A 139,615-nucleotide genomic window follows, 5' to 3' on the forward strand; every position below is an offset into this window, starting at 1 on the left:
TCTATTTATCTTTTCGTATCATGACATAGTAATCCACATCATACTTTTTAATTTGCTCCATATTATCCCACTTAATCAATTATTCCTCTGTTGATGGATATTCATAATTTTTATGAAATTTTATTTTATTATTGTTTTAAAGGAGCATTTTAATTTTTTTTAACGTTTATTTATTTTTGAGACAGAGAGAGACAGAACATGAATGGGGGAGGGTCAGAGAGAGAGGCAGACACAGAATCAGAAGCAGGCTCCAGGCTCTGAGCTGTCAGCCCAGAGCCCGACGCGGGGCTCGAACTCACGGAGTGTGAGATCATGACCCGAGCTGAAGTCGGACGCTTAACCGACTGAGCTACCCAGGCGCCCCATGAAATTTTAAAGCGGTTATAAACAACGCTCCAATGAATACTCTTTTATTTTACACATCTATGAATATTTCTGTAGAATAGGTTATGAGAGTTATAATTGTTAAAGCTGAGTTTGTGCATTTACATTTTTGAAAGATATATAATTTCCCATTAAAGAGATTCCATCAATTTACACTCCCACCAACAGTGGTGAGAGTTTTTTTTTTTTTCCATTTGCAAAAGGTGAGGTCTTTATCATTAAGTTCAGTATCAAACACTACCCTGTTCCTACTATAGACACTATGCTTTTGCACTAGGTGAAACAGAAGCAATGAGAGAGTTACGTAATTATTACATACTAAGGGCTGCTAGGAGATTCCCAATTTGCCCTGTAAACATGGAAGAGAGAAAGGCTAATTCTTCTTGAAGCAAAGAGAAAGATGATGCCCTGAAAAAGGTAGCACTTGAGCTGAACTTTATAAATTTTTTTTTTTTTTTTCAACGTTTATTTATTTTTGGGACAGAGAGAGACAGAGCATGAACGGGGGAGGGGCAGAGGGAGAGGGAGACACAGAATCGGAAACAGGCTCCAGGCTCTGAGCCATCAGCCCAGAGCCTGACGCGGGGCTCGAACTCACGGACCGCGAGATCGTGACCTGGCTGAAGTCGGACGCCCAACCGACTGCGCCACCCAGGCGCCCCGAGCTGAACTTTAAAGATGGGTAGAAATGTTATAGGTGCCAGTGGCGTATAAAAAAATAATTTGTCTGTCTTACTTCCCTACTAGACCATGACTTTGTTTCTATCTCCAGTACCTGCTACGTGCTTGGTATAACACATGTTTGGGGCACCAACGAATGAAGGAAGGAATAGTTGAAAAGGATGTTGACTTTTAATTTTTTAAATATTTATTTGTTATCTTTGAAAGAGAGCGAGAGTTCGCGTGTACACACGCGAGCCGGGGAAGGGCAGAGAGAGAATCCCAAGCAGGCTCCACACTGTCAGTGCAGAACCTGACGTGGGGCTCAAACCCGCGAACTGTGAGATCACGACCTGAGCAGAAATCAAGAGTCGGATGCTCAACCGACGGAGCCACCTAGGCGCCCCTCGACTCCTGCCTTTCTAAAGATTATAAAGCAATTAAAACCAATTAGAGAACTTCCAGTTGTATTCCTTAGATTTTCAGATCGGGAAGAAAATTACTAAAAACATCTTGTAAATAGTACTCCTGTTTTTGGATGATGTCTGTCCCTTCTTATAACATGTCTGTCCCTTACCACATGGTTCTTGTGGTATAATGTGGAAAATTTGGGGAGATTTATGCGGTGATCTTCTGTTTTGTTTCTTTTACATATCTGATTATAAACATGTAAGCAGAGATTAGATGCATTCTTTAGAAAGAATGAAGTTTTGAATGTATATTTCAAAGTCAGTCGTATTAAAACCTTCTATGAGCTGCTGATAATTCTACGTCTTCGGTGATGGCAACCTCTACTCACCTGGCCAAATTGAACGTTTTGGAGTCATAGAATCTCTAGCCTGTTTTGTCTGAGAGAATTAAAAATCAAAATACAACAAAGTTTCTGTCCTTAAGGACTTTGATGAAAACAGTTTGAATCCCAGCTCTGCCACTTAATTATGTGACTGTACAGAAATGATTTAAACTCTGTGATTTCATTTCCTCACCTGCAAAACAGGGATTGTGTCAGGTTTTATCTATCAAGACTTAAGCCCATTCCCATCCTTCCTTATGATCTCTCTGTTGGAAGCCTGGGAACCACATTCTGTAGACCTTCTCTCGGGTGGAGTTCTGGATAGGCTCTGCCGGAGGGGCATGCTCGTGTGCTAATGGACGGTGAAAAGTGAAGGGAATCAGATTTAATTCTGGAACTTAGTTTGTTCGCAATGACTGCGAGTCTATTTTATTACTTATTTATTTACGTATTTATTTATTAAGTAATCTCTAAGCCCGATGTGGGGCTCGAACTCATGACGCAGAGGTCAAGAGCTGCGTGCCCCACGAGCTAAGGCAACCAGGCGCCCAATATTGCAAACCTATTTTAAAGGTAAAAGGACAAAAATTGCACAATAGAATACATACTAAAACTATATATATATATATATATATATATATAACATACACACACGGAACATATATATATATATATATATATATATATATATATAAAACATACACACACGGAAAGAGATTAAAAGTGGAATCATTTAGATTGTGGCCGCCCTAGCAGGAGACAACTCTGGTGATTCCGGCAATGGAGATGAGAGGTGGGAGGCTGGCTGTGGCAGCTGCTGGCAGCCGTGGGCTCTAGCGGGATTATTGGTTCCTGCAGCAGTCTCAGGCCTGTCAGTTCCTACATTCCTGCTAAGCAGCACCAAGAGCCCTCAGCCTCAAAGACAAGTGCATACTTGCCCATTCTTGTAACACCCTTCTCCGTGTTTCTCTTCCAATTCTAGGGAATTCCTTCTCCTGCAGTTACATCATTTTCTCCCTTTTGATTCCTCTACTCCTTCCGACACTTTTGTAACCAAGTCCTTATATCAAATACCCTGTTTGAAGTACCTACAATGGTCTGTACTTTACTGGCTGCGCAATGACCCATTGGGGGAATGTTCCCTGTACTCTGTAGGATTGTTAGGAATAAATTAATACACGCACATAAGCTCTCAATAAATGTTAGCGATTATTATGCCAAAAAAAATCACATGGCTTCTAATCGTCTATTATATCACAGCCATTCTCCCATCTTGGACGTGTAACAAATAATTTACAGAATGTTCTTTTCTGATTGTGAAGTCATGTCCTTTCTGCCAAATCAAACCCTAACCTTTGGCCCTTAAGGATGTAGATTAGATGTACTCTCTTCTTCCTCTAGTATAACTGACAAATTATGCACATAGTTATAATAAAACCAAGTAGGAATACAATTTGAAGAACAAAGTCACCCAGAAATGAAAACAATTCAGTTGACAAGTAAACAAAACAAAACAAAAAACCAGCTTATCGCATCAATATAACAAATATTTGATGCATATAGTCATGGATCTTGAAAGAAGTCAGCCAGATTTTTTTTAAAATTTTTTTTTTCAACATTTTTTATTTATTTTTGGGACAGAGAGAGACAGAGCATGAACGGGGGAGGGGCAGAGAGAGAGGGAGACACAGAATCGGAAACAGGCTCCAGGCTCCGAGCCATCAGCCCAGAGCCTGACGCGGGGCTCGAACTCACGGACCGCGAGATCGTGACCTGGCTGAAGTCGGACGCTTAACCGACTGCGCCACCCAGGCGCCCCGAAGTCAGCCAGATTTGACATGGTAAGTCACTCAAATCTGAGTGACTTAAAGAAAATTAAATATTTTATTGATTTACCGGTTATTAATTTTCTTTTTTTTTAAGTTTTATTTACTTAAGTAATCTCTACACCCAACATGAGGTTCAAACTCACCACCCCAAGATCAAGAGTCTCATGTTTTTCTTACTGAGCCAGCCAGGCAGCCCTATTGGTTATTAATTTTCTATTATAGTATGTACCGAGGAGAGCCAAGGAAGGGAGATTGAAAGGGAAGTAAACTGAGTGCAGCTGCATTTTTCAAGAACACCCTCTGTGACTTTAATTCCATGAACTGAAAGTGGACATGGGGGCAAGCCTTTCCGTTTGTGCTTATCTAATCTGATGAGAAACCATAGGGACTTTTTCTGGTGGGGACAGGACTCAGGACCCTTGTGGGGTACACAGGTCTCTACACAATTTTGTGAGTAAATTTTGGTGGATTTTGTGGGTTAGTTATCCTGTTTGTGCATTACTTAGAAAATGTCTTCTCCATTTCCTTTCTTCTTTCTCTTTTCTTCCCCATTTCATTTTCACTAGGATGCAGGGGACAGAAGGTGGCGCTACTGAGTTGGGAAACCACCCAGTGTTCCCCTCCGTAGAGGGAAAAAACCCAATTCTCCATCTTTTGCGTGTCTCCTTTATTTTCATACAGCCGACATTTCACTTCTGACACGTCTGGCCACCACATTTGTGGGTTTTATTTTTCTTCCCACAACCAAACCATTCTGTGAGGCCAGCCGGTGTCAGTTTAACTCCAGCTGTCTACCTGGATAGTATCGCATCCCGCAGATCAAGGACTGAGTCCCGCAAGAGTGCGCTTCACTTCGGGTGCCAATCCCAAGTAGTAGGTCCCCAGGTTACCCACAACTTCTGTCCCTCTTGGCTACGAGTCGGACGTTCCCATGACCTTCTCCCCCTTGGATTCCATTACTTACTAGAGCCCTCCCAGTGTTGATGTGTTCACCACCCTGGTAACTCTTTGAACCTCATACTTTGTGGATTTTTATGGAGTCTTCCTCACCTAGGCAAGATCAATTATTAATGCCTTCTCCCACTCTTTTACCTTCTCGAGAAAATGGGGAATGGGGCTGAACATTTCAAGCTTCTAACCATGGCTCGGTCTTTTCCGGAGCCCTCATCCAGGAGCTATCCGGGAGCCCACCCAGAGCTGCCTCATAAGAACCCAAGACACCTCTATCACCCAAGAGATTACAAGAATTTCAGGACCCCTGTGTCAGGAATCAGGTTCAAAGACCAAACATACAGAACAAATGCTTTTTTTTTTTTTTTTTAAATATAGTTTATTTATTTTTGAGAGCTAGAGACAGAGTGTGAGCAGGGGAGGGGCGGAGAGAGAGAGGGAGACACAGAATCCGAAGCAGGCTCCAGGCTCCGTGCTGTCAGCACAGAGCCTGATGCAGGGCTCGAACCCACGAGCTCGGAAATCATGCCCTGAGCTGAAATCGGAGACTTAACTGCCTGAGCCACCCAAGCACTCCTAGAACAAACGCTCCCAATGCTCTTCCCACTTAGGAATTTACAAGGGTTTTAGCAGCTCTGTGTAAGGAACTGGGGGCAGAGATCAGGATATATATTTCTTATTATAAATCACAGTATCACACATAGCCATTTCAGATACAGTGCTCCTTATGTACTCACCCCTTTTGCCTGCCATTAAGGAAAAAATGTCAGAATAGTAACTCCCCTTTAGTTATTATGGTCTCTGCTGTGAAGCAGCAGAACTACTGATCTACTGAAAATAAATGCGTCAATGCTTATCTTTACCTAAACGAACATGAGAATTCTTATCTCAAACGTGGATCGGTATCGATAATAGTAAGACCTTACACGCTGAGAACACATCTACCAACACTGTGCTAAGCACCAGCACTCCCCAGTGATGCGAAAGATCCTAATACTAGTATCTCGCTGTCAAAAAGGACACTGAGTTGCAAAGAGGCTGAGGAGTTACCCACGTTCACACTACTGTGTAAATGGCAGAACTAGAACCAGACAGCTGGCCTCCACACCCCCTCCTCTTGGCCACCATGTTCCCTTGTGCATGCCCTACTCTTTTGGTATTAGTGGTAATTTATGCCGTATAGAGTGGCCAAGAACACTGAATTAGCAGACAGAACGATTGCTGCTTGGGGAAATGCGTGCAGATTTACATTCTGTCATCTGGTCACAGTATTTTGGTCAACAGATCCCTATACAGTTGATCGTTGAACAGCGTGGAGGTTAGGGGTGCCGACCCCTCACACAGTCAAAAATCCATATATAACTTTTGACTCTCTCTAGACTTACCTACTAATAGTCTATCATTGACCAGAAGCCTTGTGAATTAGCAGGAGACTAACACACATTTTGTATAGGTATTATATGCTGTATTCTTACAATGAAGTAAGCAAGAGAAAATAACACGTTATTAAGATAATTGTACGAGGGGCACCTGGGTGGCTCAGTCGGTTGAACGTCCGACTTCAGCTCAGGTCACGATCTCGCGGTCCGTGAGTTCAAGCCCGGCGTCGGGCTCTGGGCTGATGGCTCAGAGCCTGGAGCCTGCTTCCGATTCTGTGTCTCCCTCTCTCTCTGCCCCTCCCCCGTTCATGCTCTGTCTCTGTCTCAAAAATAAATAAACGTTAAAAAAAAATTAAAAAAAAAAGATAATCATACGAAAGAGAAAATAAATTTATAGTACTGTCCTGTATTTTTTTTAAAAAAAAGCCATGTACAAGTAGAACTGCCCAGTTCAAACCTGTGTTGTTCAAGGGCCAACTGCATAAACTTGTTTTATATGTGTTTCTGTTGAAAGACATCTTATTCGGCGTACATCGTGTTTTTAAAAAAATTTTTTTAAATGTGTATTTATTTATTTTGAGAGAGAGAGAGAGAGAGAGAGAGAGCTGGCGAGGAGCAGAGAGAGAGAGTGAGAGAGAGAGAGGGAGAGAGAAAAATCCCACGGAGGCTCTGTGCTGTCAATGCATGTAAAATCATGACATAAGCTGAAATCAAGAGTCCGATGCTTAACTGACTGAGCCACCCATGAGCCTCAGTGTATGTTCTTGGTTTATTAACACTGACTTCTCTACCGGTAGCATTATAACTCATGCTTGAATGAAATTTACCTAACACGTGTATTTTCTTTGTAAGACACATCACGGGCTTCTTGCACTTAGAAACATAGCACAGCTTCTGCACTATGCCTGGGGGGGGGGGGCTATTTTAAACAGGAAAACTTCCAAGAAAAAGCATGAAACATGCAAAAGTCTTAGCACTACATAGACTGCGAGGGGCATTTGTGTGCAATATGAAAAGTGAAACAGGAAGGCATGGCACTATCTTGTTCAATCTCAGCTGTATATGTGCATTTCAGGTGAGTCTTTCTTTTTTTTTTTTTTTTTTTTTAGTGTTTACTTATTTTTGAGAGAGAGAGACAGAGTGCAAGTGGGATAGGGGCAGAGAGAGAGAGGGAGACACAGAATCCTAAGCAGGCTCCAGGCTCTGAGCCATCGGCACAGAGCCTGACACGGGGCTCGAACTCATGGACCTTGGATCCATGACTTGAGCCAAAGTCGGAGGCCCAACTGACTAAGCCACCCAGGCGCCCCTCTGGTGAGTCTTTTGCCACTCTGTGCCTGTCTGAGAGTGACTGTGGGAAGTTTGGCGAATATTAATCTTGGGGTTACAAATAAATTTAAGCAAATAGGCAAATTCACAAACATGGAATTCGTGAATAATGAGGATCTACCATAACTGCTAAAAGTCTTGCATATTCTGCCCACCAACTGAATGGGGAGGTTGGAGGGAGAAGAAAAAATTACGGAGGCAGAGTTGCATGCTGCTTAAGCACCTGCACTTGGGGGCACCTGGGTGACTCAATCAGATGAGTGTCCAACTCTTGATTTTGGCTCAGGTCATGATCCCAACGTCTTGAGATCAAGTCCCATGTCAGGCGTGGAGACGGCTTAAGACTCTGACTCTCTCTCTCTCTCTCTCTCTCTCTCTCTCTCCCTCTGCCCTTCTCCCCTGCTCACTCTCTCCCTGAAATAATTTAAAAAAATTAATTTAAAAAAAGAAGAATTAAACCTTTAAAAAAAAAAAAAAAAAGGACCCGAGCTGGGAGACATTTAGATCTGTTTGCCAGTTGTGACTGTGGACAAGTTACTTAATTACATTGTACCAGTTTCTTCACCTATAAATCAGGCAGGATAATCATAGTACCTGTCTGTTGCGAGGAATAATGATAGAAAGCACATAAGCACGCAGAATAGTACTCAGTACTCAATAAATGTCGCTCATTACTATAATTCAACCAGAGACACAGTATTACTAATAATACATGTAAACATATAAATTATAGGCAACTGTTGCGTTGGTATCAGAAATTTAAGGTTTTCTTTTCCTGACACTTAACTATTAAATGAGCAACTCAATAGGTCTTTCTGTATCTCAGCATATTTAAAATAACAATTTTTTAAATGCTTATTTATTTTTGAGAGAGACAGAGACAGAGTGCGAGAAGGAGAGGGGCAGAGAGAGAAAGAGAGAGAGACAGAATCCAAAGCCAGTTCCAGGCTCTGAGCTGTCAGCATGGAGCCCCATGCCGGGCTTGAACTCAGGAACTGTGAAATCATGACCTGAGCCTAAGTCGGACGCTTAACCGACTGAGCCATGTAGACGCCCCTATCTCAGCATATTTTTGATGAAAATTGGGTTAATACTATCTAGCAGCCAACACTGTTGTGAGAAATAAATGAAATAGTGTATGTGAAAGCATTTTGTAATTTTAAAGGTGCTATATAAATACCAGGTAATATTATTGTTTTTTTTAAAATTTTGTTTATTTATTGATTTATTTGGAGAGAGTGGGGGAGGGGCAGAGAGAGAAAGACTCCCGAGTAGGTTCCTCGCTAATAGCACAGAGCCCGATGCTGGGGCTTGAGCCCACGAACTCAGAAATCACGACCTGAGCTGAAACCAAGAGTCAGATGATCAATATCATTATTCTTTTTATTTTTTTAAATTTTTTTATGTTTTTATTTATTTTTGAGACAGAGACAGAGCATGAGCAGGGGAGGGGCAGAGAGAGGGGGAGACACAGAATCGGAAGCAGGCTCCAGGCTCCGAGCTGCCAGCACAGAGCCCGACGCGGGGCTCGAACTCACGGACCGTGAGATCATGACCTGAGCCGAAGTCGGACGCTCAACTGACTGAGCCACCCAGGCGCCCCTCAATATCATTATTCTTGTTCTACTGATTATTTGTTGTTGAAATCAATAACTGACCACTTGCTTGCTTCCTATATCACTGTTTAAATGTTACCGGGAGGTATATAACCCATTTGAAAGAGTCTGTAATGAACATGTACGTTTTAAACAATAATGAAATGACTACCATGAGCTTATCATCCAGTTTTAAAAGCAGAATGCTGGCCAGTATCACTCAAGCAGCCTCTGTGTACATCCTGATCGTCCTCCTCCCTTCCTCCTCCCCACTACCCACAGTTGGGAGTTTCGTATTCAGCATTTCCCTTCATTTTGAAAATGGCTTTGCCGCCTAAATGTATTTGCCGAAACCATACGATTTTAGGTTTGTTTGTTTTTGAATATTGTCCAAATGGACAATCTTGTTGTTTCTTTTGTTAACTCACTTTTCTCCCCAGTCAACATTATGTTTTTGTGATCTATCCCTTTTGGTGCACGTGGTGAGCAGTTCACTCATGGTCACTGTTTAACGTTACCCTATTGTAGGAATATGCCCCAGTCGATTTGTTCTAGTGATGGACATTTATTTCCAATGCCTTGCTGTCACAAATGGTAAACAACGCCACGATAAGATTTTGTGCAATTTTCCTAACAACCTCCAGCCCCTGGTTGTATGTTTGACTCTCTGGGTTGTGAGAAATGTCACCCCAAACTCTTCATTAAATAAGGAGAGTCCTCTGGAGATCAACTGTTTCCTTAGAAAATTGTGCCTGGGTGGCTCAGTCGGTTGAGCGTCTGACTTCTGCTCAGGTCATGATCTCACAGTTCGTGAGTTCAAGCCCTGCACCGGGCTCTCTGCTGCCAGCGCAGACCCGCTTCAGATCCTCTGCCCGCCCCCCTTTGCCTCTCCCCTGTTCATGCTTTCTCTCTCTCTCTCTCTCTCTCTCTCTCTCTCTCTCTCTCTCTCAAAAATAAACGTTAAAAAAAAAAAAGCATCTATAGACTCTAGTAGCTATAGGAGGGACTAGAAATTGCTTCTGTTGGACTTGTATTTGGTAGTGCAGTATAAGATAACAGAGTTGGGAGGAAAATCAGACATCTTGAGCTGTCGTGTCGGGTCCTTCTCCTAATTCCATCCCACACCTGCCACATGCCTCGTGTCCTTGAGATGGAATGAAGATTCTCAAAGGACGAGTTATTGCTACAAACCTCCGTGGAGCCAAATCATTTTCCACCTTCTGCAGCCTGGGAAGAAACAGTCATTTTTCTTAAGTCAGAAAAAAGAATCCTAACTCAAGAGTTCTCATCTGGTACTTCAAGTGAGACATAGCCTTTGTTTTTCAAGGTTGTAGGACCTGGTAGAGCTTTCTCTACAAATGCTACGGTGGCTTGGATCTTAACCTCTGTTGCTCAGTCTTTTCCCCCCCTTAAGCCTCTAGGTCACTCCCATTCTAACTGTAGATGTTGATGGAACACACCGTGTGCCAGGCATGTCTTCTGTGTGGGGGATACGGAGTAAATCAATTGGACAAAGTTAGAATTCGGTACCTTTCAGATTTAGAGACTGTCAAATTCACAAACTGGGCCAGTTTAACTTGACCCAGTAGCTACAGCACCACATTGGGGAGCAAGGAGTAGGAGGAGGTAGATTTAGGTGAATGACTGGTTTTATTTACTATTTAACTAAAACATCACGAGATCATTGTAAAACCAGTACAGTGTTTCTAACTTTTAACAATGCTCATTTTTGAATTATGCAACTAATATGTGCTCATTGCAAAAAATCGAATGCAGACATGTTGGAAGTGAAAGTGAAAATTCTTTCTCTACATTCTCCACTTCCCAAGTCCATTTCCCAAGAAGTTATTGCTATTAAATATACCCTTTTTCAGGGGCGCCCGGGTGGCTCATCCGGTTAAACATCCGACTCTTGATTTCAGCTCAGGTCATGGTTTCACAGTGTGTGAGTTCAAGCCCCACATCGTGCTTTGTGCTGACAGCACAGAACCTGCTTTGGATTCTTTCCCTCCCTCTCTCTCTCTGCCCATACTCCGCTAGCATTCTCTCTCTCTCTGTCTTTCTCAAAATAAATAAACTTTAAATATACCCTTTTCAAAGTTTTTCTACATACCTGGAAGTATATGTGAAGTATATGTGTATGTGTGTTTGAATATTTCACATACTCACTTTAAATTATACATATAACTCAACAGCTCACTTATAGCACTCAGTAATTTACCACGTCATTTCTTCATTACTTAATTAAAAATTTTTAACTCTTGGACTCCCATTCTCTATTTTATTATAATCACATATTTAAAACAGATGTATAAGGACATAAAAAATAGGATCAGTATCAGCTTTATCAAGTTGTGACTATGCAGCTTTATTAAGGTTTTAATATTTATTTCAGATATGTATATATTTTTATTATTAAAAAATGTTTATTTACTTTTATTTATTTTGAGAGAGAGAGAGAGAAGGAGCATGAGCAAGGGAGGACAGAGAGAGAGAGAGAGAGAGAGAGAGAGAGAATCCCAGGCAGACTTCACATTTAACACAGAGCCTGATGAGGGACTCAATTTCATGAACTGTGAGATTATGACCTGAGCTGAAATCAAGGGTCAGATGCCCAACTGATTGAGTCACCTAGGTGCCCCTACTTCAGATATTTTTAAAAGATACATACTCCTTCCCCAAATCTTTTATCTCTCTCTTTTCCCAGAGATAACCACTTCCCCCCAATTTGCTTTTATACTTTTATTACATATACATGACTTCATCAGCAATATGTAGCTTTATTTTCATGCTTTGAAATTTTATATGAATAGTTCTTGACTTACTATTACAAGTTAGTTATTACAAGAGTAACATAAGGAAGGGAGTAAAATGAGGGGCCCCTGGGTGGCTCAGCTGGTTAAGCATCCGACTTCAGCTCAGGTCACGATCTCATAGTTTGTGGGTTTGAGTCTCACATTGGGCTCTGTGCTGACAGCTCAGAGCCTGGAGCCTGCTTTGGATTCTGTCTCCTTCTCTCTCTGTTCTTCTTCTGCTCTCACTGTTTCTCTCTCTCTCTCAAAAATAAATAAAGATTTAGGGGCACCTGGGTGGCTCAGTCGGTTAAGCACCTGACTTCAGCTCAGGTCAGGATCTCGCGGTCTGTGGGTTCAAGCCCCGCATCGGGCTCTGGGCTGATGGCTCAGAGCCTGGAGCCTGCTTCCGATTCTGTGTTTCCCTCTCTCTCTGCCCCTCCCCCGTTCATGCTCTGTCTCTCTCTGTCTCAAAAAATAAATAAACGTTAAAAAAAAATAAACATTAAAAAAATTTTTTTTAAATAAAATAAATTTAAAAAAGGAAGAATATGAAATGGAAAAGAGTTTCCCTTTCTTTACTTTCCATTTACCAGATATAATAGCCTGTATTAAGTGTCTTGGCTGTAGTTCCATAAATATTTTGTGCCTAGCAAGTCTAAATATTTTATAGTTCTTTACTTATTTATTTTATTATCTTTTTTTAAGGAAGTGCTAGACCCAATGTAGGGCTTGAACTTAGGACCCCAAGGTCGAGAGTCAGGAGTCGTATGCTCTACTAACTGAGCCAGCCAGGCATCCCTTATATTTAGTTTTTTATACAAATTACCTAATATTACACTTTTTTTTATACTTGCAGTTTTCCACTTATTTAATTCACCTTTTCATATCTGAGCATATAGGTCAACCTCAATTTTTAATAGGTGCATATACTTTATCGATAGATGTACCGTAATTTATTTATTTATGGAATTGATCAATTCTAAATGGATGGGTGTTTAGATTATTTCCATTTTCTAATCACAAAAATTTTGCAATACATATCCCATGTATTTTATGTACTTGCGAACTTATCTTTATGGTTTATATCAAATGAAAAGAATAGATGTGCATACAAAACTACATGAGTGTACTATTTTGAACCAATATCTTTTCTTTTTTCCTTGAACCAGTATCTTAAGTGCTTCCTGTATTAAATAGTATGGTGTGGTGAAGAGAATGTTGATTTGTAAATCAGGAGGCATGAGTTTTCAATTCTGACTGCATCACCAAATGTGTCTGGACAAATGACTTAATAAGTCTGGGATTCAAGTCTGTCGTATGTAAAGTGCAAGATTTCAACTACAAGGTCACGAAGGTCCATTCTAAGTTAGGAAGATTTGTAAACTATGATTGAATGCTCATTACAATTGTTATCAGTGCATTTGTAGCAATCCTAGGATTTGGGAAAGTTATACTTTAACAAGTACCATTTCATGATAGATAACAGTACCCTGAGCAAAGGTAAAACGGAATTGAAAACCCTGTGATAAACTGCTTTTTGTATGCGCACAAAGAATAAAGAGCTGAGAAATAGGTTACTGGTGGAAAAGAGTCAAGAAACTCTGACTTTTATTTTCATGTTTAAAATATATCTAAAAGTAATCAAAATTTGAGTTGGGTGAAGCCTCTGTCATTTCTAACAAAAGTGCTTTTGTTGAACTTGGTTAAATCACATACACTTGGAAAAATCACACATACGAGAAAATTAGCTTGATTTCTAGGACAGTCTCCAGTCCAGAACTTTTAAATTGTGTAGCTGCTACCCCCTACTGGTAGGCAAAGGTGAATTGCAGCCGAGCCATTTAAAATTTTCTTGATCAGGGCAAGGACAAATTGTCCCAGTAAAGATGGATAGAAATGATCATTCATTTAACAACAATGAAAAAATATGGCGTTCTTGCTACATTCTGAAAGCTGTGGTAGATATTGGGTAAATACAAATGGGTTTCTTGCCTTTGTAAAATAGATGTACCTATAAACAGCTGAATGCAATGTGTAAGAATTAAAACTAAGTATAAGTAAGTCCAAGTATAGATAAGTATAAATAAGTGGGAGCATAGAGCAGGGAGTTACTAGTTTTATTTAGGGAAGCTAAATAAAAGAGAGAAAAACTGCTCAGATAAATTGATATTTAAATTACATCTGAAGGCATTTTACCAAGGAATGAATGGGAAGGGCATTTCGGTCTATGCAAATATGTGTAACATGAGCAAAGACGTGTTTGGAAAATTACAAAATTAGCAATGCGATTAGGTTAGAGGGGACACTGGGAGTGAGAGGAAGACAGTATGAGAAAAGAGGCTCTCTGTGAGCCTGAAAAGCAAGGTTGGGGCAAGATTATGAAGAATCAACTAGCTACGAAAATTCGACTTTATTGTACAGCTGGTGGAGAGTTTATAAGACAACTCTTTAAAAGGCAGAGTATAATGTACATAATAATCTTAGTATATGATCTAATTATCAGAATTATCCTTGGTCTTTTTCCATTACTTTTTTCTTTAACCTGTAAAATGATGAGCAGAGTTAGATCCCTTTTTATTTATTTATTTTTTACTGTGAGTCAAGATGTGCTACTCAGTATTAAAATCAGTTATGTGGGTTGAGAACAAAAATATAAAATAGAACAGAGAAAAATAAAAATTATAAACTGCCATCATGTTTAATAAGGTTATCATTTTGCGAAACCTTTGTTTCAAGTATACATGTGTGCATTGGGTTCTAATATAAAATGTGTTCGTACTGTGAGTCATAGTAAAAAAAAAGTACAGAAAAGGCTATTTAAAAATATCTAACGGTCTCTCCTAATTCAAATTTCCTATACTTCTACTATCTCCTATTGGCTGATTCTTTGGAAATAAATATTATTAATTTAATTTCAGGTAGTTTGAAAAGATTCTATACTGTATAGATAAATGGAACTTTATATGTAGATAAATGGAACTATATAGATAAATAAGCTTTTAATGGAATGCATAAAATGCTAAAAAGTTTGAGGTCTATCCATATATACTGACACAAAAAGGTGTTTTGATGTATATTGTTAAGTAAAAAGCAAAATGTGGACAAATATGTATAGCATAACTCCATTTGTGTAAATTCATACACTCATACACGCACATACACACATATACACTTATAAATACACACATATATACACATACACTTATAAATGGGTAATGCACATACAATACCAGAAAAAATTAACAGTAGTTAATTCAATGAAGAATGAAAGAAGAATAGATCTTGAAGAGCACGGAGGTAGATTTTAATTTTTTTAAATAAATTTTATTTAGTTCTAATTTACATACGATAAAATGCATGCATTAAAAATACACTTTCTTGAGTCTTGATTAATATATATGTTTTGTGTAACCAACAAATCTTCTGGAATTTCATATAAATGAAGTCAAATGGGGGGCCCTGGGTGGCTCATTCAGTTAAGCATCTGACTTTGGCTCAGGTCATGATTTCACGGTTTGTGAGTTTGAGCCCCGCGTCAGGCTCTGTGCTGACAGCTCAGAGCCTGGAGCCTGCTTCGGATTCTGTGTCTCCCTCTCTCTCTGCCCCTAACCCACTTGCATTCTGTCTGTCTCTCTCAAAAATAAATAAATGTAAAAAAAAAAGAAGTCATATGGTATGTATGGGGCTGGCTTTTTTGTTTGGTATAATATTTTTGAGATCAATCTATGTCATTATGGGTATTAGTACTTCAAATTTTTTTATTGCTATTACTGAGTTTAGTTTGAGGCTATTTATTGCTATCCTTCTTAATACTGTTGAATATCCATATGACAGTATTTCATTATATGGATACACCACAATTTGTTTATCCATTCTCCTATTGATGGACATTTGGTATTTTTTTTCAGTTTTTGGCTATTTTAAACAAAGCTGCTATGAACATTTTCCTTTCTGGGGATCTATGTTTTGTTTTTAGTTTTTAAAAAAATTTTTTTTCTTTTTTTTACATTTATTCATTTTTGAGAGACAGAGAGACAGAGTGTGAATAGGGGAGGGGCACTGAGAGACACACACACAGAATCTGAAGCAGGCTCCAGGCTCTGAGGTGTCAGCACAGAGACTGATGTGGGGCTGGAACACACAGACTGTGAGATCATGACCTGAGCTGAAGTCAGACACCCCACCCACTGAGCCACCCAGGCACCCCGACTGTGGATCTATGTTTTAATTTCTCTGGGGTAAATATTTTGGAGTGGAATGATGGGTTATGTGATAAATGTATGTTTAACTTAAAAAAAATTTTTTAAATGTTTATTTATTTTGAGAGGGACAGAGTGCGTGCACGCGAGGGAGCACATGAGCAGGGAAGGGGCAGAGAGGGAGACACAGAATCCCAAGCAGGCTCTGTACTGTCAGCACAGGGCCCGATGCAGGGCTCTATCCCATCAACTGGGAACTTAACCAACTGAGCCATCCAGGTGCCCCCCTCCCCATCCCCACCCCCATCCCCGAGTCAAAGCAGTTTTCTTTCTTTCTTTCCAATGTGTATACTTGTATTTCTTTTTCTTACCCTATTGTAATGACGAGGACCTTTAGGATGATAATTAACAGAAGTGGTGAGGGCATAAACTTGTCTCATTCTTCACTCGTTCTTGATCTTAGCAGAAAAGCATTCAATATTTCATCAGTAAGCATGATGTTAGTTGTAAGGTTTTTATTATTATTTTTTTTTTTTTAATTTTTTTTTTTCAACGTTTTTTATTTATTTTTGGGACAGAGAGAGACAAAGCATGAACGGGGCAGGGGCAGAGAGAGAGGGAGACACAGAATCTGAAACAGGCTCCAGGCTCCGAGCCATCAGCCCAGAGCCTGACGCGGGGCTCGAACTCACGGACCGCGAGATCGTGACCTGGCTGAAGTCGGACGCTTAACCGACTGCGCCACCCAGGCGCCCCAGTTGTAAGGTTTTTATAGATGTCCTTTATCACACTGAGGAATTCCCTTTCTATTCCTAGTTTGGTAAGAGTTTTTGAGTACTGAAGTTTTTCATATTCTTTTTTCTGCTTCTGTTGGGTTGACTATGTGCTTTTTCTCTATAACAGAACCTTAAATTCTTTGGAGTAAATCCCAGTTGGTCATGATGCATTCTCTTTTTTTACACATGGTTGGATTTGATTTGTTAGTATTTTGGTAAGAATTATTGCTTATGAGGAAATATTGGTCTACAGTTTTCTTATAATATCTTTGGTTTCAGCATCAAGGCAAATGATCGTCTCATAAAAATTAGTTGGGAAATATTTTTTACTACTTATTTTTTTATTTTTGAGAGAGAGACAGAGCATGAGCAGGGGAGGGACAGAGAGAGAGAGGGATACACAGAATCTGAAGCAGGCTCCAGGCTCTGAGCTGTCAGCACAGAGCCTGAGGAGAGGCTCGAACTCAACGAGCCTTGAGATCATGACCTGAGCTGAAGTCAGATGCTTAACTGACTGAGCCACCCAGGTGCCCCTTCCTCTTCTATTTCTCAGAAAGCTTGCATAAGATTTATATTATTCCTTCCTAAAATGTTTGATCAATAATGAAGCCATTTGGGCCTGGAGTTTTCTTTGTGGGAAGGTTTTCAGGTATGAAGTCAATTTCTTTAATAGTTATAGGACTATTCAGATTTTCTATGCCTTCTTGAATAATATTAGGTAAGTTTTTGCACATTAATGACCATTTCATTTAAGTTATCGAATTTTTTGGCATAAAGTTGTTTATAATACAGAGATGTGGACTTTCACTTTTCATTTTATCCCCTTCTACACTCTGAATATTTTTTTTTTTTATTTTTCTTAACGTTGTATTTATTTTTGAGACAGGGAGAGCCAGAGCATGAACAGGGGAGGGTCAGAGAGAGGGAGACACAGAATCCGAAACAGGCTCCAGGCTCTGAGCTGTCAGCACAGAGCCCGACGCGGGGCTCAAACTCACGGACCACGAGATCATGACCTGAGCCGAAGTCGGCTGTTTAACTCACTGAGCCACCCAGGCACCCCAACACTCTGAATATTTTGAAAACTATATGAAGGCGCCTGAAGTTGAAAAATGTTGGGAAGTGGCGAAAGTAATAAGTTAAATGATTATAGTTAAATGCAAATCTTCTGTTATTTAATAATAAGTATTGCCTACTATGTGAACGACATTGTGCTGGGTGCTGAAAAAGCAAAGTTTTTGCCTTTATGGAGCTTGTGGTATAGTGGGAGATATTTGAAGTATTATGTATAACATAATATACACCCATTATGTATAACAAAAAGGTATAACAGAAACAAGTGGAAGCATCAGAGAAAATTCATTTGAAGTAAGTACCTGGTGAAAGTCAGTCAGAGAAAGACAAGGAAAAAAAAGAGACAACCCAAAAAACGGACTTTTTTTTTTAAGATTTTAAGTAATCTCTACACCTAACGTGGGGCTCGAACTTACAACCCCGAAAATGAGAGTCACATGCTCTACTGACTCAGTCAGCTAGGCGCCCCCCAAAACTGGACTCTTTAACTGTAGAGAACACATAGGTGGTTACCGGAGGCAAGGTGGGTGGAGGGGTGGCTGCAGTGGGTGAAAGGGATTAAGGGTACACTTATCTTGATGAGCAGTGAGTAATATATGGAACCGTTGGCTCACTATATTGTACCCTTGAAACTAATACGACACTGCATGTTAACTACACTGGAATTAGAATAAAAAAAATATGATACCTGGTGAAGTCACAAAGGAGGTAATATTTGAGCAGATAGGCGAATGTATCAGTTTGCGAAATTGACAGGCCGGGGGAAAGTGTTCGAGATAGTAGGTTTAAGCACAAGTAAAGGTTTGAAGAATATGAAGAACAGAATTCCGGAATGAGAAATAGTTGAGGATTACTGAAATTTTAAGTGAAAGTTTGCTGTTTTTCTTTTTGTCTGTCTGGTTTTTTATCTTAAATATTTTCCTATGGTTCTAATATCAAGATATATTTTAAAAAAATTTATGTTATATATGTTTTAATATATATATTTTTCTATTGATAGACGTTCATGTTGTTTCGTAGTTTTCACTATTACAAACAATGCTGTAATAAACATTGTCCCTACTTTTCTGCACATGTAAGAATGTCTCTAAAATAAGTATTAGTGGATTTACTAAATTGAATGTTATTTACAATATTTTGATCAATTCTGCTAAATTTCACTTCATTCTGGGTACCAGTATTTGACAGTAGCTGATTTTCCACATCCTTGACAGGGATACATCATAAGGCTTTTTGAATTTTAAGATTATCCCTTAGCTACATAGACAATTAAGGACCCATTTCAACCAGTCAATATAACGAAGTGGTTAAGACCACTCTTGTATTGTAGTCACAGTTGAGTTCGTATCTTGGTTTTGACATTTGCCATCCACGTTAAACAGTTTCTAAGCGATAGTGTTGAGGCAAGTTTACCTGTGGAGTGTACAAGAAACATATTTATGGAAAGAATTCAGTTGGATTTATCATTATAGGACTGGGAGCAAACTGCGGGCATTAAATAACAGTTCATCATTCTTCGCGAATTTGTCAGGAATTGAGGGTCCCATTTAAGAGTTTAAGAAGTTCACATTTTCCAGAAAGATAACCAGAATGCACATCGGAAGTGCGGCAAACTATTTCAACAAGTGCTTTTAATCCGAGATTAAAAGGTGCTATCAGGCAACTCATCAGGCTGGGCATTTTAAACGTTGAGACGCTGGAGGATTAAAATCCACCACGTCTACGACTGGGTCATACATTTACCATAGGTACCCAGTTTGAGATTACCGACGGGCAGATACCCCTTTTTTGCCAGGAAACTACGGCTAAATAGTGACTTCTGTCAGAAAAAAATCCTCCAGATTCCAGGACAGTCCGCCTCCTTCCTAAGCACTGCGGGCACCTGCCAGCCGCAAGATGGCGATTACCCCAACCACCTTTCCGAAACGGAGATTTCCATAACGCGAATCGCCGCGCCCTGGAAACGAAGTTTTGCCATTACCCAAGATGGCGAACTGCGCAGCTTCACGGTTTCCAGCTTTCAATATGGCTTCCCCAACCCGCACCACCGGAGGTTAATCTCAGGAACCAAACTAAACTCGCGCGGAAGTAGCGTAAGCGGAAGTTGCGCCTGGCCCAACTTCCCACCCCCTCCTACGCCCGCCCCCGTTCCTACGCCCCGCCCCCGGTGGCGCGGAGTGCAGAGCCAAGATGGCGGCGGAGTTGGAGTACGAGTCTGTTCTGTGTGTGAAGCCCGACGTTAGCGTCTACCGGATCCCTCCCCGGGCCTCCAACCGCGGTTACAGGTACTAGCCCCGAGGCTCTGCAGTACACGCATACCGGGTCGGGGATGACAGTGTCCTCCTCAGGTGGCACGCTGCGAGTCCCCGCCACTGCCACCTCTGAGTTGTCACTTTGCTAGCCTCCCCACCAGGGTTGTTCTCGCCCCGTCCTCCTGTTCTTTTCCCACTGTGGCATGCCAGCCTGGTTTCCGCCGCTTAAAAAAATTTACCATCTGCGTCTTCCCACCCCTCCTCCCTTGGGCCCCTCTGGGTTACCCATCTGCTCCCCATCATACCCATCCAGTCTTGCCCGCTCCATCGCCTGTCACCTTTGGTTCGTTCTTTCTTGCGTCCTTCGGTTTCTCCTCCTCGTCGTACCCCCTCCTGACCTCCCTGCCTCTCATAAACATTTCCAGTACCCCGTGCATAATGGTGGGTAATCATTGTGTCGGCCGCTCTCTAGGTGATACGATTTAATCTTTTGTGCCAGTCTTGCCACCAAGCATGATCCGCCGTTTGGTTTTCCTTTCACTTCTTTTGCTAGTGGCAAAGGTTATGATGGTAGGTTTTCCAGTGGTTGTCCATTCTGTTTGTTTTTTTCCAGTACATTTTCTTGATGATTACATGGTATTTTCTATTTTCCTTTCCTCCCTTCTTAATCTCTCTCATAGCCTTTCTCTCCAAAGTTAATGCAGCATTTTCTCTGTAGGGCTAACCAACCACCTTGTGATCGCGTGTCGGTGAGGTTCTGAGGATGCTGTAGGCAGTCATGAAGTCATGTAGTGGAAGGAGTTAACACGTTAACCGGGTTACATATTCAAAAATACGGGTATGAACCCTGACAGTTTAACAGCTCTGTGATTTGGGACAAATCTCTTAATCTCTGCAAGCCTCAGTTTTCTCATCTGTAAAATAGAAAAAAAAAAAAAAGTGATCAGAAAACCTGCTCTGGTTCTGTACCTCAGAGAAGTTTTTGGAGGGTTACGTGAAATAATATAAGAAATGTGAAAAAATTTAGGAAACAGTAAAGCAGCATATTAAATACAAGGCACTGTTCTTACCCCTCTCTCGTCCACCTCACCATCATGATTTTCCTCTTGGCATTTATCATTGCTTTGGCTCTTGTCCTCCTCCTGTGGCCATTAGCTTGCCTCCTTACTGGGGTTTCATTCATCATGAATCACTCTCTTCGTGCTTGCTGACCTGTGCCCTAGACACTGTGGGTTGCACATTTTGGCGGAGGTGGTCCTAATTCCAGTTTTTCAGTCAGGCCCCAAATCGACCACGAATAGGAATCTATGTGCTTTTCGATGGTAGTTACTGGTAGTGGTGTGTGAGTCAGCAGGGACATCTGCTGCTTTGGGCTTCCCAAAGAAGTGACCCTGCCATTCTGGCTTAGGTACGCTCTGTGCGGGCCTCCGTAGCACCACTGCTGATCTCTGTCCTAGCGCTCTTCCTTCTGTATTGTAATTGATTGTTCCGTCTGCTGTTTCTCCAGACTAGCTGTGAACAACTTGAGGTCTTTTCTAAGTTTATAGTACCAGGGTCTAGTACAGTGTCCTGCACATAGCGGGCACTCTGTAAACATGGGAAAAATTAGTAGATTACACTTCATCACATAAATTAGCACTGCTTGAACTGTTTAGTAGTTAAGACTTCCGAAAGGGTATGATACATCATACAGTGGGGTTCTCTTCTCTTTCTTCTACTTTAAGCTTTTTCAATGACCTTCCTCCTCTCACCCATCTGCATTCTCGACTTTCACTTCCTAGTTTATCCACAGCCTTTTATCTGTATGTCAGTTAATTGCACTGAGCCATCAAAACAATTTCTTAATTTTCCTCCATTTCTTGTTGTCTGTGTTTTCTATGCGTATTATTGACATTTCTTATCCTCAAGAGGCATTTTATCATTAGCCACTCTTAGTATAGTGAGTGAAGAGAGCTGAACTAAGTGTGCATCGAGATTCCCATTTATTTGCTGGGTTACTCTTGGCAAGACACCTCTTTTTAATTTTTTAATTTTTTTAATGTTTATTTATTTTTGAGAGAGACAGAGATGGAATGAGAGTGGGTTAGGGGCAGAGAGAGAGGGAGACACAGAATCCGAAGCAGGCTCCAGGCTCTGAGCTGTCAGCGCAGAGCCTGACGCGGGGCTCGAACTCACAAACCATGAGATCATGACCTGAGCCGAAGTCGGAGGCTCAACTGACTGAGCCACCCAGGCGCCCCACACCTCTCTTGAACTGTAGTTTCCTCATTTGTAAAAATGGATATACTACTACTTACCTTGCAGTATCCTTTCACTTAATTTTCACAGGAATAGGCATAATGCTTGGCACGTAATAGGTACTTGATAAATGTTACTTTTATGCCTTTTTGTCTGCCTAATCTTGTTTACAGAACCCATTTTACATTATGAGCATGACTGATTCTTTAGGCTGCCTTTAAAGGAAAAATTGGGATTTTTAGGAAGCAGGAGGAATACTTTGATTAGTAAGATTGAGGGAATGAATGACTTTGATTCACATAGCGTAAGCTGTTGCTTCCCAGACTTTCTCTGACAATTTAGATCGATGAGAATGTTACAAATGATTAGAAAATGGTTTCCCAACCTATGAAACTGTTGTTATATTCATCACTGCCCTTCCCCTCAGCTAAATCATTAGTAAACTCAATAGTCTGTTTTAATGTAATGAGAAGAATGCTGGACTTCAAAGTTAGGCATTACTTCCTGTGTTACTATTCTTCATTGAGACGGACAGAGATGGTAGGCTTTCCATGCCTATTCCAGATGGTTGCTGTAAGGGTTTATTACTAACGGCAGTGAAAATTTGTGAAGTCAGTTCAGAAGTCCAGCGAAACCAAGAGTTCCTCAGGCTAGGTCTTGGGAATGGGAAAGCAACTAAGGGTCAGGGCTGAGGGAAATTGCTTCTGGGGATATCCATTCACTTACTGAGGATTTGTTAAATATTGGCCACTAGCCACGCAAGATAAATAAGTCAAGGAACCTGTCCCAGGAAACACATCTAGTAGGCTTGTTCCTGATATATTCAGTACACAGTGTTTAGCTCGTGGTGTGATGGTAGAATAAGTAATGACTCCTTAAAAAAAATGAAAACTCAGGGACCTTTAGAGCATTATAGTGTGGATCAGATTCAAGTACTTGAGGCACCGCATTAAGAGATGAGGGCATGACAAGGATTTATAAATCCTGTTCAAAACCTGTGCTAATTTTCATTTTTTTGTCCTTTCCACCTTTGCTTCTTGTTTAGATATATTTTATTGTTACCTTTCTGCCTTGCAAGTATTAGTCTTCAGGTTTCTAAGGGATGAGGTTTTTTATTTAAAGATTTTATTTTATTTATTTACTTTTTAATTATTATTTTTTTAAGTTTATTTATTTTTGAGACAGAGAGAGACAGAGCATGAACGAGGGAGGGTCAGAGACAGAGGGAGACACAGAATCGGAAGCAGGCTCCAGGCTCTGAGCCGTCAGCCCAGAGCCCGACACGGGGCTCGAACTCACGGACCGTGAGATCGTGACCTGAGCTGAAGTCGGATGCTTAGCCGACTGAGCCACCCAGGCGCCCCAAAGATTTTATTTTTTAAAAATTTTTATTCTTTTTGAGAGACAAAAAGAGAGAGAGCATGGGATAGAGGCAGAGGGAGAGAGAGAATCCCAAGCAGGCTCTGCCCTCAGTGTGGAGCCCCATGCGGGGTTTGATCTCGTGACTGCGAGATCACGAATGCAGCTGAAATTTAGAGCCTGGTGCTCAAGTGACTGAGCCACCAAGGTGCTATGAGATTTTATTTTTATGTAATCTCTATACCCAACACGGGGCTTGAACTCACAACCTCGAGATCAAAAGTCACATGCTCTAGTGATTGAGCCAGCCAGGTGCCCCATGATGAGTTACTTAATAACTTTTACTTTGCCCTCTCTTTTCCACACGCTGACAAAAACAAACTCACAAATTCAGAGCTTTGTAAAATTGATCATATTTAAATAATGTCTTAGATTTCCTTCAAATTCATGTATCACACAGATTATAAGTATTCAGTGTTTTGTAATGTTTCCACGGACATCTGTATCTCTAGCCCACATGTTTTTCCTGAACTCCTGACTCATATTCAAATGCCTTCTCTGTATCTTCACTTGAGAAATCAATTTGACGTCTCCAACTCAACATACTCAAAACTGAACTCCTGAGCTTTCTTCTCAGACATGCTCTACCTATAGCCTTTCTGTCTCAGTTATTGGCAGTTCCTTTGCTCAGGCGAAAAACTTCAGAGTCATCCTTGACTCCTCCTACCTCACATTCAGTCCTTTAGAAAACCCCGTTTCTTTGCTTTAAATGTATCTAGAATCTAGCCGCTTCTGCTCCTGTCCCTTCCTAGTCACCGTCATGACTCCTGGATTGCGGTGGTAGTCTCTTAACTATAAATCCCCCTGCTTCGGTATTTACATTGCTTCTATGTACAACAGACAAGGTAATCCTTTTAAAGTCAAAGGAAGATCATGTTTCACCTCTGCTTAAAACTGGTACTGGCTCCTTTTTCCCTCAGTAAAAGCTAAAGTTCGTACGAGGCCTATAAAATTTGCCCCTCTGTTACCTCACCCCCACCTCATCTCTTATTTTATTCCAGCTGCAGTGGCTTTCTTTTTGAAGGCAAGCTTTCCAGGTACACTCGCACCTTAGCACCTTTGCACTAATTGTTCCAAACCTGGAGCTCCTCTCCCCCTCCCCCCAATATCTGCATGAGTAACTCTCTTGCTTCCTTCACATTTTTGCCCACATTTCACCTTGTTTAAAACAAATTTTTTTTTTTAATGTTTATTTATTTTGGAGAGAGACAGAGACAGAATGCAAGTGGGTTCGGGGCAGAGAGAGAGGGAGACACAGAATCTGAAGCAGCTCCAGGCTCTGAGGTGTCAGCACAGAGCCCGACACGGGGCTCGAACTCAGGAGCTGTGAGATCATGACCTGAACTGAAGTCAGACGCTCAACCGACTGAGCCACCCAGGCGCCCCTCATTTCACCTTGTTAATAAGGCCTCCCCTGACTACCCTCTTGAATGCTGCAACCTGTTTACTCTCCCACTACCCTCCCGATTTCCCTTTTCTGCTTCTTCATTTTCTTTCTGCTTTAGCACTTACCATTTTCTGAGATACTAATTATTTTACTTATTATGTTTATTTTTTATTGTCTATTTTCTGTTAGAATGTAAACCTCACGAGGGTAGGAGTCTTTGTTTTGTTCATTCAACTAGAACAGTGCCTGTGACTTAATATGCATTCTGTAAGTATTGGTTGAATTCAGTGAAAGATGATGATACATTTAGGGATTTGGGAAGCCTTCTGTTACCCAGTATAGTTCATTCAGTAGACTCTGTTATTACTTGATCAGTAAAACACTGTTATATAAAATATCATCTGCAGTGTGGCAGTATAGTACCATTATGAGAGTTCGTTTTAATTGCTTGTATTTGTACTTTTACATGTTTTTATTGATGCTTATTAGACTCCAGAATTCTTAAGAAGTAACACTGTCTTTTGTTTGCTTTGGATTATATGTCATATGAGGCATCTGGGCAGCAGGGATCATGAGTTATTCTTGTTAATTATTTAATAGGTAGAATAAGCAAGAAGGGAAATAGAAATACGGCAAATGATTCTGTGTAGGTTTTTCGTAATAAAAGCCATAGACTTGAAGCTTCCTATTTTCCTGTCCTAGGGCATCTGACTGGAAATTAGACCAGCCTGATTGGACTGGTCGCCTCCGAATCACTTCAAAAGGGAAGATTGCTTATATCAAGCTTGAGGATAAAGTTTCAGGTAATCTGTGCTGGTGACCCTCTAAGATATTAAGGGTATTAGTTTGGTGTGCCTTTTCTTTTCCTTTTTCTTTTCTTCTTCTTCTTTTTGTTTTTAATGTTTATTTATGTATTTTGAGAGTGAGAGAGTGAGCAGGGGGAGGGTCACAGAGAGAGGAGAGAGAGAGAATCTCAAGCAGGCTCTGAGTTTTCAGCGCAGAGCCCAACACGTGGCTTGAACCCACACAGCATGAGATCATGACCTGAGTCAAAATCAAGAGTCAGATGCTTAACCGACTCAGCCACCCAGGCACCCCGTTTTTGGTGAACTTTTATAAACACATTTAAGTTGGAGACTGGAATGGAAATATTTGTTAGAGTTTTAGATTTTTGCTTCTTTAGCTCAAGGAAGTCCTTTTCTTACCTGTTAGGGGAGCTCTTTGCTCAGGCACCAGTAGAACAATATCCTGGTATTGCTGTGGAGACAGTGACAGATTCCAGCCGCTACTTTGTAATCCGGATCCAGGATGGTACTGGTAAGGGATCTGGGATTTTGAATGGGTGAGGTTAGGAAAATAGGTGATGCCTTTCAATAAAGTGCGTCTCAGTTGCATTTATCTTAACTTCAGTTTACTAAATTTTTCCACCCCTTGCTCCACAGTTAACTATGGTTGCTAAAGGACAAGGATTAACATGTTGTTTGTAATAAAAACAAGCTCAAGATATGATAATTAATAGGTGGATATAAATAAATGTCTATCCAACCAAAGAATTCATACATATTGCCCACTCATTCATTGTTTGTGGTGGGTTTTGGTGGGACTGTCTTAAATCATCTATGTCTAGGGCATTTTCTATCTTTTCTCCATAGTCTATATCAGAGGTGGGCAAACTTTCTGGAAAGACAGATGGTGAATATTTTAGATTGCAGGCCAAATGGTCTCTATTGTAGCTACTCAGTTCTGCTGATGTAGTATGAAAGCAGCTATAGATAATATGTAAACAAATGGGAATAGCTGTGTTCCAGTAAAATATTATTTAAAAAAAAAATTTTTTTTTTTTTTTTTTTTAACATTTATTTATTTTTGAGACACAGAGAGAGCGAGCATGAACGGGGGAGGGTCAGAGAGAGAGGGAGACACAGAATCCCAAACAGGCTCCAGGCTCTGAGCGGTCAGCACAGAGCCCGACGCGGGGCTCGAACTCACGGACTGCGAGATCATGACCCGAGCCGAAGTCGGCCGCCCAACTGACTGAGCCACCCAGGCGCCCCATTATTGACAAAAACAAGTATGGCAGCATTTGTCTCTTGGGCAATATGTAGGGTGTGGACCCCTGGGCTGTGAGAAATGTTTCACATTCACAGACTTTATCTAGTTAAGGTAACTGTTAATTTTCATTGGGTGGAATTTTCCCTAAGGGGCACTTCCTGTTCTGAGTATTCCTGTCTTTTTCACAGGGCGTAGTGCTTTCATTGGCATTGGCTTCACAGATCGGGGTGATGCCTTTGACTTTAATGTCTCCTTGCAAGATCATTTCAAGTGAGTGATTCTTGTCCTTAACCGAGTTAAACCTTGGCTAAGTTAACCCTTAACCAAGCTAAAGGGTTTTGGAAATGCTCCTCCTCAGTTGAATGGATACTACCTCTTTTACCTGCTGATTTCTGTATTTGATAAACTAGTTTGTTACGAATTTGAATCTTCCCATTCACTGTTTCCTTACATCATCTTTGTGTCTCTTCTGTCCTTTCCTTATAGCCCAGGATATGTTTTTGGTCCTTTGTATCGTGTTTTTTTTTTTTTTTTTTTTTTAAATATATGAAATTTATTGCCAAATTGGTTTCCATACAACACCCAGTGCTCATCCCAAAAGGTGCCCTCCTCAATACTCATCACCCACCCTCCCCTGTACGGTGTTTTGAGATGATGCTTTTGCTTATGCCTCTGGAGGAATTGACATTTGCTCTCTTAAGTGGCCGAGGGAGGCATATAGTAACAGCAGGACTGTATGTGAGAGAGGAGGAGTTACATGCCAGTTTTGTTGCTTTGTGTAGCTGATGTGTTGTATGTCTCCTGCAACGACATTGCTTCAGTTTTGCCACAGCTGTGGTGGACAGCGCCATGCACGGTCAGCTTCCTACTTCAAGGGCAGGCATGAGTCTGCTTTTCTGCCTCAGAACTCTGAAATTGTGGAAGTGCACTCAGTTGGCACAGGGATGCAGCCCGGAAGGACGGAGGAATTAACGTCCCCTCAGGGGCAGCCCTCACCCATGGCGGGTAGAAATTGGCAGCTAAATGCCTTCCTTTGGAGGGACAAGTTAAATATGCATTCTGAATGGTTCCTCGGTGATATTGAACCCTGTTGCCCTGTTTTGGCTTTTCTTCTTTTCCTTCCTCACTTTTCATGTTCCTTCACTCTGCTTTCTGGAGTCCTGTTTCACATAAGCCAGTTACACTCAAATTTGTGTGTCAGCTCTGCTTTCAGGTAGTCCCAAATTGAGATAATTTACTCTTTTACTGAAGGTGGGTAAAGCAGGAATCTGAGATTTCCAGAGAATCTCAGGAAATGGACACTCGTCCCAAGTTGGATCTGGGCTTCAAGGAAGGACAGACCATCAAGCTGAGTATTGGGGTGAGTATGGTTTCTTTCCTCCCGCTCCCTGAATTTCCATAATAAGCTTGTGACTTTTTCTTTCTCTTTCTTCTCTGTTTTCTTTTTTATAGAACATTACAACTAAGAAAGGTGGTGCTTCCAAGCCCAAGGCTGCAGGAACTGGGGGCCTGAGCTTGCTCCCGCCCCCACCTGGAGGCAAAGTCACTATCCCCCCACCATCCTCCTCAGTTGCCATCAGCAATCATGTCACTCCACCACCCATTCCAAAATCTAACCATGGAGGTAGTGATGCAGGTAAATCTCTCTGTTACTTTGAACTCAAGACCCTGAGAACAAGAGTTGCACATTGCACCCTCTGAGCCAGCCAGGCGCTCCATCTCTGTTACTTTTAACTTTGAGAAATCATCTTATCTTTTCTTTTTTTTTTTTCTTTTTAATTTTTAAATTTTACTTAAATCCAAGTTTAACATGTGGTGTAATGATGATTTCAGGGGTAGAATTTAGTGATTCATCACTTACACATCAATCTTAATCATCATATCTTAAGTTTCAGTTGGGTACCGTACCCCTGTTTGCCAAGGAGAGTATTGATGTTTTTGCTATTAATGACACTTGGTACTGAAAGGTGATTCTGACAGCCTTTAGCAAGGGATTTAAGCTTTTCTATTGAACCGAGAGTCATGGTATTTGGTAGGTTCTTTGTGAGAAAATGAGTGGATATTGGGGCACCTGGGTGGCTCTGTTGATTAAGCATTTGACTCTTGATTTCAGCTCAGCTCTTCTCTTGATCTCACAGTTGTGAGATTGAGCCCTGCATCAGGCTTCAAGCTGGGTGTGGAACCTGCTTGAGATTCTCCTGCCTGCCCCAAAAAAGAAAATGAGTGGTTATTAAGAAAAAGACTATTTCCTTCATTGTACCTTGGTTAGATGCTAGTAGGCCTGAGAGTCAGATTTTGGTGAGAGCTCTGCTTTTTTTTTTTTTTTTTTTTAACCTTTATTCATTTTTTGATAGAGACAGAACCTGCGTGGGGGAGGGGCAGAGAGAGAGGGAGGCATAGAATCCAAAGCAGGCTCCAGGCTCTGGACTGACACAGAGCCCGACATGGGGCTCGAACCCACGGACCGTGAGATCATGACCTGAGCTGAAGTCGGACGCTCAACCGACTGAGCCACCCAGGTGCCCTGAGCTCTGCTATTTTATATCTGAGAGTGTACTTGGTAATATTATTTACATTTTCTGTCTTAATATCCTTATCTACATAATGGAGACTTAACACTACACCCAGATTGTGAAGGTGAGGTGGCCTGACACCACCTAGCACTGTCCGTGGTGCCGAGCAGCCACTCAGTAAACGTGATGTTTTCATTTTTCCTGTTTCTTCGCTAGGGCAGCTGGGAGACCGTTAGACAGCATCTGGGTTCGTGAATACATTTTCACTTTTCTGTACCATCTAATGGCAAAAAAGAATAGATCTAGTTCTTTCCATTTCAAGAATGAGAATATTAGGGGTGCCTGGGTTTGACATCGGCTCAGGTTGTGATCTCGTAGTTCGTGTGTTCGAGCCCTGTGTCAGGCTCTCTGCTGTCAGTGCAGAGCCTGCCTTGATCCTCTGTAGCCCTCTCTGTCTGCCCCTTCCCCTCTCTCACATGCGTATGTATGTGTGTGCTGTCTCAAAAAATAAACATTAAAAAAAAATAAAAGAGTGAGAACATTAGAACGTGAAAAGGAATTTTCCTGAGATTATTCATATAATTGACGACTAAGAGTAAACTTTTTCTTTCTGGAATTTTGAGATAAAAATGGTTGTAACCTACTTCTTTTCATAAGTGTCTCCAGAAGGCACTGGGGGGATAATGTCTCAGATTTATTTTTAATATTTTTGAATGAAGCTTTTTATTTTAAGATGATTGTAGGTTCACACGCAGTTGTAAAAAATAACAGAAAGAAATCCTGGGTCCTCTTTACCCATTTTCCCTAAATGGTAACTGTTTGCAAAACTGAAGTGGAACAGCGTAATCAGGAAATTGACATTGATACGGTCTACTGATCTTATGTAGATTTCACCAGCTACACGTGTTCTCATTCGTGTGTATATGTGTGTTTAGTTCTCTGCGCTGTGATCGTGTTAGGTTCCTGGATCTGTTACCACGGTCAGGATACAGAACAGCTCCCTCAGTGCAAGGATCCTTCACATCATCCTTTTATACCCACACCTCCCCCCGAGTCCTGCCCCACGCCTCCTCTAACCCTTGGCGATCACTAATCTGTTTGCCATCTTTATAATTTTGTCACTTCGTGAATGTTATATAAGTGGAAACATACAGTACATAACCTTTGGGGATTGGCTTTTTCCACTCAGCATAATTCCCTTGAGATTCATCCAAGTTGTGTACATCAGCAGTTTGTTTCTCTTTCTTGCTGGGTAGTATTCCGCGCTATGGATGTACCATAGTGCGTTTAACCGTCGTCACCCACGGGGAAACATCTGGCTCATATCCAGTTTTTGGCTATTGCAGATAAAGCTGCAAGGAACATTTGTGTATAGATTTTGGTGTAAGCGTAAGTTTTTGTTTCTAAGATTTTTATTATGCTTCCCCTTTTCTTTTTCTTCGGTCTGCCCTGTATTCAGATATCCTTTTAGATTTGGATGCTCCTGCTCCTGTCCCGGCACCAGCACCAGCTCCAGTGTCTGCAAGCAATGACTTGTGGGGAGACTTCAGCACTGCTTCCAGGTATGAGCATAGTGAAACCAGCATACTGTCAAGCAGGGTACAGGGAATGTCACCGTCCAATGAAATCTTGATGTGGGAAGGCAGGGCATTTCCAGATCATAGAGTCTTAGGCAGGAAGTTTAGGTAAGGAAGTAGAGTTAGTGCTGGGGATGGTGGGAGAAGAAAGCTGTAGGGTGAAGTTTGGCTGGGATGTTTCAAGCCTTGATAAGTAGAATTTCTGTGAGGTATAGTTTCAGAAAATCTGGGCAGTGATTTCTTGGAAACTATGAAGTGAAGAATGGAGTAGCTGTCCTAATTCCTTTGGCTTTCTCTCTGTTCTCCTGTCTTGCAGCTCTGTTCCAAACCAGGCACCACAGCCATCCAACTGGGTCCAGTTCTGAATAGCATTAAGGACAGACTTGAAGAAAAAAAAAAATGACCTTGAGGGCACCAATCTGTGAGGGAAGTTAGGAACCCCTTCTCTTCCCAGAACCAAAATTACTGGACAATCTTTTTCATAGCTCCTCCATTGCATTCAAGCTGGATCACGTCACCCCCCTATGTTGTTACTTGCGTACAGCCGAGGAAGAATCTCTCATCTCCTGTTCACTGTTAAGGCAGGGGAGTGGTGGGTCTTCTCATACTTGTGGCTGGCTATGCAGGGCCCCAAAGGCCAGATCTCTTTGAGGGAGAAGTGAATTCTAACATCTGTAAAATTGTTCTTTTCAATTCTTCAACTTATTTCAGAATCATCTCATGACCCTGTGTGCCTCTTTGTGAAGCCCTATTGAGCAATTTCAGGGGAGACAAAAACCTTGAAATTTCCTTTCCCACTAGCCTACGACCCTCCAAATGGACTGACCAACCTCAGTGTTTACAGATTCAGAGTTTTGACAGGGATAGGTGTGAAGAAAGACCTGTTTCCTGGGTCTCTGAGATAGACCCTCCTGCAGGCTTATCCTGTCCAGTGAACATCCAGGGCGGGGGGCAGCTCCATCGCCCTCGTGTGTTTACATTGTTTCCTCCTGTGCTCAGAGGGTTTGTTGGTGGCACCTCCACTGTTCTTTTATTTGTTGAATAGTGCAACATCTTTGATCAGTGGGTGTCTCTTGGATGAAGGAGGTTCGAGGGGCTGTGTTTTCCAAGTCCTATTGTAGAGAAGCGTTGACTTTCTTGCAGCTCCATCTGGTGGCTGCATTTGAAGCGCGGCATTACTTTGTATTTGCCCCATTATTTGACCTGGAGTTGAAGGGTTTAGAGTTTTTAACCTGATCTGTAGAGCAGACGGGTTGAAAAGCACGTAACTCTTTTTCAGTACCCACATTGCCTTGCTGCCTGGGTATCTGGCCCCTTGCGTGAACATTTAGTTTTCAGTGCATCTAGCCCTTTCATAGAAAGCTGCTATTACATACATTGTCACTTATGAAGGAAGCTGGAGAGTCCACGGCACTAGCCGTCCTAGGTTCTGCCCGAGTGACCGCTTCGCTAAACCATCACAGAGGGTATCTCGAAAGCAAGTTGCTTTCCCACCACTTTCCCTTCCCTCTACCCCACCATTCCTTTTACAGTGCTGTGAAAACAGTTCCCTTTCTCAAATGAATGGGCACTATCAATTGTGTTTGTTAATGGGCAATTTTGAGGGTGAAATGGGAAGATCTCGTTTCTTCCCTCAGCACTTCTTTGGATGTGTACACTTTGGGAGGCTTGTGTTTAGTTTCAAAATATAGTCTCTCTCCTGGATTTCCTTCTTGACTCTTTTTAACTTTGGGTCCATTTTTTTCTCATTGCCTCCTGTTCCAGGCAGCTCTATTCTTACAGAGCCATGGCAGGGCTTTTTAAAATTCCAATAGAAAACACTAAGTGGAAAGTCTATAGAATCACTAGTGACTGACTACTGGGAAACTATTTTCTCAATCTTCCTCCATGTTGTGTTCTTTGTATTCTCAAGATGATAATATATTATGTATTTGAATTGCTGAAAAACTGAAAATGAAATTTAAGATATATGTATATAAAGCGTATGCTGTATTGGTGCAATAATGGTAATTAAAAATATGGAAAAAGGTAGTGTCTCCTTTATCTTTAATTTGCCTATTTCAGTGCCTTTTTAATTCAACTGACCCAATATAAACGGGCCAGTAGGTAATAAATGGACATTTTATATCTATTACTCTTTTTCAAGAAATAGGGTTTCATTCAGCAGTTCAGGCTAGACTTCGGTACTCACGGTTCTAAACCCACAGAGCACTCCACTCCTTATAGAGATCGTATATATTAATTATTCATTTGCTGGTACAGTTCATTTCTTTTGCTTCAGATTATCTTCACGATCGAGGCCACCACTCACGTCCCAGAACTATAATCAGCATCAATGAGGGGAATCTGTAAGACATGGAACTAAAGACAGAGATATAGACTTTGGAAGCCAGAAGGATCTTGGAGTTCTCATTCAGTGCTTTTCACAGAAGGTGAATCAGAATGATACGTGTGCTTGCTTTTTTAAATAAAGTAACACACTGCTCTCTGTAGAGATTCTCATGTACCTCCTAGAGTAGGGCCTAGATGTCTTTCCCACCCATGGCCTTTCTTATCATTACTGAGGTTGTGAGGCACTGTCACTGACAGAAGTGTATCATAAGCCTCAGGTTTTGTTTGGGGAAGAAAGTGGACAGTCTTTTTGGTTTTTTTGTTTTGTTTTGTTTTTAGCTCAACCCCCTCAGTTATACATTAGAATCTGCCTTCACAGTTGTAGTGTGAACTGGTATTACTCCACTTCATCCTGATAACCTTCTAGGCAGTTGGCCTGCCTCTAGCTTTCTTTTCTTTTCCTCTAGCTCCAATTCACCTTCCCTGTTGCCACCGGAATCACCTTCGTAAATCAAGCCCTGCCCACGCCCTTTCTTCCCTGACTCATTGTCTTTAATGATTTTCCTTTGCTTAGATCATAAAGGCCAAAGTACCATTCATCCTCAGCCTTGTTTTCCCTTTCACTCAAAATATGCTCCTGAAACCAGGATACTAGTCATTCTTCAAATGCTATTAGCACCCCGAGCATTGACTGCTTGCTAAAATTCCCTCTGCCTACAATACCTTCCTGCCTATTGAAATCCTTCCCGTTTTGTAAAGCTGGCATGAATAATACTTCATGAAATGTCACCTATTCTTTCAGTCTGAAAAATGATCTCCTTTGTTTTGTTTAGGTTGCTGTTGAAATTCTCTAGTAACATTACTTTGTAATATTAATTATGCTAATTAATATTAGTTTGTAATGTTAGTTAGAATATTAGTTTGTAAGCTCTTTGAACATAAGGACCATGTCTTCATTTTTATCTACAAACCATACTTCCCTATACTTTTGTGTTATAGTAGATGCTCATTAAATACTTGTCGAATTAACAGTGACTTCAGTGAAGATGGATTAGAAATCAGTAAGTTGGGTATTTTCCTTCTTTTACTCATTCTCAGGGTTGTTCCTAGCTACATGATGTAAGTGTTCTTTGTATGCTTTGTCTAGTTGCAGAAAATCTCATTTATGTGCTCCAAAATCCATCACTATGAGGGAATCAAAAAGGCGGTGATGAAGAAAAATTTTACTTTGGTACATAAACCCTGTGACCTGGGAAAAGAAAAATGGTATTGTAAATAAAGCACAGCTGCGGATACACTTGGTAATTTACGGTCTCATTTTGATGACCATCACTGTCTTAAGATGACATTGCACTTTGGTTATGTTTTAGTTATCTTGTAGCTTAAAAAAACACACCATTTCTGTTATTGCCTCTTAACTGTGCATGACACACACATATGGTGTGTGACTATAGAACTCCCACTTGGGGCAATGGGGTGGCTCAGTTGGTTAAACGTCCGACTCTTGATTTCATCTCAGGGTTTTGAGTTCAAGCCCCATGTTGATGCTAGGTGTGAGGCCTACTTAAAAGAAGAAAAAAACCAAACAACAGCTCCTACTCAAGAGCTCCCCATCAATCACACACATATTCTCTTGAGAAAGAAAGGAAAAATGAGAGTTATCTTGATTTTCAGGTCCCTTAACCCTGGGGGACTTACATATAGGCTTGTGATTGTTTTGGGCTTTTGTTTCAGATTTTGCCATTATTGTCATTTTCAGTCCCGTTTTGAGAGATATCAAAGTAGAGTGGTAGTTCGTTTTTTTGAAAAAGCTCTGGTATAGTTGAATTGGCTACATCTGAGCCAGGAGTAACGTAATTGTCCACAGTGCCCTCCTGTTCTGCCTTATCGGTCTACTCAGTCTAAGTACAGTGTCATCAGCTCAATTAAAACACAGTAACGCGGGGGGTGCCTGGGGGGCTCAGTCGGTTGAGTGTCCAACTCTTGATTTTGGCTCAGGTCATGGTCTCACAGTTGGTGAGATCGAGCTCCGTGTCCTGCGTGGGATTCTCTCTCTCCCTCTCTGCCCCTCCTCATGCTCTCTCTCTCTCTCTCACTCAAAGTAAATACACATTAAAAAACCCACAATAATGCGTTAAGACCCATGGTGGATTACTTGCTTTTTAATATTTTCTTTTCCCTTACATGTGTTCTGCCACTGAACCTGTACTAGGAAAGAATGTCATTGAAGCCCTTTCTGTGAATGCTACCTCTGGCTGCATATCAGCATGGGGCCACTAGAGGGCAAGCTCCCTCTAGCAACTCCAGCAACTGTAGGAAATACTGCTCGTACATCCTGGTGACGGAAGGTGTTTAGAAAGAAAGGCGTACATGAAGACTGTCAAGGGACATATCTATGGAGTCTAACCATGCATTTGATGCATTTGTTGAGAATGTAGAAAGGTAGCTCTTTAGGTAGGCAGAAAATGAAGTACAGAATAATACTTTCTTCAGACTTTAATACTTAAATAAATATTTGAATGAGGAATGTACTTATTAATTTTAATGACCCTTCCCCTGATCCTATCAGAATAGATGACTAATGGGTAGTAAAGTGTAGTTGTGGTTATGACCATGGATTTGGGAGGGAACAAATTGCCACAGTGCAAAATTTTGCTGTGCCACTTACTTTTTTTTTTTTTTTTTAATGTTTATTTATTTTTGAGAGAGACAGAGCATGAGCAGGGGGAGGGACAGAAAGAGAAGGACACAGAATCCAAAGTGGGCTCCAGGCTTTGAGCTGTCAGCACAGAGCCCAACGTGGGGCTTGAACCCACAAACCATGAAATCATGACCTGAGCCAAAATCAAGAGTCAGACACTTAAACGACTGAGCCACCCAGGCGCCCCATTGGTTTTTTAGCTTTGGACAAGTTACTTAACATTTGTTTGCCTTGGTTTATTCCTATGTGATATGAATATAATAGTTCCTAGTTTTCTAGAGTTATTGTCACAATAATATTTTTTATTTTTATTTTTTTACTGAAAAATTTTTTAGTGTTTTTTTTTTTTTTAATACAATTTATTGTCAAGTAATGGCTAACATACAGTGTATACAGTGTGCTCTTGGTTTTGGGGGTAGAGTCCCATGATTCATCGCTCACATGCCACACCCAGTGCTCATCTCAACAAGTGCCTTTCTCAATGCCATCACCCATTTTCCCCTCTCCCCCGCACCCCCTCCCATCAGCCCTCAGTTTGTTTTCTGTATTTAAGAGTCTCTTATGGTTTGCCTCCGTCTCTGTTTGAAACTATTTTTTCCCCTTCCCTTCCCCCATGGTCTTCTGTTAAGTTTCTCAAGTTCCACATACGAGTGAAAACATGGTATCTGTCTTTCTCTGACTTATTTCACTTAGCATATTGCCCTCTGGTTCCTTCCACGTTGTTATAAATGGCAAGATTTCATTCTTTCTCATTCCAAGTAGTATTCCATTGTATATATAAATCACATCTTCTCTATCCATTCATCAGTTGATGAACATCTGGACTCTTTCCATAATTTGGCTATTGTTGATAGCACTGCTATAAACCCTGGGGTACATATGCCCCTATGAATCAGCACTCCTGTATCCTTTGGATACCTTCTTAGTAGTGCTATTGCTGGGTCATAGGATAGTTCTATTTTTAATTTTTTGTGGAACCTCCACACTTTTCCAGAGCGGCTGCACCAGTTTGCCTTCCCACCAACAGTGCAAGAGGGTTCCTGTTTCTCCACATCCTCGCCAACATCTGTTGTTTCCTGAGTTGATTTTAGCCACTCTGACTGGTGTGAGGTGGTATCTCAGTGTGGTTTTGATTTGTATTTCCTTGATGATGTGTGATGTTGAGCATCTTTTCATGTGTCTGTTGGTCATCTGGATGTCTTCTTTGGAAAAATGTCTGTTCACGTCTGTTGCCCATTTCTTCACTGGAGTACTTGTTTTTTGGGTGTCAAGTTTGGTGAGTTCTTTATAGATTTTGGATACTAACCCTTTATCCGATATGCCATTTGCAGATGTCTTCTCCCATTCCGTCGGTTGCCTTTTAGTTTTGTTGATTGTTTCCTTTGCAGTGCAGAGGCTTTTTATCTTGATGAGGTCCCAATAGTTCATTTTTGCTTTCATTTCCCTTGCCTTGAGAGACGGTGACAATAACATTTTAAAGTGCTCAGGATGGCCTGGCACATGGGACTACTACTGCTGCTTAATGGCTATTCTAATTCTGGCTATCAGGATGTGCAATAAAATGGTAAGTGTAAGGACATAATGATGGGAGTTCTTTTCTTTTTTAAAAAATAAATTTTTATCGAGATATAATTGACATATGTAACATGACATTAGTTTAGGCATGTGCCACATATTGATTTGATACGTTTATATATTGTAATATGGTTACTACCATTGTGTTAGGTAGCACTTCTATTACATCACAGAATTATTATTTCTTTTTTCTGGTGAGAACAGTTAAGATCTAGTCTCTTACCCCTTTGAAAGTTATAATACAGTATTGTCTATAATCACTATGCCATGCATTAGATGTCCAGGACTTATCTACTGGTGGCAAGTTTGTACCCTTAAACCACATCTCCCCAACTCTCCTACGCCCTAGCCCTTGGTAACCACCAATCTACTCTTTGTTTCTGTGAGTTTGGGTTTTTTCAATTTCACAGAGAAATGATAACATATATTTGTCTTTCTCCGTCTGACTTGTCTCATTTGGCATTGTCCCTCAAGGTCCATCTATGTGGTTGCAAATGGCAGGTTTTACTTCTTTCTTATGGCTGAATAAGATTTTTTATGTATGTGTGTACATATATGTACATATATGTACACACATATATACACCACATCATAAATGGACACAGGGTGTTTCCATATCTTGATCTTTCTGAGTAATGTCGCACGAAACATCGGAGTGCTTCCATCTCTCCAGTATCCTATTTTCATTACTTTTGGATGTATATCTAGAAGTGGAATTGCTGGATCATATCGTAGTTTTGTTTTTAATGGTTTGAAAGACCTCCATACTGTTTTCTGTAGTGCTGTACCAATTTGCCTTTCCATCAACCGTGTACAAGGGTTCCCTTTTCTCCACATCCTTGCCAACTTTTGTTAACTCGTGTCATCTTGATGACAAGGTGTGAGGTGATAGTTGATTGTGGTTTTGATTTGCATTTCCCTGATGTTTACTGATGCTGACCATCTTTCTTGTGAATGGGCCCCAAGCATCACTCCTGCCAGGCTGGGCCCTAGGGCTTGGAAGGGAGTAAAGTAGAAATAGTATCTTTGTGGTCTTGAGTCACATTGAGACAGTCAACTACTTGTGACTAAATAAACCTTTTGTAAATGAAAGAAAAAAAGAGCTGTTGACCATTTTGTCTTCTTTGGAAAAATGTCTATTTAGTTCCTCTGCCCATTTTTAATTGGATTGTTTTTTTGTTACCGAGTTGTAGGAGTTCCTTAAATATTTTGAGTATTAACTCCTTGTCACATATATGGTTTGTGAATATTTTTCCCCATTCCATAGGTTGTCTTCATTTTTTTTTTAATGTTTCTCTTGTGCAAAAGCTATTTAGTTTGATACAGTTCCACTCGTTGATTTTTGCTTTTGTTGCTTGTGCTCTTTGTATCATATCTAAAAAATCATTGCCAAGACTAATGTCAGGGAACTTCCTCCCTATGTTTTCTTATAGAAGTTTACCATATCAGGTCTTAAATTTAAATCTTTAACCTATTTTGAGTTAATTTTTAGGAGTGTTGTAAAAAAAATGTGGACATTTTAACAATATTAACTCTTTCAATCCATGAACACAAGATGACTTTTCATGTTTTGTTTTCAGTTTTTTTTTCATCAAAGTTGCAGTGTTTGGGGTATAGAAATTTCACCTTCTTGGTTGAATTTATTCCAATTTTGTTGTTTTTGGTGCTATTGTGAATGGGATTGTTTTCTTTATTTCTTTTTCATGAAATGAATTTGGGAGTGTTTTTCCCTCTTGAGTTTTTGGTAGAATTCTCCTTTAAAATCATCTGGTTATGGACTTTTCTTTGTTGGCAGGTTTTGGATTTCTGATTAAAAATCCTTACTTGTTACTGGTCTGTTCATATTTTCTGTTATTTACTGATTTAGTCTTGGTAGGCTGTATGTTTCTAGGAATGTTTTCATTTTTCTAGGTTATCCAGTTTCTTGGCATATAATTGTTTATAGTAGTCTCTTACTATCCTTTGTATTTCTGTAGTACCAGTTGTAATGTCTCCTCTTTCATTTTGTAGGGTACTTATTTGAGTCTCCTTTTTCTCTCTGTCTTGCTAAAGGCAAGGCAATTTTATCTTTTCAAAACACCAGCAGAGTTTTGTTGATCTTTTCTATTGTTTTTCTGGTCTCTGTTTCATTTATTTTCATTTTGACTATTGTTATTTCATTCTTTGCACTAACTCTGGGCTTAGTTTGTTTTTCTTTTTCTAATTTCTTGAGGTGTAGTGAGGTTATTTATTTGAGATGTTTCTTTTTTCTTAATGTAAGAATGTACCGCCAGAAACTTATCTTTTAGAATTACTTTTGTAGCCTCGCATAGGTTTTGGTATGTTGTGTTTTTACTTTTGTTTCAAGATATTTTTTGATTTCCTGCTTGACTGCTTTGATGTACTGGTTATTCAGGAATGTGTTAATTTTCATATATTTATGAATTTTCTAGGTTTTCTTCTATTACTGATTTCTAGTTTCATACTATTGTGGTTGGAGAACATTTCAGTCTTTTTAAGTTTCCTAAGACTTTTTTTTGATCTAACATACGATCTGTTCTGGAGAATGTTATGTTTGCACTTGAGAAGAATGTGTATTCTACTGGTGTTGGATGGAACGTTCTGTATATGTCTGTTAGGTCCCTTAGTCTGAAGAATGGCTGCAGTCCAACATTTTCTTGTTGATTTTTCTATCTGGGTGATCCATCCGTTGTTGAAGGTGGTATACTGAAGTCTCTTGCTGTTACTGTACCATCTATTTCTCCCTTCAAGTCTGTTAGTATTTACTTAATATATTTAGGTGCTCTGCTGTTGGGTGCATATACATTTGGGGTTGTTATATCTTCTTGACATTATTTAATGACTTTATTTTTTTGTTACCATTTTTGGCTTCAAGTCTGTTTTGTGGTATATGGATCGCCATCCCATTCTCTTTTGGTTTCTACTTGTGTGGAATATCTTATCCCATCCATTCACTCTTCACTTATGTGTATCGTTAAAACTGAAGTGGGTGTCTTGTAGGTCATATATAGTTGAGTCTTGGTTTTTTTATCCATCTAGTCACTTTATGTCTTCTCATTGGGGAATTCAATCCATTTACATTTAGAGTAATTGACAGGTAAGGATTTACTAATGCCATTTTTAAAATTGTTTTTTTTTTTGTTTTGTAGTTCCCTTGTTCCTTTCTTCTTCTCTTGCTGCCTTCTTTTGTGAATTGATGATTTTCTGTAGTGGTATGTTTTGATGCCCCTCTCTTAATGTTTTTGACTCTACTGTAGGCTTGGAAACTTCCATAAGGCACCATATATATGTATGTATGCGTGTGTATACACATATATGAAATAGTCTTTTATGCTGATAACAATTTAACTTTGCATACAAAAACTCTACCCTTTTATTCCCCCTTTTATGTTTTTGATATCACTATTTACCTCTTGTTATATTGTATATCTATTTAATTATTCTAGCTATAGCTGTTTTTAATGCCTTTGTGTTTAACATTTATGCTAGAATTAAGTGAATATAGCTATAGGCTTATCTTTACCAGTGTGTTGAATACTTTCATATTACTAACTAGCAATTTTTCATTTTAGCTTGAAGAATTCCTTTCAGCATTTATTATAAAGCAAGTCTAGTAGTGATGAGCACCCTCAACTTATGTTTCTTAGGGAAAGTCTTTCTCTCACCTTCATTTTTAAACTTTAAAAAAAATTTTATTTTAGAGAGAGGGAGAGTGTGTGAGTGGGGCAGAGGGAGAGAGAGAGAGAGGAAGAGGGGGAGAGAGAGAGAGAGGGAGAGAGAGAGAGAGGAACAGGGGGAGAGAGAGAAAAAGAGAGAGGGGGAGAGAGAGAGAGAGAGAGAGAGAGAGAGAGAGAGAGAGAGAATCAATCCCAAGCTGAGCATGGATCCTGATGCAGGGCTTGATCCCATGACCCTGGGATCATGACCTGAGCCAAAATCAAGAGTCAGACACTCAACTGATTGAGCCACTCAGGCACCCCTCACCTTCATTTCTGAATGATAATTTTCGTGGGTAAAATATTCTTGGTTGACTGTTTCTTTCTTTCAGCACTTTGAACACGAATATATCACCCCATTCTCTTCTGGCTTGCAAGGATTCTACTGGCAAATCTGCTTATGGCTTTGTGTGAGAGAGACATTTTTTCTCTTGCTGCTTTTTAAATCTTCTCTTTGTTTTTGATTTTAGACAGTTTTACCATAATGTGTCCTGGAGAAGATAATTTATTTTATTAATTGAAGTATTAACACACAGTGTTTTATTAGCTTCAGGTATACCACGTAATGATGCAATAGTTGTACATATTACTCAGTGCACGAGAAGTATAGTCACTATGTGTCTCCAAACCACGTTATTATAATGTTATTTTTTAAATTTTTTTTTTTTTCAACGTTTTTTATTTATTTTTGGGACAGAGAGAGACAAAGCATGAACGGGGGAGGGGCAGAGAGAGAGGGAGACACAGAATCCGAAACAGGCTCCAGGCTCCGAGCTGTCAGCACAGAGCCCGACGCGGGGCTCGAACTCACGGACCGCGAGATCGTGACCTGGCTGAAGTCGGCCGCTTAACCGACTGCGCCACCCAGGCGCCCCTATAATGTTATTGACTATATTCCTTGTGTTGTACTTTTCATCTCTGTGACTTACTATTTTTTTTTTTTTGTAGCTGGAAGTTCATACTTTTTAATCCCCTTTATCTATTTTGCTTATCCCCCCACCGACCTCCCCTCTGGCTACCACCAGTTTATTCTCTGTATTCGAGTCTTTTTGTTTTTTATTTTTTGTCTCTTTGTTTGTTTGTTTTTCTTAAATTCCACATGCGAATGAAATCATATGGTATTTGCCTTTGTCTGTTTGACTTACTTCACTTAGCATTATACGCTCTAGGGCTATCCATATTACAAATAGCAAGATCTCTTTCTTCCTTACAGCTGTGGGATATTCCAGTACACACACACACACACACACACACACACCCCACATCTTCTTTATCCATTTATCTATTGGTAGACACTTGGGTTGCTTCCATTTTTTGGCTACTGTAAACAATGCTGCAGTAAACATAAGGGGTGCCTCTTAAGGGGTGAATTAGTGTTCTTGTTTTCCCAGTGGTGGAATTACTGGATCATACACTATTTCTAATTTTAATTTTTTTGAGCAGCCTCCGTACTGTTTTCCACGGTTGCTGTACCAATTTGCATTCCCACCAATGGTGCGTGAGGCTTCCTTTTTCTCCCCATGTTATTTCTTGTCTTTTTGATTCTAGCCATTCTGACAAGTATGAGGTGATATTTCATTGTGGTGTTGATTTGCATTTCTCTGATGAAGACATACATATGTCTTCTTTAGAAAATATTCAGGTCCTCTGCCCATTTTTAATAGGATTATTTTTTGGGGGGGGGTATTGAGTTGTAGTTCTTTATATATTTTGGATTTTAACCCCTTATTGAATATATCATTTGCAGATTTCTTCTCCTGGTCAGTGGGTGGCCTTTTCATTTTGTTGATTTGTTTCCTTCATTGTGCAGAAGTTTTTTATTTTGGTGTGGTCCCAATAGTTTATTTTTGCTTTTGTTTTCCTTGCCTCAGGAGACATATCTTGAAAACCGTTTCTATAACCGATGTAGAAATTATTGCCTATGTTTTTTTTTGTGTGGGGAATTTTATGGTTTCCTGTCTCATATTTAGGTTTTTATTTATTTAAATTAAAACAATTTTTTTAATGTTTATTTATTTATTTATTTTTTTTTTTAATTTTTTTTTTTCAACGTTTTTTATTTTATTTTTGGGACAGAGAGAGACAGAGCATGAACGGGGGAGGGGCAGAGAGAGAGGGAGACACAGAATCGGAAACAGGCTCCAGGCTCCGAGCCATCAGCCCAGAGCCTGACGCGGGGCTCGAACTCACGGACCGCGAGATCGTGACCTGGCTGAAGTCGGACGCTTAACCGACTGCGCCACCCAGGCGCCCCTAATGTTTATTTATTTTTGAGAGAGAGCGAGAGAGAGAGTAGGGGAGAAACAGAGAGAGAGGAAGACACAGAATCTGAAGCAGGCTCCAGGCTCTGAGCTGTCAGCACAGAGCCCGATGCAGGGCTTGAACCCACAAACCATGAGACATGATCTGAGCTGAAGTCAGATGCTTAACCAATTGAGCCACCCAGGCATCCCTATTTATTTTTTATTTTTACTTTTTAAAAATTTTAAAAAAATGTTTATTTTTGAGAGACAGACAGAGACAGAGAGCGATCAGGGGAGGGGCAGAGAGAGAGGGAGACACAGAATCCAAAGCAGGATTCTCTGAGCTATCAGCACAGAGCCTGACGTGGGGCTCGAACCCATGAACCATGAGATCATGACCTGAGCCAAAGTCAGATGCTTAACTGACTGAACCTCCCGGGTACACCTTTCTTTCTTTCTTTTTTTTTTTTTTATTAAATTTTTTTTTTTTTTTTTTTTTTTTTTTTTTTTTTTACTGGTTGGTTATTTTTGAGAGAGAGAGAGAGAGGAGCAAGAGCGAGAGCACAAGTGGGGGAAGGGCAGAGAGAGAGGGAGACAGAATCCAAAGCAGGCTCCAGGCTCTGAGCTGTCAGCACAGAGCCCCATGTGGGGCTCGAACTCACGAATCGTGAGATCATGACCTGAGCCACAGTCAGATGCTTAACCAACTGAGCCACCCAGGTGCCCCCCTTTTATTTTTACTTGTAAAGAGAAAAAGCACAAACTGGGGAGAGGGGCAGAGGGAGAAAGAGAGAGAATCTCAAACAGGCTCCCTGCTCAGCACAGAGCCTGACATGGGGGCTCAATCCCAGGGCCCTGGGGTCATGACCTGAGTGGACATCAAGAGCTTGACACTCACCCAGCTGAGCCCCCTGCACCCCACACTTAGATTTTTAACCTGAGTTTATTTTTGTGTATGGTGTAAGAGTGTTCCAGTTTCATTCTTTTACATGTAGTTGTCCAGTTTTCCTAGCACCATTTGTTGAAGAGATGGTCTTTTACCCACTGTATATCCCTGGCTTTCTTTGTCATAAAGTAATTGACCATATAAGGTTGAGTTTATTTCTGGGCGCTCTATTCCATTTCATTGATCTACGTGTCTGTTTTGTGCCAGTACCGTACTGTTTCTTTCTTTCTTTTTTTTTTTTTTTTAAGTGCCACAGAGAAGACTGCATATTTCTTCTCTGTGCTTTTCTTTTTCTTTTTTTTTTTTTTTAATTTTTAAGTTGTTTATTATTTACTTTTTTTGAGAGAGAGAGAGAGACAGAGCATGAGCAGGGGAGGGGCAGAGAGGGAGGGAGACACAGAATCCAAAAACAGGCTCCAGGTTCTGAGCTGTCAGCACAGAGCTGGATGTGGGGCTCGAACTCTTGAACTGTGAGATCATGACCTGAGCCAAAGTCGGACGCTTAACTGACTGAGCCATCCAGGCACCCGAGTACCCTACTGTTTTGATGACTACAGCTTTGTAGTACATCTTGAAATCTGGAATTGTGATACCTCTACCTTTGTTCTTCTTTGCAGAAGATCATTTTGAATTGCATTTTTGTGGTGATGTCTTCCTTCGTGAATTTGAATGTCCAAATCTCTCTCTAGGTTTGGGATATGTTTAGCCATTATTTCTTTTCTTTCTTTTTTTTTTTTTTTTTTTTTTTTAATGTTTATTTCTGAGACAGAGAGAGAGAGACAGAGCATGAGTGGGGGAGGGGCAGAGAGAGAGGGAGACACAGAATCAGAAGCAGGCTCCAGGCTCTGAGCTGTCAGCACAGAGCCTGATGCGGGGCTTGAACTCACAAACCATGAGATCATGACCTGAGCCGAAGTCGGTCACTCAACCGACCGACCGAGCCACCCAGGCACCCCTAGCCATTATTTCTTTAAAGAGCTTTCTTTATTTCTTTAAAGAGCCATTATTTCTTTAAAGAGCATTATTTCTTTAAAGAGCTTTTTGTATCCTGGGACTCCAATGATGTGTGTTTGTTTTAATGGTTTTCGATAAGTCTTGTAGACTTTATTCCTCTCTTTTCATCTTTTTTCTTTTTGCTCTCTAGATTTTGTTTGATCTATCTTCTAGATCAAAATTCTTTGTTCTGCTTGGTTAAGGCTGCTGTTGAAGCTTTCTGTTGAATTCTTCAGTGATAATTCTTCAGCTACAAAATTTCTGATATTTTCTTATGATCTCTGTTGGACTTCTTTTTTCTTGTATTGTTTTTCTAATATGAAATTGTTTCTCTCAGTTCTCTGAGTATCTTTAGAACAATTATTTTGAATTCTTTGTCAGGTAATTCCTAGATCGCCATTTCTTTGGGGCTAGTTACTAGAGGTTTACTGTATCCCCCTGCATATTTCCCTGATTCTTCATTATCCTTGTAGCCTAGTATAGTTGTCTGAATATTTGAAGAAACAGCCCCTCTTCTAGACCTATGGCCTAACTTGCCTAAGGGAAGGCATTTGTCTGTGGGTGGGCCTATGCTAGAGCATGCTGTGACCCCAGTTCTAGTGGTGCAGGGTGCCAACTGCTGGGATGTGTAGTTGTGCCATAGATGGGGTGGGGCACGATGTGTCTTTGGCTCAGACCGTTGGGGTCCACGGCATTGACGCTCGTTTTTGACACTTGTTTTGGAGTCCCCAGCAGTTTGGGCCAGGGCAGGCAGTGGTGGTGGCTGGGGCTTGTGGTATGCACACACTTGGGTGTGGGGACCAGCTGCGAGAGCCAGTTAAGCGGTGAGGACCAGTTGCAGCCACATGGAGTAGTGGGGGCCAGGGCAGGCCGCAAGGGTGGGAGCCAGCTTTGGGCTCACCGGCAACAGCCTGGGCCGTTGGTGCATTCTCCTCTAGTTGCATGGTCTCCCCCTCTGGGTGTGTGCACGGTAGTGGTGGCCAGTGATAGGCATCAGGCTGGCGGCGTGCAAGTGTATAGCTGGAGAAGCTACACTTAAGTGCACACATGACATTTGGGGTAATCCTCTGGGGTCTATGCTAGCATCTTGTATTGGAACAGCTGCAGAGGCCATGGTTGACTGCTGGTGTGGTTCAGGGGCTCTGGCGGGGGGTGGGGTGGTGTGCACGGAGAGGTGTTGGAACGGGGAGGGACTCGGATGTCTGATGTCAGCAAATGTGAGTATCTGTGAGGCAAACGCTGGTGAAATCTACAGGGAGTCTGCTGCGGTCGTTAGTTTCTGCAGTGGCACAATCTGGGTTTTCTGCGGATCATGTCGCCGAGCTGTGAAATGTGACCTGTGACCATGCGTGGCTGCTGTTGGTAGCTTCTGCTTTTCTTCCTTGTTCCTAGCTGATGCTATGCAACTCGGCTCTGCCAGTCTGGGTGGGTTGAAACTGAAGTGAGACCTTCTTGAAGCGCTCTGAAAGGCTAGGGAGGCTGATCATTCACCCCATTTTTCCCTTTCCTGGTAAGGAGAACTCTTTCCAGCTGGGAAGAACCCTCTTGGTGCTGAGCAGTGTTGCCTTGGGTGGTCCGGGGTGGGAGGGTGGGAAAGTGCAGGCAAAATGAAGCTGTTTGTTCTCTTCCTGTGTGGTTATTCTCAGGTTTTTTGTTCCACCGTGTTGCTGAAGTCTCTGAAGTAGACTTCACAGCTCTCCTAGAGCAGTTTTTGTTCATGGATAGCTGTTGATCTTTGCTGGGGGACCGAGGCTGGGAATCTCAACGGGTCACCCGTTTTGGTGATGTGAAAAATAATTATTCAGTTCCTTTATATCTGATGGAACAAGATATTCCAGATTCCTCTTGTTCTTAACTACTGGTTTTTCTTTTTTGATCTAAAGCCCCGGGAGAGAGGTATTACTGATGGGTGGTCTGTGCTTTGCTGTGTCGAAGCTTTTTAGTTCGCTGCAGCCCCACTTGTTTATTTTTGCTTTTGTTGCCTTTGCTTGTGTGTCAAATAACATTATTGTGTTATATACTTGGCAGTTGTTAAGAGTGTAGACCAGTCACGTGAAGGGATGGATGTGTTAACTCACCCTATGGTAGTATTCATTTTCCAATATATATGTGTATCAAATCATTACTGTATACATCTTAAACCTACATTTTTTATATTTCAATAGTATCTCCACAAAGCTGGAAAAAATGACAGATACTGTATGATCTCATTTATATGTGGAATCTAAAGAAACTGAACTCAGAGTGAATCATGGTTGCCAGGGACCGGGAGCCAAGGGAAATAGAGAGATGCTGGTCACAGGGTGCATACTTCCAGCTCTAAGATTAACAAGTTCTGGAGATCTACTGTATAGCATTGTGAGTATAGTCTAATATTGTCAAATACTGTGTTATATAATTGAAATTTGCTAAGAGAATGGATTTTAAATGTTTTCACTACAAAAAAAGAAAGGGCAATTATATGAAGTTATGGAGGTATTTACTAACTCTGTTGTAATAATTTCACAATATATTCATATATCAAATTATCACATTGTACACATTTTTATCTCAATAAAGCCTGAAGAAAAGTACAAATAAAGGTGACTTATTACATTAATCTATGCTCAGGAGCTTAGACATAGCTTGGTGATGTTAATCAGATGTGTCTTTGCTGTTTATGTATTTATTTTTGTGAGAGAGAGAGAGAGAGAGCGAGTGCTCGCATGTGCACAAGCAGGGGAGGGACAGAGAGAGAGGGAGATAGAGAATCTGAAGCAGGCTCCAGGCTCTGAGCTGTCAGCACAGAGCCTGATATGGGACTTGAACCCACAGACTGTGAGATCATGACCTGAGCCAAAGTCAGATGCTTAACCGACTGAGCCACCCAGGTGCCCTAAAAAGTTTTTTTTAATGTTTATGTATTTTTGAGAGAGAGAAGGAGAGACAGTGTGATCAGGGGAGGGACAGAGAGAGGATCCCAAACAGGTTCCACACTGTCAGCAAGGAGCTTGACGTGGGGCTCCATCCTATGAACGGTGAGATCGTGACCTGAGCTGAAATCAAGAGTCGGATGCTTAACCCACTGAGCCACCCAGGTGCCCCAAGTTAGCTGCTTTTTGCCAAGAGTATGCTTCACATTTGGTGGTTGAAGGTCAGACTGGACTTATTCAGGGGGAAACTCTAAGGGGCTGATTCTGAGATATTTTCTTGGCAGGAGGAGTATCTTTGAGTCATTGGCAGGTTGCCACAACCTATATTTAGTTGCATGGGACTTCTGCAAAAATAATATTCAGCAATAGGGGGACTGGAGACACACAGTTTTTCCATTTCTCACCAGCCACCACATAAACTCCATCTTTTTAAAATCCAAATCCTTAATATTTTTATATGTTCCAAGGAATCAAAATTTTTGATTCGAAAGAGATTTAATGACAGTTTTGTAGAAAACATCCATAACACCTTTGAAAGATAGTTATCCAATATCTGCTTCAGTAGCTCACTCTTTGAAAGATAACCTTTTATGTATGTATGTATGTATGTATGTATGTACATAGATATGTACATATGTATTTGCAAGAAGTAGCAGTTTATGTTTATATATGTATTTATTTTTTAAAATACAATTTCTTGTCAAGTTAGCTAACATACAGTGTATATAGTGTGCTCTTGACTTTGGGAGTAGATTCCCATGATTCCTTGCTTACATACAACACCCAGTGCTCATCCCAACAAGTGCCCTCCTCAATGCCCATCACCCATTTTCCCCTCTCCCCCGCACCTCCCCCCTCATCAGCCCTCAGTTTGTTCTCTGTATTTAAGAGTCTCTTATGGTTTGTTTGCCTCCCCTCTCTGTTTGAAACTATTTTTTTCCCTTTACCTTCCCTCATGGTCCTCTGTTAAGTCTCAAATTCCACATATGAGTGAAAACATATGATATCTGTCTTTCTCTGACTTATTTCACTTAGCATAATACCCTCCAGTTCCATCTGCGTTGTTGTAAATGGCAAGATTTCATTTTTTCTCATTGCCAAGTAGTATTCCATTATATATATAAACCACATTTTCATTATCCATTCATCAGTTGATGGACATTTGGTCTCTTTCCATAATTTGGCTATCGTTGATAGCACTGCTGTAAACATTGGGGTACATGTGCCCCTATGAATCAGCACTCCTGTATCCTTTGGATAATTTCCTAGTAGTGCTATTGCTGGGTCGTAGGGTAGTTCTATTTTTAATTTTTTGCAGAGCCTCCACACTTTTCTGGCTGCACCAGTTTGCATTCCCACCAACAGTGCAAGAGGGTTCCCTTTTCTCCACATCCTCGCCAGCATCTGTTGTTTCCTGAGCTGTTAATTTTAGCCGCTCTGACTGGTGGGAGGTGATATCTCAATGTGGTTTTGACTTGTATTTCCCTGATGGTGAGTGATGTTGAGCGTCTTTTCATGTGTCTATTTGTCATCTGGATATCTCCTTTGGATAAGTGTCTATTCATGTCTTCCGCCCATTTCTTCATTGGATTACTTGTTTTTTGGGTGTTGAGTTTGGTAAGTTCTGTATAGATTTTGAATACTAACCCTTTATCTGATATGCCATTTGCAAATATCTTCTCTCATTCCTTCAGTTGCTCTTTAGTTTTGTTGACTGTTTCCTTTGCAGTGCAGAAGCTTTTTATCTTGATGAGGTCCCAATAATTTATTTTTGCTTTTTTTTTCCTTTGCCTTCAGAGATGTGTGGAGTAAGAAGTTGCTGTGGCTGAGGTAAAAGAGGTTGTTGCCTGTTTTCTCCTCTAGAGTTTTGATGGTTTCCTGTCTCACATTTAGGTCTTTTATCCATTTTGAGTTTATTTTTGTGTATGGTGTAAGAAAATGGTCCAGTGTCATTCTTTTGCATGTTGCTGTCCGGTTCTCCCAGCACCATTTGCTAAAGAGACTGTCTTTTTTCTGTTGGATACTCTTTCCTGCTCTGTCAAAGATTAGTTGGCCTTACATTTGTGGGTACAATTCTGGGTTCTCTATTCTATTCTGTTGGTCTATGTCTGTTTTTGTGCCAATACCATACTGTCTTGATGATTGTAACTTTGTAGTAGAGGCTAAAGTCTGGGATTGTGATGCCTCCTGCTTTGGTTTTCTTTTTCAACATTGCTTTGGCTATTCAGGGTCTTTTGTGGTTCCATACAAATTTTAGGATTGTTTGTTCTAGCTCTGAGAAGAATGCTGGGGCAATTTTGATTGGGATTGCATTGAATGTGTAGATTGCTTTGGGTAGTATTGACATTTTAACAATATTTGTTCTTCCAATCTATGAGCTTGGAATGTTTTTCCATTTCTTTGTGTCTTCCTCAGTTTCTTTTGTAACTTTTCTATAGTTTTCAGCATACAGATCTTTTACATCTTTGGTTAGGTTTATTCCTAGGCATTTTATGGTTCTGGTGCATTTGTAAATGGGACCAACTTCTTGATTTCTCTTTCTGTTGCTTTGTTATTGGTGTATAGAAATGCAACTGATTTCTGTACATTGATTTTGTATCCTGTGACTTTGCTGAATTCATGTATCAGTTTCTAGCAGTTTTTTGGTGGAGTCTTTTGGGTTTTCCATGTAAAGTGTCATGCCATCTGTGAAAAGTGAGTTTGACTTCTTTTTTGCCAATTTGGATGCCATTTTGTTTTCTGATTGTTGAGGCTAGGACTTCCAACACTATGTTAAACAACAATGGTGAGAGTGGACATCCCTGTCGTGTTCCTGATCTTAGGGGAAAAGCTCTCAGTTTTTCCCCATTGGGGATGATATTAGTGGTAGGCTTTTCATATATGGCTTTTCTGATGTTAAGGTATGTTCCTTCTATCCTGACTTTCTTGAGGGTTTTTATTAAGAAAGGATGCGTTTTGTCAAATGCTTTTTCTGCATCTATTGACAGGATCATATGGTTCTTATCCTTTTTTCTACTAATGTGATGTATTCATTGAAAGTGTTGAACCAGCCCTGCAGCCCAAGAATGAATTCCACCTGATCATTGTGAATAATTCTTTTAATATACTGTTGAATTCGATTTGCTAGTATCTTGTTGAGAATTTTTGGTTCCATGTTCATCAGGAATATTGGCCTGTAATTCTCCTTTTTAGTGGGTTCTCTCTTTGGTTTGGGAATCAAGGTAATGCTGGTTTCATAGAATGAATCCGGAAGCTTTCCTTCTATTTCTTTTTTTTGGAATGGGTTGAGAAGGATAGGTATTAACTCTGCTTTAAATGTCTGGTAGAATTCCCTTAGGAAGCCGTCTGGTCCAGGACTCATTTGTTGGGAGATTTTTGATAACTGATTCAATTTTCTTTGCTGGTTATGGGCCTGTTCAAATTTTCTATTTCTTCCCATTTGAGTTTTGGTAGTATGTGGGTATCTAGGAATTTGTTCATTTCTTACAGGTTGTCCAGTGTGTTGATATATCATTTTTCACAGTATTCTCTAATAATTGTTTGTATTTCTGTGGTGTTGGTTGTGATCTCTCCTCTTTCATTTGTGATTTTATCTATTTGGGTTCTCTCCCTTCTCTTTTTGAGAAGTCTGGCTAGGGGTTTATCAGTTTTGTTTATTCTTTCAAAAAACCAGCTCTGGGATTCATTGATCTGTTCTGCCGTTTTTTGTATTCTACATTATTTATTTCTGCTCTAATCTTATTATTTCTCTTCTGCTGCTGGCTTTGGGGTTTCTTTGCTTTCTGCTTCTAGCTCCTTTAGATGTGAGATTAGGTTTTGTATTTGGGGGTTTTTTCTTGTGTCTTGAGGTAGGCCTGGATTGCAATGTATTTTCCTCTTATGACTGCCTTTGCTGCATTTGAAAGTTTGGATTGTCATGTTTTCATTTGCTTCCATATATTTTTAAATTTCTTCTTTAATTGCCTGGATGACCCATTTATTCTTTAGTACGATGTTCTTTAACATCCATGCATTTGGAGGCTTTCCAAATTTTTTCTTGTGGTTGATTTCGTTTCACAGTGTTGTGATCTGAAAATATGCATGGTACGATCTGAATTCTTTTGTATTTATTGAAGGCTGTTTTGTGACCCAGTATGTGATCTATCTTGGAGAATGGTCCATGTGCACTTGAGAAGAATGTGTATTCTACTTTTGGATGAAAAGTTCTGAATATATCTGTCAAGTCTATCTGGTCCAGTGTATCACTCAAGGTCATTGTTTCTTTATTGATTTTTGCCTACATGATCTGTCCATTGTTGTAAGTGGAGTATTAAAGCCCCCTGCAGTTACCGTATTCTTATCGATAAGATTGCTTATGTTTGTGATTAACTGATTTATATATTTGGGTTATCTCCAGTTGGGGGCATAAACATTTACAATTGTTAGCTCTTCTTGATGGATAGACCCTGTGATTACGATATAATGCCCTTCTTCATCTCTTTAGTTTAAAGTCTAGTTTGTCTGATATAAGTATGGCTACTCCAGCTTTCTTTTAATTTCCAATAGCATGAAAGATTGTTCTCTGTCCCCTTACTTTCAATCTGAAGGTGTCCTCAGATCTAAAGTGAATCTCTTGTACACAGCATATAGATGGATTTTTTTTTTTTTTTAATCCATTCTGATACCCTATGTCTTTTGATTGGGGCATTTAGTCCATTTACATTCAGAGTTATTATTGAAGGATATCGATTTAGTGTCATTGTGTTATCTGTAAATTTCATGCTTGTGGTGATGTCTCTGGTCCTTTGTAGTCTTGGCAGCATTCCATTCACAGAGTCCCCTTTAGGATCACTTTCAGGGCTGGTTTAGTGGTCATGAACTCCAGTTTTTATTTGTTTGGGAAAGCTTTTATCTCTCCTTCTATTCTGAATGACAGGATAACCTTGCAGTTAACCTTGCAGGATAAAGGATTCTTGACTGCATATTTTTCCTATTCAGCACATTGAATATTTCTTGCCACTCCCTTCTGACCTGCCAAGTTTCAGTGGACAGGTCTGCTACTACCCATATGTGTATACCATTGTAGGTTAAAGCTGGTTTGTCCATAGCTGCTTTCAGAATTCTCTATCTTTGAATTTTGCTAGTTTCACTGTGATATGCTGTGGAGAAAACCTATTCTTGTTAAATCTTAAGGGAGTTCTCTGAGCCTCCTGGATGTCTACTTCCTTCCCCAAATTAGGGAAGTTCTCAGCTATAATTTGTTCAAGTAAACCTTCTGCCCCTTTCTGTCTCTCCTTCTTGAACTCCTGTGTATGGATATTATTGTTTCATTCAGTCACTTAGTTCTCTAATTCTCTCCTTGTGATCTAGTTTTTTCTTATCTGTCTTTTTCTTGGCTTCATCATTTTCCTTAATTTTATCTTCTATTTCACTTAGTCTCCCTTCTGCTTCTCCATCCTTGCTGTCACTGCGTCTAGTTTATTTTGTACATCATTTACACCATTTCTTAATTTGTCATGATTATTTCTTAGTTCCTTGATCTCTGCAGCAATAGATTCTCTTCTGTCTTCTATGCTTTATTCAAGTCCAGTGATGAATCTTATGACCATTTTTGTAAATTCTTGCTCAATTATATTGTTTATATTTGTTTTAAGTAATTCTCTAGCTGTCATTTCTTCCTGGAATTTCTCTTGAGGAGAATTCTTCCATTTAATCATTTTGGCTAGTTTTCCATCTTTTACATGTTTTAATATCTTGTTATGTGTCCTGCAGCTGTGAGCACTGATATATTAAAAAGGGATCATACACTGTATAGGGCCTGGCTCTTCAGGAGGTGTTTTCGGAGTGTGTTGTCCGTTGTCCGTTGTTGTGACTTTGGTTGCTTTATTTCCCAACTTGTAGTGGTGGTTTGGACCCTCCACCAGGTATGCTTTGATTTGTTCATTGAAGTAACCCTGGAAAAAATTTTAAAAGAGCCGTGCTGGAAGAAGCCTTATCCCATACAAAGAGAAATGACAGGGGCGGGGAAGAAGAAAAGAAAAAAAAGACCAGGCAGAGAATCAGAGAAACTATATTGCTTAATACAGAGAGAGAGAGAGAGAGAGAGAGAGAGAGAGGAAAAAAAATAAAGGAGATACAGAAGAGGTGTAAAAAGAATATATTAAAAATGTCTGCTTAAACAAACCAACAACCAGAATAGAGAAGGGAAGAAATAAGAGGAAGAAAAGGAAGAAAAAAACATATATATATATATAATATATTGTTATATTATTATTATATATATATGTATTATATATATTATTATTATATATGTATAATATATATTATTACATATTTTTATTACGTATAAATATGCAATATGTATTAGTATATATAGGTATATAGATAGATATAGACCAAGAATCAAATTAGAAAATGCAAAATCGTTGGACTGATGTCTGATGGTGCCTTGGAACCAGTGGTCTGGAGGAGGGGCTGTCTGGTTTGATCAGTGTCAATCTTGCTCCATAGATACGCAGTTACCAGGCAGGGAGGGGTGTGGTTTGGTGTAGGCAGGTCCCACCTCCACTGTGGGCCCATTGTCCTGTTCCCTGAAACCCCACCTTGTTGGTGATAGGGAGAAAAATGGCGACACCCCAGTCTCTCCTCCATGGACCGGGTGTCCCAGACCACTCTGTTCAGGCCATCCTCACAGTTCTGCATGGGAGTGAGTGGGACAGGTTTGTCCTGCTCTAAGTCTCCCGTGCCTCTCTGGCGGTCAGCTGGGATTCAAACCCTGATGTCTTAAAGGATCTCGCTCTGTGTGCCTGGGGTTCTGGGGTAGAGCCGGAGCCACTCTGCCCAGCCAGCTGACAAAAGGCCTCCGGCTGGTGGGTGCTGCGGGGTTTTGCGCCCTTAGAGTGGCTATGTACCTTCTTCCGCACTCAAGGGAGGGGACTGCTCTCTGACTGCGCCTCTGAGCACACTACCCAGCCCAGGGCTGGCTCTCCTCCCTGCCAGGTGCAAGTGCAGGGCAGCCTGCCCCAGTCGGGAGAAAGACCCACAATCCTGGATCCTGTTAGAAATTGGTGCTTTCTCCATTTTTTCTGTTCTCCAGTCCGTAGTGTTTCTCTTGTCCACATACAATCCTACACTTCTACAGCCTCTCTTTCTCTTCCTTTTCTCTCTCCACAGAAGGGGATCTCTCCCCTCTGTGCCTTCGCCACCCATTGTATCTCTCCCAGTTTGCAATTGAGCGCCGATGGCCCACCAAGTTGTCCCCGTGGGCCCCTAGAGATGTTTCTGTGCTGTTTGAGGGACAAGGGAACTTTGGTGCCCCCTACTCCTCCACCATGTTGAAGCCACTCCGAAAGATAACCTTTTAGAATACAAATTTGGGAATTAGGCCTGGATTCAAATTAATTAAAAGTCTAATTTTGTTGGCTCCGTGGCCAGTTTAATAACTTGTCAAACTCTCAGTTTTCTCATTGGTCAAATGGGGAGTAACAATGCATATTTTTCAGGATTATTTTGAATATTGAAATGAGAAAAGCAATATATTCATCGCAGCACAGGGCGTGGTAAGCTCAAATGCCTTAACCATTATTGGCATTCTTTTTCACTGCTGATGACTAATAGCAGGACTGGTCGCTTTTAAGGAGAGGAAACCCAGGTTGAGTCATAACAACAAATAACTAAATAAGCAATAACCTTGCCAGGAAGGGCAAGCGTATAGGTTCGCACCAGTGCAAGGATTGCTTTCATTTGGCTGTGGTGTCCTATGAATTATATTTAGGGGCCTTAGGACTCTTGATTGTCACTCTTTGTGTAGCTTCGATGGAAGTATCATAAACCTGCAGTGGAAAACCAACAGGTTTATTTTTCCCAAAACTGATATTAACTTATCCCTCTTTGTATTTATTTATTTATTTATTTAATTTTTTATTAAAAAAAATTTTTTTTAACGTTTATTTATTTTTGAGACAGAGAGAGACAGAGCATGAACAGGGGAGGGTCAGAGAGAGGGAGACACAGAATCTGAAACAGGCTCCAGGCTCTGAGCTGTCAGCCCAGAGCCTGACGTGGGGCTCGAACTCACGGACTGCGAGATCGTGACCTGAGTTGAAGTCGGACGCTTAACCGACTGAGCCACCCAGGCGCCCCTTATCCCTCTTTTTAAATGTAGGGTCAGAAGAAGAAAAATATGGCAGTCCAGGCTTTCTTAGTTCTTTTCAGGGCACATCAGTGCTTTCCAGTCATCGATTATCTGATCTTGTAATTAAAATGTCACTTTGAGGGCCTATCAGTTGCTAGTCACATGTAAAACTATTGATGCGTGTTTGTTTTCCTGCCATACTTTGTGGGCTTCCATTTTTAAAAAGTGGTTGGTGTATTAATTGTCTGCTTTTCATGTGTGTTGTCCTTCCCCAGCTCCAGGTTATGATGGCCCCTCAGACAGGGACCTCTAGTCTGCATTCATTGATCACATCCCACGCCTTTTTGGTATATTTCTTTGTATTTAAATGAGGCGTCTCACAGTCAGCCTTCTTTTTGACACCCCTTTTGATCATTAGTGTCCTTAGTACCATGTGTCAGGAGTATTTCTGAGTCTGTTTCTTTGCTGTCCTGGAACAAAGGATGGTTTATGTTTCAGGATCTATCACTATCATTGTCTCAACCAGAGCACTTATGTGAGCATCAAACCAGGAGAAATCCCAAGGAGAATTGGTACCGCATCTTGTGATCCAGATTTATTTACCTCTCTGAACGAGACTGAATGTAGCAGTGACTCTAATTTGTCCACACCTTCTTATAGTTTTTGTCTTGTAGCATTTGCACTGGCTCTGGGCTTGATGGTGCAATGCTTTGGCCAAGGAAAGACTACGTGATGTGAGGCAAGCAGGGATTATGTGCATTGGACTTGCTCTCTTGCTGCTCTTGGAACCCTGCTTAGTTGGCTGGAGGATGAGAGACCACACAGAGCAGATATAAGCTGTCTCAGTCGGGGCCATCCTAGATAAGTGCCTATCAATCTGGTATCTGACCAGAGATACGTGAATAGACTGAGCTGAGATGTGAATAGACTGAGCTGAGATCGGCCACCCTTGACTCAAACCAGAACTATGCAGCTGAGCCCAGCCCAATTTGCCCAAATCAGGAATTTGAGCTGAATTAATGGTTGTTGTGTTAAACTACTAAGATGGTTGGTTATACAGATAACTGATGGTCTCCCGAGCAAGTCTATTATGTATATTATAATAAAAATGAAAGTTAAAAAGGATGTGGTAAAGGCAAAGTAAATAATATTTTCAAATGATTTTAAATTTAGTGTTACTTGTTATGAGAGCAAAGTATCTGATTAGTTATAAGTTTGGTTTATTTCAGCTCTTGCTTTTAGTAACTATCAACTGTGAAACATACCTCATAACGATACATGGCTCAAAAGGGATGTGTATTATTAGCTGTACTTAACAAGTTGTGATTCTTGTTTTTCAATTCTCTTTATAAATCTTTCTGTTAAAACCAGCTGGTAAATATCTTTTTTCCTGTTATTAATCCAGTTGTTCTTGCAGACTAATGAGAGTGTTCATTTTAAATTCATTGATAAATGAGTTCAAAACCCACTGAAACCAGATTTTGAAGATTTCAAAAAGGAAGATGTATAAACCACATCCTTATATAATTTTTGGCAAAAGGAAAAACATCACAACATGGTGGAACTAATTTTTTTCTAATTATCAATTTTCTATCTGCTCTCTCCATAACACAGTTCCTTTTTTGAGGTAGTCGTCTTCTCACTGTTGAAACATCACCTTTACCTTGAAAGCACAGGTTAATTGTGTGTGTGTGTGTGTGTGTGTGCACGCATGTACGTGTGTGCTCATATGCTTTGATATCTGCTAATTAGCATACCACCGGAAGCTATTACATAGCACTGAAAAAGTCAGCAAAATTGGAACACGTCTTTTTTTTTTTTTTTAAGCATAGCAATATTAAGTAAGTTTCCCAATTCTTTTAAGTCATTTGCCAAAGTGAACAAGATGGTCACTTCCCATCTTGTTAAAAAAAAAAAAATCACAAATATTCTAATATCTTGTTTTATGAAACTAATCATATTGTGGTATTGTAATGATTTATGATACCAACTGCCTGGAGTTAGGCCAGATTTCACAGATTAAGGGCCTAGTCCTGTGTAAGACTGCTCTCATTTCAGACACCAGTCACAAGTTTGGGGGTTTCTCGGGCTTCCCTTATTTCTTATCAACCTCCTACAAATTTGGGGATTCCCATGACTCCCTCAGGTTTGATAATTTGCTAGAATAAGTCACCGGACTCAGAAGACTGCCAGCTATACTTACAGTTTTATTATAGCAAAAGGATACACATCAGAGTTATCCAAAGGGAGACACGCGTAGGGTGAGATCTGGGAGGGTCCCAGGTGTGAAGCTTTCATTGTCCCTGTGGATATGTCACCTTCCTGGCACATTAATATGTGACAGTACACACAGTATTGGCAGACAGAGGAGCTCACCCGAGCTTTGGTGCTCAGAGTTTTATCGGCATTTGTTACATAGGCATGCTTGGTTGTGTCATTTGCCATGAGGCTGAGCTCAGTCTCCGTCTCTTCCCTGGCTGGACTGGTATCTCATGGCTCAAAGCCTCAACCCTCTAGTCCCATGGCTTTTTTCTGACTTGGTCAGTCCCTATCTTGTTAGCGTCATCTTGTTAGCACAAACTAGGGGCTCACAAAGAGTGACTTCATTACCATAAAGTGTCAGGGCTCATCATGAATAACAAAGACATTCATATTACTCAGGAAATTCTAAGGATTTAGAAGTTACCTTCCAGGAACTGGGTACAAAGGTCAGCCAACTTCTTAACTATACAGATATTTAAACTGTAATATGATGCAGCATGCAGAGAATGAATGAACACGTATAGGTACAACATCAACTTCTTAAGAGTTGTGGAACCTTGGGGCACCTGGGTGGCTCAGTCGGTTCGGCTCAGGTCATGATCTCACGGTTCGTGAGTTCAAGCCCTGTGTCAGGCTCTGTGCTGACAGCTCAGAGCCAGGAGCCTGTTTCGGATTCTGTGTCTCCCTGTCTGCTCCTCGCCTGCTCACATGCTCTCTCTCTCTCTCTCAAAAATAAATAAACATTAGAAAAAAAATAAAAAAAGAAAGTTGTGGATCCTCCACTCTTTCCTCATGATAGATCCTGTACCAACATGACATGCAACAAACACTAAACTCATATGATAGTCATAAAACTTATTTTACTTAACATTTTAAATATCTAAAAATAGATGTTCTAGTATTTTATTTCTGTGCCCTAGAGGATCCTTTTTAAAAGTTTTTTTTAAATGTTTTTGTTTTATTTTTGAAAGAAAGAGACAGAGTGTAAGCAGGTTAGGGTCAGAGAGAGAGAAGGAGACACAGAATCCAAAGCAGTCTCCGGGCTCTGGAGCTGTCAGCACAGAGCCTGATGCAGGGCTCGAACTCACAAACTGCGATATCATGACCTGAGCCTAAGTCGGACACTTAACTGACTGAGCCACCCAGGCACCCCTAGAGGATCCTTTTTTAATACCAGCGGGGTATTGTGCCCCATTTTGGAGAGCACTGCTCTAGAGATCCCTTGGCTAAATTATTTAAAGTGTGCTAGGGGTACCTGGGTGGCTCAGTTGGTTAAACGTCTGACTTTGGCTCAGGTCATGATCTCATGGTTCATGAGTTCGAGCCCTATGTGTGCTCTGCTGTCAGCACAGATCCTCTACCCCTCTCTCTGCCCCTCCCCTGCTCCTCTCTTTCTCTCTCAAAAATAAACATTAAAAAAATTAAAAAAAGTAAAGAGTGCTATAGCCTGAATGTGTCCCCCCTCAAAATTCATACGTTGAATCCTTTTTTTTTTTTTTTTTTTTAAACGTTTTTTTAATTTATTTTTGGGACAGAGAGAGACAAAGCATGAACCAGGGAGGGGCAGAGAGAAAGGGAGACACAGAATCGGAAACAGGCTCCAGGCTCCGAGCCATCAGCCCAGAGCCTGACGCGGGGCTCGAACTCATGGACCACGAGATCGTGACCTGGCTGAAGTCGGACGCTTAACCGACTGCGCCACCCAGGCGCCCCCATACGTTGAATCCTAATTCCTGATGTGATGGTATTAGGAGATGGGGCATTTTGGAGGCGATAAGGTCATGAGGGTAGAACTCTCATGAATAGTATTAGTGTCTTTATAAAAGAGACCCCAAGGAGCTCCCTCACCTCTTCTGCCATGGGAGGACATAGTGAGAAGATGGCCATCTTTGAAATAGGAAGGGGGATCCTCACCGGATATCCGATCTGCTGACATCTTGATCTTAGACTTCCCAGCCTCCAGAACTGTGAGAAATAGATTGTTATTTAAGCCACTTAGTCTGTGGGAATTTTGCTGCCCTTGACATGTCTCCCCATAGGTAGGGTGTATTTTCCTCTTCATATCAAGGCCAGGTGACTTCCACTGGCCAAAGGAATCATAGCGGATGTAATGTGTCCCTTATCTGAATAGAGGATTTGAGTGTTACTGTGTGTTTCAACTTATAAGGAGCTGCTCTATGATCCTAGGTTCCAGAATGAGAAAATACTAAGAGAAGAGCCAAGCACAGTTACAGTCAACCTTATGCAGACCATAAGCCTACCCGCGATGTGAGTGAGACATAAATGTCATTGTAAGCCATTCAGGTTTTGGGATTATTTGTGATATAGTATAATCCAGTTATAATGTGATTTGTCCCAGGGAAACAGAGATACCTTTGGGAACATATTTATGTATGTATGTATGTATGTATGTATGTATGTATTTTTCTTTACAAACTTACGTTGTTGAGGCTCTGATCATCAGTGATTATTCTCGGGAGGAGGGTGTATGCACACACACAGGCAAGTGTGCAAGTACTTGTAGAGTCTAGTAATTTGCTAGAAAATTTGCAAGAATTAGCTCTTCCCTCTCTTGCCTCTTTTCAAAACCCTTTCCTTTTCCTTACGAAACAATTCAGTCCTAAATGAAACATTAGGTAGAGCAGAACAAGGTAGGTGTCTGTTGTAGGGTGGGGTGGGAGAGCAACAGTGGTCTGGTGCAGGTTGTCAGAGCTCAGGCAGGGTGAGAAGGGTGACTTTGCAGGGGGGTTGGCTTGATGGTGGTGCTGGAGCCTGAAAGAGTGAGGAGAACATCCCTGCAGGGATTGGAAAGTGTTTCGGGCATCAGACCCTATGCATCCCGAGGAGAATGTCCACACGTGGCAACGGCCTGGTGTAGGGTGTCAGAAGCAGCCTGGTCTGGAGTGCCAGGGCCTGAAAGGTGAAGAAGACATCTATGTGGTGGGGAGGCCAGGTGCAGGGAGCTCAAGCAGGATGGTCCTTGCTGGGAGGTGGGGGACCCGGCACGGGTCAGGAAAGTGGCAGGCCCGGTGTGGGTTTCAGAAGCCGAACGGGATGAGGAAGCCGTCCACATGGTAGCGTAGCCCTGCGTGGGGACTCAGAGCCCAGGGAGGGCGAGGAGAGCTTCCACACATCAGGGTGATCTCGTGTTGGGTTTTAGAACCTGAGTAGGGTAAGGATGGGTTCCAGGTGGGTGTTAGGGAGCCGGCATCAGAAGTCAGAGTCTAGGCAGAGTGAGGAGGGATTTCCTATGGAGGATGGCCCAGCGTGGGGTCAGACCTGAGCAAGTTGAGGATGAGGTCCATGGGGGTTGGCTGGCTCTGTGCAAGAACACCCAAGCAGGTTAAAGGCCCCAGTAGTAATGTTGGCCTGGATTGGCAAGTCAGAGCCCCGTCAGGAAGAGAAGAGCATCTTAGAGGAGGGAATGGCAAAGATAGAAAATTGACTAAACGTGTTTATTACTCAAATAACAAAATAAATAAGTAAGTAAGTAAGTAAAAGACAATGGAAGCCGGTTTCTTACTGTAACAGAAGGGAGAAATGTGGAAGGGAGAAAACTAGAATGAACTCCTTAGCGTTGGATTGGAATTAGAGGTTATTAGTGTGAATGCACGGTTTTCAATGTACCTTGATATGGAAAGATAGAGGTAAGTGTGTGTGTGTGTGTGTGTGTGTGTGTGTGTGTGTGTGTGTTATGCAGGAGATGGAGGAGTTTGGTGCAGGAGATTAAAAGAAGGAGGATCCTTTGGGGAGAGCTGAATCTAGGGAGTGAGCTTTCAAGAGCACATCTCGGAAGGTTCTGAACTGAAGGATTCTTTTTTTGGAATGCTTTCCTCTTGTCCTTTGGAAAAAGTCACATTTGTCACTGACTTTATCTCCTAATTTGTGACTCTATTAAATTATCTTAACTTGTTAAAAAACAGTCACATTGGCCTGTAGTCTTTTTGTTGCGGTGGTGTAAGGGATTAAAGGGATGGAGAAGGGTGGTGTGCAGGCTGGCCTATTCCACTAACATCCAGCAAAGAGAGCTGCTTTCAGGAGCTTCTGGAAGCGACTATATCAAAATGAATGGAGATCCATGAAAGAGTCAGTTAAGAACAGGGAAAAGCAGAGAGCACTGGGGAGCAGCTTCAGAACACGTATGATGTAAGCTTTGACTTCCCTCCTACATACACTCTTGAAAGTGGGGAGGCTGACACATGAGTTTTTTGTCAATGATCCTCTTAGAATGTGGTCACCAAAAGTTGCCTGATCAGCCACACGTGATGAGAATACAACATGAATGAATCTATGCCCAGATTGGTCTATAAATAATTATGTTTGCATACAGATGTACACAAATACATGAAGTTCATTCTTGGCTGGTGAGCTCAGATAATACAAGTCTCAGAAAAGCGTTCTCTAACTGCTTAGTTTCTCTATGTCTTTCCTTCCTATATATATTTTTAAATCTACCCTTTGAGTTCCTACTTTACATTTCCTTGTTACATTTATAAATTTATGAGAAGTTCCTTATTACATTTGCTGACGTATGTTCAAATGCTATGATTCTCATCGTGCTGATCCTGGAGATTTGGCCTCTGAGGTTGCTAATTTTCACGAGATTCCTCTCAGAGTTATTTGCCTATATGGGGCCCCTGTTCTTGATAGGAAGTATGACAAATTGCCACCATGTTTGGGTTTTATTTTAAGATGTTTTAAGGAAGAGATGTAAAGGATTTTTTGAAGAGAAGATTTCTTCTCGATATGACTTCAGAGACCACTTATGCTGAATTGAGTTTCAAAAATGAATCCAAGTCCTCAGGCACCAAAGAAAGGCCTCCTGCAGGTAAGCACATTTTCTGGTGGTCAGAGTTAGTGATGAGAAGAAGGATGAAGAGAGAATATTGTAAATGAAGCATGATAGTGTTAGTTGCTGGTTCTCTGGCCACAGGTGGGGCACCTAGGATTCTCAGAAGATTGAGTTATCTGAAGATAAGCATTAAGGGGTTGTGTAGTTATACGCTAACCAAACTGAGGTGTGACAAGTCCGCTAAGGTCCTGAGCTAAGGAGAATGCTAATTATGCTGAGGTTATTCTCCTGTGCCTTCTGAGGCTGAGTGAGACTGCAATCAAGAGATTGGGTACAGGAGCGCCTAGGTGGCTCAAGTCACTTGAACGTCCGACTCTTCATTTCAGCTCAGGTTATGATCCCAGAGTCGTGGGATCGAGCCCCATGTTGGACTCTGCCCTGAGCATGGAGCCTGCTGAAGATTTTCTTTCTCTCTCCTTTTGCCCTACTTGCATGCACTCTCTCACTCTATCCAAAAAAAAAAAAAAAAAAAAAAAAAGAGAGAGATTGGGTACAGGTCTTGAAACCGTCAACCCAGATACAGGGGATGTTGATGAGTCAGTGGACTCAGGCTCGGTTAGAGGGGAAGAGCTTGGGTGGAGAGCTTTGTGGGCGTCTTTGTTACCGCGGGACCAAAGTGTAACCCAAGACTGTTGCAGATGAAGGACTAGAAAGTTGCAAAGGGAGTCTTCCTTGAATTCAGGAAATCCATTGCATCCTGCCTCCCCAGGATGGATTTAACTGAATTTGGGAGTAGATAAAAGGTAATATGGTTATCATTTATGATATATCAGATATAGAGCAAAAGAGAAAAAAAGCATGTGTATTATAAGAAGCTGTGAGTGGGAGGTCATGATTGCGCATGCTTTCCAAAACACTTCCGTGGAGATAGGGAGAACGCTCAGAGAAACTGTTTTTTCCCCTTAAAAAGCTTTTTTTTTTTCTTGCATATTTTATTTTATTTTATTTCTTTTTCTTTTTTTATTATTTTTTATTTTTTTATTTTTTTAATATGAAATCTATTGTCAAATTGGTTTCCATACAACACCCAGTGCTCATCCCAACAGGTGCCCTCCTCAATGCCCATCACACACCCTCCCCTCCCTCCCACCCCCATCAACCCTCAGTTTATTCTCAGTTTTTAAGAGTCTCTTATGGTTTGGCTGCTTCCATCTCTAACTTATTTTTTTTTCCTTCCCCTCCCCCATGGTCTTCTGTTAAGTTTCTCAGGATCCACATAAGACTGAAAACATATGGTATCTGTCTTTCTCTCTATGACTTATTTCACTTAGCATAACACTCTCCAGTTCCATCCACGTTGCTACAAAGGGCCATATTTCGTTCTTTCTCATTGCCACGTAGTACTCCATTGTATATATGAACTACAATTTCTTTATCCATTCATCAATTGATGGACATTTAGGCTCTTTCCATAATTTGCCTATTGTTGAGAGTGCTGCTTTAAACATTGGGGTACAAGTGCCCCTATGCATCAGCACTCCTGTATCCCTTGGATAAATTCCTAGCAGTGCTATTGCTGGGTCATTCCCCTTAAAATTTTTTATAAAACTTCCTTATTCTATGTTGAAAGGCTCATTAAAGAAAAAATTAAAAACTAGAGGCATACACGAATTTATATTTATTTTACCAACTAGAGATCACTATAATTTACATTTCAGTGTAGATCTTTCCAGATATAAATACTATACCTAACTGTATTTTTTCTAAAGCCGAGATTATGTTATACATTATTGAGGATTTTGTCCTCCTGCTTGTCAATATCTCATAACTTTGGGAAAACTATTCTTTATTTTTTTGTGGAGGTACAATTGACATAAAACATTCTGCAATAGTCCCCTCTTATCTGGGGGGATATGGTCCAAGATCCCCAGTGAATGCCTGAATAGTGGATAGTACCAAACTCTATATATTGTAGGTTTTTTTCCTATACATATATATCTATGATAAAAGTTTAATTTATAAATTAGGTACAGTAAGAGATTAACAACAATAACTAATAATAAAACAGACCAATTGTATTAATATACCATAATAAAAGTTATGTGAATATGGTCTCTCTATCTCAAAATATTGAACTGTATTCACCTTGCTTGTGATGATGTGAGATGATAAAATTCTTATGTGATGAGATGAAGTTAGGTGAATGACCTAGGCATTGTGACCTAGCCTTAGGCTACTATTTACCTTCTGAGGATACATCAGAAGGAGGATCATCTGCCTTCAGACCACAGTTGGCCACAGGTAACAAACTGTGGAAAGCAAAACTGCGGGGGTGGGGGTGGGGAGGGGGACTACCATGTTAGTTTCAGGTATACAATGTAGTGATTTGATTTTTGTATATATTGGTGAAATGATCACCACAATGAGTCTAGTTAACATTTATCACCATAGTCACTCCAATTTTTTTCTTGTGATGAGGCCTTTTGAGATTTAATCTCTTAGCAACTTTCAAATATGTAATAATATTTAATAGTTGATAATACTATAATAATCTATAATATTAACTATAGTCGATATGCTGTACATTACATCTCCATGACTTCTTTTTTTTTCTTTCGAGTTTTTATTTACATTCAAGTTAATTAACATATAGTGTAGTATTGGTTGCAGGAGTAGAATTTAGTGCTTCATTGCTTATATATAATACCCAATACTCATCCCAACAAGTGCCCTCCTTAATGCCCATCACCATTTAGCCACCCCCCCCACCCCACCGCAACAACCCCTGCAGCAACCCTCAGTTCTCTGTAGTTAAGAGTTTCTTATGGTTTGACACCCTCTCTGTTGTTATCTTACTTTATTTTCCATGACTTCTTTATTTTATAACTGGAAGTTTGCACCTCTTAATCCCCTTCACCCATTCCCCACCACTCCTTACCCCACCTCTGGCAACCGCCAATCTGTTCTCTGTATCTGTGAGTTTCGTTTTGTTTTTTGAATTCCACAGATAAGTGAGATCATATGGTATTTGTTTTCTCTGTCTGACTTATTTCACTTAGCATAATGCCCTCAAGTCCCATCCAAGTTGTCACAAATGACAAGAGTTCCTTCTTTTTTTTTTATGGTTGAGTAATAATCCATTGTATATAAATATCACACTTGGTATATCCATTCATGGATGGATGGATGCTTAGGTTGCTTTTCCTAGCTACTGTAAATTATGCTGCAATAAACATAGGGGTGCATATACCTTTTTGATTTAGTTCATTAAATGTCTTTGTTTTCTTTGGGGAAATACCCCATACTGGAGTTAATAGATCATATGATATTTCCATTTTTAATTTTTTTAAAGTTTATTTATTTTTTAGAGAGAGTGAGGGGGGGAGGGGCAGAGAGAGAAGGAGAGAACCCCAAGTAAGCTCTGCACTGTCAGCACAAAGCCCGATGCAGGGCTTGAACTCACAAACTGTGAGATCATGACCTGATCTGAAATCAGGAGTCTATGCTTACCTGACTGGGCCACCTGGGTGCCCCTCTATTTTTAAATTTTTGAGGAACCTCCATACTGTTTTCCATAGTGGCTGCACCAATTTACATCCCAACCAACAGTGCACAAGGGTTGCCTTTTCCCCACATGGTCACCAACACTTGTTATTTCTTGTCTTTTTTTTTTTAAGTTTTTATTTAAATTCTAGTTAGTTAATATATAGTGTAATATTGGCTTCAGGTGTAGAATTTAGTGATTCATCGCTTACATATAACACTCCGTGTTCATCACAAGTACCCTCCTTAAACGTTTTTCCTTTTTGATACTAGCCATTGAGAAAAGAATTCTTTTTATTTATTTTTTAATGTTTATCCATTTTTGAAACAGAGTGTGGGGGGGGGGAGGGGCAGAGACGGGGAGAGACACAGAATCTGAAGAAGGCTCCAAGCTTTGAGCTCTCAGTGCAGAGCCCTACACGGGGCTCGAACACACGAACCATGAGATCGTGACCAGAGCCAAAGTCAGAAGCTTAACCCACTGAGCCAGCCAGGCACCCTGAGAAAATAATTCTTAACCATGAAATAGTAACTAGAAAGGTCTGACCTTATTTTAAGAATGTGATGAGAGATGACCATAATAACGATTTATCTGCTATGGCTTTATTTATAGTAGTTGAAATTGGAAACAATCTGGAAGATTATTTAAATACATAATGAAATGCTATACAACCACAATAGACAGCGTTAAAGAAAAAATATGGTTGTATGAAAAATGTTCATGGTCTAGTGTATAAACAATATAGTAGGTCTGAAGCTAGTGTCTGTGGTATGTCAATCATGTGGGAAAATGTGTACTTATGTATATACACTTTGAAAATTACTGGAAGGATATATATCAAAACATTAGCAACAGTTCCCCCAGTGGTAAGAGGTTGTGTTTTTATGTAGTTTCCAACATTTCTACAGTGAACATTTTTTCCCCCTATTTTCCTATTATTTCAGATGTCATATTCTTGGTAATAGTATGTCATCCTAGAAAAGGGAGAAGAGGAAGGGGAGGAGAAGCAAAGTAAAAATCAGAATTTGTTACTGATGAAACTCCTTTGATTTCCCGTTCAGCTCCCAAAGAGAAGACCAGCCTGAACAAAAGTAATCCCAATTTTCCCAAGCTACTTTTTGCCTCATTGCTGGTGCTTCTGCTGCTATTGGCAATCTCATTTTTTATCGCTTTTATCAGTAAGTATCCAACTGAAGCTATATGGAATGTCTGCCTTCCATGAAGAGATGGCATCCATTAGATACTGACATTTAATAACGGGTCTATCCAGAAATCTGGAAAAGAAGTCTTCTTTGGGAGGGAGAGACACAATTAATGGGAATCTGTTAGAAATTTTGTTACTTATTTGAGTTTAGTTACTTCCTTATAAAAATAATGGTATCCACCCTATAAAGAAATTGAATACATGTGTGTGTGTGTCTTGTAGAGGGACCTATATTAGGTACCATTTCTACGCTAGACAGTTGTGTAAGTGAGGACAAATCTGTGTTTGCCTATTAGTGTTTATAAGGCCAGGTTTTTTTGACTGCACAGACATAGATTTTGAGATGAGCAGGTGGACAAAAGGCGATGGGAAGAGATATTCCAGGAAGAGTTTCCATTGAAATTTCACCTTAATCATGTCTTTCCTGCCCAAGACTACGTAAGATCTAAAGCCAATTTGGCAACTAGGTGGATTTCTTCGTATCTCTGGCTTTAAGAGCATATCAAAATTTTAAAAGGCATAAGAAGTAGTGAAGCCAGCATGTAGTGGGGCAGGGAGCAAATGGGAGGTAAGGAGGAAAAAAAGAGAAAATTCACTTTCTAGAGGAAGAGGTAAGTTATTTTTAAGTTGTGACATATTTGAGCATATTGGTGTGCTGAAAAAAAAAGCCAGTTGAGAGTGGATAGAGTAAAGGAAGAAGGAGGAGGAAAATAATGCCTATATCTCCTGATCAATGTTGGCTTAAAAAAAAAAAAAATCTCACTTTACAGGTAACCCAGAACTCAGAATTAGCTCAGTCTGCAACGGCCCCCACCCTCCTCCGCCACAACAGACCTATGCTGTGTACATCCTCAGACAGAACTGTTTGCTTTCACTCCATTCTCCCACCTTCAGGGCTCACCTTCTGCATTTAGTATTGAAGGAAAATATGGATAAATCCCTTTGCACTCATTATAATGGAGCCATCATTACTCCCTTCAACTACTGATCTTTTGGCTATTCCTGGAGAAATCTATGGTTTCAAAATCAGTGGGATTAGGATTACATTGAATGTGGGGTGATGGGAAATCTTTTCCATTGTCAGGAGCCTTCCACTCAAGCAACTGGACATTTGTAGATTTTGTTCCTATAAAACAGAATGTGAGAAAGTAACAATAGAGAGCAAAGTCACAACACCAGAAAATGAATGGCCTTTTTTTTTTTCAGTTTTCTTCCAAAAATATTCTCAGCTTCTTAAAGAAAAAAAGACTGCAAAAGAGCTCCCTCACACGGAATTGGAATGCCTGAAAGAGAATGTGACCATGGAAGGTAAAAATGAATGTGCCTATAATTCAGTGGCTGACTACACCATGTAAGGATACCAAGTTAATATTTCCAGTAAGATTCACAGGCAGATCATAGTAAGAAGTTGAGTCTCATGATCATTTCAAGCTTCAGGTGTACAAAGAAATAAGACCTAAAATTCTTATATGCGTATCTTTATGTGTACAAAGAAATAGTCTTCATTGTGGAGATGGCTGTTTAAATCCATGGGTAATCTCTGTACGGAATGTTTGTCCAGCCACATCCTTGGAGTTCTTTCCAGAACACCCTTTCTCACTTTTTACAGTCTGGCTAAGAATTTTGTGGGTCTTCAGATTCTGGTTTCTTTTTGCTTCACACTTCCTTCAATTTATCTCTTTCCTTTTGCATTTTACGATAAGCAGTAAGGAGAAATCAGGCCATAGCTTTTTTTTTTTTTTTTTCAATATATGAAGTTTATTGTCAAATTGGTTTCCATACAACACCCAGTGCTCATCCCAAAAGGTGCCCCCTCAATACCCATCACCCACCCTCCCCTCCCTCCCACCCCCCATCAACCCTCAGTTTGTTCTCAGTTTTTTTTAAAATTTTTTTTTTTTTTAACATTTAATTATTTTTGAGACAGAGAGAGACAGAGCATGAACAGGGGAGGGGCAGAGAGAGAGGGAGACACAGAATCTGAAACAGGCTCCAGGCTCTGAGCTGTCAGCACAGAGCCCGATGCGGGGCTCGAACTCACGGACCATGAGATCATGACCTGAGCTGAAGTCGGACGCTTAACCGACCAAGCCACCCAGGCGCCCCTGTTCTCAGTTTTTAAGAGTCTCTTATGCTTTGGCTCTCTCCCACTCTAACCTCTTTTTTTTTTTCCCTTCCCCTCCCCCTTGGGTTTCTGTTAAGTTTCTCAGGATCCACTTAAGAGTGAACACATATGGTATCTGTCTTTCTGTGTATGGCTTATTTCACTTAGCATCACACTCTCCAGTTCCATCCATGTTGCTACAAAGGGCCATATTTCATTCTTTCTCATTGCCACGTAGTACTCCATTGCAGGCCACAGCTTTAATACTTGGCTTAGAAATCTCCTCTACTAAATATCCAAGGCTGTCACTTACAAGTTCTACCTTTCACAAAACATTAGAATACAATTCAGCAAGTTCCTTGCTATTTTATAATAAGAATTGCCTTTCTTCCTGTTTCCAATAACGTGTTTCTCATTTCTGAGACCTTACCAGAAGCATCTTTAATGTTCAAATTTCTACGAACATTCTGTTCATTATGGTGTATGTATATTCTTTAAGACGATAGGATGTTTCTCTACAGCTCTCTTTTACTGAGTCCTCACCAGAATTATCTTTAATATCTATATTTCTACCAGCAGCCCTTTCTTTTCTTTAAAAAAAAAATTTTTTTATGTTTATTTTTGAGAGAGAGAGAGAGCGAGCTTGTGAGTGGAGAAGGGGCAGAGAGAGAGGGAGACACAGAATCTGAAGCAGGCTCCAGGCTCCAAGCTGTTAGCACAGAGCCCGATGTGGGGCTTGAACTCATGAACCTGAGCCGAACCTGAGATCGTGACCTGAGCCGAAGTCAGAGGCTTAACTGATTGAGCCACCCAGGGGCCCCTACCAGCAGCCCTTTCAAGGCAATCTAGGCTTTTTCTAGCATGCACCTCAAAATTCTTCCAGCCTCTACCCATCACCCAGTTCTAAAGCCATTTCATGTTTTTAGGTGTTTGTTACAATAGCACCCCGCTTTGGAGCCAAAATCTGTATTAGCCTGCTTGAGTGTCATAACGAAATATCACAGACTGGGAGGCGTAGACAACAGAAATTTATTTTCTCATAGTTATGGAGGCCGGAAGTCCCAGGTGCCATAAGAGTCGGTTTCTGGCGAGGCCTTTCTTCCTGGCTTGTAGACAGCTACCTTCTTGCTGTGTCCTACATAACCAATTCTCTGTGTGAATGGGGAGGGAGAGAGAGTTTTCTAGTGTCTCTTCCTCTTAGAAGGACACAAGTCCTATTTTAAGGCCCTGCTTTTATGATTCATTTAACCTTTATTACCTCCTTAAAGTCTACCACTGTAGTCACATTGAGGGTTATAACTTCAGCACATGACTGTTGGGGGAACACAGTTCAGTGCAAAACAAGTTTCTATGTAGTTTACTAGAAATTCTTGTGCATTTGATATTTGTTCTATCCTATTTATTAATTTATTCAGTCATCTATTTATATCTCTATATACTCATGGATATTTATCTTACACTTTGGGTTATAATCCAATACTGTATTTATTTTGTTGCTCAAATTGTTCTGCCTGTGCCCCTGGGAGTCTTTCAGTTGGCTCCCATGGCCCTTTGACATGCCCCCATCACTTTGTTGCTTTACTTGGTTTTTGAGCACTTCCTTACTTTTTGGGATTGTAATATTCTCTGGGCTTATATTGTATATTTCTTGCCTTAGTCTTAGAATCAGCTATTTCTCTGTGGAGTCCTGGCTTCTGTTATTGAAGAATGGTATTAGAAACCAAGATTTGAATACTAGGTACGCTCACTGCTGCTGAGGTGTTCTTTTAGCCCTCCCAGTTCACAGAACAAGGAAATCTCTATGTGTGTACTAACCTGCGCGTGTACATATATTGACAAATATTTCTATAGGCAACTATGTATATCTATAATAAGGTATACATCAGTTTTTACTGATGTCTGAAATGTTTCTCCATTAACACATTGCATCATTCTAGTCTACTTCCCTTGATATCTTTAGTGACTACTCCAACAGAGAGAAATCTGGTCCCGTTAACTTGCTCAGTACATTTCCTTAATTATTCAATTCCAATGAACACATATAGTAATATCGGAATTGTAAACTCATACCACCATGGGAAACAACTTTATCAACTAGAATACATTGCTGGCGTGCGGTGTCTTTTGTCTTTATTCTTGTAGACTCCATTTCCAAAGTCACTTAGGTCATCATCCTCTTCCCACCCCCTTCAGTGTGTTGTGTCTGACATTTGTAATACAGTTAGATTCTCTTGTCACAGTCTTCATTCTTTCATGAATTCTCTGACTTCCTAAATGGATTTTTAAAGCTTTATACAACAAATATGTAAAGTTCTGTGGATTTTGACAAATGCATAATGTTCTGTATCTATTATTAAACAGTATCATACAGAATAACTTCACCGCCCAAAAAGTCCCCTGTGCTCCATTCTCCTTTCCAAACTTTTGGTAACCACTGAAATTTTTACTGCCTACTTTGTCTTTTCCTAGCATTGGAATTACAGTTGGTAGGTAGTCTTTTCACTGGAATTACAGTTGGTAGTTGTTTTTACTTAGCTTATTTTATTTTATTATTTTATCATTTAAATATTTTTGTTGAAGTATAATTAACATACACTGTTATATTAGTTTCAGGTGTATAACATATTGATTCGACAATTCTATACATTGATGCTCACCTTGATAAGTATAGTCACCATCTGTCACCGTACAATGTTATTACAATGTTATTGGCTATATTCCCTATGCTGTACTTTTCATCTCCAGGACTTATTTATTTTATAATTGGAAGTTTGTACCTCTTAATCCCCTTTACCTATTTCATCCGTTCCTCCGGTAACCTCCATCTGGCTACCACCAGTTTGTTCTCTGCATTTAAGAGTCCGTTTATTTTTTGGTTTTGGTTGGTTTGTTGTTCATTTGTTTTGTTTTTTAGGTTCTACAAAGTGAAATTTTATGGTATTTGTCTTTTTCTGTCTGCCTTGTTTCACATAGTGTAATACTCTCTAGGTCCATCTGTAACAAACAGTAGGATTTCCCTCTTTCTCATGACGGAATAATATTACATTGTATATAAATATCGCAGCTCCTTTATCCACTCATCTATCAATGGACACTAAGGTTGCTTCTGTTTCTTGGCTACTGTAAAAAATACTGCAGTAAACATAGAGGTACATATATGTTTTCGATTTTGTGTTTTTGGTTTTTTGGGGGGGTATATAGTAGTGGAATTATTGGATTATGTGATTATTTTTAATTTTTTGAGGAGCCTCCATACTGTTTTCCACAGTGGCTATACCAACTTACATTCCTACCAACTATGCATGAGGATTCCGTTGTTTCCACCTCCTAGCCAACACTTGTTTGATTCCACGTCTCTGATTCTAGCCATTCTGACTGGTGTGAGGTAATATTTGATTGTGGTTTTGATTTGCATTTCCCTGATAATTAATGGTATTGAACATCTTTTCGTGTGTCTCTTGGTCATCTGTATGTCTTCTTTGGAAAAACATTCAGGTCCTCTGCCCATTTTTAATAGGATTATTTGGTTTCTTGGGTGTTGAGTTGTTTAAGTTCTTTATATATTTTGGATGTCAATCCCTTATTGGATATATCATTTGCAAATATCTTCTTCCATTCGCTAGGTTGCCTTTTTTTTTTTTTTTTAATGGCTTCCTTTTCTGTGAAAAGCTTTTTATTTCAATATAGTCCCAATAGTTCATTTTTGCTTTTGTTTTCATTCTCTGAGGAGGTATATCATAAATATGTTGCTAAAGCCGATGTCCAAGAGATTACTGCTTATGTTTTCTTTTAGGAGTTTTATGGTTTTAAGTCTCAGATTTAGGTCTTTATCCATTTTGACTTTATTTTTGTGTATGGTGAGAAAGTGGTCTAGTTTCATTCTTTTGCATGTAGCTGTCCGGTATTCCCTACACCATTTATTGAAAAGACTGTCTTTTTTCCATTTTATATTCTTGCCTCCCTTGTCATAGATTAATTGACCATGTAACTTTGGGTTTATTTCTGGGCTTTCTATACTGTTCCCTTGACTGATGGGTCTATTTTTGTGCCAGTACCATACTGTTTTTATTACAAAAGGTTTGTAGTATATCTGGAAATCTGAAATTGTGATACCTCCAGCTTCGTTCTTTCTCAGGATTGGTTTGGTTATTCCAAGTCTTTGTGGCTCCATACAAATCTTAGGATTATTTGTTATAGTTTTGTGAAAAATGCTGTTGTTTTTTTGATAGGAATTGCATTGAATCTGTAGATTCCTTTGGGTAGTATGGACATTTTAATGATATTAATTCTTCTGATTCATGAACATAGTATATCTTTCCATGTGTGTCATCTTCGTTTCTTTCATCGACATCTTATAGTTTTCAGAGTATAGGTTTTTTACCCCTCTGGTTAAATTTATTCCTAGGTAATTTCTTGTCTTTGGTGCAACTATAAATGGGACTATTGTCTTATTTTTCTTTCAGTTACTTTGTTATTAGTGGGTAGAAATACAACAGTATGTATAATATAATATATTAATTTGTATCCTTTAACTTTAATGAATTTATCAGTTCTGATTTTTTTGGTGGAGTCTTTAGGACTTTCTATATATAGTATCGTATAAGCTGCAAATAGTGAGAGTTTTACTTCTTTTCTTACCAATCTGGATGCCTTTTATTTCTTTTCCTGTCTGATTGTTACAGCTAGGACTTCCAGACTATATTGAATAAAAGTGGTGAGAGTGAACATTCTTGTCTTGTTCCTGATCTTATAAGAAAAACTGTCAGTTTTTCGTCATTGATTATGTTGTTAGCTGTGGGTTTGTCATATGCTCTTCATTATTATTATTGTTATTTCTAAATATAATTTATTGACAAATTGGTCTCCATACAACACCCAGTGCTCATCCCAACAAGTGCCCTCCTCCATGCCCATCACCCACTTTCCCCTCTTCTCCACCCCCCATCAACCCTCAGTTTGTTCTCAGTATCCAAGAGTCTCTTATGGTTTGCCTCCCTTCCTCTCTGTAATTTAACCCCCCCTTCCCCTCCCCCATGGTCTTCTGTTAAGTTCTCAAGATCCACCTATGAGTGAAAACATACGGTATCTGTCTTTCTCTGAGGTTCCTCAAAAAATTAAAAATTGATCTTTGTTATTTTGAGATATGTTCCCTGTAAACCCCTTTTGTTAAGAGTTTTTGTTATGAACAAATGTTATATTTTGTCAAATACTTTTTCTGCATCTATTGAGATGATCATATGGTTTTTCATCCTTCTTATTAATGTCATGTATCACATTGATTGACTTGCTAATATTGAACCACCCTTGCTTCCCTGGGATAAATCCCACTTGATTGTGGTGAATGAACCTTTTAATTTAATGTTGAAATCAGTTTTCTAATATTCTGTTGAGGTTTTGCATCTGTGTTCATCCAAGATATTGGCCAATAGTGTTTTTTGTTTTTTTTTAAGGTAGTATCTTTATCTGGTTTTGATATCAGAGTAATGCTGGCCTTGTAGCATGAATTTGGAAGTTTTCCTTTCTCTTCTAAGTTTTGGAATAGTTTGGAAGAATACACATTAACTTTTCTTTAAGTGTTTGTGGGAATTTACCTATAAAGCCATCTGATCCTGGACTTTTTTTTCTTCAGACTTTTTGGTTGCCAGTTCAATTTTGTTATTAATAATTGGTCTGTTCAAATTTTCTATTTCTTCCTTGTTCAGTTTTGAAAGATGGTATGTTTCTAGGAATTCATCCATTTCTAGGTTGTCCAGTTTGTTGGTCTACATTTTTTTATACATTCTCTTATAATTCTTTGTATTTCTGTGATTTTGATTATTTCTCATCCTTTATTTCTTTAAAGAAAAAATTTTTTTTCAATGTTTATTTATTTTTGAGAGAGAGACACACACATACAATGTGAGCAGGGAAGGGCAGAGAGAGGGAGACACAGAATCCGAAGCAGGCTCCAGGCTCCCAGGTGACAGCACAGAGCCCGATGCGGGGCTCGAACTCACGAACAGTGAGATCATGACATGAGCTGAAGTCAGACACTCAACCGACTGAGCCACCCAGGTGCCCCACTACCCATTTACTTTTAATATACACATGTCTTTATATTCTCCTCCTAAAGTTTTAATGTGGGTTTCTTGTAGACAACATATAGTTGAGTCTGGTTTTTTTTTTTTGATCCACTCTGATAATCTTTGTGTTTTAATTTGTGAATTTAGACCACTGACATCCCAAGTGATTATTAATATGGTTGTATCAATATTCATCATATTTCTATTGTTTTCTATATCTTGCCCTTGTTCTTTGTTCCTTTTTTGTCTTTCACTCTTCTGTGGTTTTGAGAATTTGATATGATTCCATTTTCATTGCATTCTTAGCATATCAATTATACTTCTTTTATACTGGTTGCTCTAAAGTTTGCAATATACTTATCAACTAATCCAAGTCCACTTTCAAATAACTATACAGCTCCATACATAGTGAGAGTGTCTTAAAATAGCAAAATGATCCTAATTCCTCCCTCCTGTCTCTTGTATTAATACTCTCATTTATTTCACTTACATCTTTGTATACATAATCTAATACATTGTTGACATTATTATTTTGAACAAATGAAAGATCAGTTATGAATATAGATCAGGGGTGCCCGGGTGGCTCAGTCATTTGAGTGTCCCACTCTTAATTGTGCTTTAGGTTATGATCCAGGGGTGTGGGATTGACCTCTACATTGGTCTCCATGCTGAGCGTGGAGCCTGCTTGAGATTCTCTCTCTCTGCCCCCTCTCCCCTGCTTGCACACATGCTCTCTCTCTCTCTCTCAAAAAAAAAAAAAGAATATAGATCAATTAAGAATATAAGAAATATGTTTTTATTTTACCTTCACTTATTCTTTTTTGATGCTCTTACTTTATATAGGTCCAGGTTTCTGACCTATAATATTTTTCTTCCCCCTAAAGAACTTCTTTTAACATTGCAAGTTCTACTGGCAACAATTTCCCTCAATTTTTATTTGTCCAAAAAGTCCCTATTTCATCTTCACCTTTTTTTTTTTTTTAATTTTTTTTTAACGTTTATTTATTTTTGAGGCAGAGAGAGACAGAGCATGAACGGGGGAGGGGCAGAGAGAGAGGGAGACACAGAATCCGAAACAGGCTCCAGGCTCTGAGCGGTCAGCACAGAGCCCGACGCGGGGCTCGAACCCACATACCGCGAGATCGTGACCTGAGCCGAAGTCAGACACTCAACCGACTGAGCCACCCAGGCGCCCCTCATCTTCACCTTTGATGGTTAATTTTGCAGGATAAGAATTAGGGTGAAAGTTTTTTTGTCTCTGAACACTTTAAATATTTCACTACATTCTCTTCTTGTATCCGTGGTTTTGGAGAAGTCTGATGTAATTTCTATTTTGCTTCTCTGTAGATGTGTTTACCCCTTCTAGCTTTTTAAAGGATTTTTCTTTATCTTTGATATTCTGTAGTTTGAATATGATATATCTTAGATGTAGTTTTCTTTGGCATTTATCCTGCTTGGTGTGCTCTGAGCTTTTTTGAATCTGTAGTTTGGTATCTGTCATTAATTTGGGAGAAATTCTCAAATGTTATTGCTTCAATATTTCTTCTGTTCTTTTCTCTTTTTATTGTTCTGCTATTCCCATCATGCGCGTATTAACACTTTTTGTAGCTGTCCCACATTTCGTGGATATTCTGCTTGTTTTTCCTCCCAGTTCTTTTCCTTTTTTTAGTTTTGGAGACTTCTATTGAGACACCCTCATGCTCAGATTTTTTTGTGCCGCTGTGTCCAGTCTAATAATGAGCTCACTAAAGACAGTCTGCCTTCCTTTCTTTTTTTTTTTTTTTTTAATTTTTTAAAATGTTTATTTTTGAGAGAGAGAGAGTGTGTGCGTGTGCACGAGCGGGGGAGGGGCAGAGAGAGAGGGAGACACAGAATTCAAAGCAGGCTCCAGGCTCTGAGCTGTCATCACAGAGCCCGATGTGGGGCTCACAGAACCACTCATGAACCACGAGATCATGACCTGAGCCAAAGTCAGAGGCTTAACTGACTGAGCCACCAAGGCGTCCCATTTCTTTTTCTTTTTTTTTAAGTGTATTTATTTATTTTGATAGAGCAAGTGGGGAGTGGGGGAGGGGCAGAGAGGGAGAGAGAGAGAGAGAGAGAGAGAGAGAATCCCAAGCAGGCTCTGTGCTGCCAGTGCAGAGCTGAGGCTTGGTCTCATAATCTGTGAAATCATGACCTGAGCAGAAATCAAGAGTCGGACGCTTAACGGACTGAGCCACCCAGGCGTCCTAGACATTCTTTGTTTCTCTTACAGCATCTATCATGTTTCCTTTTGTTTCTTAGAATTTCCATCTGTCTGATTACATAGTTCATCTCTTCTTGTATGCTGTCTACTTTGTTCATGAGAGCCCTTAACATATTAATCATTGTTGTTTTAAATTTCTGTTCTGATAATTCCAATATCCTGCTACATCTGAGTCTGGCTCTGATGCTTGCTTTGTCTCTTCAAACTGGGGCACTTCAAATTGCTATGCTTCTAGCAATTCCCCATTTACACCTCAGGTTTCCCTACCCTGCAGCTGGTTCCCACAGAAATTTTGGCTCCTGGGTTTCTGCTTCAGTAAGTTGTGATCCTCTGTATTTGCCTGCCTGCATAATTTTAAGAGCAGCGGCTTTGCTTGTGAGGAGTTGTTGATTTGTGGTTTGTTCAGCTTTTTACTTCTTAGGTCGGTATGGTAACTTCCAAGATTCTTGCATGCCAGCCTGGAAATGGGAAGTCTATTTATTTATTTACTTTTGTCTGTTTTGGCTCTGTTATTTGCTTGAGTAATTTCTATATTTCAATTCTGCCTTTCAATTCCCTGATTTTTCTGTCTCCTCTGCTTTTGAGCCCAGCCAGCCACCGAACTTTTTATTTTGGTTATTATATTTGTTAGTTATAAAAATTTGTTTGTTCTCCTTTATGTCTCTAACTTGTTGGCTGAGATTTTCTTTCTTTCTTTTTGGAGAGAGAGAGAGAGCATTGGGGGCAGGTCAGAAGAGGGAGAGAGAGGGGCGCCTGGGTGGCGCAGTCGGTTAAGCGTCCGACTTCAGCCAGGTCACGATCTCGCGGTCCGTGAGTTCGAGCCCCGCGTCAGGCTCTGGGCTGATGGCTCGGAGCCTGGAGCCTGCTTCCGGTTCTGTGTCTCCCTCTCTCTCTGCCCCTCCCCCGTTCATGCTCTGTCTCTCTCTGTCCCAAAAATAAATAAAAAACGTTGAAAAAAAAATTAAAAAAAAAAAAAAAAAGGGAGAGAGAGAGAGAGAGAGAGAGAGAGAGAGAATATCTTAAGCAGGCTCCACGCTCAGTGCCGAGCCCGATGCGTGGCTCAGTCCTACGACCATGAGATCATGACCTGAGCTGACATCCAGAATCAGACCCTGAACCAACTGAGCCACCCAGGTGCCCCTGTTGGCTGAGATTTTCTATTTCTTTTCTGAGGCATTGTTTTGTTTTGTTTGTTTTTTTTTTCATTTGGTCCAAACATGTTTGTACTTTCCTGTTGAGGCATCTTTGTCATGGTTTCTTTAAAATCTCTGTCAGATAATTCTAGTATTTCTGTTCTCTTGATATTGGCATGTATTTATTTTCTTTTTAAAAATTAACTTTGAGGGGCGCCTGGGTGGCTCAGTCGGTTGAGCGGCCGACTTCGGCTCAGGTCACGATCTCGCGGTCCGTGAGTTCGAGCCCCGCGTCGGGCTCTGTGCTGACCGCTCGGAGCCTGGAGCCTGCCTTCGATTCTGTGTCTCCCTCTCTCTCTGCCCCTCCCCCGTTCATGCTCTGTCTCTCTCTGTCTCAAAAATAAATAAACGTTAAAAAAAAAAGTTAACTTTGAGAACTTGCAATTCATGGTATGATGGGTGATTTTCCACTGAAACCTGGACATTTGGTATAGTAGTCTGGATCTTATTTAAGACCTCTGTTTTAGCTGCCTTTTCCAGACACCACTCTGGCAAGGGAAGGGGGGCCCTGCCTTGTTACTGCCTGGTACAGGTAGACCTGATCCCCTTGACCCCTGGTGGGTGGCTCCTTTTCACCTCTGGATGAAGACGCAAGTTCCAGTTTCCATGGGGTCTTCCTTGGTCCTTCAGTTTAATGATACACACACTTAAAATTTTTCTTTTATATTGGACATCTATGGCCTTTCTGTCAATACAGGGAAAGATTGGAGCTGCTGCCCAAAGGATTGGAAGCCATTTAGTTCCAACTGCTACTTTATTTCTAATACAGTAAGAAATTGGACGGAGAGTGAGAAGAACTGCTCAGCAATGAAGGCTCACCTGCTGGTGATCAAAACCAAGGACGAGCAGGTGCTTTCTAATAGATGGTGGAACCAGGAGTCCCATCTGGTTGTTGTTTACCTCTCTTGTCTCAGGAGGAGGTTTTCACTGTTTTGGGATATTGGTGGTGTGGCAGAAGGCTTTTAGTATAATTGATAAGAAAGGCTACCTAAGCCATCACGTGCTACACCTTCGTCCTGTTTCCATAAAACGAATCTCTCCCAAAATAAATTGGGGCATTTCAAATATAATATGTGGGCTTGGAGTGGAAGGATGAAAATGTCTTAGCCTGAAATACTAGTTTATTCTTTCAACCTGTAAATATTTTAGAAAGTAGTAACTATTTCATGGAGAAGGGGTATTATATCAAATAGAGAAACAGAGTTCGGTCACGAAGAGTCACGGTCAACAATCAGAAATGAATGAAGTTGAAGAAGTTATGAAAGGAGAATGATTTAATCTGCAAAAATTTTCTAATGCATGATTTTGAAGAACACTACTTAAGTGGAGAAGGGAAGTGAATCTGAGATGAGAATTCATTATGGTCGTGGATAGAAATGGCTTCCATTTATATTGAACATCGCTATGTTCTAAATGTTTATATCCCCACCAAACTTCATATGGTGAAATCTTAACCCCCTGAGATGGTGGTATTTGGAGGTAGGGTCTTTGAGAGGGGTTTAGGTAATGAGGGTGGAACCCTCATGAATGGAATTCATGTTCTTATAAAATAGTTCCCTTGCCCCTTCTGTCGTGTGGATACGCAGTGAGAAAAAGCTGTCTATGGATGAGGAGGAGGGCCTCTACCTGACCTTGCTAGTACCCTCATCTGCGGTTTCCAACATCCAGAATTGTGAGAAGGAAATTTCTGTGGTTTATAAGCTACCCAATCTGGGGTATGTTGTTATAGCAGCCTGAGCAGACCAAGACAAACGTCATGGTCACAAGTGTTATCTTTGATCTTGTACTGCTCAGCCAGAGAAGACTGCGGCTCCTGGGCAGGGGCCCCATGTGGCTCTTCCTGGATCCTTTCTTTTTCTTGTCTTCTCTCTAAGGCTACTGTAAAGAACTTAGTTCTACCTGAATACTTTATTTATTTATTTTTTTTTTAAATTTTTTTTTCAACGTTTTTTATTTATTTTTGGGACAGAGAGAGACAGAGCATGAACGGGGGAGGGGCAGAGAGAGAGGGAGACACAGAATCAGAAACAGGCTCCAGGCTCCGAGCCATCAGCCCAGAGCCCGATGCGGGGCTCGAACTCACGGACCGCGAGATCGTGACCTGGCTGAAGTCGGACGCTTAACCGACTGCGCCACCCAGGCGCCCCTACCTGAATACTTTAAAGGCTATAACTCCTTTCTTTTCTTCCCTTAGGATTTTATCATCCAGAACGTGGATACGTCTCCTGCTTATTATATAGGGCTGTCAGACCCAAAGGGAAAAAGAGATTGGCAATGGGTTGATCAGACACCCTACAATGAAAGTGTCACGTGAGTACAGAATTCGATACAGGAATCCCGGGCCCTGGATCATGCACGGATTTTAGAATGTTCCAACTATTAGCTATGAAAATAAAATAGCTCACTCTTAACTCTTGAGCACTAGGTTTAAATAATTTTATTTATTATCTCATATATAATCATCACAAGAACTCTGTGAGGCACACGTTATTATTTTTCCCACTGTAGATTTGAGGAAATTGAGTTTAGAGAGTTTAGACAGCTCAACAAAGGTTATCCAACAGTGGCGACAGTGATCCTCAAATCCAGCTCTATTTGACATCAAAGTCTGTACTTTTAACTACTACATTATATCTCTAAATATAACAAAAATTTATGTCAGTTAAGGTCATGGCCAGTTATTGACTTAATATTTCTCATAAAGCAAATAAGCTAAATTGTGATACTTATAATATCTCATATTCATGTAGGTCTTTTAAAACTCTTAAATCCTTTAGTGCATTTTAGGGTAATACTACCTTTGATCCTCATATCATAAAGGAATATGACTCTAGTCTCTATTTTTTAGATATGGAAATCAGGAAAATGAAATTATATGTCCAAGATAACAGGGATGTTAGCAGATTTAGGGATCTTAACTAGTTCTTCAGACACCAAAAGCAATATATATTTAAAAAAAGGAAACACACTACAGTGATATTTGGGACTGGGATGAAATCTTTTTTTTTTTTTTTTTTTTCCTTCATCATTTAAGGGAGCTTATGGACTGGTAGTCCCCTGGGAACAAGACATAATGATGGACAAATAGAAGGGCTATCTGCTAGGAGAACGTTTAATGAAATGAAATGACACAATATTGGGTGATGCACACACCGTTTCTGAGGGAAATGTCAGAGTTTCAGGCGGAGGAGAACCTGCATGAGAAATGGAGAAGGAATGATTTGGGCATATCCACCCTTGACATCCACACAGTTCAACCTCAGCCCCCTTCCTCACTGTCTCTAACCCTTTTCAAAGCCTTGTGTGGAGAAACAACCTCATCCATTTTTTTCCCTTTCAGATTTTGGCACTCAAGTGAACCCAGTAATCTTAATGAGCGTTGTGTTATATTACATTTTCGTCATCAACTGAGAGAATGGGGCTGGAATGATGTTCTTTGTAATGAAGATCACAAGTCACTTTGCAAGATGACGAAGATCTACTTATGAATGGGACATTCTGCATGAACATGTGGTTGAATTGGAACCCGCCATTTATAGAGATAGCTAATTTGCTCTTTTTATTCATGTGTAAATCTTGTGGAAGGAAGCTCCATAGAAGTTTTCCATTGGCTGTCACCTTTTCCATTTATGAGAGAATCAGTATACGCATTCATTCATTTCTTCCTTCTCCATGTGCAGAGATCATATTTCTGCAGACACATGGAGGAAGCATGAGCCTCCTTTCCTAATTTTAAGGAGTTAGGCATTGACGTAATTGTATATGATATTGGTATGATTATATGATGGGTTCCTCTCTCTGTCTGGATTTTTTTTTTTTTTCCACGAGAGTGATCAAAAGCAGAATAATCCCAACTATTACTTTCCATTTCTCTCAGACATTTATCAGCTTTAACTGAAGCATGTTATGTGCCAGTTGGAATATGATACACATCAATAGAATTTAGTTTCTGGCTTTGGCCCAGTAGACCATTTGGGATTCTTAGCATTCTCTGCTCATTCTTGGACTGTCACTTAACATCAGGGTGCACTCAGAGGGAAATCAAAAACAACATTAGAGATTTAGAAGTTATTATTAGTGAGTTGACATAGATGTATAATCATTAGGTAGTCTGATAGTTTTTGGTTTTTTTTTCCTTAAGTTTTATAGTTTCTGTGTGTAGATTGCCACTCAAAATGGCTCCTGGTTTATTTGTATTCCCTTTTGCACTGAATTTTTACAGATCATTTTATTTCAACTACAACATAAAATAGATTTATAATGAAGCCTGTTATTCATTGCTTTCATATGCTAATTATAATTGATCATAGTAAAGCTGATTCTAGCCATGGCTATCCAAGTATGACTTCTTGAGATTATGCCCCGATTATCTTGATACAACTGAGTAATTACATTTGCCACTCATTTCCTGACTGTATCTAAAAAGGAGTTGTTTTTATACAGGTCTGATCTTATCCATAGTATGTAGAACTTACCAGTTTACTCCTCGGAGAGCAACTTACAATCATGGAAGAATTCCAGGGAAGCTTTATTGACAAAGAGTTTTCCTCACTATTATTTCAATAATAAGGGGTTGGAATGAAGAGCAAAAAGAACCACTTTACGAAATGCTTTTGATTTTCAGAATAGAGGGTGTGCTTGAACTGGAGTGCAAGGAGAGTGGTGACATTAGTCATTGCTGGAACTTTCTCTGATCTCCACCTTATATCTTATGAATGTGGTTCAGATCCTATTTTCTTTAATTTTCCATAAAGCACCACTAAATCAAGATTGTGGGTAACAGAGTTTATGTAAGATTTGTGTTTAAAGAGTGATATTAAAGTGAAGAGGCATCCAGCTGACTTCAAATCAGTGGACAGAATTTTGAAAAATAAAGTTGCTTTAAGCCACTAAAGTTTTGGGGTGGTTTATTATTTAGCAATGTATACCTGAAACACCTGTGAATTACATTGCGGATTTGAACCAGATTCTGCAAAATAATGAAACATATTCAATCACATTGGTGTCTCTGAAAAGATTGACAGTTTTTGGGTTTTTCTTGTGGGTTTTTTGGGGGAGAATATCTCGAGAACTGGTGGGCACTGCCTTTTTTGCTGTGACTCTCAGCCATTCTGTGCTTCTAGTAACCCACCCTCAAACTCGAGCCATTTGTGAAAGCAATTTTTAAAAAAATTTTTAAATGATTATTTATTTTTGAGAGAGAGAGAGACAGAGTGTGAGCAGGGGAGGGTCAGAGAGAGGGGAACACAGAATCTGGAACAGGCTCCAGGCTTTGAGCTGTCAGCACAGAGTCTGACACGGGGCTCAAACCCACCAACTGGAAGATCATTACCTGAGCTGAAGCCAGACGTTTAACTGACTGAGCCACCCAGGTGCCCCAAAAGATTGACAGTTTTAAAGTGAGAGTAGGTTAATTTTATCATTAAGTGAATAAAATGCAAAATTAAAGTGTTTGTTTTTTATACAATTTAATTCTTACTCTTGTGTTGTGGGCATATTATATTACATCAGAGGTATGTGGTTCTTAAAGTTCAGTATATTAAGTGTGCATATATAATTTTTTTCAAATATTAAGTATGAGCAAACAAAAATTGTTTTCAGACCACTATTCTAGAAGATGGATTTGAAAATGCTTGATTGAAGTTTAGGTAATTGTTCCATCTGAGGTAAAAGAAAAAGAAAAATACAAGCTACAAACAAAACTATTTGAAGAAAGTTGTGTTTATGTTGGTTTATTAAGAAGATACATTTAAACCTATGGATGAAATATACTTAGAATTTTAGTATCTATATTCATTTTTATGTTGCTATTAAAAACAAACATATAAATAAATAAATAAATCTACCAACACCTAAAGCCCTTTTAGTCAACCTGCCACTTAGTAAATGGAAAAGGAAGCAGAAGCTGTGGAATATTCAGTACTGGGGAAAATACTTTTGCTCAGTGGAGTTAAAATGATCAGCCTGGATGATTTTTCTGAAGCTGGGCATCTGCTGACACATGACAAACCCTTCTGAGCCTGTTAATATTCATTTTGTCTTGATGATAATACTGAAACATGAATTAATAATAGTTTTGTCTTTGCCAATATGGAAATCATCAATGGTACCCACCTTGTCAGAGATGAATTCAGTGACTCAGGCGGGGAAAAAATAATGTCACAATTCAAATGTATTAAGCCATATGTTCAGTATGTGTTTAATTAAATCAACCACATTTTCTCTACACAATGGAATGCTCTGCATTAGTTAAAATTGTTGCAAATGGAAGCACATAATAAAGAACCAGTAGTTAGAACTGTGGTGCATATTGTTGGTCTATACGTTTTCCTTAGAAGCAAAACTTTGATTTTCTTTACAGAGAGTCATTTTCTTTCATGCAGCCCAGGTGACCTCACTTTCAGCTCTGTGAATGGATACTGATTAACTCAAGGCAATCAAAATAATCACCCTAGTGGCTGGTTTAGGAATAGCACACATTGCAAGGTAATCCAGTGAATCCCCTCCCCTTGTTCTCCAATGAATCCGGGAGCTAATCTCCCTCTCCCAAAGAATGTGAACAGAGAAGTATGTAGCCTGCCTGCTATTAATAGTCATTCTATCACCATGTGGGGAACTAGCTTTAGAACTGCAGAAACACCATGGGGTAGGACAATGGAAAGAATCTGGTTTCTTAAGGGTATTGTTGAGCCACTGAATCAACTATTCCTGAAGCATATTCTACTCTGAATTTTTAATCAAAACTAGTAAGTTTTCTCATTTAAGTCTGACTGAGTCATGACCGATATAAAATAGTATATTTTTAATTGACCTAACCTTATTGGGATTCAGTCGTCTAAGGAAAGAAGCTAACGTTTTTAGAGCACAGTTCCGTGAGTTTTGTTTGTTTTAGATTCCATTTATGAGTAGAATCACATGGTATTTGCCTTTCTCACTCTGACTTATTTCACCTAGCATAATACCTTCTAGGTCCATCCATGTGGTCTCAAATGGTATGATCTCATTTTTTTAATGGCTGCATAATATTCCAGCGTGTGTGTATGCCACATTGTCCCTATCCATTCATCTATCAATGGGCAGTTGGGCTGCTTCCATAATGTGGCTATTGTAAACAATGCTGCAGTAAGCATAGGGGTGCGTATATCCCTTCAAATTAGTGTTTTTGTTTTCTTTGGCTAAATACTTTGTGGTGGAATTACTGGATCATATGATATTTCTGAGTTTATTTATTTATTTTTTTTTAATTTTTTTTTCAACGTTTTTTATTTATTTTTGGGACAGAGAGAGACAGAGCATGAACGGGGAAGGGGCAGAGAGAGAGGGAGACACACAGAATTGGAAACAGGCTCCAGGCTCCGAGCCATCAGCCCAGAGCCTGACGCGGGGCTCGAACTCACAGACCGCGAGATCGTGACCTGGCTGAAGTCGGACGCTTAACCGACTGCGCCACCCAGGCGCCCCTCTGAGTTTAAAATTATTGAGGAACTGGCATACTTTTTTCCACAGTGGCTGTAGGAATTTACATTTCCACCAACAGTGCATGAGTGTTCCTTTTTCTCCACATTCTCATCAACGCTTGTTATTTCTTGTCTCGTCGAGTCCAGCCATTCTGAGAGGTGTAAGGTGGTATCTCATTGTGGTGTTGATTTGCATTTCCCTGATGATGAGTAATGTTGAACATCTTTTGATGTGTCTGTTGGCCAAGGGAAATTAATTTTCAATAAAAAGATGCAATTTTGGGGGTGCCTGGGTAGCTCAGTTGGTTAAGCGTCTGACTATTTCGGCTCAAAAATTAAAAAAAAATTTTTTTTAAGTATATAATTTGAGGTGCCTGAATGGCTTGGTTGGTTGAGCATCCTACTTTGGCTTGGGTCATGATCCCGCAGTTTGAGAGTTCAAGCCCCACATCCAGCTTACTGCTTGCTGTCAGCTCTGAGCCCAATTCGGATCCTCTGTTCCTCTTTGTCTCTGCCCCCCTCCCTTGCTTGCACTCTCTCAAAAATAAATAAGCCTTTAAAAAAATAAAAAGTATGCAATTTTTGTTACTGCATTTATGAAAAAATTCATTTTTTAATTTTTTAAAGTTTATTTATTTTGAGAGAGAGAGAGAGAGCACGCATGTGAGTAGGGGAGAGGCAGAGAGAGAGGGAAAGAGAGGGAGACAGAGAATCCCCAGCAACTGACAATGCAGAGCCTGCAGGGCTTGAACTCATGAACAGTGAGATCATCACTTGAACTGAGAACAGTAAGATCATCACCTGAGCTGAAACCAAGAGTCCGATGCTTAATTGGCTGAGCCATCCAGGCGCCCCTATGAAAAAATTCTTTAAGTGGATCTGAAGTTTTCATCAGAACTTCAAATGGGTTAGTGGCCCAGAAGAGTTTCATCATTGTTTATCTGGTTGATTTCAACTTCCCAACATCTTATCTTCACGACTACAGTCCTCTGATAAGGGCTAAAGAAAAACAAAATCATTGAAGGTTACACAAATAAACTGTTCTCCTTCTGGTAATGGGGAACTATTTTGTTGTAGACCAACCCTTGTAACAACAACACCAATAACAACACTAGCAAGAGGAAGTTGGTTTCAAAGCATTGGGGAGCTATCATGGCACTGAAGATTTGAGGCACATGAAGGTAACAACATAACCATGAACATGATGGATCCATGTTTATGGATCCATGAACGGTGATCAGCCATTCTTCCTCTAATTTCTTGGAATTAGGTAATCCCTAGAATCTTGATGTAATCCCAAAGGATCATCTGAAGAATGACTTATATGAAATTTCTTATCATCCAGTGGTATTATAGGAAACAACAATAATAATCTCTTAAATTGAAAATAATGAGATGCTCTATATTTTGTATTGTGAGTCTGTAGACCAAAAATATCTTAAACACATTTGTGTGGGAAAATATCGGAGTCTAAATATCTCTTAGAAGGTAGTGCTTGCCTCCACCTATTGATTAAGTTGTCTTTATCTAAATTCTTAAACAGGAGAATCAAACTGGGTCTGCTTAGTTCAATCATGGACAGTAATTTTCAAAAGGGCAACACAGTGCTGTTTTCTTAAAAGCATTTGTTTCAAATTGCTGATTCACTCCTGATGTCCCCTTCAAAAGAGTTCAGGTCAAAAGGACAATATGCATTTTGACTCTAATAGTATGTGATTTTATTTTCAATCCATACAAGTTATTATCTTTTCCATTGCTAGTTTTTGCATGACTCCCTTATTAGACTCAAATATCCCATATTTGTCTGTACATCTGACCTGAACCTACAAGTCTCCTTTTGATCTAATCTCCCATTCTCCCTATTAATTTTTCATTTTGTTTTTTGTTTTGATCCTGTTTGCCTTTGCTCATATCATCTCAGCGCTCTATTCAAAGTCTTGCTACTGTAATCTAGAAATGTATAAGGAATGAAAAGAACAAAAGAAAATGGAGCACAGGGTTGCCAGTGGTCAAGAGCAGAAAGTAACTTAGGGAGCACATACCGGAGATGGGCAATGAGCAAATAGGTCTTTAAACTGATTTTCCTACATATAAAGTTTACAAATTTTCTTTGGACCATCTCATACCTTGGGTTTGTGTTTCTTTATCTCTGAGGGGAACTGGAGGCAGATGCATATGTTTTATAACCACTTCTCCTTTCCCTCTTACGACTTGTTGTATCTCTCTAACCAACCCCAGGGAGAATTTCCTGGGCTTTTACTACTGTTCTCAATATCTATTTTATCATTCACTGTAACTATGCCATCACTTTAAAAGCTTGTTGAGTACAGTATGCACCTATTCATATTAGGATTTTTTTTTTTTTGTATTCAAGACTTCCCACTTGAGAATGTGGAGATATTTGTGATATTAATAAAGAGAAAGGTCTACATTCTAGAGACTGTATGTTTTGAAGGATCCCCAAGCTCCTGAGTAATTAGAAGAAATTAATGAAGGCTGTCTTTGATGTTATACCACTTCAAGCTCCCCCTTACCTACTCAGGGAGATAATAAAAGATGACTAACCTATGCCCAATATTGGTCTTGATGCAATAAGAATGTTTCATCGCTTTGCAGATAGATTCCAGAATCTTCCATTTTGCAGTCATATTCCTGAGCAATGTCTGTAGATCTTTATGTAATTTCTATATTAACCCTTATTACTGAAGCCATATCTAGTCAATCAGACTTTTGCTTACTTCTAAGACCCTCTTCAATACATGGATTAAAATTTACATAGAATCAAATTTGGCTTGGGAGCACTTAAATTAAGGCCTACAAATAAATTTCTTTTAGGGCATATGAAATTTTCTATTTTGCACACCAGAATAGGAATCAGAAATCTTATGTCAGGAATTGACACATAATCTGAAATTCATGTCAAAGTTCCAATGAGCAGTTTGGGATATGTTTCTCAATTTCCTCTTATTTCTCCTAGTATTTTTAAAATAACTTGAAACTTATCCAAACCACAACTTCTTCTTCAAGATACAGTTTTTACCAGAAGTCCCTTAGCCTCATAAGAGTGTTTAGCAGTTTGTCTCTGAGCTCTGACCTCTTTGACTGAAGCAGAGCTCTGGTGACATCTTCAGAGCAAGTGGTGAAAAAGAGCCTCCTGAATCTTCTGAATACAGAAGATAATGGTACGAGAAGGGCAACCTCAAGATAGAGGTGAGCATTCCTTTTCTCAGTTCCAGAGAGGAAGGCAGAAGTATATGATGAGATGATAAAGGTCATTTGGAAACAAGGGGTAGACCACAGATTGATGGGACCAAGATTGGGCCACTGTAGTAAGAGTGATGGGAAGTTGAAAGAAAGAATAATTCCTCAGAGCCAGAAGCACTTCAAAAAGTAAGAAACCAAATATTAATACAGTGGTATGGGAAGAGGGAGGTAAAGTGATGTTTTCAGCAAGACAGAGACTCAATGGATTAGCATAATATTTAAGAAGAAAGAATAAGGAAATGGGAATTATGGTTGGCTGAGGGTGAGTTTTGCCCAGATCGTTTAGGACTACAGAGCCACTATTTGCTTATTTATTCTGAAAGAGTCCTTCCCGCCTCCCCGCCCTTAATTTTTAGAGAGAGCATGAGTAGGGGGAGAGGGAAAGAGGGAGAGAGGGAGAGACAGAGAGAGAGAGAGAGAGAGAGAGAGAGAGAGAATCCCAATGCAGGGCTCAATCCCATGACCCTGGAATCATGACCTGAGCCAAAGTCAAGAGTCCAACACTCAACTGACCGAGCCACCCAGGAACCCCTATTCTGAGGGAGTTTCTAGGCTCTCTCTTGTTTTAGTTTTTAATTACTCTGAGATTCTTCATCTGGTTTCTTCATTGCTCTAAGCTTCCTAAAAATTTTCACTTCCTGGCTTCTTGATAACTGCTTTTGTCTTGCTGGTCTGACAGAGAAAGCAGTATGGCGGTCCCAAGTAAGATTCTGGTCTGTTGCTGTGATTTCCATAGCACTCCTCAGTGCTTGTTTCATTGTGAGCTGTGTGGGTAAGTTCTTCACTCAGGTGCCACTTCCCTTGATTCCTTTTCCTATCATGTTCTATAAAGATTTCCTAGGGTATGTGTTTTTTTTTTTTTTTTTTTTTTTTTAAATCTCATTAATATGTTAGCTCTTACTTGGAATACCATATTTGATTTCTCCTCCTCCTCCTTCCTTCCCTCCTCTTTTTCCATCTTTTGATAATTGACTCTGCTTCCGGATCTACTTTACCTGGTTTTATTAACACGTTCCCCACTATGGCCTCACATATGAATGTGTGTTAGTTGTAGACATCCTTTAAGACACATCATCCACTACCGGGTTCCCTAGTGATCACTGTTCTCTGGGCAAAAAGTCCTCTATTTTGAGACTTCAACTATAATTACTTTTATAATCATAGCATAGATTAGGCTCTTTGATTTTCATATGGGAGTCTTTCCCAGTATGAGACGAAAAAGTTTTCAAATGCAATCTTGAAGATATAAGGGAATGAAGTTTTGTTTTCCTTGTTCAATTTACTTCCAAGTAAATATTTCAAGTTCATTTTGTGAGAAGTTTCAAAGATCTTTTTGCTCTTTAAGCTACAATTTGGTCCTCTTTTCATTGATAACGTAATTAAAAATAATATTGAATAGTTTGGGAGGGAGTGAAAGTGACTACCTATGTCAAATGGGCCATGTTTGAAATTCCTTCTGAGATGTAAACCAATCTCACAGACTTTGTTAAAACACGGTTATCACCTAAGTTAAAATCTGCTTTACTTTTCATGGTCAAGTGCAAAAGAGAAGGAGGTTTAAAAATAGTTATTTCATTAAAGGAAGCAGATATTCAGGACCCAAGGTAGAAAGTCTTGACTGTATTGAGCTTCAGTAGTAGAAGGGCAAGAAAAAGTAAGTGAAGAGTCATGGCAGAACCTGAGAGAGAACAGGTCTTATGCTTAAGGCACACACCCTTGAGCATAAAAGTGAATGTTTATCTGAGACATTTAAAATGTCTAAATGTTAAAAGTTCCCCTTGGTTGTTATTTACCCCATACGTTTATCTGTAGCTACCAACAGTCAGAAGTTTTAGAAAATATTAAAATAACCTGCAAGCTTGCTTCAGGATTATTAACATTACGGAGAAACAGACAGCCAGTGAGTCAGAAAATATCTATTGATAACTCTGTGACCATCACTGTTCCAGGTGTTTGCGATCGATTGATGTGGAAAACAGATCAAATCTCTGCCTAAGAATATAGAACTTAAATTCCAGTGGGGAAAGAACCAAAAAATAAATGGGCAGGCATATAAACAAACAAAATTAATGAATACAAACAAGTCGTAATTCAGCATAGTGTTTATGAGCTTGCCTAGAGAGAAGAGATTGGTGGGGGTTGGAAGCAAGCCAGCTTGGCAAGAGATACAGAGCATAACTCTCTATAATAAAAACAAATGATGAATACTAATCCTTCTGCTTCCTTCACAGTGACTTACCATCTTACATATGGCAAAACTGGCCAAAGGCTGTCTGAACTACACACACACCACTCAGGTTTAACCTGCTTCAGTGAAGGGACAAGCATGAGAGGTAAGGTGTTGCAATGCCTAACCAGACTTTCTCTTTTCTCAGAGAGAGGTCAAGGTCAAGTTCAACATTGGTTTATTCCATTTTTTTTTTTTAAATAAAGTCTCTGCTTTAAGATATCTCTAAATTTACATGTTCATATCAGGCTGTAGATTCATCCTCAAAACAATTTTTCCTCCAGACTGCTTGATCTCAATAAATGCTACCAACACATACCATGTACTTTGCTCAAGCTAACACTGGAAGTTATTCATAACAGTTCTCATTTCACATTAACCTCATCCTTATCAAATGGATAAAATCATCATTTTTATCTAAAGTTCTCAGTAATAGCCATCTGCATGCCAAGCATCAGCTTTATTACTGGTCAGTGTGAATCCTGGAACATGGCTCAGGATGAGATTGCCCTCACTGTAAAATATAGTCCTGGTAACTTCCTAGGTGAAGAGCTGGGGCAGTTGAATTCAGAATCATAATTTGCCCCACACTATATCTAGTGAAGAAAGTCAAAAAAAGGTAAAGTACATGTTTGTAGTAGTCTTTATGGCCTTACTCTTTCCAAGAAAAAAAAAAAGTCCAAGTAGATTTCAGACTCTTGCTACTTCAAGAACTAAATAATCCAATCCTCGGCGGCTATGCGGAAACCTATGAGGCATAAAAAGAGGGCAGATGTTTCTTTGTATTTCTATGAGATGTTGGAATTTTCCCTTTTATGTTATTTGGTAACAATATGGTACATGGGGTGGTTAGGGAGGATTTTCTTTACTCTCCCTGACTTCTGGTTCTCTTGTCACCTTGGGGTTCTTTTGTCAACCAATTGTGGAGCTGGCCCTTCTGAGGAGGAAGACAATTCTATCAGGAGGTAGGCACTCCAACAACTGGAGTTTTAAAGAATGCCTTCTTGGAAGCAGCCATGGGTGCTTTACCCTTTGCCTTCAGAATGTTCTGAAATGAACGAGACAGAGATGGATATTAATGAAATGAACCCTACATTTGCAGAAGAGACTGCAAATTTACTCCTTAAAAATACCCAACCTGGTATTATTTATGGCCAACTAAGCTCATCAATACAACTAATTCAAGTTACACGATTTGAGCTTACATGATAAAATTATTTTACTTAATACCATATCAGCAAATAAAAGGGCTCGAATGTTAACAATATCTTTTCAAATTCTTATTACAATGAAGAGTAAAAGTCTAAACACAAAATTTTCATTTCAATTACAGTTAAGAAATAATTGATAGTCTCAGTGTGTCTTCTCCAATTTGTTTCCCCCTGAGTCCCAGTCACAGTGTTGAGATGTTCAGATGCCCGGATAAAGTTTCTTCAGTAGGGCTGAGCTCTACTTAGACCTGTAGTTTTCAAATTCAGGTCCCAACAAGGATTTTGAAAAACTACATACCCTCTTATACAATTTATTTTGACATTAAATTTTTTTTTTACCAACTTGTAGAAATGAAGGGTTTAAGTTCTAAAATATAAGTATTGGGGTGCCTGGGTGGCTCAGTGGGTTGAGCGTCCAACTATGGCTCAAGTCATGATCTCGTGGTTTGGGAGTTCGAGCCCCGCGTTAGGCTCTGTGCTGACAGCTCAGAGCCTGGAGCCTGCTCTGGATTCTGTCTCCCTTTCTCTCTGCCCCTCTCCTGCTCACACTCTGTCTCTGTCTCTCTCAAAAAGAAATAAACATTAAAAAAAATAAAAATAAAATATTGTAAGTATTGACATTTAAAACACAAAACTCTTGCAACTCCTTTCAAAATCTCCCTGCTGGTGTTGAAATACTACCATCATTCATTAAAAAAAAAAGTATGTATTCGTTAACAGTTGGATGTTTTACATTATTCTTTTTCCCTCTTCAACTAATGTTTACATCACACTTCCTTGATTTTCTAAAATATGTACTATATGTCTGATATTTTCATTTCCTGAGGGCCATTAGGCTTTACATGTTATAAAATTTCTTCCAGATTGACTTATCATTACGTATCATTGACTTATCCACATTATGAGGATACAATATTCAACACATCACATTTGTTACAAATTTTGACAAATTATTACCAATAAAATAAAACTATTAGAAACTCACCTCTCTCTCTTTTTTAATTTAGCTTAGAGAGGGAGAAAGAGCACGAGCTGGGGAGAGGGGCAGGGGAAGAGAGAGAGAATTGCAAGCGAGCCCCAAGGTGGGGCTTGATATCACAACCCTGGGATCATGACCTGAGCTGAAATCAAGAGTCAGATACTTAACCAACTGAGTCACCCAGGTGCCCCCAGCTCATCTCTCTCTCTCTCTCTCTCTCTTTGTGTGTTTTGTTTTGTTTTGTTTTGTTTTGTTTTGTTTTGTTTTTAGAGAGAGGGCGCAATTGAGCAAGGGGCAGGGAGAGAGAGTGAATCTCATGAAGGGCAGAAAGAGACACAGAGAGAGAGATGGGCTCACCCAGAGCGGGGCTCGAGCTTACCCGAAGCACACAACTCATTTCTTAATGAGTTCAAAAAAAATCTTTTAACGACTTAAAAAAAAATACAATCACTCGGGTGCCTGGATGGCTTAGTTGGTTGCATGTCTGACTTTAGCTCAGGTCATGATCTAGCAGTTTGTGAGTTCGAGCCTGGCACCTGGCTCACTGCTGTCAGTGCAGAGCCAGCTTTAAATCCTCTGTTCCCCTCTCTCTCTGCCCCTCCATCCGTCTCTCTCTCTCTCTCTCTCTCTCTCATAAATAAACATTAAAAAAATTTAGAAAAAACAATCAGTTGTATCCTAATATTACTAGAATGAGATAGAATTCAACATCAGTGGAGAGACGGGAACCCTCTTGCACTGTTGGTGGGAATGCAAATTGGTGCAGCCGCTCTGGAAAGCAGTGTGGAGGTTCCTCAGAAAATTAAAAATAGACCTACCCTATGACCCAGCAATAGCACTGCTAGGAATTTATCCAAGGGATACAGGAGTACTGATGCATAGGGGCACTTGTACCCCAATGTTTATAGCAGCACTCTCAACAATCGCCAAATTATGGAAAGAGCCTAAATGTCCATCAACTGATGAATGGATAAAGAAATTGTGGTTTATATACACAATGGAATACTACGTGGCAATGAGAAAGAATGAAATATGGCCTTTTGTAGCAACGTGGATGGAACTGGAGAGTTTGATGCTAAGTGAAATAAGCCATACAGAGAAAGACAGATACCATATGGTCTCACTCTTATGTGGATCCTGAGAAACGTAACAGAAACCCATGGGGGAGGGGAAGGGAAAAAAAAAAAAAAGAGGTTAGAGTGGGAGAGAGCCAAAGCATAAGAGACTGTTAAAAACTGAGAACAAACTGAGGGTTGATGGGGGGTGGGAGGGAGGGCAGGGTGGGTGATGGGTATTGAGGAGGGCACCTTTTGGGATGAGCACTGGGTGTTGTATGGGAACCAATTTGACAGTAAATTTCATATATTAAAAAAAAATAAAATAAAAAAAAAAAAAAAAAGAATTCAACATCAGTTCTGTTCCTATTTTTCAATTTAGTGACACATACCAATAAATCTTACTTATATAAATAAGTAGGAATAGAAGGTGATTTGTTAGAATATCACCAGTTTTTTTTTTTTTTTTTTTTTAAACATTTTTAATTTATTTTTGGGACAGAGAGAGACAGAGCATGAACGGGGGAGGGGCAGAGAGAGAGGGAGACACAGAATCGGAAACAGGCTCCAGGCTCCGAGCCATCGGCCCAGAGCCTGACGCGGGGCTCGAACTCACAGACCGCGAGATCGTGACCTGGCTGAAGTCGGACGCTTAACCGACTGCGCCACCCAGGCGCCCCTAGAATATCACCAGTTTTTAAACTTCTTAAAAGTTATTTGCCAAAAATCATCCAGTTTTCTGTTATCAAAAATTATTTTAATGGTGTGTTAACTGAGCATTGATTAGATTATTCTTCAGTGTTGTTGAGAGTAAAGAATAATAAATGGGTTAATTTGCAAAAGGTTGTTATTTCTTAGTAGTCATTTGCTTTCTCAATTTCAAGGTAGTACACTAGAAAAGGTTTTAGTAACTCTTGTCAAATGACTTCTAATTACACCTGCTTTTTAATAGGTACCTTAATAGGTACTGTTTTTTAGTGAAAGAACTTGATCAGTCCATTATTCTCAGAGCAATTGGGAACACAAAATATTATTAATGTTAGTGTACCTTTTTGACAAGTGCTTCTATTCATCAATATTCTTGTCAACCCCAGAGCTAGAGATTCAGCACATTCATCATATGCAAAATGTTTGCCGTATATAATTTAGTTGACCAAGACGGTACTGACCATCAAAACAGTCAGGCAAATCAGACTTTTTAAATTGAAATAATAACGTTAATACATGCTTTGAGGAGTGCTGTGAAAAGCAGTCTTTAAAATTTTTTTTTTTTTTTTTTTTTCAACGTTTTTTATTTATTTTTGGACAGAGAGAGACACAGCATGAACGGGGGAGGGGCAGAGAGAGAGGGAGACACAGAATCGGAAACAGGCTCCAGGCTCCGAGCCATCAGCCCAGAGCCTGACGCGGGGCTCGAACTCACGGACCGCGAGATCGTGACCTGGCTGAAGTCGGACGCTTAACCGACTGCGCCACCCAGGCGCCCCGAAAAGCAGTCTTTAATAATGAACAGAATACAGGGGCGCCTGGGTGGCACAGTTGGTTAAGCATCTGACTCTTGATTTCGGTCGTGATCCCACAGTTTATGGGTTTGAGCCCCATGTGGAGTTCTGTGCTGGCAGTGTGGAGCCTGCTTGGGATTATCTCTCTCTCCCTCTCTCTCTGTCCCTCCCCTGCTTGCTCTCTGTCTCTCAAAATAAATAAATAAACTTTAAAAAAACTAATGAACAGAATACATACTTGAGATAGATTTCTACAAGTGGCTAATATTAAAATGATAGAGACGTGGCCTATTTCATCCAACTTATAGTATTATAAAAGATAAAAAAGCCTGTACATTGTTTGTCATCACTTAATGATGTAATAACATACAAAATAAATAAAATAGACCTATATGCAACACAGATGAATCTTAGCAATGTGGATCAAAAAATTAAGCCCGAGAAGACCAGATATATTAAAATAGCTTTAAAAACACTCAAACCTCAACAAATCTAAATGACTTGTTATTTATTTATATATATGTATATATATACACACATATATATGTATCTTATATATGTATGTATACCTATCTGCTCTAATTATTCACCTGCGCAGGTCATTTGAAATCCTGAGAGACCTTGATGTTTCTAATGTATAAAGGATTTGAAGGACAGGGAAAAACAATGATAATAGCTTTTTTTTTTTTTTTTTTTTTTTTTTTTTGGCAAGAAATCCAGAGCAATTATGCAGGTAAACTTTAGGGCTTAAATATTGTGGGCTTAATGCTAAACAATGTTTATTTAAAAGCAGATCTATGGCTCCAAGCTATATAATTCAGGGAAACAGTAAATACGTGAAATAAGAAACCCATCTCTAGAAAAGAAATGCAGATTCTTGGAATTTTATGTGTATGAAACATACCTCTTTAATCTTATTCGTGCCGTCTCGCGCTCATTCTTCTCTTTCATGCAACACAGGGAATGTCTGGGCATGTTGCCCATGTGCTTGGAAGTCATTTGGTTCCAGCTGCTACTTCATTTCTACTGAGCAGAATTTTTGGTCAAAGAGTGAACAGAACTGTGTTGCAATGGGTGCTCACTTGGTGGTGATCAACACAGAAGCAGAGCAGGTACTTGTGTTTATTTTTCATTAAATTGTTTTTAATTGTGGAAGAAAATACGGATGTTACCATCTGAACTGGTTTTAAATGTAGAGTTCAGTAGTGTTACCCATATTCATATTGTTGCAAAAAGATCTATCTCTAAAACTTTTTCATCATGCAAAAGTGAAACTCTATACCCTTTTAACCGCAACTTCCATTGCCCCCCCCACCTCCAGTCCCCGGTAACCCCCCTTCTATCGAACTTCAATGAGTTTGACTCCTTTGGACACCTCGTATAAGTTGAACCACACAGTGTTTGATTTTTTGTGACTGCCTTATTTCATGTAACATAATGTCCTCAAAGTTCATTCACGTTGTAGCAGTAACAGAACTCTCTTCCTTTTTAAGGCTGACTAATATTCCATTATGCATATACCGCGTATCATTTATCCATTCAAGTGTTGATGGACATCTGGGATGCTTTTACCTCTTGGCTATTGTGACTAATGCTGCAGTGAACATGGGTGTGCAAATGTTTCCATGAGTCTTGCTTTCAGTAACTTTGCATATATACCCAGAAGTTGGATTTCTGGATCATATAGTAATTCTAATTTTAACTTATTTGAAGAAACTGCACTGTTTTACATTGTGTCTGTACTATTTTACACTCCCACAAAGAATGCACAAGGATCCCAATTTCTCCACATTCTTGATAGCACCTGCTATTTTCTTCTCTTTTTTATTAAAAAGAATTTTTTTTAAATGTTGATTTATTTTTGAGAGACAGAGACATAGAGCACAAGTCAGGAAGGGGCAGAGAGAGAGAGAGCAAGAAGGAGACACAGAATCCAAAGCAGGCTCCAGGCTTTGAGCTGTCAGCACAGAGCCCAATGGGGGGCTCGAACTCACCAACCATGAGATCATGAGCTGAGCTGAAGTTGGCTGCCTAACTGACTGAGCCACCCAGGTGCCCCTCTTCTCTCTTTTATTTTGATAGTGGCCGTCCTAATGGGTGTGAGAGTATATATTCCATTATGGTTTTGATTTTCACTTCTCTAATGGTTAGCAATAGTAAGAATCTGTCATGTACCCTCGTGCACTGTTGGTGGTAATGCAAACTGATGCAGCCTCTGGGGAAAACAGTATGGAGGTTCCTCAAAAATTAAAAATAGAATCACCATATGATCCAGCAATTGCACTATTGGATATTTACGTGAAGAATATGAAAATGCTCATTTGAAAGGATATATGCACCCCTATGTTTACTGCAGCATTATTTACAATAACCAAGATATAGAAACAGCCCAAATGTCCATAGATAGATGAATGGATAAAGAAGATGTGGTATAGATATGTGTGTGTGTGTGTGTGTGTGTGTGTGTGTGTGTGTGTGTGTGTATCTCAATACATACATACATACATATGTATACATACACCATGGAATATTATTCAGCCATAAAAAAGAATGAAATCTTGCCATTTGCAACAACATGGATGGGGCTAGAGTATTATAATGCTAAGTGAAATAAGTCCATCAGAGAAAGACAAATTTCACTCATATGTGGACTTTAAGAAAAGCAAAACAAATGAACATTGGGGAAGGGAAAGAAAAGGAGAGAGGGAAGCGAACCATGAGAGACTTTTAACTCTAGAGAACAAACTGAGGGTTGGTGGAGGGAGGGGGGTGGAAAATAGGTTAAATGGGTGGTGGGTATTAGGGAGGGCGCTTGTGATGAGTACTGAGTGTTGTATGTCAGTGATGAATCACTAAATTCTACACCTGAAACAAGTTTTACTGTATGTATCAACTAATTAGAATTTAAATAAAAACTTGGAATTAAAAAAAATTGTGTCTCCTTTGATTTCTTTAAAAATGGTGTGTAATTTTCAAATTATAAGATTTCCACTTTCTTTGCTAAGTTTATTCCTAAGTATTTTGTTCTTTCGATGCTACCGTAAGTGAGGTGGCTTTCTTAATTTGCTTTTTATATTGCTTATTGTTATTGCATAGACACGCAACTGGTTTTTGTATGTATAGTCTGCATCCTCCAACTTTCCTGAGTTTGTGTATTAGTTCCAACGGCGGTTTTCCAGCTTTAAAGAGATATAATTGTCATATAGAATTGTATGAGCTTAAGGTGTGCAATGTGAGGACGATGTATGTATGTGTTGCACAATGATTCCCTCAAAAGGTTAGTTAACACATCCATCAATTTACGTAATTACCATTTGTTTTTGTGGTTGGAATATTTAAGTCCTATTCTCTTCTCAGCTTTGTAGTATCCAGCACAGTATTGTTAACTATAGTCACCGTGCTGAACATTACAGTTCCAGAACTTGGATTCATCTTGTAACTAGAAGCTGGAACTTTATGATCACCATCTTCCCATATCCCCCGCACTCCAGCACCTGAACCACTGTTATGCTCTATTTCTCCCATCCAAGTACTAACCAGGCCCGACCCTGCTTAGCTTCCGAGATCAGATGAGATCCGGCGCGTTCAGGGTAGTATGGCCGTAGACTGTTATAGTCTATTTCTATACGTGGCTTTTTAATTGAAATGAAATAAATGTAATTTAATTAATTTACTTTTTCTTTGAGTACAGTTGACACGCACTGTCACATTGGTTTCGGGTGTCAACAAACATAGTGATTTAACAAGTTTATATGTCATGCTATGTCGGCACAAGGGTAGCTACCGTCTTTCACCCGACAATAGTGTTGCGATACCTGTGATTATATTCCTTATGCTGAGCCTTTTATCCCTGTGATTTATTCATTCTGTAAGTTTGGCTTTTTTTAGAATTCACGCGTGAGTAAGATCATACTGTACTTGTTTCTTCCTCACTTATTTCGCTTAGCTTAGTGCCCTTAACATCCATCCATGTTGTCACAAAGGGCAGTATCTCCTTCATTTTTATGGCTGAGTCATGTTACGCTGTATATTTCCCACACTTTCTTTATTCATTCATCCATTTATAGACTCTTAGGTTGTTTTCATGTCCGGGTTTGGTAATTAACGCCGCAATAAAGATGGGGTTGCAGCTATGTCTTGAAAATAGTGGTTTCATTTCCTCTGGAAATCCCCAGAAGAGGGATTGCCGGATCATATGGAAGTTTTATTTTCAATCTTTTGAGGAACTTCCGTATTGCTTTCCCTATCGGCTGTGCCAGTTTACATTCTCATCAACAGGGCACATAGGTGTCCTTTTCTCCACATTCTTGATGGCATTTATTATCTTTCGATATTAACATTTATTTTCTTTCGTATCTTTTGAGATTAGTCATCCTAACAGGTATAAGGTGATATCTCCTTGTGGTTTTGATTTACATTTTCTTAACAATTAGTGATATTGAACATCTTTCCATACCTAGTGGCCAGTTGTATGTCTTCTTTGAAAAAATATCTATTTGGGGCGCTGGGGTGACTCAGTCGGTTAAGCCTCCGACTTGGCTCAGGTCATGATTTCACAGGTTTCTAAGTTGAAGCCCTGCCTTGGGCTCTGTGCTGACAGCTCGGAGCCTGGAGCCTGCTTCAGATTCTGTGTCTCTCTGCCCTCCCCTGCTCATGCTCTGTCTGCCTGTCTGTCTCTCTCTCTCTCTCAAAAATAAGTGAACATTAAGAAAAAAATTGGAAAAAAAGAAAAAATGTCTATTCAGGCCCTTTGCCCATTTTTTTTTTCAACGTTTTTTATTTATTTTTGGGACTGAGAGAGACAGAGCATGAACGGGGGAGGGGCAGAGAGAGAGGGAGACACAGAATCGGAAACAGGCTCCAGGCTCCGAGCCATCAGCCCAGAGCCCGACGCGGGGCTCGAACTCAGGGACCGCGAGATCGTGACCTGGCTGAAGTCGGACGCTTAACCGACTGCGCCACCCAGGCGCTCCCCTTTGCCCATTTTTAATTGGATTTAAATTATTTAATTTAATTTTGTTGTTGAGTTGTGTAAGTTCGTTATATAGTTTGGATATTAACCTTATCTGTAGCTGGTTTGCCAAAATTTTTTCCCATTCCATAGGTTGCCTTTTCATCTCGTTGATCGTTTTTGTTTTGTTTTGTTTTGTTTTGTTACTGTGCAGAACTTCTAAATTTGGTGTAGTCCCACTTCAATTTTGTCTATGCTTCTGGTGTCATATCCAAAAATTCATCGTCAAGACCAATGTCAAGGAGGTTTTCTTCTACATTTCTTTTTCTAGAAGTTTGTTTCAGGTCTTGCATATGTTTTCAGTCCATTTTGAGTTGATTTTTGTAAGTGGAATAACATAATGGTCCAATTTTATTCTTTTGCAAGTGATTATCCAGTTTTTCCAATACCATTTATTTATTTATTTATTTATTTTTTTTTTTTAACGTTTATTTTATTTTTGAGACAGAGAGAGACAGAGCATGAACGGGGAAGGGGCAGAGAGAGAGGGAGACACAGAATCGGAAGCAGGCTCCAGGCTCCGAGCCATCAGCCCAGAGCCCGACGCGGGGCTCGAACTCACGGACCATGAGATCGTGACCTGAGCCGAAGTCGGACGCTTAACCGACTGAGCCACCCAGGCGCCCCCCAATACCATTTATTGAAGAGACTATCTTTTGAGTATTTTTGGCTCCCTTGTCATATATTAGTTTATTGTATGTGCATAGGTTTATTTTTGGACTCTATTCTGTTCCACTGGTCTATGTTCCTGTTTTTATGCCAATACGATAATGTTGTGATTACTATAGATTTGTAATATAGTTCAAAATTAGGATGTGTGATGATTCCACCTTTATTCTTTCTCAAGATTTCTTTAAAGTATTTGGGGTGTTTTATGGTTCTATATCAATTTTAGGATTGTTTTTTCTGTTTCGGTGAAAAATGCTATAGGTATTTAATAGGTAGAGATTAATTACATTAAATCTACAGATGGCTTTGGGTAATCTGGGCATATTAACAATATTAGGTCTTCCAATCCATGAACATGGGATATGTTTCCATTTATTTGTGTCTTTCCCAATTTCTTTCATCAATGTATTATAGTTTTCAGTGTACAGATTTTTAATCTCCTTGGATAAATTTATTCTTAAGTATTTTATTATTAGTATTATGTATAGTATTTATTATGCTATTGTAATGGGATTGCTTTTTAATTTCCTTTCCAGGTAGTTCATTGTTAAAAACACAACTGATTTTTGTATTCTACAACTTACTGAATTTGTTTGTTAATTCTAATAATTTCTTGGTGGAATTGTAAGATTTTCTATATATAAGATTATATATATATTATATATATATATAAGATTATATATAAGATTATATATTATATATATAAGATTATATATAAGATTATATATATATTATATATATATAAGATTATATATAAGATTATATATATATTATATATATATAAGATTATATATAAGATTATATATATATATTATATATATATAAGATTATATATAAGATTATATATATATATTATATATATATAAGATTATATATAAGATTATATATATATTATATATATATATAAGATTATATATAAGCATCTGCAAACAGAATTTCACTTCTTCCTTTATAATTTGGATGTCTTTTATTTCCCTTTCCTTTCTTCCTCCCTCCCTCCCTTCCTTTCTTCCTTTCTTCTTTCTCTCTCTCTTTTCTTTTCTTTCTTCCTTTCTTCCTTTCTCTCTTTCCCTCTTTCTTTTCTTTCTTTCTTTCTTTCTTTCTTTCTTTCTTTCTTTCTTTCTTTCTTTCTTTCTTTCTTTCTTTCTTTCTTTCTTTCTTTCTTTCTTTCTTCATAATTAACTCTGGCTGGGACTCCCAGCACTATGTTGAATAGAAGGGGTGAGAGTGGGCATCCTTGTTTTCTTCCTGATCTTAGATAAAAAGTCTCAACCTTCCACCACTGACTATGATGTTAGATGTGGGCTTGTTGTATATATGGCCTTTATTATACTGAGGAACATTCTTTCTATACCCAATTTGTTATGAGTTTTGTTTGTTTGTTTTTTGTTTTTGTTTGTTTGTTTGTTTTATGGCAGGATGTTGAATTTTGTAAAATGATTCTTGGCATCTAGTGAGATGATCATATAATTTTTATCTTTCATTCTATTAATATGGTGTGTCACATTTATTCATTTGAATATGTTGAACCATCCTTGCATCCCAGAGGTAGAGCCCACTCAATCATGGTGTCTAATCCTTTTATGTATGTATGTATGTATGTATGTATTTATGTATATGTATTTATATACTTATGTATTTATTAATTTACAGTGAGTGGGGGAGGGGGCAGAGGGAGAGAGAGAGAGAGAATCTTAAGCAGGCTCCATGGTCAGTGTGGAGCCTGACACAAAGCTTGATCTCATGATCCTAGGATCATGACCTGAGCTGAAATCAAGAGTCAGACACTGAACTGACTGAGCCACCCAGGTGCCCATCCTTTTAAAGTGCTGTTGTGTTTGGTTTGCTAGTATTTTCTTGAGAATTTTTGTATCTATATTTATTAGGGACATTGGCCTGTTATTTTCTTTTCTTGTGGAATCCTTGTCCGGCTTTGTATCAGGATAATGCTGATCTCATAAAACAAATTTTGGAGTATTTCCTTGTCTTCAATTTTTTGGAAAGGGTTCAAGAAGGATTGGTATTCATTCTTCTGTTAAGGTCTGTTAAAATTCACCAGTAAAACTATCTGGTCCTGGGCTTTTCTGTGTTCTGAGGTTTTTAATTATTTTTCAGTCTCCTTACTCATTATTGGTATTTTAAGATTTTCTATTTTTTCATGATTCAGTCTTTGTAGGTTATATATTTTTAGGAATCTTTTTGTTTATTCTAGATAATCTAATTTTTGACATATAATCATTCATAGTATTCTCATGATCCTTTGTATTTCTGTGGTATCAATTGTAATGTCCCCTCTTTCATTCTTGATTTTATTTATTTGAATCCTCTCACTTTTTTTAGTCTATCCAAAGGTTTGTCCATTTTATCTTAAAAAAAAAAACCCAGCTCTTGATTTCATTTGTATTTTATGGTCTCTATTTCAGTTATTTCTGCTTTGATCTTCATTATTTCCTTCCTTCTAAGCTCAAATGAGCTTAGTTTTTTTCTCTTTTTCTAAGTATTTGAGGTGTAAAGTTAGGTTGTTGTTTTGTTTTGTTTTGTTTTTTAGTGATCTTTCTTTTTTTTTAGTGTAGATGTGTTCCTAAAGTTTCTAAGTGGTATAATAGCAATTTTAGACGAGTAATATCTTTTTTAGAGGGTGAGGAAGGAAAATAAAGAAAATAAGAGAAAGAAAGCAATTTGAATGCAATTTCTCTTTTCTTTTAGGGCTTTCTGAACATCTTAAGAACAATTATTTTGAATTCTTTGTTAGGTAATTCCTGGTCTCCACTTCCCTGGAACTATACTAGGGACTTACTCTATCTCTTTGGTGGAAACTTTTTCCACAAATTTGTGATTCCTGTACTTTGCCTAGGTGTCTGCACATTTAAATAAGCAAAAATCTCTTATCCAGACTTTATGGGTTGATGTAACTTAGGGAAGACTTTCACCTCTGGGTAGAGACACACTGGAGTGTGATGTGACCTAGGTCTAGTGGGGCAGGGCACCAAGGATGGGGGCTTGTGAAAGCACAGGGTCTAGGGGTAAGGAAGTTTCTTTGGCCCAGATCACTAGGCTACACAGCAGACAGCTCTGTGGTCCTTAGAGAGCACTGTGGGAGGTCCACAGAGGGTACAAGGACTCATGGTGTCTCAGTGGTAGTTTCAAGTCCAGTGGGGATTAGGGCAAGCAGTGGTAGTGACTGGAGCTGATTGTATGCACAAACTTTGCTGTGAGGGCCAGCTGCATTTGCCTATGTTGTGGCAGGGACTAGTTGTAACACACATAGTGGTGGGAGCCAAGGCAGGAGGTCAGTCCCAGCACTCCCACTCAAGCAAGGCAAAAACTAGTCCCTCCAGCACCCCCCTTGAAAAGCCAGAGCATTGGGCATATTTCCTTCCCATGAGAGAAGCTGCGGGCTGGCTGTTTTCTCCTGATTGCTTTGTAGTCTGCCCATGAAGTGGTGGGTAAATTCAACAAACTTTCATACCCACTTTGATGCAGCTCTGCTTGGCTTCGCACTTGCCTTGGGCCCTGCAATGTCTTGACTGGTTTCTTGAGTTCTCATAAAGGCAAGTTGGTCTGTATATTGTTAACTTTGGTGTCTACCTGGGGGAATGAAGACCTGGGGTTTCCTATTCCACCGTCTTGCTAATGTCAGTGGAGCAGGTACATTTTTCAAAAGACATTTTTCATTTTGTAAAAGTAAATATTTATTTATTTTACATAGTAAACTATCAATCTTTCTTTATTTTCAACATTCACAATAGAATGATGAAATCCGTATGGTCCTTCCATTTTCTTTCTGCTGAATGAATGAATGAATGAATGGAACATGTGTAATGAAATCTGGTTCCACATAATTCTCTGTATTAAGACTTTCCCAAGCAAATAATTAACAATTTCTGTTTCAAAATTCTGTTTTTCCCCATACTCAGATTCTCAAAGGAGTGTCAAAATTTAATCATACAATCAACAAGCATTTTGATTTGTTTGGTGAAATGGCAATCATCTGGAAGGTCAATATTTTTAAGGGCGAATCATCTCTAAAACAAAAAAAATAGCAAATTATCAGATCTGATTGATAAATAGAAACATGCTAAATGTAATATAATAAGTAATAAGTATTATATGTTCCAGGAAAATTTTGTAAAAAATGTTTATAAAGCTCACCTTAATATTCAGAATTTCGCTTGCTTTTCTACCAGACATATATATAGTTCTCAGCTGACAAAATGAAAAATTTCAATGTAGTAAGACTCAATCTAACTTTTACTTTAAATATGCATGCATGTTAATTGTAAGGCATTGGCTAGTAGATATAAACATCTCAAAAGCATCCTCTATATTTGAGGAATGTCTGTTTTGACAATGTTAATTTATATTATAGTGAAACAAAAGTAAATGTCCACATAGAATATTGCAAGCAGCATTCTCAGTATTTAATAAAGCTCAGGAGAAAATATTGCCAAATTTATTTTAACATTTTTCAGAATCTATTATAAAGCACTCTGTTTTCTATAAAGTTCCATAGCATATTTTTGTACACAAAACAAAGGAATATTTCTTTGTATGTATAGCAAAATTCAGAGCCCTTAAAGAAAAGAGAAATTGCATTCAAATTGCTTTCTTTTTCTTATTTTCTTTGTTCCTTCCTCACTCTCTGAAAAAGATATTATTCATCTAAAATTGCTATTATACTATTTAGAAACTTCAGGAACACATAAATTACGCTTCAAAAAGTATTGAGTTCAGGGGTGCCTGGGTGACTCAGTCAGTTAAGTGGCCAAGAAGAGCTCAGGTCATGATCTCACGATTCATGAGTTTGAGCCCCGCATTGGGCTCTGTGCTGACAGCTTGGAGCTGGGAGCCTGCCTCAGATTCTGTTTCCCTCTCTCTCTGTCCCTCCCCCACTCATGTTCTGTCTCTCTCTCTCAAAAATAAATAAACAGTAAAAAATAAATAAATAAATAAATAAATAAATAAATAAAAGTACTGAGTTTATTTGAAAGCATCATATTCAGTTTGGCTCTCAGTAAACGAAACTGTGTCTTCATTAGATACTAATTTTGACAGAGCACGGACTTGCATACATTGGATGTTGTGATAAAGTAAGTTCAAGTAAGAGGTGTTTGCTTTCAATAATAAAGTGATATGGAATTAAAGTACAATATGTATATCTTCTGGATAAGTGATTTAGACCATTATGGGTTTTTTTTTTTTTGTCTTTTTAGAAGTCTTTAGAATTAATATTTTAAAAATTACTCCTTTTATCTGGTACTTAGTCTATTCACTGGAATAGAGGCATAGAAAACATTCTGCTAAGATTAATACATTCATACAATATATGGCTAAGCTGAAACGAAAAGTTCGAATATCTGCGAGATAGTGGCATTTGCAATTGTGAGTTGTTTTCAATGGAGGAAACTGCTAAGGTTGTTTTAGCAAAAACCCAAGGAAAACCAGTCTTGGGCAACGAGTGCCAACCTATTTTATAACAGTTAGTTAACAATCCTAGCTCTTTGCAAAAGGATGCCATTTTATTTTATTATTTGTTATTTAAAAAAAAATTTTTTTTTTAATGTTTATTTATTTTTGAGACAGACAGAGACAGAGCATGAATGGGGGAGGGGCAGAGAGAGAGGGAGACACAGAATCGGAAGCAGGCTCCAGGGTCTGAGCCATCAGCCCAGAGCCTGACGCCGGGCTTGAACTCACCTACCGCGAGATCATGACCTGAGCTGAAGTCGGACGCTTAACCGACTGAGCCACCCAGGCTCCCCTTTTATTATTTTTTAAAGTTTATTTGTTTATTTTGAGAGGGAGAGAGTCAGAGCCAGCAGGTGAGGGGCAGAGAGAGAGAGACAATCCCAAGAGAAACCTAATGGGGATTCTCGCTCTTCCTCTTTTTGCCCCTCTTCCACTCGCATGCACTCTCTCTGTTAAAATCACGACTCTTAAAACCCAGTCAGCACTCCTTTATGTTTAACTTTTACAGATAATTTCCCACTTCCTAGAGAAGTACTTCTTAGGAGAATAGGGAAATGTAAAATTTGATAACCCAAATGTGATTTCACTGGTAAACAATCAGAAATGAGATGAAACACCTCTGAACTTATAAAATTAAAAAATGATTAAAAGTACAAAAACTGACATGTAATTTTAAAAGAATTCTGTCTCTTGGTTAAAAAAAAAAAAAAGAATAAATTCTGCCTGAGATGGGTGGGTTAGGAGTCGTCCCCTCCTGTGATCTTGTTGGTGTTTTGGCTTGTTTTCTTGGCCAATGTGCTGTTGTGTGACTGTTCATCATGCCTCACATTTTCTTTTCGCTTTAGAGTTATAGGAAATTGCAGTCTATGACTCCTTCTTTTCTTCATGCAGAATTTCCTTGTCCAGCAACTGAATGAATCATTGTCTTATTTTCTGGGACTCTCAGATACACAAGGGAATGACAATTGGCAATGGATTGATCAGACACCTTACAAGGAAAATGTCAGGTGAGCGCCGAATCAGATTAATGACCCACAGGGCCTTGTTTAGGTAGAAAAGTTAGGGGAATTCTGTTCGTAGCGATCACTAGTGCTAATATTTACAATTGTAACAATGATAACAGATTCTAACAGTAAGCTCTTACTAAGTACATGTATTATATCACTTAAACTTCATGAAAGCTTATTTTTTTGAACTCATCTTATGGGTTAAAAAATTGAATAACTTGCTCAATGTCAATGAACTAGTAAGATGAAAAACTAGGTCTCAATTTCATGTCGACCTAACTCCAAAGATAGTGACGCTCTCAGCCATTACATTTTACTGCCTCTAAACACATGTAGACACTTCAATCAAATTTTTCTCTAGTTAATACGATTTAAAATATCCAGGGAAGAACTATGTTCAGTTCTGATGGGATAATAATATAATAATACTATTTATTTGTGGCTTAAAAATCCATTTAATTGTACATTGTCTCATTTGATTTTCACACAATCTCGTGATCCATTTGGAGACCTTATTGTGATTCCCATTTTTTTTAAATTTTGAAGTTTATTTATTTATTTTCAGAGAGAGAGAGAGAACAAATAGGGGAGGGTCAGAGACAGAGAGGAGGGAGTGAGAATCCCAAGCAGGTTCTGTGCTGCCAGCTTAGAGCCCGATGTGGGCTCAATCCCACAAACGATGAGATCTTGACCTAAGCCAAAGTTGAACGCTCAACTGACTGAGTCACCAAGTTGCCCTTGATTCCTATTTTTAATAGATGAAGAATCTAATACCTGGGAGAGTAAGTTACTTCTCTAAGATCAAAGTAAGCCAGCAATAAAATCCAGTTTCTTCATTCCAAAAATAAGGTCCTACCCACACCCTCACCTCCTACCACAGACTGCATTCCTTGGAAGCAGGGTAACTTCTTATATTCAGACTCATTCTCCCTGACACTTGTTTAGTGTTGATCCATGAGAATAGAGAAACTAACTTAGGAACGTGATAAGAGTACACAAACTTTAAGAGTACACAAGTGATAAGGCAGCCCCTTTATTACAGGCCACTAAGAGAGGAACTTTTTTAATAACTTAGGTTGGGATAAGGGCTCTGAATAGATGAGAAAAGTGAAGATCAGAATCTGGGGCGGGGGGTGGGGAGGTCCAAGGACACTCTATTGCATACAAATGTTGCCAGGGGAGTGACAGAGGAACAAGAGTAAAGGTATGTATCCACACTTGAGGTTTTTGAGGAGGGCAATATGAGAAGAGGAGAGCAATCATTGGGATGTTCTGTCCCTCTGAACCTCATTGTTCAACCCTGACCCTACATACTTTCCAATCAATCGCAATGCATTCATTGAAGAAGACTTTTGCCTTTTTGTTTCCCTTTAGGTTATGGCACCAGAATGAGCCCAATTTTTCTGCAGAAGAATGTGCTTCAATAGTTTTCTGGGAAAACAGAGGATGGGGCTGGAATGATGTTTTCTGTGATACTAAGAGAAACTCAATATGTGAGATGAAGAAGATTTATCTCTGAATGGAACTTTATTCACTGACACCTTTAAAGTTAAGACCTATCATAAAATGATAATTTCCTCTTACGCTTATGTATAATCTTTGTCACAGAGGTTCGTGGAAGTATTCAGATACCCTTCTGCCTTCAATCATCCCTCTTCTAGTTTCCTCTTTTTCACTAATGATAAGATGAACTCTTCCTTCGTTTTCTCTTTAGTTGGTTCTTCATTCTTTCCTTTCTTCATATTTCTTTTTGCAAACACTCCTTGTGCCAGAGACTGTACTATTTTGTCTGTTAGAAGACTCATAAGGAAGTAACTTTTGAAAATTATGAATTTCTTTCACCAAAATGCCACTTAAAAGCCCTTTTGGCCAAGATGGTGACTGGGACTGCAGTCATTGGAATCCCTGGCAAGAGCTGAAGGATTTGCTTCCTAGAAAGTTCACTCACATGGCAATTTCATATTGGCTATTGGTAGAAAGCCTCAGTGCCTCACCACAGGGATCTATCTCTCCTTGGGGTTATTTGAGTGTCCTCACAATATGTTGGCTGGCTTCCACCAGAGCAAGTAATCCAAGAGAGCAACTGAGAGCAGCAATGTCTTTTGTGATCTAGCTTCAAAAGCCAAACACCATAATTCCATTGATCACACAGACCAAACCTGATATAATAAAGAAGAGGGCTGGGGCACGTGGGTGGCTCAGTCGGTTGAGTGTCCAACTGGCTCAGATCATGATCTCACGGGTCGTGAGTTCAGGCCCCACCTTGGGCTCTGTGCTGATAGCTCGGAGCCTGGCGCCTGCTTCAGATTCTGTGTCTCCCCCTCTCTCTGTCCCTCCCCTACTCATGCTCTGTCTCTGTCTCTCTCTCCAAAATAAATAAACATTAAAAAAATTTTTTTTAAATAAATAAGAGGACTATCCAAAGGTATGAACACCAGAAGGTGAGAATCATTGAGGACAATCTTGGAGTCTGGCTGCCAGAGTGGAATTTCCTTATAAAGATACAAAATGTGTATTCCAAGAAGCAAAATAATTAGGGCCGCCTGGGTGGCGCAGTCGGTTAAGCGTCTGACTTCAGCCAGGTCACGATCTCGCGGTCCGTGAGTTCGAGCCCCGCGTCAGGCTCTGGGCTGATGGCTCGGAGCCTGGAGCCTGTTTCCGATTCTGTGTCTCCCTCTCTCTCTGCCCCTCCCTCGTTCATGCTCTGTCTCTCTCTGTCCCAAAAATAAATAAAAAACGTTGAAAAAAAATTAAAAAAAAAAAACAAAATAATTTAAAATTCTTCTACAATAAAAATATGAAACTCATGTTCATCAAAACACTATAAAGAAAAATTTTTAAAGTTGAACTGCAAGAAGATATTTTATTTTATTTTTTTAAAGATTTAATTTTTTTAAGTAATCTCCACACCCAATGGGAGCTCGAACTCACAACCCTGAGTTGATCAAGAGTTGCATGCTCTACCAACTGACCCAGTCAGGTGCCCTGAAGATATTTTAAATACTTGTAACTAATATAGTATTAATACTGCATAAGAACATATAAACAACTGTCACAAATCAATTAGAAAAGACAGAATTTGGGCAAAATATTTAAACATTTTACAGGGGTGCCTGGGTGGCTCAGTCGGTTGAGCGTCCGACTTCGGCTCAGGTCATGATCTCACAGTTCGTGAGTTCAGCCCTGCATCAGTCCTGTGCTGACAGCTCAGAGCCTGTAGCCTGCTTTGGATTCTGTGTCTCCCTCTCTCTCTGCCCGCCCCCCCCCCACTTGTGCTCTGTCTCTCAAAAATAAATAAATTGTTAAAAAAATAAAAAAAAAACATTTTACAGAAGAGGAAATACAGAATCCAATAAATGTGTTTTTATAGAGATGCTCGGCTCTACTAATAATTTGAAAACTGTCAATCCAGACCACAATAATATACTATTTCATATCCATTTTAATGGCTAACGTTAAGAAACATAACACCAAGAGTTGGAAGAGATGTAGGTAAATGGTGAGCTTATACTGTTACCACCATATCGGAAAATAAATAAATCTACATTTTTCCTATGAAACATCACCTAACAAATGCTGTGTGGAGCGAGATCTAAGTCTATGAAATGTGGGTACTGGGATGAAGAGTTATGCTATGGGGATAACTTTAACTAGGGAAACCTTCTGCATTGTATGCTTATGTTATTTAGGCACGTATCTGGTAAAAGTGAAAACAAAACAAGGGTTAGATAAACATAATTCTCAATGTAATGGTTACAATTGGATGGTAGGCCGGGATTGGGAGGAACACATAGGCACGTGATAGAGTTCCAGGTTTTGTATTGGACAGTGGTGTTTATATAATAAACATCAAACAGGGGCACCTGGGTGGCTGGGTTGGGTAAGTGTCCAACTCTTGGTTTCTGCTCAGGCCATGATCTCATGGTTCGTGAGTTCAAGCCTCACATTGGGCTCTGTGCTGACAGTGCAAAGACTGCTTGGGATTCTCTCCCCCTCTCTCTGCCCCTCCCCTGCTCTCTCTCTCTCTCTCTCTCTCTCAAAATAAATAAATAAACTTAAAAAATTTAAGAAAAAAACACGCAAAAAAACACAACAAAATAAAGCAAGAATATCAAGAAGGTAGTGTATTATGAATCTCCAATTATGATTAAAACATTTTTGTGGACCCAAAGTCCAAATATAAAAATAATGAATGAAAGTCTAGATTAATGAAAGTTGGGAGTTCTTGACTGATACCTTTGAATTCAGGATCACTTTGAAGCAGCAGTGGTCCCAGATTCCAGAAGCTCTTGCTGCCATGCCACTGTCACCACAATTGTCTCTCTACCCACAAGAGGCCAGACACTGGAATCCTCAATCTGCCCCTACCAATCACATCTGGAAACGCATCACTTATGACCTTGATTATCGGCAGAAACATCCGCAGGAAAATCTCTCCTGCTTTATGTTTACTTCCAAGTCTCACACTGTTTCATCTAATTGGTGGTGAAAAATTTTCGTGAAGACAATAGTTGGAAGGGAATCTGAATAATGTAGTTCATAGCCTTGGGTAAGTTTACCTGTACTGTAGTGTTTAAGTCTGTTTGGGCTGCCAGAGACTGGGTAGCTTATAAACGGTGGAGGTTTATTTCCCACTGTTCTGGAGGCTGGGCAGTCCAAGGTAAGGCACCAGCATGATCACATTTTGGTGAGAGCCTGCCTCCTAGTTCATAGCCTGCACCTTATCACTGTCTTCACGTGGTGGAAGACATGTGAAGTCTCTCGAGAGCCTCTTTTATAAAGCATTCATCCCATGCAAGAGGACTCCATTCTCAATACCTAAGCACTTCCCAAAGGTCTCATCTTCTAATACCGTATGTATTTCAACCTATACATTTTGTGGGGACACAAACATTCAGACCGTAGCAGGTAGGTAAATGTTTCTTAGATGTTTGGTGTAGGTTTATCCATAAAGTTCTCCAGGCTTGCTGCCTATTTAAGACTGTTTATTTGGGCTACATTTTCCCCCTATGATTTTTAGGCTTGATCAATTTAATTTCTATTTTCTAGAAAATCATTTATCTCACCTTAATTTTTTTTTTTTTTTTTGAGCAGAGAACATGCTTTATTGAGGAATAGATAGGGAACGGTGCTGTCTACCACATGTGGGGAAGGGTTAGCTTCGGTAAAGTTCCTTTACCTTTAAGAAAACCCCCGGTGAAGTTGCATTTAGACAAACTTTAACAGTGACACTGAAACTGGTTAAATATGCTTAAAATTAGCTCCCCCCAGACTGCAGTGGGTGTGAGTAGTGACAGAGATGACGAGAGAAAGGCACAAATGACCCGAGTCAGGAATGTGAGGGTTCCACATGCAGTGGAGTATTGTAGGACACCAGGTTGGGAAGGGTGTCATGTCATATATCAAAAGCTTGGAAGGGCCCCCATGTTTATAACAGCACTACCAACAATAGCCAAAGTATGGAAAGAGCCCAAATGTCCATCGATGGATGAATGGGTAAAGAAAATGTGGTACCTATATACAATGGAGTATTACTCGGCCATCAACAAGAATGAAATCTTGCCATTTGCAACTACGTGGATGGAACTGGAGGGTATTACGGTAAGTGAAATTAGTCAGAGAAAGACAAAAATCATATGGCTTCACTCATATGAGGGCTTTCAGAGACAAAACAGATGAACACAAGGGAAGGGAAACAAAAATAATATAAAACAGGGAGGGGGACAAAACAAAAAAGACTCATAATTATGGAGAACAAACTGAGGGTTGCTGGAGGGGTTGTGGGAGGGGGGGATGGGCTAAATGGGTAAGGGCCCTTAAGGAATCTACTGAAATCATTGCTTCACTATACACTAACTAATTTGGATGTAAATTTTAAAAAATAAAAAAGAAAGTTAAAAAAAAGAAAGGAAAATGGAAGCCATAAAAAAAAAAGTTATAAGGGTCTGGACAGAAATTAAAGGGAACATCTCTTGCTTTGCTTGAACACCAAAAATAGGAAACCAGGGGATAGGGGGGAATGGTGGCAAACCCCAAAAAAGGAAATGGGGGAGGAGTTCTTGGAAGGGCATGGGCACTTTAGTTCAAGAAGGAAGGTGAGGCACTGTTAAAGAGAAGCAAACCTTGGCGGGGGTGGCCTGCTGAGTCTTGGGCAGAGATCTGGAAATCATTCGCGGTCATGTCCTACCTACCTCGCCAAGGATGTTCAGACAAAAATCGGTGCAACTGAGGTGTGCTACATCAGACTGGTACTGGGGAGAAGGTTTCTGCAGTCTAATGAACCTCTTCACCTGCAGCATGAAGGAGGACTGAACGTTATTTTGGCACCTGCAAATATAAAGGGGACCAGGGAGTTAAGAGAGAAGAAAGCAGTTATGACTGGGTACTTTCTGGCGAGGCAAAAAGAAGTATTTGCTGCCTTCTGCCAAGACACTGCCCACAGGTGAACTCGGAGTACCGAATCGCCGCCTCTTAATTGCCCTCTCCATCTCGTTCCGATAGATTATGCGCTGTTAGCAAGACTCGTCCTTGGAAGAGTCTTAAGAGAATATTGCTCTCTGGCCAGCGTGATACTGATTATAAGCAAGGCTTTCAATAAAAATGGAGGAAAGAAATCAAAGTGAGGTAAAATCCAAAGGGAACGGACCCCTCCCAGTGTGCACACACTCACAAGTGTTACCTCTTCCCTGCTGTTCCAAAAAAAAAAAAAAGTAAACACATGCAAGGAGTGATTGGAAAGGTCCTTGTGGCAGCAGCCATTATTTGGAAGTCTGGTGACCAGGCAGGAAGAAGCATTATTTCAAAGTGTAGAAGATGCAACACAAACAAGCTCATGGGGCTACCGGGCAAGAGGGGACCCGGTGACTGGACAGGTATGGTGCCAAACAGAACACCATGGATCAGTGCTGTGAGGTGTCTGCCTTCAGGGCTACTAGAGATCCCATCCAGGCAACCTCACTGAGGCCGAAATCACAGTTCCTCAGAACTAACGTCTGCAACATACACCAGGGTCGTAGTCGGGACAGTCCTGAGGAGGTTGGTCTTCCCCCCAAATACTGTATTTACCAACCACAAGAGCCCCAGAGATGACAGACGGATCCCTAGGGTAGAGATTCCTGCTGCCGGGGTTCGCAGGCTCAGAGTAACAGGTCACTCTAAGTGGGAGGGGCACATTGTAAAAAGCTTGGGTCCATGGTTGTCTTTTTTTTTAGAGGGGATCTTTGACCTCTTTGGCTCTCCACTCATCTATCAGGTCCCGTGTCTTTAAAACTAAGTGTTTTCCTTTCCAATAGTTGAACATCTGAGGGTCTGTAGAGGGCTGACAATGTCCACAGGATTCACAGCTGTCTCCTGGCTAATTTCTTTGGTAGAAATCTCTTTCCCTTGGAGATAACGCAGGTAGCCGAGAAGCACTTCTTTCCAGTAACTGCAGTAGCTTATGAGCCTCTGATTGGAGAGTGGACGTTCTGAGGAACCAACTTTTTCTTCCACTTTGGAAAGCAAATAACTGAGATCAATGAGCACCTTGCCATAGTCCTGTCTCCTGTACTGAAGCATGCTAAGGATACTACATTGCAGTTGAGGAATGAATTCTTTTCCTTGGAAAAATATCCAATCAGGTGACAGCCGGTGTTGTCCACTTCTGTCATAACATGGAACATAAAGGGTTCCACATCATAATGTAATATCTTGTGGTCCAGAAAAAGCTTGGCCAACAGGCGTAGGTTTGGGCAGTGGACTTTGTTTTTCTTGCAGTCTACTTCAAATGTGAAGACTGAGCCTTTCTGATATATCTCATTCACCGGGTGGCTGTTTCCATACACACTTTTAGCCGTGTGTTAGCTGAGTATCATTTGGCCTTTCATGTATTTTAATCAGAATTCACATATGTAGAGATGTCCCAGTCTTGCATATTCTTTGGGATAGGAAGAATGGTACCAGGTAATGAGCTCATAACCACCAAAAGCAATTGTTTTAATCATGTTGCTCTCCTCTGTGCTTTGGTCTTGTGGCCTTAACTTGTCCAAATCCTCTGAAGCCTGGGCTCACGCTCTTCGGAAAAGATCTAAGTCATACTCACTATTCAGGTTTTCCAAGAGAGTTTCTCAAGCGTTCCCATAGGTCTGTCTGTGTTCCATGGCAGTGATTACGAATGTCCTTTCACAGGACAGCTATCTCATATTAATGTTTGTTAGTTAATGTTGGTTTGATTAATTTGCTAGAGCAGCTCACATAACTTGGGCAGTTTATTTACTGATTACTTGTTTGTTACAAAGGATATTAAAGGAGGTGAGTGAACAGCCAGATGAAGCAATGTGTAGAATGATGTCCAGAGGGTCCTGAGCATGAAATGTGAGAGACTCCAACCTCTTGGCATATGGATGTGTTTTTGTTCACACACACAAAACAAGAATATCAAGGGGAAGCTCTCTAAACCCTGTCCTTTTGAGTTCTTACAGAGGCTTCATTATGTAAGCATGATTGAGTAAATCATTGCCCAATGGTAATTAATTAAACCTCCATCCCCTCTCCCCTCCCTGGAGGTGAAGGGGTGGGGACTGAAGTTCCAACCTCTAATCACTGGCAACCAGCCTCTATCCTTAGCTTATCAAGGGGCTTTTCAAAAATCATCTCGTTAACATAAATTCAGATGTGGTCGAAAGGGGTTTGTTATGAACAACAGAAGTCGTGTAGTTAGAAAGCACTAGCTTTTAGCTATTTCTAAAGTTGAGCTGAAAATACCTTCCTGAAACACTCACACAGTTGAGTTCAAGTTGCTTGCCGAAGAAACATTTCACTACGTAAAACTCCCAACTAAATACTCCACTGCGCCTTGAGCTGATCTCAGTGTGAGATATTTTTTTCTAGTTTTCGTTATCTTTGCCTCTGACCTGAGTTTGAAAGCAAGTAGATTTGAGTCACGTAATGCCCCTCAGTTTGAATTTCTGAAGTTGAATCCTCCGAAAAATGGGGCAGCTAGATCACATCAGTGTCTTCTAATCCAAACTGTACTGCAAAGTAATTATCAATGACAATAGGTCAGAGGAAGTAGGAAGAGACAGCCAAGAAAGAAGTGAACGGAGATCTGGATACAGGTGCTAACATTTGAACTTGGTGGGCCTTAGACCAGACAGAGGACCACTTCTAGTTCTAGAAGTTGGTGATTTTTTAAATTCTACCTTGAGCTCTTTTAAAACAGTTTTGGTGATTTATATGATCTTGAGATAGTGGTATTGAAAATAAACTTCTCAGTATCTCAGTGATACAAAAGACAGGTAAAGTTAAAGATTTGTTTGTCTTTAGAGGGGGCAAATGTTGAAATACACATCTCTACTTTGAGTTTTCTCTTTCCTTTTAGAAATGTCTATTACTTCCAAAGTAGTTTTTCGGGGCAACGATGAGTTTGTACCAAAAGCTGAGAAAATTATTCAACATTAGATAACTCATGTTAAAGAAATTCCCCTGAATGCAGTGACTGTTCATTATTAAATTACTGTATTCTTTTATAAAGTTTACATTTTCCTTTATAAAATTTTGTCTTAAGGAAATCAGTGTGGCAAAATTTCCTGTAAGTGCTCATTCCTTGCCTTGCATGATAGAATTCATGCTAAAGGATATCCTCAGCTCAAATATCTCTTTTGAAACTTCCTAAGTAGGACTGGTCATTGTGTTTTTTTATGTGCGTATAATATTCTGTTCCTAATTTTTTTTTTATATGGCATGTGTGCTTGCATTAGGATTATTTGTTTGTCATTTCTACTAGATGACGTGGAAGAACAAAGCCCTATTTACTTTTTCCGTCTTTGTGTCAGTTTTTGTTTTTTTTAAAAAAAAAAATTTTTTTTTAAACGTTTATTTATTTTTGAGACAGAGAGAGACAGAGCATGAATGGGGGAGGGTCAGAGAGAGGGAGACACAGAATCGGAAGCAGGCTCCAGGCTCTGAGCTGTCAGCACAGAGCCCGACGCGGGGCTCGAACTCACGGAACGTGAGATCATGACCTGAGCCGAAGTCGGACGCTTAACCGACCAAGCCACCCAGGCGCCCCAGTTTTTTTTTTTTTTTTTAACGTTGTAGTTAGTTAACATATCGTGTAATATTGGTTCCAGGAGTAGAATTTAGTGATTCATCATTTACATGTAACACCCAGTGCTCATCACAACAAGTAAAGCTTCTCTTATTGTTCTTTTTTTTTTTAAATAATTAATTTATTTTGAGAGAGAGAGAGAGAGAGAGAGCATGCATATGTGAGTGGGGGAGGGGCAGAGAGAGTAGGAGAGAGAGAGAATCCCAAGCAGGCTCTACTCTGTCAGCACAGAGCCTGACGCAGGGCTCGATCCCACGATCCTGGGATCATGACCTGAGCCAAGATCAAGAGTCAGCAACTTAACTGAGCCACCCAAGCACCCCAATGTTCTTAATGCTCTCTAATCACTTGGGGAATTACAAGGATTGGGGGAGCTGTGAGTCAGGAATGAAGGATGTTGACCTTATGTCTTATTATAAATTACTATATCACAGCGCACAAAGGATTCCTGCATCATATATCACACTAATAAAACAAATTACTAATCTGTTGGTACTTATTGGTTGGAACATTTACATGTAAATGTTGCACAATAGGCATTATGTCATCCTTCTTTGCAATGAAACTGCTACAATGTCAGAAAAAAATCATCCATCTAAATTGAGCCTGGATGAATTAGACCTCAAGGTGTCTAGAAGAAGAAAGAAAGATTATAAACAGCTAAACAATTGGAGAAAGGACTGGAAAGTTAGTACATTTAGTCCTTTTCGTACATGGTACGTTTCGCCAGGGTTTATGAGCAACCTGAATTAGTTTTTGCTATGCTGCATGCAGATTCCAGCAAGTTTTCCCTTTGAATAGAAATTTTGGGTAAGAATTTTGTAGGATGCTTTAGTAAATATCCGGGTATTGGAACTGTATATAGGAAGAGATGCCTGTATATTGAAGTCAATACAAGTTAAAGTTATTATTTTATTTGGCAAATCAAACCTTTTATCTTTATGGCATCACTTTTTAAAAATGTTTATTTATTTATTTTGAGAGAGAGAGAGGGAGGGGCAGAGGGCCGAGAGAGAGAGAGAGAGAGAGAGAGAGAGAATCCCAAGCAGGCTCTATGCTGTCAGTGTGGAGCCCAGTGTGGGGCTCGATCCTATGAAACTGTGAGATCACGACCTGAGCTGAAATCAAGAGTCAGATGCTCAAATGACTGAGCCACCCAGGTGCTCCTAACTATGCGTGTTTATGTGCCAGACATTTTATTTGAGAAATAATTGAAGCCCAGAATTGTCTTTAGCTTAAGATATGTGTAGAAAAAAATAGGCAGCTGGGAGAGATCAGGTCTTGTATATAGTACCTAGAAATAGTACCTACTTATTCATTTTGCTTCTCCTGTTTGTGAAAAACCATTTAATATACAACCCCAAATCTCAGTAGCTTTTTGGACATAGGCAAATACTCCATGGGGAAAAAAAAGTGGCCCCCAAATTCTGCATTTAGTCTCTGTACTTTTGGCAAATCTGACTTTGGCCGAGTAATTTCACACTTGCGCAAGTATACCGCATTATACCAGTAACACTTAAATGTTGAAAAATAAAAAAAAAACAAAACTTTTGATAATTTTTTGTTGTGGTAAAATACACATAGCATAGAATTTATCATCTTAACTATTTTAAGCATACAATTCAGTAATATTAGTACATTCACATTGTTATGCAACCACTGTCCAGAACTTTTTTTATGTTGCAAAACTAAAACTCTATTCACTACACAACTGTCCATTTTCCTCTCTTCTTAATCTCTGACAACCACCGTTCTATTTTCTGTCTCTGTTAATGCCTTCAACTACTCTAGATGCCTCATATAAATGCAGTCATATGGTGTTTGTCTGTAATGACCGGCTTATTTCACTTAGCATGATGTCCTCAAGGTGCCTCCATGTTGTAGCCTGGGTCAGGATTTCCCTCCTTTTTAAGACCTAGTAATATTCCATTGTGTGTATATACCACATGTTGTTTATCCATTTATCTGTTAGTGGACCATTGAGTTACTTTTATGTTTTAGCTATTGTAAATAATGCTGCAATGTACATGGGTATACAAATACCTCTTACAGACCCTGATTTTAATTATTGGGGGTATATATATCCAGAAGTAGAATGTCCAAATCATATGGTAACTCCATTTTTTTAGTTTTTGAGGAACCACTCTACTGTTTTCTATAGGGGTCACACCATTTTGCATCCCTGCCATTCAGAATCAAAGGTTCTAATTTCTCTACATCCTTGCCAACACAATTTCCTATCTACCTTCCTTCCTTTTTTCTTTCTTTCCATTTTCCATTTCCATTTTCCTAACGATTAGCGTTGAGCATATTTTCACGTGCTTGTTAGCCATTGATTTTAAGTTTTTATTTAAACGCCAGTTAACATACAGTGTAACATTAGTTTCAGATGTACAATATTCAACACTTCTATACGACACCTGGTGTTCATCATAACAAGTGCACTCTTTACTCCCCATCACCTATTTAACCTTTTCCTCCACCCACCTGCCTTTTGATAACCATCAATTTGTTCTTTATAGTTCAGGATCTGTTTCTTGGTTTGTCTCTCCCTCTCTCATTTTTTCTCTTTGCTCATTTGTTTTGTTTCTTAAATTCCACATAGGAATGAAATCATATTGCATCTGTCTTTCTCTGACTGACTTATTTTGCTTAGCATAATACTCTCTAGCTTCTTCCATGTTGTTGCAAATGGCAAGGTTTCATTCTTTTTTATGACTAATATTCCATTGTATATATATATATATATATATACCAATATATTTGGTATATATATATATACCAAATATATTGGTATATATTGGTGAGTGGACACTTTGGCTGTTTCCATAATTTGGCTATTGTAGACAATGCTGCTATAAACATTGGGGTAGATGTATCCCTTTGAATTAGTATTTTTGTATTCTTTGGGTAAATACCTAATAGTGCAATTGCTGGATCATAGGGTAGTTCTATTTTTAACTTTGTTGAGGAACCATCATACTGTTTTCCACAGTGGCTGTATCAGTTTGCATTCCCACCAACAGTGCAAGAGAGGTCTCCTTTCTCTATTTCCTTGCCTACACCTGATGTTCCTTTCTTTCTTTTTCTTATTCTCCTTTGAGAGAGAGAGAAAGAGAGAGAGAGAGAGAGCCTGACTCGGGACTTAATCTCATGAACCGTGAGATCGTGACCACAGCTGAAATCAAGAGGTGGACACTTAACTGACCGAGCCACTGAGGCGCACCCTCTTGTGTTTTTTTATTTTAGCCATTCTGACAGGTATGAGGTGACATCTCATTGTAGTTCTGACAATGAATGATATTGAGCATCTTTTCATGTGTCTGTTAGCCATCTGGGTGTCTTCTTTGGGAAAATGTCTATTCATGTCTTCTGCCCATTTTTAAATTGGATTATTTGTTTTTTGGGTGTTGCGCTTTCTAAGTTCTTTATGCATTTTGGATACTAATCCTTTGTAATTTGCAAAAATCTTCTCCCATATCATAAGTTGCCTTTTAGTTTTATTGAATGTTTCCTTTGCTGTGCAGAGGCTTTTTATCTTGCTGAAGTCCCAATAGTTTATTTTTGCTTTTGTTTCCCTTGCCTCTGGAGACATATCTAGAAAGAAGTTGCTGGGTGGATGTCAAAGAGGTTACTGCCTGTGTTCTCCCCTAGAATGTTGATGGGTTCCTATCTCACATTTAGGTCTTTATTCCATTTTGAATTTATTTTGTGTATGGTGTGAGATAGTGGTCCAGTTTCATTCTTTTGCATGTTACTGTCCAGTTTTCACTATACCATTTGTTGAAGAGGCTGTGTTTTTCCCATTGGATATTCTTTCCTGCTTTACATTAAAAAGAAAAGTGAAAGGACTCAAATAAATAAAATCATAATGAGGGGTGCCTGGCTGGCTCAGTCGGTTGAGCATCCGACTTTGGCTCAGGTCATGATCTCATGGTTTGTGAGTTCGAGTCCCACATCAGGCTCTGGTGCTGACAGCTCAGAGCCTGGAGCCTGCTTCAGATTCTGTGTCCCCCTTTCTCTATGCCCCACCCCTGCTTGTGCTCTGTCTCTCTGTGTCCTTCAAAAATGAATAAACATAAAAAAAATAAAAATCATAATGAGAGGAGAAATAACAACCAACACCACAGAAATACAAACAATTATAAGAGATTATTATGAAAAACTATAAGTCAACAAATTGGACAACATGGAAGAAATGGAGAAGTTCCTAGAAACAAAGAAACTATCAAAACTGAAACACGAAGAAATACACAATTTGAATAGGCTGCTAGGCTGCAAAGAAATGGAATCAGTAATCTCAAACTCCCAACAAACAAAAGTCCAGAGCCAGATGGCTTCACAGCTGTATTCTACCAAACATTTAAAGAAGAGTTAATAACAATTCTTCTCAGGTGATTCACAAAAATAGAAAAGGAAAGAGAACTTCCAAACTCATGCTAAGAGTTCAGCATTACCCAGCTTAAGACTCCACTAAAAGGGATAACTACAGGCCAATATCCCTGATGAACACAGATGCAAAGTTCTCAATAAAATACTAGCAAAAAAAAAAAATCCAACAATACATTAAAAAAGTCAGTCACCATGATCAAATGGGATTTATTCCTGGGTTGCAAGGGTGGTTCAGTGTTCACAAACCAATCAATGTGATACACCACATTAGTGAAAGAAAGGATAAGAACCATATGATCCTTTTAATAGATGTAGAAAAAGCATTTGACAAAGTACAACATCCATTCATGAAAAAAGCCCTCAACAAAGTAGGTTTAGAGGGAACCTACCTCAACGTAATAAAGACCATATATGAAAAACCCACAGCTAGCATCAGACTCAATGGTGAAAAACTGAGAGCTTTCCCCCTAAGATCAGGAACAAGACAGGGACATCCACTCTCACCACTGTTCTTTAATAGAATACTGGAAGACCTGGCCTTAGCAATCAGACAAGAAGAAATAAAAAGGATCCAAATCAGCAAGGAAGAAGTCAAACTTTCACTCTTTGCAGATGACACGATACTTGATGTGGAAGACCCAAAAGACTCCACCAAAAAATTACTAGAACTGATACATGAATTCAGTAAAGTTGCAGGATACAAAATCCACATTCAGAAATCTGTTGCATTTCTACACACCAATAATGAAGCACCAGAAAGAGAAATTAAGGAATAAATCCCATTTACAATTGTGCCAAAACCAATAAGCTACCTAGGAATAAACCTAACAAAGAGGTGAAAGACCTGTACTCCGAAAACTATAAAACACTGATGAAAGAAATAGGAGACGATGTGAAGAAATTGAAAGACATTCCATGCTCATGGATTGGAACCACAAATATTTTTAAAATGTCTATACTACCCAAAGCAATCTACACAATTAATGCAATCCCTATCAAAATACCAATAGCATTTTTCACAGAGCTAGAACAAACAACCCTAAGATTTGTATAGAACTACAAAAGACCCTGAATAGCCAAAGCAACCTTGAAAAAGCAAAAAGCAAAAAGCAAAAAGCAAAAAGCAAAAAAAAACAAAAACAAAAACAAAAACAAAAACAAAAAAAAACAGCTATAGGCATCACAATTCAGAGTTAAAGTTACACTACAAAGCTGTAGTGATCAAAACAGTATGGTACTGGCACCAAAATAGACATAGATCAATGGAACATAATAGAAAACCCAGAAATGAACCCACGATGATATGGTCAGTTAATCTTTGACAAATCCATTGATGTTTTAAGACATTAAAACTACATTGCATTTGGCTTTTAATAGTTGTCTTCCTCAAAAGGCTTGGTCTAATTTATCAACTCTACAAATGACTGGATATGGAAGTCTAGATAGCTAATATTTTACTGGGGCAAGAAGGTATTTTGAACCTTTCTGTAGTGGGCTGAATAATGGACCCCCAAAGACGCTCACATCCTAAACCCAGGAACCTGTGAATATGTTACAATTCTATAGGGTAAGGGGTTTTGCAGACATTAATAAATTAAGGATTTTGAGACAGAGAGATTATCCTGGATCATCTGGGTAGGCCTAATGGACTCAAAGTGGTCCTTACAAGAGAAAAGTAGAGGGATCAGAGTCAGGGAAGAAGATGTGATGACAAATGCAGGGGTCAGAGTCAGAGAGAGAGAGAGAGATTTGAAACTACACTACACTACTTGATTTGAAGATGGAGGTAGGGACCATGGATCAAGGAACGTAGGTGGTTTCCAGAAGCTGGAAAAGGCAAAGAAATGGATTCACTTCTAGGGCTCCCGAAGGAATACAGCACTGCCAACTCATTCTAAACTTCTGATCTTTAGAGCTATAACATAAAAATTTATGTTGTTTTAAGTCACAGAGTTTGTGACAATTTATTACAGCAGCATCAGGGAACTAATATACTTCCTTTGAATTTTGCCTTGAGTGTTGTTAAGGGCTCAGCAGAGCTGACGAGAGAACGAAGCTGCCAGGTGTTGGGAGAGCTGAGTAAAACAAGTCAAAATAAGCATACCAGCGAAGCATTAATCACTTGCTGTGCTGGTATAAACAAGAGACCGAATCAGAGTAAGTGCTGAATACCCCGTGTCCCATTTTCCCTCATGTAACAGCACACTGGTTGAGGATCAGGTGTGTGAGCACAGATGTGGGAGGCATCCTACTGTTGAGAGAGCCTAGAAACAAAAGTTCCTATAGTTTTACAGACCCGGGGACCAAGGAGAGTTTGAGGGACAAAGGCTAGTAGTGGAAAATACTGGCGACGGAGTCAGGGTGGGGAAAAGTATCTTCAAAGTCTTCTCCTCCCCTGATCAGGATGTCCTGGCAGAGATGACTGAGGAAGAACTGGGATGAAGACCCTTGCTATAGAGACCTAGAAATGAAGGTCGTCGGGCCAGGAAGGCAAATAAGCATAAGAGCGTGGCCAGCCTGAGGGGACTGAGTCCTTGACTGTGACTTCCCTGGATGTGCACCAAGTCTGCTGTGGCAAGAGCTGCTTTTCCTCATGAGACCTGCCAGGTAAAGTCTTTGTGATTGCTTATGGCCAGGCCTGAGAAAGTACACATAGGCTTTTTTGGCCAGGAAGCAGACTCTTCAGTTATGGTGGTTATCTTGAGTTATAGTGAGCTCTTAGTTATGGACAAGTATTACTGATTAAAAAGTCCCATCTGGGGCGCCTGGGTGGCTCAGTCGGTTAAGCGTCCGACTTCAGCTCAGGTCACGATCTCGCGGTCCGTGAGTTCGAGCCCCGCGTTGGGCTCTGGGCTGATGGCTCAGAGCCTGGAGCCTGCTTCCAATTCTGTGTCTCCCTCTCTCTCTGCCCCTCCCCCGTTCATTCTCTGTCTCTCTCTGTCTCAAAAATAAATAAACGTTAAACAAAATTTTTTAAAAAGTCCCATTTGGGGGAGACTTGTTCTGACCTTCTTCGATATCTTGGCACTGACCCACTAGACGAGACTTGATAGTCTTCTGCTGCAGAGAAGATCTCAACATAACCAAGGTCACATTTCTTCCAGTCCAGTCCAAAGCGATGTGGATAAACAGTAAAGGTAAATTGATTTAGACAGAATATTTAATATTTATTGTACAACCGCATATTTGGACAGCAATTTAAGCTTTCTGAGTATTTCTTAAGCTCTAACTTATGACACTAGAAGATTTTCTAGAGACAGTTAGTTCCAGACTTGTTACTGTCAATTCAAACTGCGGAGCAAGAAAATTTACTCTTTCCTCTAATTAGCAGGCACACATCTTTATTAAGGAATCCAGAGATGTTTTCTGAGAACAGAAGCTCTGGGTAATTTAATTTAGTGATTCATGGATTACCCTTGAGAACAGCAGAGGTGTAACTAGGAAAGAACTCTTACCCTTTTAAAGGAGGTCAAGTCACAAGGAACACTATTCACTGTTTGAACATTGTATACATTTTTCCCTTCATACTTGCCAGTCTACCGAGGATTTTCTCTCCTGTTTTGTTTTTGTACTTGTGCCTGGTCAGAGTCAAAAGATCCTTTGCTGCCTCCATTTGTGGCCTGAGGCCACGTCTAAATCTGCTCTTGCTTTATATTAATTTGGCACCCTACCCATGTTTTTATGTTGTTATTTATTTTAGTTTTAAGTTTATTTATTTATTTATTTATTTCGAGAGAGAGAGAGAGAGGAATAGGGGCAGAGAGAGAGGGGAGAGAGAATCCCAAGCAGGCTCCACACTGTCAGTGCAGAGCCCAATGCAGGGCTCGAACTCACGAATCATGAGATCATGACCTGAGTCGGTTGGATGCTTAACCGACTGAGCTACCCAAGTGCCCCTGTTATTTATTTTAATTTATTTTCACTTTGGCATCTCCCCTGTTTTTAGTTTTTCTCCTCCCCTCAGTACCCAGAGGGCAAAGCGATACCTGAAACTAATGTAACGTTGTATGTCAAATATACTCAAAAAATAAAAAATAAAAGAGCATGAAGAATAGGTAAGCAAGTTGCAAAATGGGACTGTTAGTTGGTCTATAACTTACATGACTTGGAGAGATGCCTTTGCTCTTTTGTTTGGACCTTAGATTAGTCTCGAGCCTTTGGTTTATTGCATCCTCCATTATCAAGGGGAACTGAAAACTGATGGTGACGTTGTGAGTCTGCTCTTCCTTTTTCCTATATTGCTGTTGACTTCACTGAACCCTTCGGGAATTTGTACTATTTCCAGGTTGTTTCTGAGTTTTCATTTTATCCGTAACTCTTCTTCCATTTGACAAGTCCCACTGAGAAAAAAAAAAAAAACAACAACTCATCTTATTCAAGTTTCTGTATATTCGATACTACTCCCCTGACAATGTGCTTCAATCAATGATTTGGGGTGAGAAAAAGGGCCCATAAGTTAGAGAGCCCCACCAAATCATTGATACTAAAGACAGGGAACCTGCCCCTGACATTCCAAAACTCTTGTGTCGCCCTTATTTGTTTTGGTAATTCTACTGGTCGTTAACCAAGGAAATCATGAAATATTTTTCCAACATGTGCTTCACCTTAACCTTGACTCATGAATACTAATTAACAATCTTCTCAGGTTCTTGAAACTTTAAGAACTCTGTTTTTGCAAGAACATCCCACACTACAAAATATTCATGGATCCATGCTGTTTATTATTTCCTTCCTTAAACTCTAACTCACATCTGTGAAATTGAACTGTTGCTTATCTTTCTAGAATGAGATGACTTATGTTTCCTCCTAAGGCATTTACTTCATGGGCACAACTTCCGATGGAAATTTATCATGAAGAAAATGATAAGAATAGCAACAGACGTGAATGGTTGTTATTACGTGGAAGATATATAAACGAATTACCTGTATGTCATATACATGCTTATCTTCTGCAAGATCCAACATGGTAATTGAATAGAGAAACTTAATGGGAAATACCAGGGAATGTGAACATATTTGGAGAAGTCCTTAACATTCTTTCATTTTTGAATGTTCTTATGCTTATATTTTTCTGAATATAAAGAAAATGTTTTTAAATTTTGGAAGCGGGGGGACTTTAGCCCTTACTTTATTTGTGGTGAATTTTATATCTGAAGTTCCCTTTAAGAGTAGGACGACAAAGGTCTAATTTTTCTGAACAAGTCCAGGGTTTCTGGATAAAAACGTCAGAGAAACAGACATAAGAGGTTCCTGGTATGCCTCACCAAGTGGGTGCATGCAAAGTATTTCTAGAAAAATAACCTCAGAGTGGAAGTGAGAACTTACTTTCTTTTTAGTTTCAGAGGAGGGTAGAAGTAAAACTAAGAATGGAGTATTAGGAAATGGTGTTGATTCTGAGAGTGATGTTCTATTAAGCGAGCAAACGAGTGAAAGAACTCTAAGATTGGATAATTCTGGTACTGTAATGGAGCTCAGAGCATGACACTAGGTTACAAAAAGATGAAATTAGAGAAATAACTGAGCCTTCTGAGCAATTAGGAGGGTTAAAAAACTCATAATTCTGGGAGATTAAAAATTGGAGCAAGTATTATATTTGGGGAGAGTTAGGGCAGCAAAGGGAGACTGCCATTCAAGAAGAGAGAATAGGAAGATGGGCAGTAGGGACTTCTCAGTACCGCCTAAGTTTGTATTTGGCCATTTGTTCAGGTGTTTCTAGGATTCTCCCACCTTAAATTTTACCCATTATCATTAATCTTAGGTTGTTAATTATTTCTTTCCATGCTCCAGACTCCTAGGAAACTGGGTTCCTGAGCTCTTAGCTTGAGGGGATTGTTACTTTCTGCTTTATTTTGCAGATCTGACAGAAGGACGATCTGGTGGTCCCAGGAGAAACCTCTGAGTACCTCTATGGTTTCTTTTTTTAATTAATTACTTTTTTTTTTTTTATTTTAGAAAGAGAGTGCAAGTGGGGCGATCACAGGGGTGGAGAAGATAGAATCCTCAGCCGGCTTCACTCCCAGTGTGGGGCCGATGCGGGCCTCAATCTCATGACCGCGAGATCATGACCTGAGCCCAACTCCAGAGCTGGATACACCTAGCTGACTGAGCCACTCAAGCACCCCTCTATGGTTTTCATTCCACCCTTCGGTCGTTGTTTCATTGTAGTCTATTGTATAAATTCTTACTTGAAATGGAGATATCTCTTCATTACTTCCAATACAGCCTGTTGAACAAATGTCCCTCAAAATATTTTTCTCTTTCCGTCTTAATATGTCAATTTCTACTGTAACTGTCTCCTTTGTTTATCAAATAGAATTCAAAATATAATTTACAGATTTTATTTTCCTTCTTGACCTTACAACAGCTCTTAAAATACTAAAATATGCCTTTCATTTATTTAAAAAAAATTTTTTTAACATTTATTTATTTTTGAGAGACAGAGAGAGACAGAGAATGTGCAGGGGAGGAACAGAGAGAGAGGGACACACAGAACCGAAGCAGGCTCCAGGCTGTGAGCTGTCAGCACAGAGCCCAATGCGGGGCTCGAACCCACCAACTGTGAGATCATGACCTGAGCCGAAGTCAGTTGCTTAACCGACTGAGCCCCCCAGGGACCTAAAATATGCCTTTTAAAAATTCATTGACTATCACTTTCAATTACTTTGCCTGGTTCTAGCTATGTCCCCAGTTTGGATTCTTTTCTAAAAAAAAATTATTGAGAAATAATTGACAAGTATAATTGTATATATTTAAAGAATACAATGTGATGTATTGATATACATACACATTGTAGAATGATTACCAAGATCAAGGTAATTAACACATCCATCACCACACATAATGAACCCTTTTTAGTGTGGGTGGTAAGAATGCTTAAGATCTATTCTTAGCAACTTTCAAGTATATAATGCTGGATTATTAACTATAGTCACCAACCGTACATTAGACTTCAGAACTTATAACTGAAAATTTGTACCCTTTGAACTGTATCACCCAAGTTGCCTTCCCTTCAGCCCCTGGCAACTACCATTCTATTCTCTGTTTCTATAAATTTTTTTTTTAAAATCTACATATAAGTGATAATAAGTGATACCAGACAGTGTTTATCTTTCTCTATCTGGTCTATTTCACTTCTTTCACTAATGTATTCCAGATTTATCCATCTGTCGCAAATGGTAGGATTTCCTTCTTTTCCATGGGTGAAGGAGATTTAATTGTATATAGACCACAATTGTATGTTTTCTTTGTCCATTTATCCAATGAAGGACATATCTCGGCAATTACAAATAATGCTGCAATAAACATAAATGTGCAGATATCTCCTTGAGACTCTCATTTCAATTCTTACAAATATGTACTTAGGAGTGGGATTGCTAGATCATATAGTAGTTTAATACTTAATTTTTTGCCATACTATTTTCCATAAAAGCTATGTCAATTTGCATCCCCACCAACAGAGTACAAGGATTCCCTTTTCTCCATATCCTTGCCAATGCTTGTTATTGTTTGTCTTTTTAATAATAGCCAACCTAACAGATATGAGATGATATCGTAGTTTTGATTTGCATTTACCTGATAATTAGTGATGTTGAACACCTTTCAGATACCTATTGGCCATTTGTATTTTTTTTTTGAAAAAAAATGTGTATTCAGATCCTTTGCCCATTTTTAAATTTGCTTTTTTGGTATTGAGTTGTATGAGTTCTTTATATATTTTGAATACTATTCCCTAATCAGATATATGTTTTGCAAATATTTTCTCTCATTCTGTAGGTTTCCTTTTCCCTTTCAATCCTTTGCTGTTCAAAGCTCTTTAGTTTGATGTAGTCCCACTTGTTTATTTTGGCTTTTGTTACCTGTGATTTTGGTGTCTTATCAAAAAAAACCCAATTATTGCTAAGGCCAATGCCAAGGATCTTTTTCCTTATGCTTTTTTTTTAGGGGCTATATGGTTTCAGGTCTTACATTTAAGTTTTTGACCTGTTTCAAGCTAATTTTGTGAGTGTGTAACATAAGGGGCCGGTTTCACGCTTGTGCGTGTGGATATTCAGTTTTCCTAAGGCCATTTATTGAAGAGACTATCCTTACCCCATTGTGTATATTAGTTAACCATATATACATGGGTTTATGTCTGGGCTCTCTATTCTGTGCCACTGGTCTATGTTCCTGTTTTTATGCCAGTACCATACTGTTTCTAGCTGTAGTTTTGTACTATAGCTAGAAATCAGGAAGTGTGATGTCTCTACATTTTTTCTCCTTTCTCAGGATTGCTTTAGCTGTTTGTTTTTTGTTTGTTTGTTTTTTCGTTTTTTTTTTTTTTTTGGTAGCTTTATACAAATTTTGGAATAGTTTATTCTGTTCCTTTGAAAAATGCCATTGGGGTGTTGATAGAGAGTGGATTGAATCTGTAGATCATTAGGGGTAGTATAGGCTACAGACCATTTTGGGGTCACTACCAATATTAATTTTTCTGATCCAAGAACACAGTATATCTTTCCATTTATTTGTCTTCTTTTTTTTCCTCCACTTTCTATCATCAAAGTCTTACAGTTTTCAGGGTAGGTCTTTCACCACTTTGGTTAAATTTCTTCCTAAATATTATTGGTTTTGATGTTATTGTATATAAAATTTCTGTCTTAATTTGTTTTAGATAGTTGGTTGTTATAGAAATGCAACTAATTTTTGTATGTTGATTTTGTATCCTGCAACTTTATTAACTTCATTTTTTAGTTCTAACATTTTTTTGGTGAAGTCTTCAGGGTTTTCTATATAGAGGATTATGTCATCTGTAAAGTGATATGATTTTACTTCTTCCTTTCTGGTTTGGTTACCTTTTATTTCATTTATTATTATTATTATTATTATTACTATTATTATTACTATTTTGCCTGGTTACTTTAGCTAGGAGTTTTAGTACTATGTTAAGTAGAAATGGTAGGAGTGGGCATTCTTGTATTGTTTCTGATCTTACAGATCTTACAGGAAAGGCCTTTAACCTCTCACTGTTAAGTATGATGTTAGCTTTGGGCCGGTTATACATGGCCTTTATTATGTGGAGGAACATTTCTTCTATATTTAATTTCTTGAGAATTTTTATCAAGATACCATGTTGAATTTTGTCAAATGGTTTTTCTATATTGATTGAAATAATGATATGATTTTTTTCCTTTGTTCCGTAAATGTATTAGTTACATTTCTTTAAAAAAAATTTTTTTTAACGTTTATTCATTTTTGAGAGACAGGGAGAGACAGAGTATGAGCGGGGAAGGGGCAGAGAGAGAGGGAGACACAGAATCCGAAGCAGGCTCCAGGCTCTGAGCTGTCAGCACAGAGCCCGACGTGGGGCTCGAACTCATGAACTGTGAGATCATGACCTGAGCCGAAGTCGGTCGCTCAACTGACTGAGCCACACAGTTGCCCCTGTATTAGTTACATTTCTTGATTTGCATGTGTTCAAACATTCTTGCACCCCAGGGGTGAATCCCACTTGATCATAGTGTATGACCCTTTTAATGTGCTCTTAAATTTGGTTTGATAGTATTTTGATGATATTTGTATCTATGTTGATCAGGGATATTAGCCCATAATTTTGTTTTCTTTCAGTGTTCTTATCTAGCTTTGGTATCAGGGTAATGCTGCCCTAATAACACAAGTTAGGAAGCGTCCTCTTGTCTTTAATTTTTTGGAAGAGTTTGAGAAGGGTTAGTATTAATTCTTCCAAGATTTGGTTGATTTCACCTGTGAAGCCATCTGGTTCTACACTTTTATTTGTTGGGAGATTTTAATTTTTAAGGTTTTCAAAAAGTCTTATTTATTTAAGCAATCTCTATACCCAATGTGGGGCTTCAACTCATGACCTCAAGATCAAGAGTCACATGTTCTTCTGACTGAGCCAGCCAGGAGCCCCATGAGATTTTTTTAAAGAATTTTTTTAACATTTATTTATTTATTTATTTATTTTTTTAACATTTATTTATTTTTGAGAGAGAGAGAGAGAGAGAGTGAGCACAAGCGGGGGAGGGGCAGAGAGAAGTGAGACACAGAATTGAAAGCAGGCTCCAGGCTCTGAGCTGTCAGCACAGAACCCAATGCGGAGCTTGAGCCCAGGGACTGGGAGATCATGACCTGAGCCAAAGTCAGACACTTCACCAACTGAACCACCCAGGCGCCCCCCATGAGATTTTAAATTAATGATATAATCTCCTTGCTTATTATTGGTCTGTTAAGATTTTCTATCATTTCATGATTAATTCTTTTTTTTTTTTCATGATTAATTCTTATAAGTTGTGTGTTTTAGGAACTTATCAATTTCTTCTAAATTATCTAATTTTTGATGTATAATTATTCTGGATAGTCTCGTATGATCCTTTGTATTTCTGTGGTATCAGTTATAATGCATCTTCTTTCAATTATAATTAATTTTAGTCATCTGTCTTTTTTTGGTAATGTCAACTTTATCTTTTCAGAAAAACAACCGTTAGTTTCATTTTTCTATTGTTTTTCTAGTTTCTATTTAGTTTATTTCTGCTATAATCTTTATTATTTCCTTATTTCTGCTAACTTTGGATTAGTCTCTTTCTAGTTCCTTAGGTATAAAGTTAGGTTGTTATTTAAGATTTTTCTTTTTGGGGCACCTGAGTGGCTCAGTTGGTTAAGCGTCCAACTCTTAGTTTCAGCTCGGATCATGATCTCATGGTTCATGAGTTCAAGCCCCACATCAGGCTCTGGGCTGACAGTGTGGAGTCTGCTTGGGATTCTCTCTTTCTCCCACTCTCTCTCTCTCTTGAAATAAATACATACACATTTAAAAAAAAAGATCTTTCCTTTTTCCCTTAATGTAAGCATTTTTCATTATAAACTTTCCTCTTGAAACTACTTTTGCTGCATTCCATAAGTTTTGGTATACTGTGTTTCCATTTTTCTTTGTCTACAGATATTTTTTTGATTTCCCTTTTGATTTCTTCTTTGACCCATTGGTTGTTCCAAAGTGTGTTGATTAGTTTCCACGTATCTATACATCTTGTTTTCCTCCTGTCACTTTCACACCACTGTGGTTGAAAAAAGATACTTGATATGATTTCAATCTTCTCAAATTTGTTACAGCTTGTTTTGTGACCTGGCATACGGTCTGTCCTGGAGAATGTGCCATGTGCACTTAATAAGAATGTGTAGTCTGATGCTGTTGAATGAAATGTTCTATACATGTCTTTAAGTCCATTTCATCTAAAATGTAATTGTGATGTGATTTACAATAAGAAATATATAGTTGGCCTTTTTCTCCTGGAACTTTTGAATTTTCCTAAGTGATGAAAATGATATAGGTGTCTTTTGGTGTATTTAGAAGGTGATTTTTGGAAAGCACCTAAGGATGGACACTGCTTGCAAGGAAAACCAACCGTGTGATTAGAAGGCTGAAACTTTCAGTCTCCTCCCGACCCCCCATCCTTGAAGGAGGGGAGAGGGCCTGGAATTTGAACTAATCACTAATAACCAGTGATTTCATCAATTGTGTCTGCATAATGACATTTCCATAAAAACCCGAAAGGATTAGGCTCAGAGAGCTTCTGGGTTGGTGAAAACATGGAGATTTGGAGAGAGTGGTGTGCTTGGAGAAGAGCATGGAAGTTCTGTGTCCTTTCCCCATCCCTTGCCCTATGCACACATCTCTTCTGTCTGGCTTTTCTCGAGCTCTATCTTATTATAATAAACTGGTAGTCTCGTAAGCAAAATGTTTCTCTGAGTTCTGTGAGTCACTCTGGCAAATTAATCAAGCCCAAGGAGGGGCTCATGGGAACCTCAGATCTATAGCCAATCAGTCAGAAGCAAGGTGGCAACTTGGACTAACACTTGCATTTGAAGTTTGGGGTTGGGGCGGGGAAGGGCAATGAGATCTGATGCTGTGTTCACTTAGACAGTATCAGACTTGAGTTTAGTTTTAGGACCCTCAAATGCTGTTGGGGAATTGCTTTTTGGTGTGGGACTCATCTCCCCATTTTGGAATTTCATGCAGAACTGAAACTGGTGATCAGAAGGGAAATCAGAATCTAAGTAGTTTAAGTTAATTATTTCCTTAGTGGGTTTTTGTCTGGATGATCTATTCAATGTTGAAAGTAAGGTATTCAGTTCTCTACAATTATTACATTGCTGTCTCTTTTTGCCTTCATTTTTTTTAAAGGTTTTTATTTATTTCTTTTGAAAGGGGGGGGGAGAGAGAGAGAGAGAGAGCACAAGCAGAGGAGGGGCAGAGAAAGAGGGAGAGAGAGAATCCGAAGCAGGGTTCATGCTGTCAGCACAGACCCTGGTGTGGTGCTCAGTCTCACAAACTGTGAAATCATGACCTGAGCCCAAATCAAGAGTTGGGTGCTTAACCACCTGAGCCACCCAGGTGCCCCTATTTTTGCCTTCAGATACATTTATAATTGTGTAATCTATAATCTATTTGGGCACTCCGATATTAGATGCATATAATTCACAATTGGTATATCCTTTTGATCAATTGATCCCTTAATCATATAGAATGGCTTTCTTTGTCTATTTTTACTGTTTTAAATTAATGGGTATTTTGTTTTATGTCAAAGTATAGCTACCCTGCTCTCTTTGGGTTACCATTTTCATGGAGTATTTTTTTCCATCCCCTTACTTTCAGGCTATTAGTGTCCTTAAAGCTTAAATTAGTCTCTTGTAGGCAGCATATAGTTGGGCTTTGTTTGTTTGTTTGTTTAATGATTATTTATTTTGAGAGAGAGAGAGAGAGAGAGAGAGAGAGAGAGCAGGGGAGGGATAAAGAGAGAGGGGGACAGAGGATCCAAAGCAGACTCTGTGCTGACAGCAGAGAGCCTGATGTGGGGGCCTGAACCCACGAACCATGAGATCATGACCTGAGCTGAAGTCAGATGCTTAATTGACTGCGCCACCCAGGCGCCCCTCTCTTTGCCATTTTTGTTTTCATAAGGCATGTCTAGTGGTGATAAATTCCCTCAGGTTTTGCTTGTCCAGGAAAGTCTGTATCTCTTCTTCATCTGAAGGACAACTTTGCCAGGTCAAGTATGCTGGGCTGACAGGGTTCGTTCATTCATTTGTTTGTTTTTCCTAGCATTTGAGTATATATTATCCCAATCTTTCCTGGTTTTGCAAGATTTCAGCTAACAAATCTTCTAATAACATTTTTGGAAATTCCCTAGTATGTGATGAGTCTTTGTTTTCCCTTGCTGCTCTCAAAATTCCCTTTCTTTGATTGTTGAGAGCTTTATTATGATGTGTCACAGCAAAGATCTCTGGGTTGAATCTGTTTGGATATCTTTGCACTTTTTGTACCTGAATGTCCATGTGACTCTCCGGACTTGGGTAGTTTAAACTCATTATTTCTTTAAATAAATTTTCTATTTCTCCTTATCTTTTCCTCCTGGAACTCCCATAATGTGAATATGATTTCTTTAGAAAAGAAACATAGAAACATAGGTTTCATTTTTCATTCTTTTTTTATTAAAAATTTTTAATGTTTATTTATTAAAAATTTTTTTTAATTTTAATTTTTTTTTTTGAGAGAGAGAGACAGAGAGAGAGAGAGAGAAAGCAGGGGAGCAACAGAGAGAGGAGACACAGGATCCAAATCAGGCTCCAGCCTCTGAACTGTCAGCACAGAGCCCCTGTTGCAGGGCTTAGATTCATGAACCACGAGATCATGACCTGAGCTGAAGTTGGCTACTTAACCAACTGAGCCACCAAGGCGCCCCTGTTCTTTTTCATTCTAATTTCTTCTCCTCTGAGTGGATAATATTAAGAGACCTGTCTTCAGGTTCTCAGAGTTTTCCTTTTGCCTGATTGAGCCTGCTGCTGAAGCTTTCTGTTTCATTTCTGATTTTATTCATTTTATGGAGCTTCAGCTCCAGAATTTCTGTTATTTGATTTGATTTTTTTATTTTTAATGATTTTTATTTTTTGTTTACTTTTGGTTTGTGCAGCACAGTCTGGGCATGCTGGTCAAAGTCCAACTCTTTCCCCAGGGCAGTAACAGGACAGCAGCTGCACATTCCTTGTGGTGGCCTATTAGAGACATGTCAGAACCCAGGGGAGTCCCTGGATCCCTGGCGACAGGTGGCAGAGAAGTGACAGCTGGCCCTGGCAATGACTGGTCAGAGCTGAGAACTGGAATCCCAGGGTGGAATCAGGACAGCGGCCGCTCACCATTATAGTGGCATTGGAGGCATGACTTGGTACCCAGTGGGTGGAGCCACAGCCGTTCTGCTCTGTATATAACAAGGTGCTGTGGCATCCTGGTCCTGGAGAATGGGGCACAGCAGTGACTGGGGCCCCTGAGGACAAGTGTCATCACAGTGGACATCTCATCTTGGGAAGGAGATGTAGCAGCAGGGACTCTGGGCTGTTCCATCATCTGGGATCCCCGTTGGTGAAGGCTGTGGGGTTCCTCTGTAACAAAGGCTGCACATCTCCGTGGTGGGGAAGCCTGCTGGGTTTCTCCCATTCTCTTTTTCCCTGGGTAGGGGGTGGTGGCGAAATTCCTCCAATGGGATCTTTTTTGGCACCAAGATTCTCTGGCCTGGCGGATGGAGTGATGCCTTCTTATCTGAATTGGGAACATGTTAATTTGGGCAACCTGAAATTTTCTCGAATGTTAGAAAAAAAAAAAAATCTCTGAGACTTTAGTATAATCCAAAGAAATAACATCATCACCTAAGGTAACTCCATTTTAGTTTTTCAAGGTCAAGTGCTAGACAGAAAAATTTGTTTAAGGATAGGTATTTCATTAATCAATTTGAGTCTCCACAAGTGAAAAATAACAATAATAGATACAGGAAGCAAGAAAATGAAATGAGGAACTGAGACAGATCAGTGTATCTTTTTGCCAAAGAATAAAGAGAGAGTTTTTATTGTAAGACCTTTAAGATATCTCACAGCATTGACAATTTTCCTTCCTTGTTAGTTTATCCCTTATGTTTCTTTGTAGTTACTAGTTAACTAAAAACCTCAGAAACTCTCAAAGAGCCCACGAGTTTAAAAAAAAATTTTTTTTTTAATGTTTATTTATTTTTGAGACAGAGAAAGACAGAGCATGAATAGGGGAGGGGCAGAGAGAGAGGGAGACACAGAATGGGAAGCAGCCTCCAGGCTCTGAGCCATCAGCCC

General features: G+C 39.4%; 3 protein-coding genes, 1 long non-coding RNA gene and 1 pseudogene across 8 annotated transcripts; 3 read left to right on the forward strand and 2 right to left on the reverse strand.

Annotated features, from left to right (window-relative positions):
• Nucleotides 1-18,139: 18,139 nt before the first annotated feature.
• LOC131520061 (uncharacterized) lies at nt 18,140-20,925 on the reverse strand. The gene is made up of 2 exons (XR_009265919.1): nt 20,322-20,925; nt 18,140-19,177 (listed from the first exon to the last, which is right to left on the reverse strand). It is a non-coding gene; the product is annotated as an uncharacterized LOC131520061 (long non-coding RNA).
• Nucleotides 19,904-33,233, forward strand: NECAP1 (NECAP endocytosis associated 1). Its single transcript, XM_058743794.1, has 8 exons — nt 19,904-20,049; nt 25,763-25,863; nt 26,273-26,377; nt 27,301-27,382; nt 28,364-28,472; nt 28,565-28,748; nt 31,085-31,187; nt 31,519-33,233. The coding sequence occupies exons 1-8, from the start codon at nt 19,955-19,957 to the stop codon at nt 31,565-31,567; spliced, it is 828 nt and encodes a 275-aa protein (XP_058599777.1). The 5' UTR covers nt 19,904-19,954; the 3' UTR covers nt 31,568-33,233.
• A 13,671-nt stretch (nt 33,234-46,904) lies between these two features.
• On the forward strand, nt 46,905-86,437 carry CLEC4A (C-type lectin domain family 4 member A). Of its 4 annotated transcripts, XM_058743795.1 has the most exons (9): nt 46,905-47,217; nt 47,873-48,065; nt 61,182-61,262; nt 63,687-63,822; nt 68,392-68,508; nt 69,741-69,842; nt 80,839-80,990; nt 82,336-82,451; nt 83,482-86,437. In XM_058743795.1, the coding sequence occupies exons 4-9, from the start codon at nt 63,741-63,743 to the stop codon at nt 83,627-83,629; spliced, it is 717 nt and encodes a 238-aa protein (XP_058599778.1). In that variant the 5' UTR covers nt 46,905-47,217; nt 47,873-48,065; nt 61,182-61,262; nt 63,687-63,740; the 3' UTR covers nt 83,630-86,437. The 4 variants fall into 4 exon arrangements, with proteins under 4 accessions (XP_058599778.1, XP_058599781.1, XP_058599779.1 ...); XM_058743798.1 differs by lacking the exon at nt 61,182-61,262; XM_058743796.1 differs by lacking the exon at nt 46,905-47,217 and having other exon boundaries at nt 47,374-48,065.
• A 1,171-nt stretch (nt 86,438-87,608) lies between these two features.
• Nucleotides 87,609-111,575, forward strand: CLEC6A (C-type lectin domain containing 6A). Of its 2 annotated transcripts, XM_058743799.1 has the most exons (6): nt 87,609-90,808; nt 91,542-91,634; nt 93,094-93,195; nt 98,797-98,948; nt 109,877-109,992; nt 111,367-111,575. In XM_058743799.1, the coding sequence occupies exons 1-6, from the start codon at nt 90,778-90,780 to the stop codon at nt 111,509-111,511; spliced, it is 639 nt and encodes a 212-aa protein (XP_058599782.1). In that variant the 5' UTR covers nt 87,609-90,777; the 3' UTR covers nt 111,512-111,575. The 2 variants fall into 2 exon arrangements, with proteins under 2 accessions (XP_058599782.1, XP_058599783.1); XM_058743800.1 differs by lacking the exon at nt 91,542-91,634.
• Nucleotides 111,576-116,850: 5,275 nt separating this feature from the next.
• LOC131484064 (histone acetyltransferase KAT7-like) lies at nt 116,851-118,130 on the reverse strand (annotated as a pseudogene).
• Nucleotides 118,131-139,615: the final 21,485 nt, after the last annotated feature.

Source organism: Neofelis nebulosa, chromosome 8 (genome assembly GCF_028018385.1).
Source record: "Neofelis nebulosa isolate mNeoNeb1 chromosome 8, mNeoNeb1.pri, whole genome shotgun sequence".
In the NCBI taxonomy this organism is placed as follows: domain Eukaryota; kingdom Metazoa; phylum Chordata; class Mammalia; order Carnivora; family Felidae; genus Neofelis; species Neofelis nebulosa.

What these genes read in the sequence shown, in the direction of transcription:
- CLEC6A (XM_058743799.1), top strand. Translation starts at nt 90,778, where the DNA reads ATGGTACGAGAAGGGCAACCTCAAGATAGAG. An exon ending in TTTCATTGTGAGCTGTGTGG is followed by an intron (nt 91,635 to 93,093) that starts GTAAGTTCTTCA and finishes CTTCCTTCACAG; the next exon opens with TGACTTACCATCTTACATAT. An exon ending in TCAACACAGAAGCAGAGCAG is followed by an intron (nt 98,949 to 109,876) that starts GTACTTGTGTTT and finishes TTCTTCATGCAG; the next exon opens with AATTTCCTTGTCCAGCAACT.
- CLEC4A (XM_058743795.1), top strand. Translation starts at nt 63,741, where the DNA reads ATGACTTCAGAGACCACTTATGCTGAATTGAGTTTCAAAAATGAATCC. An exon ending in TCAAAACCAAGGACGAGCAG is followed by an intron (nt 80,991 to 82,335) that starts GTGCTTTCTAAT and finishes TTCTTCCCTTAG; the next exon opens with GATTTTATCATCCAGAACGT. An exon ending in CCCTACAATGAAAGTGTCAC is followed by an intron (nt 82,452 to 83,481) that starts GTGAGTACAGAA and finishes TTTCCCTTTCAG; the next exon opens with ATTTTGGCACTCAAGTGAAC.
- NECAP1 (XM_058743794.1), top strand. Translation starts at nt 19,955, where the DNA reads ATGGCGGCGGAGTTGGAGTACGAGTCTGTTCTGTGTGTGAAGCCCGAC. An exon ending in CCGGATCCAGGATGGTACTG is followed by an intron (nt 26,378 to 27,300) that starts GTAAGGGATCTG and finishes TCTTTTTCACAG; the next exon opens with GGCGTAGTGCTTTCATTGGC. An exon ending in CCATCAAGCTGAGTATTGGG is followed by an intron (nt 28,473 to 28,564) that starts GTGAGTATGGTT and finishes TCTTTTTTATAG; the next exon opens with AACATTACAACTAAGAAAGG.